At 39.6% G+C, this 144,179-nt stretch overlaps 1 protein-coding gene across 1 annotated transcript; it reads right to left on the bottom strand.

Moving 5' to 3' along the window:
* Positions 1–32,385: 32,385 nt before the first annotated feature.
* HNMT (histamine N-methyltransferase) lies at positions 32,386–74,803 on the bottom strand. The gene is made up of 6 exons (XM_068969117.1): positions 74,667–74,803; positions 65,095–65,147; positions 49,936–50,043; positions 46,764–46,894; positions 41,986–42,079; positions 32,386–33,359 (listed from the first exon to the last, which is right to left on the bottom strand). Exons 1-6 carry the CDS (start codon positions 74,801–74,803, stop codon positions 33,004–33,006), a joined length of 879 nt encoding a protein of 292 aa, XP_068825218.1. The 3' UTR covers positions 32,386–33,003.
* Positions 74,804–144,179: the final 69,376 nt, after the last annotated feature.

A 144,179-nucleotide genomic window follows, 5' to 3' on the forward strand; every position in this document is an offset into this window, starting at 1 on the left:
GGGAAGCCCTTTTGTGGCTACTGTGACAAATTACGCACACTGAGTGGTTTATAACAGGAAAAATCATTGTCTCACAGTTCTAGAGGCCAGAAGCATCAAATCAATATGCTGACAGGGCTGTGCTCGTTCAAGGTTCAAGGGGTAAACCTGTCCTTGCCTCTTTCAAATTCTACTAGCTCCATGTGTTCCTCGGCCTGTTGCTGCTTGACTCTAACCTTGGGCTGTCTTCATATGACCTTCTTTTTGTTTTCTCCTATTTTGACTATTATAAAGACACTTGTCATTGGATTTAAGGTGTACCCAGATGATCCAAGAGAGCATCATCTTGAAATGCAAAGACTTTTTTCAAAACAAGATCTCACTCACAGGTTTTGGAGATTAAGGCATGTATATATCTTTGCAGGGACCATCGTTCAGCTCACTACACTGTGTCTTGTGAAACCACATTGAAGCAATTTCAAAGGTTCAATTCCCTTATTTGCATGAGAGGATGGAGCAAAGTCTTTAAGTAAACTATAACCTCAGTGGACCCATGAAATGGATGCCATGAGATGATAATTAAGAAAAATTAGGCAGGAAGCCAGAAAAGAATGTTTAGATGAGATGATCCCAGTTTATAAAAAGCCAAGTCTGTCTACTCTGAACTGCTCTCCAGCTTATCTACACTAAGCCCAGTCTTTCTAAAATTTCCCTGCCTCAAGTTTTTCTGAAATCCCAGAATAGGATTAGGGGCATGGCAGTGAGTTAACTGACACAGTGAATTAGTCTTCTATAGTTCAAAGGACTGCTGCTTAAGCAGGAGGGCTTCCCTGGTGGGTTAGCGATTAAGAAACCACTTGCAATGCAGGAGACGTGGGTTTGATTCCTGGGTAGGGAAGATCCCCTGGAGAAGGAAATGGCAGCCCACTCCAGTATTCTTGTCTGGGAAATCCAATGGGCAGAGGGGTCTGGTGAGTTATAATCCATGGGATTGTAAGAGTCAGACATGACTTAGATACTAAACCACCCCTACCATCATTTAAGCAGGAAATCAGACCCTGTTGAGACTCATTTGAATAGAGATATTCCCAGATAAAGGTATATGTATGGTTGAGTCCTTCTGTTTTCCACCTGAAACTATCATAATATTGATAATTGGCTATACTCTAAAATAAAACAAAAAGTTTTCTGAAGTCTATTTTGTATTGCTGAAAAACAGATATTCAAACAACTAGCAGCTGAACTTCATAAATACTGACCTCTGTTATAGTTCCTTGGGAACATCACTAGTGCATCTAATATTTGTGAATGTTACTGGATTTGAGAATCCTGCCTGTTTTTTTCCTTGAGCCTTGGTCTAGGGTTTCTTATCATTGCCTCTTTGTAGTGAAAAGGAGTTGTGTTTGAATAAGGCAGAAGGATGATGCACTGTCTATGTCATTCCTCACTTGGATCCTCAGTAAATAACCCAAGGTTCCAAGAGTTGCAGTTCTTCCATTCTTACCAGACCAGATGCCAGTATGAGGTCCTATTATCAACTCAGATACTTGTTTGGACTCACTAATAGCATCCAACAGCTTAAGCCATGGTACTGAGTCTCATGCACATTGTCCAGGCTTCCTATTCTCAAAGGGTCCAGATTACCTTTTTTTATAATCTGGTCTTCAAACACAATTCCTATACCCATCAAATCTGTTTTATCTCTGGATGCAGAGCTCTGGTGGTCTGAATTCCATTCCCTTTTGACCAGATCTTTTTTGTCCCTTATGCAAAAAGCATACAAATAGACATAGCAAAGTTAAGTGCCCAAGTCTACCCACCAGTTGTGCCCAAGTTCCAGACATGGCCCAGCCATGTTATTTTAGGATTTTACACCTGAATTTTGCAACTGGAACTGTAAGTGAAGCTTGGTATCACTCCCCTACATACACACCTTTTATAAATTCCTTAGAAAAATATGTCTAAGTAAGTGGGCTTCCCTGGTAGCTCAGATGGTATGGCTCAAATGTCTATATATATGCTTAAAGACAAGAGAAGTGCAATCTTTACATTATAGGGACAAATGAAGTACAAGGATCACTGGGTGAGGACCCATTCGAGGAGGTGCACTTGGGGAGAGAATCAAAGACTAGGCATACATCCATCACTTCTCCCCTATATATTATCTTCTGGAGGTCTTTTCTGTTACCACAGTGAAGAACCTGGGTCTTTTTGATTGATGTTAGTATAGAGGGGAAAATTAGAAACCTTGGAATCAAAAGAACCTGGATAGAGTCCAAATCTACCACTTACTAACTTTGCTTTCTCAAACAAGTTGTCTAGCTCTTTCAATCACTTGCACCATTATTAAGTTGAAGAAAATACCTGCTAACTTAAAGCATTGCAAGCAAGGTTAAATGAGAATTGAAAGCTTTTAGCTTTGGCATCTGGAGAAGGCAATGGCACCCCACTCCAGTACTCTTGTCTGGAAAATCCCATGGACAGAGGGGCCTGGTAGGCTGCAGTTCATGGGATCACTGAGGGTCAGACACGACTGAGTGACTTCACTTTCACTTTTCACTTTCATGCATTGGAGAAGGAAATGGCAACCCACTCCAGTGTTCTTGCCTGGAGAATCCCAGGGACAGGGGAGCCTGGTGGGCTGGCGTCTATGGGGTCACACAGAGTTGGACACGACTGAAGTGACTTAGCAGCAGCAGCAGCAGCAGTTTTGGCATCATAAGAATTCATTACCTTATAACTTGGCATAAGCTTTAGTAATTTACAAATTAACTATCCATGGCACCTTTAACTCAGAGCATCTTTTCTACTGGTCCCACCTCTTTGACTTGTTATCTCCTCAGATTCTCAGGCCTGCCACAAACTTTGTTCCCCAGCAAGTTAATTGATGGGTGCTGAAGATTTAGATGGAAGTACAGTCATTTTCAGAAATCTATCCTTAAATAAATACACAATATTCATATCCTCATCTTTCATTTGCCTTTAAAAATAAACTAATACAGATAGAACTTTCTGACACACTTAAATGCTAGTTTGAGATCACTCAACTCATTTACATGGATGACCTCTGCTTGAACTCATTTCTCTGGAAATAAAAGTTTAGTGCACTACTAATTCAACTTAGAAAGTAATTGGAAGACTTCAGCAAATGAGGAAAATTCTAATTTTATAGGGACTGGGGACTTAATTCAAATGAAAAAAGCTCCATTGATGACATGAGTTAATTGTGCAGTTAACATGAAATAACCTTACCTAGCATTACAAAGATTCTAAAAGCACCAGCTTGCAGGTATCAATGATTAAAAGATTCTTTAAGGGGAAATCACATTTCTTGCATTTTCTCTGTGTTGTGTATTAAAAGAGACAGTCACCAGTCACTCGAGAGTCTAATACTCCATAATATTATATAGCAGAGCCCTATTATAACCCCAAGGTAGCATACCCTCTCTTTTGTGGAATCCTTGCCTTCTACCTCTAAATGCTGGAGATCTCAGAGTTCAGTTCTGGACCTTCTTACCTAATTACATAACTGCTTGAGATTTCATCCATTCCCGTGACTATTAATACCATTCATATGCTACTGATGCCCAAATGCTCCATCTCTCTGAGGCTGAGTCATCTATCAATCTGCTTACTTAACATCACCACTTGGATGTCTCATCCTCATGTCAGACGTAACATGTTCAAAATTAAAATCCTCTCTCAGGCTCGGTTCCTTAGAAGCAGAGCCTCAGACAGGAATTCTCCAGTGATTTATTATATTGTTACTGATTTAGTGATATTCAGGTGATTTATTTCACGAAGGCTCTCAGGAGAAAGGGAAGGAAATAGAAGAGGGCTGGGGAAGAGACCTAAGTGAGACCAGCTTCGGTATCATCCCACAGGAGACCTCTGGAGGACAAACTGCGCATGAGGTTGGTCTCCCCTTGAGGCAAGGGGGCTGGCAGTTTATAACCACATGGCAGGTTTCTGGCTTCCTAGAAATGGGAGGTTGGAGGACATAACTTCCCAAGAACTTTAGCTACTGTTTTAATTGGGAAAATTCTCTAGAAAATGTGGCAGCTGTAAACAATTAGCACCCAACATTTATGGCAGCTGGGGAAAGGGAGTATCTGCCAACAAAAAGGGTAAAAGCAGGGGACCTGTATCATCCACTAAAGATTCTTTTTTAAAAAGAACTCTTTTTAAGTCTTTATTGAATTTGTTACAATATTGTTTCTGTTTTCTGTTTTGGTTTTTTGAGGCATGTGGGATTTTAGATCCCTGACCAGGGGCATTGGAAGGCAAAGTCTCCATCTCTGGACTGCCAGGGGAGTGTCTCACTAAAGATTCTTAATTGAGCCCTCAATATGCCGCTCAAGCATATTTCAACCTTTGTCTGAAATCCACCCGTTTCGCTTCAACTCCACTTCTAATACCCAAGCCAAGCCACTATCGTGTCTCAGCCACACTGGTAAAAACCCTTCCAACTGGTACCCTGGATCCACTCTTACTCACCAGCTGTACATTGTCCTCCCAGAAGCTAGAGTTCTTTCCTTTGTTTCAAACACAGATCTGATCACCTTCAAACCCTCTGGCAGCTTCTTATGGCCTTTATAATTAATTTTGAACTCAAGGCCAAGGTCTAAATTCATCAGTTAGGCCTTTGCCTCCAATGCCAGCCTCATTAGAGGCCTCTCTCCCTCTGTTGCTGCCATTTGGCCCATTCCTTGATCATTAGGAGCTTGTGCCTTAGAGCCTTCTCTTTTGTTGTTTCTTCTGGTGGAGCAGCTCTTTCCTCACCCCTTCATCTTCTTTTTTCCTCATTATTCAAGTCTCTCAAGTGTTTGATGACACTTGCCTGCGGGAGGCCTCCCCTGACCTGTTAGCTCATTCATAGCACTAATCACAATCTTCAGGGTTAGTTGTTCTCTAAAACTTGCCTACTGAATGAGCTGGACTGATGTATGAATGCAGAAAACAACTTTCTATTAGTCTTGCTCTCTTAACTCATTAGCCTCCACAACAGATAATCCCATAGCTTCTCCTATTCCTCTCAGTTATTAAATTCTAATTCAGTGAAACATTTACACTTCACTTTCTTAGACTTATCCTACTTAAAGCTTTTTACATTGCTCAGCTTGGGCCTGCCTTAGGCTGGAGAGACTACATTGGGCAATGAGAGCAAGATCAGCTTCTTTACTATTTCCCTTAGTTTGTACCCCTTCTCCCCCCACTGAAGGGTATAGGCTTCCTGTGTCTTCTTTAGGATTGAAGCAAGGGCAGAACAAGATGGGGTATAAAAGGAACTTACTCTACCCGGGTAATTGTAAGCTGGCATCAGGGCTGTCTACATGTTGTAGGCCTGACTGCTGACCTCCAGCTGGGATGCCCCCTCTTCAATTTTGTGATACAGTTAATGCCTTAGATGCTGGTTGATTATACCTCCCTCAGCTCCTGGCTTCCTGTGGCCTCTTCTGCCCAAACAGCTGTATTGGGGTCTCCTCATTCCTTTTTCCAATATACTTTTGAGATAATCCAAGTACAGTTCCCTTTTGCAAAGACTATACCTGGAACAGAGAAAATAATTCAGCCTTATATTGCCAACCTCAGCACATGCAAGACTGTCTCAATCCATTCAGGCTGCTACAACAAAAATATTATAAACTGGGTACCTTATGAACAACAAACATTTATTTCTTACAGTTTTAAAAGCTGGGAAGTCCAAGGTCACAGAGCTGGCAGATACAGTACCTGGTGAGAGCCCACTTCTTCACTGATGGTCATCTTCTCACTGTAACCTTACATGATACAAGGGGCAAGGGAGCTCTCCAGAAACTCTTTTATGAGGGCACTAATCCCGTTCATCAGGGCTTCACCCTCATGACCTAGTCACCTCCTAAGGGCTCCATTTCCAAATTTCCCCACATTGGGGATTAGGTTTCAACACATGAATTTTGGGAAGACACATTCAGATCATAGCAGAGATGTTTAAGTGAAACATGCTGCCAAAGGTTGTGCAGGGTTGGTTGGAGGCACTCAGCCATGAGTAATAAGATATTAGAACCTACGTCTCCCAGACACCTGCTTTCTGAGGATGAAGGAATCAGCTCCCCAACCCTGGGCCGTACTCTGCCAACACACTGTCTATCACCCTGTACCCCCAGGCCTCTTTTGTTTCCTGTTCTTCATAGCCAGGAGGTGAGTGTTGAAACAGATGGCAGAACTGACTATCCGGTCTTTTTGCAGAGCCAGCATAGACAATCTCACACTAGATTTAGAATTTGGAGTACATTACACCTGCTATTCTCAGCTTTAAGGCCTCAGTTAAATTCTGAGACAGGGAAAGCCCCATTTAACACACTGTTATTTTTTCCCTTTTGTCTATAACTCTCACTAGAATATATATTATGAAAACTGGTATCCTGTCCATCTGGTGCTAGATGACCCCTCAGCTGGCTCAGTTACTGACACATATTTGTGACCAGTAAATATTTGGTGAGTAAATTTATAGTGCTGTGCATATAAACATTTTTTCTTAGTTCCTTTATCTGTAAAGTTAGTTTAAAACTTAACTCTCAAGAAAAAAAAAAAAAAGACTCAAATTTTGCATACAAAGAAAAAGTAGGGGACTGATGTTTGGATTATAACCTTTATTTAAGATTTGAAGGGTCTCGGAAGTCAGTATCAGGGATTTACAACCCCCCATGGATTCCCCACAGGTCTTTTGTTTAAAATGTATTATTTAAACTCTTTAGTACTTTTTTCCTACCCAATTCATGGTAAATTCTTCCCAGCATTCATCTACACCCCTGTCCTCCCTAGAAGAACTGTTCAACATAAAATGGTCTATGTACTGATAGTTCTGTGAGGCAAGAGACCCTTTCTCCCATCAGGCAGGAGTCAGTTTCACCAACCCTGTCCTGCTTCAGCTGTTCCTGCCTCCCTCCCAGGAGTTCAGAGATCCACAGCTGTAGCTCTCTGTCTTTACCTGAGGCAAGAAAAAGAGCTCCCTGGAAAGTTTCCTCTGTTATTGAGTGATCAATCGATCATAGTTATTATAATAATTATTATCATCAGTGTTATCATGTAGTTGTTTTTGTTGAGTTTGTCAGTTGTGTCTGACACTTTGTGATCCCATGGATGGCACCATGCCAAGCTCCTCTGTCCTTCACTATTTCCAAGAGTTTGCTCAAATTCATGTCCATTGAGTCAGTGATGCTGTGTAACCATCTCATCCTCTGTCACCCCCTTCTCCTCCTGCCCTCAATCGTTCCCAGCATCAGGGTCATTTCCAATAAGTTGCTTCTTCACATCATGTGGCTAAGGTATTGGAGCTTCAGCATTAGTCCTTTTAATGAATATTTAGTATTATCATGATATGTTAGTAAGCCACCCTGCCAGAGTCTATTATGTCATGAAAGTAATGAACCTCCTTTCATCACTACTTTCCTTTGTCAACAAATAATGTTTCTCCAGCTAAATAAGAAAACTAGTATGTATTTTCATTGTCAAAGTGAGCAATAAGTTCTTTAAAAATGTTCAAAAGGATGGAGTGTCTGTCAGGAAGACCTGAGGATTCCACCCTGGAAGCTTAGTTGTCTAAGGAGAGGGCCTCCAGCTCCTCATGGGGCTCCCTGTGTGTCAGGTAATGATTTTGCTGGATCAATGCAGGTGAAAATGCTGGGAAAGTGATTGATAAGTGTTGGGAGTTGTAATTTTAAACAGAAAGTCAGGGAAGGCCTCATTTAGGATGGAATTTAAGCAAAGACTTGAAGGAGGTAAAAGAGTCTTCTGAGTAAAGAGTATTCATGCAGATAATAATAATTATTATCATCAGTATTATCATGTAGTTGTTCAGTTGCTCAGTGGTGCCTGAGCAAAGAAATGTAGAGGCATGAGTGAAAGAGGGGACTCAGGAAAGAACATAAGGTTTCTGACCAGAGCTTTGGGAAGGATGGCATTCCTATTCATTGAGATGGAGCAAAGATAAGGGGTTGGATTTGGGGAGATTAGGAGTTTAATATTTATGCATATTAAATTTGTGTAATGCCTATTACATGTTTAAGAAGAGATTCCACAAAGGTAGTTGTGTCTGTAAATCTAGAATTGAGAGAGAGAGAGATCTCAGAGTTATCAGTATATCAAGGGTACTTAAATAAATCAAATGAAAAGCTCCAAGGTAGTAAGAGTGAGCATCAGTTCAGTTCAGTCACTCAGTCGTGTCCAACTCTTTGAGACCCCATGGACTGCAGCACGCCAGGCTTCCCTATCCATCACCAACTCCCAGAGCTTATTCAGACTCATGTCCATTGAGTTGGTGATGCCATCCAACCATCTCATCCTCTGTTGTTCCCTTCTCCTCCCGCCTTCAATCTTTCCCAGCATCAGAGTCTTTACAAATGAGTCAGGCCAAAGTATTGGAGTTTCAGCTTCAGCATCAGTCCTTCCAATGAATATTCAGGACTGATTTCCTTTAGGATGGACTGGTTGGATCTCTTTGCAGTCCAAGGGACTCTCAAGAGTCTTCTCCAACACCTAAGTTCAAAAGCATCAGTTCTTCGGCACTCAGCTTTCTTTATAGTCCAACTCTCACATCCATACATGACTACTGGAAAAACCATAACTTTGACTAGACAGAGCTTTGTTGGCAAAGTAATGTCTCTACTTTTTAATATACTGTCTATGTTGGTCATAACTTTTCTTCCAAGGAGCAAGCGTCTTTTAATTTCATGGCTTCACTCACCATCTGCAGTGATTTTGGAGCCCACAAAAAATAAAGTCTGTCACTGTTTCCATTGTTTCCCCATCTGTTTGCCATGAAATGATGGGACCAGATGCCAGGATCTTAATTTTCTGAATGTTTAGTTTTAAGTCAACTTTTTCACTCTCCTCTTTCACTTTCATCAAGAGGCTCTTTAGTTCTTTTCTTTCTGCCACAAGGGCATATCTTCAGATATGCTGGTGACACCACACTTACGGCAGAAGAGTGAGCACAGATAGACAAATAAGACAATAGAATCTTTGGCACTCCAAAAGGAAGAAGTCAGGGAGATGAGGAGGAACTCAAAAAGAAGCTGTGTGAGTCAGGCTTCTCCAGAGAAACAAAACCGATAGGACTCGTATGGAGATATAGACATACTTTATTGCTGTTGTTATTTAGTTGCTAAGATGTCTGATTTTTGTGACCTCTTTCCATGGGATTTCCCAGGTGAGAATACTGGAATAGGCTGCCATTTCCTTTTCCAGAGGATCTTCCTGACCCAGGGATTAAAACCATGTCTCTTGCATTTACCACTGAGCCACCAGGGAAGCCCATAGACATATTTAGAAAGAGATATAGAACTGGCTGCATAATTATGGCAGCTAAGAAGTCCCATGATGTTCTGCCCATAAGCTGGAGGCCCAGAAGGGCTGACAGTGTAGTTTCAGTCCAAATTGAAGGGCCTTTGAACCAGGGGAGTCAGTGGTATAAGTGCTAGTCTGAGTCTGAAGACCAAGAGCATTGATATCTGAGGGCAGAGAGAAATGGATGTCCCAGTTCAAGCAGAGAGCAAATTTGCATCCTCTGCCTTTTTATTGTATTCAGGCACTCAATAGATTGGATGATGTCTACCTACATTGTCAAGGCAGTGATCTTTACTCAGTCTACCAATTCAAATGTTAATCTCTTCCAAAAACACCCTCACAGACCCACCTGGCAATAAGGATTTGCCACTTATCTGTGCATCTCTCAGCCAAGTCAGCTGACATGTAAAACTAACTAACACAAAAGCTTAGAAGTAGCGGCAAATGAGGTTTAAGGCAAAAATGAAAAGAGGTGTCCTGAAAGTCACAGGAATGTGTTTCAAGATAGAAAGTAACAGTGCTGCTAATAAATAGAATAAGTTGAGGACTAAAGGCTTACCATTACATCTAGTCATCCAGAGATCACTGGTGATGCTGAAAAGAGCAGAATTCAGTGGAGTAGCATGAATTAAGGAGACTGGGCTTATGCGAGAATGAAATACTATGACAATGAATGACAGTGAGCATAGAGAAAACTTTTGAGGAAAGTTTCTGTAAAACGAAAGACAGAAATGTAGCTAGAGGAAGAGGTAGAATTAGTTAAGACATTTTAACATAGGAGAATAAACAGTAAATTATGATGCTGATAAGAATGATCTAACAGAGAAAAGAAAATCATGATTCAGGAAAAGTGAATGTGACATCGCCCAGTCATGTCCAACTCTTTGCTACCCTACGGACTGTAGCCCACCACGCTTCTCTGTCCATGGGATTTTCCAGGCAAGAGTACTGGAGTGGGTTGCCATTTCCTTCTCCAGAGGATCTTCCTGACCCAGGGATTGAACCCAGGTCTCCTGCATTGTAAGCAAGACGTTTTACCATCTGAGCCACCAGGGAGGTGGAAAGAGAGGGGTAATTGCAGTGTCTTTGAGCAGACAGGAGGGGTTGGCACCCAGGGCACAAGTAGGGGCATTGGTGTTAGCTAACAGCATGGATTGTGCATCCAAAGCACCAAGAGAGAAGGTGAATGGGAATAGACAAAGATAGGTAAGAAATGTGGGGGGAGATTGAAGGAGTTCTCTTTGTATTACTTGTATTTTTCTCAGTAAAATATGAAGCTGAGAAGGATGAACCAAGTCATCAACTAACAAAAGAGGATGGAGGAAGAGATATTGGAGGTTTCAAGTATGCAATAGTCCACTGGAAGAATTGATGCTTTTGAACTGTGGTGTTGGAGAAGACTCTTGAGAGTCCCTTGGACTGCAAGGAGATCCAACCAGTCCATTCTGAAGGAGATCAGCCCTGGGATTTCTTTGGAAAGAATGATGCTAAAGCTGAAACTCCACTACTTTGGCCACCTCATGCGAAGAGTTGACTCATTGGAAAAGACTCTGATGCTGGGAGGGATTGGGGGCAGGAGGAGAAGGGGACGACAGAGGATGAGATGGCTGGATGGCATCACTGACTCGATGGACGTGAATCTGAGTGAACTCCGGGAGTTGGTGATGGACAGGGAGGCCTGGCGTGCTGCGATTCATGGGGTCGCAAAGAGTCGGACATGACTGAGCGACTGAACTGAACTGAACTGAGAGTGGGAGAGAAACAGATATGGAAATATAATTTCCAGTTAGCACTAAGAGCACATTTGAGATAAGTGGTCATGAATTGAAAGTGAAGCCATTTATCATAGTTTTATGCTTTTCTTCAATCATTTTGAGATGCACAGTTGCAGGCATGGATTGAACAGTTGGATGTGATTAAGGGCTGTGTTTTTGCCTATAATGAAGCTGAAGAGGGGTTAAGAAGCCATGGATATATGCAAGGGAGGGGTTATAATTATTGGTCACAGAACTAGGCTGAATGAGAAAGGGAGTGAATCCAAACGAATCGGGAGCAATGAATCATTGCTATCATTGATAGATTTTAGGTCCTGAATGGACTTAAACATAGGTTGGAGGAAAGATACTGGAAGGAGTGGGATGGAAAGTTAGGTGGTTATCAGAGAGTGTGATGCTGGGAACATAGAATATGGAAGGGACACAGTTCAGATAATGACAAGGTCTATGGTATATTCATGAGAACAGAAGGCTGAGGAATACAGAGGAGTGGATCCTGGGAAGAGAAGAGTTCAGGGACTAAGAAGCTGGGGTACTAGAAGAGCATTGATATCACCAAGAAGCAGAAGTGGTGCAAGAGAAAGTGATAAAGAGCCAGGATCAAAAATCTTCCAAAATTAAGAAGTGGCATGAGTATGAATTGATGATCACTACAAGGAGAAGCGGTGTGTGGAAACACCTGATCATCTCAGATTCAAAGTGTTTTTTGTGGAAAAGGAAGAGAAAATACAAAGGAAGGAGCAATGAGGGATAAAAGGACACTCATTCCTCCTATAAGCCCAGGGTAGTAGACTGCAAAAGAGCGAACAGTTATCATCCGAAAGGGACATGGGGAAAGAGGTATTCTCGAGAGAGAGTCAGGGATCTTCAGTTATAATAGACTGGGCATTTGATAAGTCGCAGTGGAAAAGTTTAGGAACTGGGGGGATTCCCCAGTGGCTCACTGGTAAAGAATTCACCTGCAGTGCAGGAGACCCAGGACATGTGGGTCTGACTCCTGGATTGAGAAGATCCCCTGTAGGAGAACATGGCAACCCACTCCAGTATTTTTGCCTGGGAAATTCCGTGGACAGAGTATCCTGGCGGGCTACAGTCCAAAGAGTTGGATGCGACTGAGCAGAAACACAGTTAGAAGATATGCTCAGAAAATGATTTCATGGGATTTCACATATGAAATATAGAGAATGATGAATTCTATATGATCTGTGTAATGGTGAAGACCAGGATTTCTGGGGTGGTTTTCTTTTGTTGAAACTTTGAATTTCTTTAACTACTGACTGATAGCTTTGTCTAATTATGGAGGGACTAATTTCTTCTCATGAGGCAAGATGCACAGGCCTGAATACATATGAACTGGGCTGTATTTAAGCAATAATCTTCCCTGCACTGTGATGCGCTGTGCCTAAGAAATAATGTAAGGAAATTGTATGGAAAGCAGAGTTTGGCTCAGGATAGCAAGATCTCTACAGATTAAAAGAAATTTGCATGAAAGTGGGAAGAAGGGCTTATTAGAGTGTAAAACAACATTTCTGAAATCAAGCCTGTCTTATTGTTACGGGAATACTCCTTCCACTCTCCCATCAAGGATAACATGTCATGCCCTGGTATTGACAGATTTCAAGGGTTAGTCGAATTCTTCCATGAGTGACAGATATTTTGCAAGTTACAAAAGCAGAATTTTAACTTATTTTTTCACAAATTGGACTTAGTTCCTGTCTCTTTCAATTTCATTTGCACCTAAGGATGGGAACATGAAAAGGGCTTCTCTGGTGGTTTAGACAGTGAAGAATCTGTCTGCATTGCAGGAGACCTGGGTTCAATCCCTAGGTCAGGTAGATCCCTTGGAGAAGGGAATGGCAACCCACTCCAGTATTCTTGCCTGGAGAATTCCATAGACACAGGAGCCTGGTGGGCTACAGTCCAAAGAATTGCAAAGAGTTGGATGCAACTGAATGACTAACAAAGGTGGGACGAATAATTGATTTGTCCAAATTCAGACAACTAATGGATTACTGAGCCATGAGAGGGAAATGTCAAATTCAGAAAGTCTTTATCTACCCATGCCTCTCTGTAAGTTTGGAGGCCGGGAGAGTTTGGCTTTCCCTCTAAGGGAGAATCAGCAGACATTTGATCTGCATAGTGAGAGTGAAGTAGACAAAACAGAGCTGCAGCTTCTGTCAGCAATGTTTCCTGATCGCTGGCATCCACTGTGCTCTCAGTGTGTTCCAGGCCCTCTCCCCAGGCAACCCTCTCTGGGTGCATCTTCTCAGTATCTATAAAATATCTGATGAAGACCACTGGCTATTTCTTGACCTTTGCACACCTTGAGTATTAGAGGGCAGAGTGGATAGGGATCTTAGAAATGCTTTTCTGTGCCACTCTTGGGCTTTTGAGAACATCCTGGAGTGTGGTGTCTTCTATTTCCCTCTCTTGCTCTTACAGGTTGAGCCATGCTGTGCTAGAAGCAACAGTTTTACTTTGCATAGCTGTCTATGGTTATAGAAAGATTGCTCTATGAGGATTGCAGTCTCCCCTGCTTTGACCCAGGATGGAAGACCCAGATACACTGTACTCTCAGATCTCCATATTTTAAAAGGATCGTTTGTGTTACTTCACATATTTGACATTGAGTCGGGCTTATGTGTTTCAGTTCAGTTCAGTCGCTCAGTCGTGTCTGACTCTTTGTGACCCCATGAATCACAGCACGCCAGGCCTCCCTGTCCATCACCAACTCCCGGAGTTCACTCAGACTCACGTCCATCGAGTCTGTGATGCCATCCAGCCATCCCATCCTCTGTCGTCCCCTTCTCCTCCTGCCCCAATCCCTCCCAGCATCAGAGTCTTTTCCAATGAGTCAACTCTTCACATGAGGTGGCCAAAGTACTGGAGTTTCAGCTTCAGCATCATTCCTTCCAAAGCAATCCCAGGGCTGATCTCCTTCAGAATTGACTGGTTGGATCTCCTTGCAGTCTGAGAGGACTCTCAAGAGTCCTCTCCAACACCACAGTTCAAAACCATCAATTCTTCAGCACTCAGCTTTCTTTGCAGTCCAACTCTCACATCCATACATGACCACAGGAAAAACCATAGCCTTGACTATACAGACCTTTGTTGGCAAAGTAATGTCTCTGCTTTTCAATGTGCTATCTAGGTTGGTCATAACTTTTCTCCCAAGGAGTAAGCATCTTTTAATTTCATGGCTGTAGTGACCATCTGCAGTGATTTTGGAGCCCAAAAACGTAAAGTCTGACACTGTTTCTACTGTTTCCCCATCTATTTTCCATGAAGTGATGGGGCCGGATGCCATGATCTTTCTTTTCTGAATGTTGAGCTTTAAGCCAGCTTTTTCACTCTCCTCTCTCACTTTCATCAGGAGGCTTTTTAGTTCCTCTTCACTTTCTGCCATAAGGGTGGTGTCATCTGCATATCTGAGGTTATTGATATTTCTCTCGGCAATCTTGATTCCAGCTTGTGCTTCTTCCAGTCCAGCGTTTCTCATGATGTACTCTGCATATAAGTTAAAGAAGCAGGGTGACAATATACAGCCTTGACATACTCCTTTTCCTATTTGGAACCAGTCTGTTGTTCCATGTCCAGTCCTAACTGTTGCTTCCTGACCTGCATACAGATTTCTCAAGAGGCAGGTCAGGTGGTCTCGTATTCTCATATCTCTCTGAATTTTCTACAGTTTATTGTGATCCACACAGTCAAAGGCTTTGGCATAGTCAATAAAGCAGAAATAGATGTTTTTCTGGAACTCTCTTGCTTTTTCCATGATCCAACAGATGTTGGCAATTTGATCTCTGGTTCCTCTGCCTTTTCTAAAACCAGCTTGAACATCAGGAAGTTCATGGCTCACGTATTGCTGAAGCAATATGTGTTTCTTTTCCATCCCCCAATAACAGGAATTCTCTGAAGTCTAACATTCCTGTCTTTCTGATAACCATAGCTGCCATTTTGAATTCAAACCATCTTTAGCTCATGAAGACATGGGAATTTGTTTGGGCAAAGAGGAAATCATAATTTACTGAAGTCATATGATTTATCCTTGGAGTAAGACATATGTTATCTTTGTTCTTTGGTTCCCATGATGAGAAAACTCTGGGTATATCATTGGATCTGATACATAGTAGATTTTTACATTCTCCTGAAATATATATTTTTTATTTTAATAAGATGCCTGGGTTGATAAATGAAATAAAGTACCTGGCAACTGGCAGATTTTTTGCAAGAAAGGTGCTATGGTAATGGGAATTATTATTTTAAATTCTTGAGTATGGGAAAGAGAGAATGAACAGATGGTTCATCATGCTTTCATTGGCTTCCAGGTTGGGTCCAAATGGCAAACTATTGCCTGGGCAAATATTTGGAATCAAAATGACCCTACTCCATTTGTTCAGAATATTTCAGTACTCTGTGTACTATGCAAGCCATGTTTGCAATTATAAAAAGGACATAAAACTTGCTAGGAAAAAAATGTGACTTATTAGAGCACTAGGGTGGCATTTGAAAGAACAGAGATCTATCACCAGATGGCAAAGGTGCTAACAGAGGAAAGCAAGAGTCTGAGCACACCGTGAAACCTGAAGTTAAGGTGGCAGAATATTTTATCTAGGTATGGGCAAACTCTATGTGCTTCATTGTTACAGAGATCAAAAGTATTGTCAAGTGAAAAGTATGTCTTGAACCATGGATTTTGTTCTGAATAAGTCAAATAGAAGTGAAGTGAAGTGAAAGTCGCTTAGTCATGTTCGACTCTTTGCGACCCCATGAACTATACAGTCCATGGAATTCTCCAGGCCAGGATGCAGAAGTGAGTAGCCTTTGCCTTCTCTAGGGGATCATCCCAACCTAGCAATAAAACCCAGGCCTCCCACATTGCAGGTGGATTCTTTACCAGCTGAGCCACAGGGGAAGCCCAAGCATACTGGAGTGGGTAGCCTATCCCTTCTCCAGCGGATCTTCCCAACCCAGGAATCAAACTGGGGTCTCCTGCATTGCAGAACGATTCTTTACCAGCTGAGCCACAAGGGAAGCCCAAGTCAAGCAGAATATTGTGTAAATTTGATAGAACCAATAATGTTTGAGTAAACAACATTCATTTAATTTTTTGCCTGTAGTTGAATATGAAATCACTGTATTTTGGGAAGAGCTCTTGAGAATAAAAAGTTCAGAATGATAGATGAATGAAAGCATCAATCAAATTACTTGGAGAAAGAAAGAGGGAGAAAGAGAGGGAGGGAGAAAAGAAAGAAAAAGAGAGGGGAAGGAAGGGAGGGAAGAGGGAGGAAAAATAAAGCACAGTACTTAATAACATAAACTAAGTTTTGGCTGGTGGAAGCTGGTTCTCTCAACGCTCAACTTTATTTCTTGAGATTAATTTAAAAAATAGCAATTGGGGAGAAGAGTGTGGCACAGCCTGTCTATAGTGTGGTATAGACGCACTGTACCACTTAATAGCTGTATGATAGTAGGCAAATCTTAACCTACTTTAGGTTCTATAGCTTGCCAAAGTATCCATTTTTCCCTCTATAAGATGGAAATATTAAAACCTTCATGATTTGCAGGAACACAGTGAGATATATAGATTGCTTAGCATACTATCTGGGACATGAGCTTAGGATTTTTGCATCCAGTCCTTCTTAGTGAAGATGCTATGCAGAGATTGCCCTGATATCCGCTGAACTATTTGCCTTTTCTTTCAAAGACATTTGGGAATAAATTCAATAAAAGAGTCCATTTGCTCTGCTTTTTTCTGCTTAATGATTGAATAAAACTGAAGGCTCAATGTGCCACTGAAAGAGCCTAGAAGGACCTAATATTAGAGTTTCCCTGAAATAAAAAGCAGATTTATTCTTTCTAGCTACAGTTTAGTTGCTCCTCGCTCCCTCTAAGCAATTGGTACATTCTGGCTACATACAAGTTGGGCAAGCAAAAATTAGTCCATCCAACCCTAAGTTAATGGTCATTCTTGAAACAGGAGTCTATTATTCTCCTCTTTTTATGGCTTATCCCAGAAAAGGGGTTTGTGCTAGGTGATGGGGTGGGAGCAGAGTCGCTAGAGGAAAAATAATAATAATAATAATAAAAGGCTATGTAATTCTTCAAGATCCTGCACAAAACTGTCCTGTCTCTGAAATTTGTTTCTTTCATTCTCTAGTAAGAGTTAATTGTGTTACATTCCCCCAAGTAGTTTCTACAGCTCAGTTTTGCATTTCTGGCTCACTTTATCTTATGTTATATTTTTCTTAATTGTCAGTTCACCTGCGCACTTAGTAACTGCTGTCATAGACAGATTGAGCTTCTTCACCAGCACTTTCCCATCAAATCTAACTTTTGGTCTTGTGTACAAGTGTCCAAAGTCAGCCGCTGTCAATCATTCCCTCTGTGCAGAACCCCAAGACTTGAGTTTCTTGGTTACAGTGATCATAGTCATAGAAATGCATATTCAGGTAACTATAATTATCTAATTCCCCAGTTTAAAGTAAGAAAGATCAAAGTGTATGGAACCAGTTGCCCTTGTATTGCAGAGAGCCCCTTTTGGCCCTGCAGGCTTCCAGCTCCTTGGCTGAGAAATACTACAAACTGGTAAATCTTGCCTCCAAGCCAAAGGCATATCTGTTTACACAGTTGTAGCTATTTCTGTTTCAATATTACATTTGCTTTTCCCATGATCCTTTCCCTTCTCAGTAATGTTTTCTCACTGCACCATGTAAATTCTTTTACTTTTCAGGTTATTTTATGAAAGGGGTAGAAATGGGGGGCTCTTGCACAGAAGGAAAAATCACTTGGCATATGTCATTACCCTGAATGCCTGACATTTGAGTTTAGGCATTTGAGTTTAGGCAAAAATTAAATAATGTCTTTTTAAGGCACAAAATTGTGACGGTTATAAACTCCGATTTTAAATACTTAGGTATCTGGGCCAGATCTAAACGTATATTTTTTTGGTGGAAAATGATTATGTCTCACAGGTCCCTTCAAAACTGTTGTGCACACGCCAGCAGACTTCTGTTCTTTTTGATTGGAAAATGTAAATCATACTTAAGAATTGTTCCAAAAAGAGTCTTGAGCTGAGTCCTTGGACGCAGAGTTGCAGCTCACCGCAGATTCTGATAGTTGAGTTACAACTCACTGAAAATCAGCATTTTAAAATGGAAGCACAGACAAACCTTCAAGCCAGGGCAGCACAAATGGCGCCTTGATAATTTACAATCTACAGGCAGCTCTTGGGTTTATTATCACAATGACAAATGCACTGTCATTGTTAATAGGATATTTCCCAGCAAGGACTTCTTGTTATGCAAGCCAGGTTCGGTATGTCATGCAGCACGATAGCAATAAAGTCTACAAGAATTTGTAATGAACTTCAATTACTAATAGATTATGGTTAATGGGAAATATGTGCAGTAAAGATATGGGTTTTTATATGCGCCTTCTGGTATTCTACAAGGCAATGATTTATGCAACAATTTATGTTAACATTTTCTACTATGAAAAGGCCCCATTTGGTAGAAAGCCTCTTCATCCATAACAAATATTTAAGATAATTTTGTACATAATATAAATGAAGGTATAAAATTAGATATTAATCTATTTAATTTTAGCATTCTTTTTTATTGAAAATGGAGACTTTTTCTCTCCTGAGTAGCACTGTTGGTTAAAAATTCTTGCTGTAAAACAGAAGCATGAGATATATTGATGTCTTTGAGTTAAATGTAACATTTTTGCATGTTAATTTCTTTTTTAACTTCCTGCTGTAATTAGGGACCCACTTAAGATTTGATTTATTTCTGGTGTCTTGCTTATGTAAGTATTATTTTAAATTAAGAAAATCCACAAGTATACATGTGAAATTAACAGGAATTTGTAATCCACATCATGATTCTACTTTCCACAGAGATTGATAGCTGTAATATGTGGAAGTGCACATATAAATGATTTATGTTCGTGTGTAAATGGGCAGGTTGGAGGCTGGCATACACACACACACAGACACACACACAAATATGGTTTATATACATATATACACTTAGACAAAAACTGACAAAATTGAACAATGCTTACCACAGCTTAGCCAAGTACAGTCCAAAAAAAAAAAAATCAATACAATTAAATTACAAAAAATGAAACAATTCACTAAAGGATTTTGAGCTAAATGATAGTGTATTTAAAACTATGAAACAGAACAGGTACAATCTTGGGAAATTACTGAAAACATTTTTCCATCTATCAAATGTGTGTATGAACATGCTAATGGCTAAGATGTTTTATAGAAAGCTTGAGTTTTAAACTTAGAAAATATATTTTTAATGCTCTTTCTTTTAATTCCTGAATTCATTTTTTTTTTCCCTGAGACTGATATAGTATCTTGCAAATGGCCGATGTAGACTAATGAACACACATGTACTCACTACTGTCCATTTCTTGAATAACCTTTGAAACATGGCTTTTCTCCCTGATCAACAATAATGCTAAGAATGTGGAGAGGCCTTAGTATCTCAGAGTTATGCTCTCAGACTTTGGAGCAGAGACCCAGATCTGCCATGTCTTCAATTGTATTCAAGTCCATTTCAACTTATCAGACCTCATTATCTTCCTCTATAAAATGAGAACAGTTTTTTTAAAATATAAATTTATTTATTTTAATTGGAGGTTAATTACTTTACAATATTGTATTGGTGTTGCCATACATCAACATGAATCTGCCACAGGTATACACGTGTTCTCCATCCTGAACCCCCCTCCCCCTCCCTCCCCGTACCATCCCTCTGGGTCATCTCAGTGCACCAGTCCCAAGCATCCAGTATCATGCATTGAACCTAGACTGGCGATTTGTTTCACATATAACAGTTTGTTTTTAAAAAATGCCTATTTATTTTGAAAATTAAATGAAACTACATGTCAAAAATTTTACATAGTGCCTGATACATAATCAGTGCTCACTTCATTTTATATGTTGTTGTTTGCAACATTTAGAGGATACTGGTCCAGATATATCAGTGAATGATGTAATATTTCTATAATTATTACTATTGTGCTAAGTTGCTTCAGTCATGCCTGACTCCTTGCGACCCTATAGACCATAGCCTGCCAGGCTCCTCTGTTCATGGGATTCTCCAGGTGAGAATACTGGAGTGGGTTGCCACGCCCTCCTCCAGAGGATCTTCCCAACCCAGGGATCGAACCTGCGTCTCTTAGGTCTCCTGCATTGGCAGGTTCTTTACCACTAGTGCCACCTGGGGAGTCCAATGCCTACAGCTGGACTAATTACAATAGTCCAATTACTATACATATTTTTATTACCAACATTCCATACAAACTTCCATATCTTGTAGATTTTGAGGCTCTGATGGGCCAGACAGTCACCTGGTTGGTTCATAAAAAGACAGATTCCTAGGCCTCACACATGGTTCAGATCTAGGGTGGAACCAAGAATTTTGCATGTCTCATAAGCCTCCGAGGTGATTCTTCTGCCCACTGACATTTTTAAAAGTAGGAAGCGAGTATGATTGACAGCATTTATTGATGTTGATGTCTCTGTAACTTGTTGAAATGAACTAAATATCAGTACTGTGATGAATAACTAAGTAATCTGCTAGGTGAATATTTGATATCATGAAGATTAAGCATCTAGAATTCAGGTAATTGACAAAATCGGTACACTTATCTTGATATTTTGGCTCTATTTGGGGAAAAAATGATTTTTTTTTTTTTTTTTGCAAAAATGTCTCCTAGACCTAATCTGTGTTGTACTTTTCAAAGTTTTCTTTTCTTATATCCTCAATATGTCTTTGGAGTACCTTATAGATTAAAAAAGATTCTGAAAAGGATGGGAAGGACTTGGCTATGATAGGGCATGGAGTCAGTCACTGTTATTTCAAATAAGTTAGCCTTGTATGTAGGAGGCAGAGAGTTATTTCTGTCTCATAATGGTCTGAAGGTAAACAGTCCACTGCCGTCTATGGGGTCGCACAGAGTTGGACATGACTGACTTGACTTACGAGTAGGAGTAGGAAACAGTCCACTCCCTCATGTGGTAACTGTGCTCCACCAGGTCCAGGGACCCAGCTCCTGTTGCTCTGCATTTCCTAGGGCATTGCTACCCTTGTCTGCATAGTCTGAAGGAGCTCACTATCACATCCACATTCCAGTCATCCAGAAGCAAAAAAAAAAAAAAAGGCAGATGAAGATAACATGTATCTTCCTTTGTCAGCATATACCACAATGTTACTTCTCACATCCCTGTGGGTTTAACTCAGTCATGTGACTATATGTGGCACAAAGGGAGTATGGGAAATGTAGTCTTCCTCTAAGAAGCCATGCACCTCACTTAATATTAGATATTATATTATCACAGAAGAAGGAAGAATTGCTGTTAGGAAACAATATCTGCCATATTACATTCAACTCTCTGCCAACTGGAACTGGACAAGCCTTATGATTTGCCATTGCAAAGTTTCTTGTGTCATGGATACTAAGTGAAAATATGTGTACACAAGATTAAAATAATAAATCAGCCCTCTGGGATTGTACTCTGAATAAGCAGGCAGGCACAGCCACATAGGAGCTGCTTTTGAAAATAATAAAATGTTGGATCAAAGTTGATCAAGTCAAAAAATTGTTCTCTTTGTACCAGAGCCACCTGATGAGATCAGTCCCCAGGAGATAGAATGAAAATTCAAAGCTAGGAGATAATTCCTATCAGGAAGCTTAGAGAGTCAGGAGAGAAAGAAATCAAGGAAGAATCAAAGAAGATCACCATTAGAGGCAGCCAAGCTATGAAAATTAAGAAAACGATCTCTGGGGTTTTACCTGTATGGGTTGGCATTAGCTGTGAGAATGTGGGGTAAGTTATATAAGCAACTTTATAAAATTTCATTATTTGTGAAATTGTGATAAAAATAATAACTATTCCATAAGCTCATTACAAGGATTAGATTAAATAATGTAACACAATACCTAACACATAATCTCTCAGTAAATATTAACTATTATTAATGTGAAATCCTCAAAATTCTTTAAGGTCTGTTTTATTTAGCAAAGATTCTTTCTCCATGATCAACTCTTTTTCAAGCTGGAAATCTATAAACTAGAGAAACCAAAGGAAACACAGTGAAGCAGCTAAGCCCAGAAGCCAATATTTACTCCACCATTCCTAGGACACACAGATGGCAAACCCATGGGTTGCCAACCTTGTCCAGACAAATCATCCCCATGAGGTGTCTTCTGAAGCAGCAAGCCCTAGCTAATTTCCTTGTGCCATTTTCTCATTATCTTTTATAAACTGAGAAAGAAGTCCAAACTCTTCTCCCAATCACACCTGGAGAAATAAAAGCTAAACCTAATAAGAATAATAATAAACAAACCACAAAGACTGTTACACTTCTGCCATTAAAAACTGTTGTGGGGTAGATGAAGTCTGCACTTGGAAAATGTACAGAATGGTAGCAGTCTCTTGAAAAATAAGCCAAGGTTGCCATGTGCTTGTGCTGATAATAAGCAGCATGGCACAACTGCCTCTTCTACAAAACCCTAGGATTTATGTCCAGTCCGCCTGCACCAGAGACTAGAGAATTAACTCATGAAACCCATCCATCAACATGTAGAAAAAGGAATCACAGTATCGAAATGAAATTAGCATAAAATTAGTTAGCTGTAGGACATAAATAGAGGTGCTGACATTTTCCAGCATCTTCTGTATTAAGTGTCTTTGGAGAACTCAGCAAGCTTGGACTGTGGTTGATAGCCTCTGTGATTTATTTCAACATTTCCTACCAAAGGCAGATTGTTTGCAAAGTCTTTCAGGTATCATTAAGACAAATCAGAAAACATGGATAATTCTATAGGAGAAGAATATGATCATGGGAAGACACTGCTCATATCAAATATCCACAACATGTCTTTGCAGCCTCTAGAACAGCGCATCACTGTGTTTATTAAACCATTGCTACAAAGAGTGCAGCAATCTGACATGGAGCCCTAATGAATTTTTGGCACATTTGGAAATTGTGACTCTTGTTGCCCAGGGAGACTCTTAAATCACCCTCCCTTTTACTGTAGTTGCCTTTTCACAGTGTATATCACATTGAGAAATGGGTTACGCAATGCATAGCTTTAACTCCCCTGCATTAGTTGATCGCATTCTATGAATGCATACTGCACAGTGAATGAATCACAGGGAATCTAGCATATAGGTGACAGATTATTTAAACATGAAACAAATGGGTGATGCCTGGGACCTGAGGAATTTTGTTTTTGTTGTTTAGTTGCTAAGTTGTGTCTGACTCTTTTGCAATCCAATGGACTGTAGCCTGCCAGGCCCCTCTGTCCATTGGATTCTCCAAGCAAGAATACTGGAGTGGGGGTTAGCATTTCCTTCTCCAGGGGATCTTCCCTACCCAGGGATCAAATCCATGTCTCCTGAATTGGCAGGCAGATTCTTTACCACTGAGCCACCAGGGAAGCCCCTGGTAGGAATGGAGAAAAAAATGAAAAGTTGAAGCAAATGGATGAGAGAACCCATGCATTTGGGAATGAATTAAAACTAACTAATAAGTGAAGCATAGTGTTTAGGAAGAGTGCTAATTCACCATTCAAGGAAGTGATTTTTTTTTTTTTAATACTACCCTTTCACCATCTTGTTTCTTCTTTTTTGCAATGAGATCCCATTCAATTTGCAGATGGACATCTGGGCAAAGGCAATATAGTCTGATGAGCCTTACTCTGTAAAATAATCTGCATCTATGATGACCAGGGCTTCCCTGCTAGCTCAGTCAGTAAAAAAAATCTGGCTGCAATGCAGGAGATGCGGGTTCGATCTCTGGTTTGGGAAGATCTCCTGGTGAAGGAAATGGCAACCCACTGTAGTATTCTTGCCTGGGAAATCCCACAGACAGTGGAGACTGGCAGGCTGCAGTCCATGGCATGGCAAAAGAGTCAGCACAACTTAGCAACTAAACCACCACTGCTATGAGGACAGAGGGCCATCAACTTAATTTTCCCAATGTATAGATGGACAGTGTGAATACAGACTAGCTTACATTCTTCTACAAGCTGATTTTGAGAGCTGGGCAATTCATTTAATTTAGTATCCCAGCTTCCTCACTTCAAAAATGTGTGTGTGTGTGTGTGTGCGTGTTAGTTGCTCAGTCATGTCTGACTCTGAGACCCATGGACTGTAGCCTGCCAAACTTCTCAGTCCATGGGATTCCCCAGGCAAGAATATTGGAGTGGGTAGACATTATCTTCTCCTGTGGAACTTCTCAACCCAGGTTTCCTGCATTTCAGGTGGATTCTTTATCATCTGAGCCAATAGGGAAGTCTCACCTCAAAAATGGGATAATAATAATCAGTCTTTCAAATTCACTAAGTAAGAATTAAGTGAGATTCTTCCTAAGTGATCAATGCAAAGAAATAGAGGAAAACAATAGAATGGGAAAGACTAGAGATCTCTTCAAGAAAATTAGAGATACCAAGGGAACATTTCATGCAAAGATGGGCACAATAAAGGACAAAAATGGTAGGCACCGAATAGAAGCAGAAGATATTAAGAAGAGGTGGCAAGAATACACAGAAGAACTGTACAAAAAAGATCTTCATGACCCAGATAATCACAATGGTGTGATCACTCCCAGACATCTTGGAAAGTGAAGTTAAGTGGGCCTTAGGAAGCATCACTATGAACAAAGCTAGTGGAGGTGATGGGATTCCAGTAGAGCTATTTCAAATCCTGAAAGATGATGATGTGAAAGTGCTGCACTCAGTATGCTAGCAAATTTGCAAAACTCAGCATGGCCACAGGACTGGAAAAAGTCAGTTTTTAATACCAAAGAAAGGCAATGCCAGAGAATGTTCAAACTACCAAATAATTGTACTCATCTCACACACTAGCAAAGTAATGCTCAAAATTCTCCAAGCTAGGCTTCAACAGCACTTGAACCAAGAGATTCCAGATGTTCAAGCTGTGTTCAAAAAGGCAGAGGAACCAGAGAACAAATTGCTGACATCCACTGGATCATAGGAAAAACAACAGAATTCCAGAAAACATCTACTTATGCTTCTTTGACTATGCTAAAGCCTTCAACTATGTATATCACAACAAACTGTGGAAAATTCTTCAAGAGATGGGAATACCAGACCATCTTGCCTACCTCCTGAGAAACCTGTACGCAGGTTAAGAAGCAACAGTTAGAAACGGACATGGAACAACAGACTGGTTCCAAATTGGGAAAGGAGTAGGTTAAGGCTGTATATTGTCACCCTGCTTATTTAAGTTATATGCAGAGTATATCAAGCAAAATGCTGGGCTGGATGAAGCACAAGCTGGAATCAAGATTGCAGAGAGAAATATCAATCACCTCAGATATGTAGATATGCACACCTTATGACAAAAAGCAAAGAGAAACTAAAGAGCTTCTTGATGAAGGTCAAAGAGGAGAGTGAAAAAGCTGGCTTAAATCTCAACATTCAAAAAACTAAAATCATGGCATCTGGTTCCATCACTTCATGGCAAACAGATGGGGAATCAATGGAAAAAGTGACAGACTATTTTCTCAGGCTCCAAAATCACTTGCAGATGGTGACTGCAGCCATGAAATTGAAAGACACTTGTTCCTTGGAAGAAAAGCTATGACAAACCTAGATAGCGGGTTAAAAAGCAGAGACATTACTTTGCTGACAAAGGTCCGTCCAGTGAAAGCTATGGTTTTTCCAGTAGTCATGTATGGATGAGAGAGTTGCACTATAAAGAAAGCTGAGTGCTGAAGAACTGATGCCTTTAAACTTTTGCATTGGAGAAGACTTTTGAGAGTCCCTTGAACTGCAAGGAGATCAAACAAGTCAATCCTAAAGGAAATCAGTGCTGAATATTCATTGGAAGGACTGATGCTAAAGCTGAAGCTCCAATACTTTGGCAACCTGATGGGAAGAACTGACTCACTGGAAAAGACCCTGATGCTGGGAAAGATTGAAGGCAGGAAGAGAAGGGGATGACAGAGGATGAGATGTTTGCATGACATCACTGACTCAAGGGACATGAGTTTGAGCAAGCTCTTGGACTTGGTGATGGACAGGGAAGCCTGGCATACTGCAGTCCATGGGGTTGCAAAGAGTCAGACATGACTGAGCGACTGAACTGAAGTGAGATCTTACATGCTCTTCTAACTAGGACATTTGGTGGGCAAGAGTCAGACACCCATATGGATACCTTGGAGAAAGGGGTGCTTGTTTTCAGGCTGAACTCAGACAGGAATTGGAAATGGCAAGGAGCATGACTTAAGACAGCCAATGTGCATCTCCTGTTCAAAGGCTATGGGGTCTTATCTCTGTGGGTCTGCTCTGTTTCTCCCTCTCTAACTGTGGCATCCTAGTGAGGTCCTCCCACATATGGCCACCGCAGTGGCCACTCTGGACTAGAATCAACCTCATGACTTTTCAGCTCACTTATTGTAGAAACTCACCTAGCCTTCTGACTGTCTTTAGGATGTGTCAAGCTCGTTCCCACATCAGGGACTCTGTACTTTACATCCTTCTTCCTGAAATGCTCATCTCTGAAGTCTGCATGGCCGCTCCTTCAATTAATTTAAATCTCTGTTCAAATCTTACCTTAAAAAAAAAAAGCCTTCCTTGACCATTCCAACTAGTATTATCCCCACCAGCATGCTTTTCTGTTTATCTAGTTTTGTTTTCTTAATAGTGACTGTCATTATCTGACAAATATTTCCATTTCAGTTCACCCTCCTGCTAGAAATCAGTTCACTGACATTGGGAACTTTCTTTACAGCATTAACACCTTTGCCTAGAACAGTGTCTCATACAGTTAGTATTGGTGGAATGTATATTTCATGAATGAGTGAAAGAAGGAATGCTTTATTTCCCTAGATTTGGAATTCTAAAGTTCTAACAGAATTAAAAGCATCACTTTTGTGCTTTCAGGAGAAGCGACCACAGTCAATGTCTGGCCAGCCTATGAAGTGCCATCCTTGTGGCAGCTGGCCCTTGGTCTTCTCAGGATTGAGATGGGGCCCCTTCTCACAGTACAGAGCACTGGTACTTATAGCATCAGGAAGGCAGATGCCCTCAGATGGGGCTTGAGCGGCCCAGCTCTGGTGGCACTTGGGCTTTGTGAAGCTCCAGCTCAGCTCTAACAGAGAGGTCATCTACCTTTGGCTAGAAATGCCAAGGTCAGGGACTAGATTGATTCTGCCAGGTCCTTGCTCTCTCTCTGGCCTCAGTCATAATTTTCCTTAATTTTAATTTAAAAAAATTCACTTTGCATTTCATGTTGAATTTTTATGAGCTGTTAATAATAATCATAGTCAATATTTTTGAATTCCCTATAAGCCTGCCACTTTAGGAGCATATTTATGCAGCTTAACCCCTGGATCCTCATGACTGCCCTCTGAGGTGGCTATTAGGATTATGATCTTCATTTTGAAGATGAAGAAATGTAAGAATACAGAGAAAATGAATTGCCTGGGATCTCTCAGTGAGTAATTAACAGAACCAGGAGTTAAACCCAGGAAATCTGGTTCTACCTTACCATCTAACAAGACTGTTCTATTCAGTCCCCTGTGGGGCTTAGCAAGAAGTCCTTATTTTCTTAGAAATAACATTCTGATGGGTTTAATACATGAAAATGTGCTTTTAAAATGAAAAAAAATATTGTGTGTAAGCTATTTTTATTAAGGAAATATTATAAAGACATTAAATATTCACTTGGAACTGTACTATTTCACAGATGTAAGATCTAGTGTTTTCTATGACCTTTGCATCTGTTTTTATGGATACACACCAGAAATTTAAATGTTTTCTTTTGTCCAGATTGGCAGAGTTTTCTTCTTTTGTTTTGTTTTTTGGGGCTTTTAAAAAATATTTTATTCAAATATAGTTGATTTACAGTGTTATAGTAATTTCTGGTATACAGGAAAGTGATTCAATTATATATATTGTTTTTCTTTTTCATAGTCATTTCCATTATGGTTATGACAGAGTATTGAATATAGTTTGAATATAGTGTTGAATATAGTTTCCTGTGATATACAGTAGGACCTTGTTGTTTATCTATTATGTATATGTGTGTGTATACATATATATATAGTAACTCTCTCTCTCCCCCACCTCTCTCTCCCTTGGCAACCACAAGTCTGTTCTTTGTGTCTGTGAGTCTATTTCATAGATAAACTCATTTGTGTCATACTGTGGTTCCACATGGAAGTGATGCGTGGTATTTGTCTTTCTCTTCCTGATTACTTCACTTAGCGTGATCATCTCTAAGTAAGTCCATCTGTGTTGCTGCAAATATCAAATGGCATATATCACTCTCTTTTATGGCTGAGTGCCATTCCATTATATATGTATCACATCTTCTTTATCCATTCACCTGTCAGTGGACATTTAGATTGCTCCCTGTATTGGCTATTGTGAATACTGCTTCTATGAACACTGGGGTTCATATATCTTTTCAAATTAGTTTTCTCCAGATATATGCTAGGAGTGGGATTGCTAGATCACGTGGTAACTCTATTTTTCATATTTTAAGGAACCTCCATGCTGTATTCCATAGTGGCTGCACCAATTAACATTCCCACTAACAGTATAGGAGGGTTCCTTTTTCTCCACAACTTCTTCAACATTTGATATTTGTAGAGCTTTTAATGATGACCATTTTGATTGGTGCGAGGTGATACTGCATTGTATTTTTGATTTGTGTCTCTAAAAATTAGTGATGTTGAGCATTTTTTCATGTACTTGTTGGGCATCTGTTTGTCATCTTTGGAGAAATGTCTCTTTAGGTACTGGGCCAATTTTTTATTGTCTTGTTCAGTTGTATGAGCTGTCTGAATATTTTGGAAATTAAACCTTTGTTGGTTATAGAATTTGTAAATATTTTCTACTAGTCTGTAAGTTGTCCTCTCATTTTGTTTATGGTTTCTTTTGCTATACAAAGCTTATAAGTTTTATTAGGTAATTCAACATTAAAAAAACTAACATTATGGCATCTGATTCCATTACTTCATGGTAAATAGATGGAGAAACAATCAAAACAATGACAGACTTTATTTTCTTGGGCTCCAAAATTGCTGCATATGGTGAGCAGCCATGAAATTAAAAGATGTATGCTCCTTGTAAACCTAGACAGCGTATTAAAAAGCCGAGGCATTACTTTGCCGATAAAGGTCCATCTAGTCAAAGCTATGGTTTTTCCAGTAGTCATGTATGGATGTGAGAGTTGAACCATAAAGAAGACTGAGTGCCAAAGAATTGATGCCTTTGAACTGTGATGTTGGAGAAGACTCTTGAGAGTCCCTTGGATTGCAAGGAGATCAAACCAGTCAATCCTAAAAGAAACTAATAGAATATTCATTGAAAGGACTGATGCTAAAGCTGAAGCTCCAATACTCTGGCCACCCTATGTGAAGAACTGACTCATTGGAAAAGACCATGATTCTGGGAAAGATTGAAGGCAAGAGGAGAAGGGGATGACAGAGGACAAGATGGTTGAATGACATCACTGACTAAAGGGACATGAGTTTGAGCAAGCTCTGGGAGATGGTGAAGGACAGGGAAGAATGGCATGTTGCAGTCCATGAGTTGCAAAGAGTTGGACATGACTGAGCAACTAAAGAACATTTGTTTTTTATTTTATTTATATTGCCTTGGGAGACTGATATAAGAAAACATTGATATCTATTACTTATGTCAGAGAATATTTTGCTATGTTCTCTTCTAAGAGTTTCATAGTGTTGTGTTTTAAATTTAAGTCTTTAAGCTGTTTTGAGTTTATTTTTGTATATGGTGTGAGATAATGTTCTAACGTCAATGATTTACATGTGACTATCCAGTTTTACCAAAAACTGACTTGCTGAAGAGACTATCTTTTCTCCATTGTATATTTTTGGCAGAGTTTTCAATTAAGAAATTTGCCAATTTTCATAGTAAACAAAGTCAAGGTCCTAAAATACTTTTTTTTCCATTTAATATCTCCTCTTTGGATTTGGCAGTACTCTCTAACAAATACAGAAAGGTTTCAGAAACACTATAAAGAAGCTAAGGTTTATACTGAGTGTAACAGACAACTTTGTTGGTTTTCTCAAGCTCTGGTTATAATAAAAGTAGAAACATATAGGTATAAGATAAATGCTTGAAAAAGAATTCACTGAGTGTTCTGTTACTTAGCATCTTCCATATGCATGACTGTGAAAGTCCCTTAGTTGTGTCTGACTCTTTGCAACCCCATGGACTCTAGGTCTCCAGGCTCCTCTGTCCATGGGATTTTCCAGGCAAGAATGCTGGATTGAGTAGCCGTTCCCTTCTCCAGGGGATCTTTCCAACCCAGGGATTGAACCTGGGTCTCCTGCATTGCAGGCAGAGTCTTTACCATCTAAGCCGTCAGGGAAGCCCCCATATTAAACACTGGGAAATGTACAGTGATATATAAAACAACATTCCAAATTCATGCTGTAGGCTTCTTTTTCTGAAGCCCCACAACAGACTAGAAAATTAAATATGACACTGTCTCAAGCCCTTTGTAATATGCAATACAAGTATAAGCCAAGAGTTCCATCCCCTTGCCCCTCTTGTACCCTTGTATCTTTCCATCACTGACTGGCACTGAACTCTTGAGGATTTTCTGTTTATAAAAAAACTTGATTATTTCCATTGCATTAGATTGAAGCAGATGAGAATTTATTTTTCCTTGTATTTTATAGTAAGGCCTATATGAGGAAAAAAGACTATATTTACAAACATCCATCTATGTACTGCTATTGTTTTTCATCTTGAAACAGCATATTAGTTATTTTCTTGCTTTGCACATGTGCTTTTTAGAAACAGCCATCATTTGCTCTGCAGTTTTGATTTCTATCTTTTTGGTGAAGTCGTTCAAGGTCGTCATGGTCCATATCCATCAATCATGCCTGCTTCACAGATTTCCTTTGTCAGTAGTACATATCAGTATGATTAATAGTTCAGGGTTCATATTCAGGAATGTGATTGGATAACTGTCGTTTCATTTGTTGGAACTGGCAATTCAAAAAACATTGATGAAGTTGTCCAAGAATAAAATAAAATAAAATTTGCAAGTCAATTTTACTTATTATAAACAATAATGCTTGGTACTTTGCTGGTGTAAATAGACTCTGTACTTCAGTGTACTCTCTGGGCCTGAAGGAGGGACATTAACTCTTTTAAGTGACTATACTGCAGCATTAAGTGGTAGCTCTGTGATGTGAAAGAGCAAATATCATACCATGTGGAAGGCTTCATCACTGGAGAATTGAGGTCTATGAGCTCTTTAGTAAAACCTTACTTTTATTCTGTTTTTAACAGAGAGAATTATTTACTTACTTTAAAAATGTAAGTATTTATTAATTACAGAATTACTCAATTACTTAAGAGGTATGCTTTTTTTAAAAGAATGACAGATGTTTATGATTAAATATGTTGTTGCTCTTCAGTCACTAAAAAAAAAAAAAAGTGTTCAGTCACTAAGTTGTATCCAAATCTTTTGCAACCCCATGGACTATAGCCTGCCAGGCTCTTCTGTCCATGGGATTCTCCCGTCAAGAATACTGATGTGGGTTACCATTCCCTTCTCCAGGGAATCTTCCTGACCCAAGGATCAAGTGTCTCCTACACTGCAGGCAGATTCTTTACCACTGAGCCACGATACGGGGCCCATATCTAATAAGTTTACATGCAATATTCAGGCTACTACTGATCTTCAATAATATAATTAATTAATCTTTAGACTAAATTTTCATATAAAATTAAATAGTCTATTTTATACAATGAAACCACATCAAACTACCAAGGTTTTAATTTTCTCTGGGAGTTGGGAACATTCAGCTACTTTAGGAATCCTTACAAAGTTAAATTCTGATAGCACTGGATTAACCAACTAAAGGTTATCAAAAACTTTTCAAAAATTCTCTGAAATCTTACTGTTAAAGATGATTCTTGCTCTTAGAGGAGATCTTTGTCATAGAAGGAACTATGAAGTATCGAAATAGACTCAAATATTTTCTAGAAATCTAGTAAATGATAAAAGATTTATTTTAAGTAAGTGGGGTTATTTTTTGTCAACTGTGTTGATATAGATGGTTTTATTTTTGTGAAAAATCAGTTTGTTCTCAACTCACTCCTTATGTAAACTTCAAATAGATCAAAGACTTTTATACAGTGAAATTATACAATCATTTTGATAAAATATGTTAATATTTTAAAACCTTGGGTTTAGAACGCCTTTTAAAATGTTTCAGAAATCCAGAAATTTTAAAAAAAAACCCTAAATTTGAATGAATAAAAAAAACTTCAGTATATCTAAAAACAAAACACTACAACAGCATAAACAAAGTTAAAAGAGAAACCAAAATCAAAGGAAATGACAACACACGACAGAGTTAGTTTTGTAACATCCTAAGTGCTTACTTTTAGTAATCACTAAAGATAAGGATAGAAACTATAGCAAATAAACGTATATAGACAAATGCTTCTTTACAAAAGGGGAAAGTCAATAAACATATGCTTTCTTAATATCTAATGTATCAGTAGGCATATACTTTACTAGCATTTTAAAAATCCATAGCACATATTTTATTAGCATTCTAGAAAATTCCATCACAGTTAATAAGTGGAGTCGATTTTATTGTCAGTAAGCCCCTGAAACTTAGCTGTCTCATTTTTCACATTAAGTGGTATGTAGCCCATACGTCGTCTCTTTACCTATAGGAGAGATAAGACCAGCAGTGTCTTATATGATTCTATATGAGAGTCCAAGAATGTCTTAAAACTTTCTAGGTTTTACATGTAAGTGAAGATGCTTCTGTTTATGTTATGAGATATATTTATAATTTTAATACACAAATGAATGACCAACATTGTTCAAATTATAGTTTTTTAACATTCTCATGATGTGTATTTATGCCTCAACCACTATGAAACTCAGACTATTATTGAAAAGAACCTTTCCCTCTTTCTTTATACTGAATTCAGGTTTCTGCAGATCTTTCATAATTTCTGCTTTGAGATCAGGTGGTGCTGTTGTATTAAAGTTGCAGGTTTCTGTCAAAAAATCCCAAAGGAGGTCTCCATTTTCATTGCCATCAATAAAACAGTCAGATATGTCCATGGTGGACAGAAGGTCATAACACTCGTACTTAATCCCCAACTCATCCAGCATCTGAGTGAGGTCAGACGACGTGACATACTGGCAGAGGTCATTCCGGGGTAAGCGGGGTCCGTACTTTTCCCATAGCTTTTGCCAGCTGCTGGCTCCTGTGCAACGGAAAAGCATTCATGCTCTCAGTTATTCTTCTTTTCACTTACCTACTCTGCAAGCAGTACATTAGATGCTTGGAATAGAGCAGTCCATTTAAAAAGTAGGAATGTTTGACTTTTGTAGCTCAGTTCAAGGAGTGCAAGGGGTTGGAGAGAAAGGTAAATAAATAAGTTATACATCAGATGGTGCAAAGTGCTAATGAAAAACAAATCTAAGCAAGAGATAAGGGGGATCAAAAAGCTGGATGGACTACTGCTTTATTTAGGATGGTCACAGACATTCTCTCTAATAATGTGACATTTGAGCAGAGACATGACCACAAGGCACATAGATATGTAGTAATCTATCAGGGGGAAGGTTACTCCAGGTAGAGAGAAGAGCAACTGCAAAGGACCTGAAGCAGGGACATGCTTGGCACATTAAGAACTAGCCAGGGAGCCAGTGAGATTGGAATTGAACCAAGGGGAGAATGGAAAGAGATGAGGCTGGGTGATGGTGAGGAGTGGATCGGGTGCTTAATCATATAGGAAAAGATGGGAAGTCATTGTAGTGCTGTCTAATAGACGATTATGGACTCTTGGACATGTTCCAAATTGGTAGCATTGTCCAATATGGTAGCCACTAACCATCACTTTGACTGTGTGGATCACAATAAACTGTGGAAAATTCTGAGAGAGATGGGAATACCAGACCACCTGACCTGCCTCTTGAGAAATCTGTATGCAGGTCAAGAAGCAACAGTTAGAACTGGACATGGAACAACAGACTGGTTCCAAATAGGAAAAGGAGTGCGTCAAGGCTGTATATGGTCACCCTGCTTATTTAATTTCTATGCAGAGTATATCATGAGAAACTCTGGTCTGGAAGAAACACAAGCTAGAATCAAGATTGCCGGGAGAAATACCAATAACCTCAGATATGCAGATGACACCACCCTTATGGCAGAAAGCGAAGAGGAACTCAAAAGCCTCTTGATGAAAGTGAAAGAGGAGAGTAAAAAAGTTGGCTTAAAGCTCAACATTCAGAAAACGAAGATTGTGGCATCCGGTCCCATCACTTCATGGGAAATAGATGGGGAAACAGTGGAAACAGTGTCAAACTTTATTTTTTGGGGCTCCAAAATCACTGCAGATGGTGACTGCAGCCATGAAATTAAAAGACGCTTACTCCTTGGAAGAAAAGTTATGACCAACCTAGATAGCATATTCAAAAGCAGACATATTACTTTGCCGACTAAGGTCCGTCTAGTCAAGGCTATGGTTTTTCCTGTGGTCATGTATGGATGTGAGAGTTGGACTGTGAAGAAGGCTGAGCGCCGAAGAATTGATGGTTTTGAACTGTGGTGTTGGAGAAGAATCTTGAGAGTCCCTTGGACTGCAAGGAGATCCAACCAGTCCATTCTGAAGGAGATCAGCCCTGGGATTTCTTTGGAAGGAATGATGCTGAAGCTGAAACTCCAGTACTTTGGCCACCTCATGCAAAGAGTTGACTCATTGGAAAAGACTCTGATGCTGGGAGGGATTGGGGGCAGGATGAGAAGGGGACGACAGAGGATGAGATGGCTGGATGGCATCACTGACTCGATGGATGTGAGTCTGAGTGAACTCCGGGAGTTGGTGATGGACAGGGAGGCCTGGCGTGCTGTGATTCATGAGGTCGCAGAGTCAGACACGACTGAGCGACTGAACTGAACTGAACCATCACTTCATGAGAAATAGATGGGGAAACAGTGTCAGACATTATTTTGGGGGGCTCCAAAATCACTGCAGATGATGACTGCAGCCAAGAAATTAAAAGACACTTACTCCTTGGAAGAAAAGTTATGACCAACCTAGATAGCATATTCAAAAGCAGAGACATTACTTTGCCAACAAAGGTCTGTCTAGTCAAGGCTATAGTTTTGCCAGTGGTCATGTATGGATGTTGAGAGTTGTACTGTGATGATGGCTGAGCACCAAAGAATTGATGGTTTCTCCAACTGTGGTGTTGGAGAAGACTCTTGAGTGTCCCTTGGACTGCAAGGAGATCCAACCAGTCCATTCTAAAGGAGATCAGTCCTGGGTGTTCTTTGGAAGGAATGATGCTAAAGCTGAAACTCCAGTACTTTGGCATCTGATGCAAAGAGTTCACTCATTGGAAAAGACTCTGATGCTGGGAGGGATTGGGTGCAGGAGGAGAAGGGGACGACGGAGGATGAGATGGCTGGATGGCATCACTGACTCAATGGACGTGAGTTTGAGTGAACTCCAGGATAGGGAGGCCTGGCGTGCTTCGATTCGTGGGGTTGCAAATAGTCGGACACGACTGAGCGACTGAACTGAACTGGTTCTGAAACGTGTGAACTATGGCTAGTCTGACTAAGGAAATGAATTTTAAGTGCTATTTCATTTTAATTCATTTCAGTTTCAATTGCCAACTGTGACTTACATATCAGATGACACAGCATTAGAGTGACTTGACCTGATTTACATTTTCTTAAGGTCACTCTGGCCACACAGATGAGAACAGGGGCATAAGGACAGAAGCAGGAAGAACAGTAAGATAGCTACTGCAAAAATCTGGGTGATAGATGATGGTAAGTTGACACAGCAAGATTGGAAATAATGAGAAATGGTTGCTTCATACATATATATACACACACACATACATTATATATTACACTCCTAGAGCCAATGCCATTTGCTAATGACTTGTATATTGTTAGCAATAACAATTTGGATAGTGAAAGAAAGAAAAGAATCAGTGATGACCCCAGTGATTTTGGCCCAAGCATCTGAAAAGAGAGAACTGCCATTAGAAACGGGAACAATGAGGGAGGAACATTTTTCAGTGTTTTAGCAGGCATCTTGTTTTGGAAGTATGAAAGTTGAGCTATCTTTTGGACATCCAGGTTGTGATAAGAGGAAGGCAATTGTTTACATTAGTCTGGTTCAGAGGAGATGGTCTGAGTAAAAACTGAAATGGAAGAAAGAGCACAGCAAATACAATGATAGTTTACTCAAACCAAAGGGGAGATAGCCTCTCGGGTCTATACACTTATAAGATGCTGCCTTGGACTGCAACACCTCAGTTGAGTTTAAAAATCTCGTCCCCAGCTTTAGAAGGTATATTAGCAGTGTATGATGCATTTAATTGAAAATCTGGCCCAGTGTAGCAGCTAAGAGATACAGAATCTGAGGGAGAGAGAGGTTGGATTGTTCCTCTGACTCTTCATGAATGACATGAGGTTTGTTATGCAGTCTTTCAGAACCTCTGGTTTCTTATCTATAAGACAGAGATAACTATACTTGTTGCAACTGTGAATATTAAATAATATAATTGAAGTAAATCATGGCACAATGGTAAGCACATAGCAGATGTGTAATATGTACTTAGAAAATAAATGAACATTAAATGGAATTAATTGGATATTTCCACTGGTTGTAACCTTGAGACTGTGAAAAAAACAAACTTGCTATTCAAAAATCTATAATAAAATAAAAATTAAAACAAATGACAATTTTATGGACTTTCTAATATAAGCATGTAATACTGGGCTGTTATATACACAGTGGATACAGTGCATTAAGAGTGGTCTGGTGTTCCACTAATATTGCAGAAGAGAGTGATAACTTCAGGGTAAGCTTTAGGAGAAGGTAGAATTGGAATGAAGCAGAAAAATTAGAAAATAAGAAACCTCAGTTCAATGAAAAAAAAATCAGGGTCATGAGTATGTATTAAAAACATTTTTCATTCCAAAGACAGTGATTGTCTGCCCAAATAAGAATTTGCCTACAAATAAGACTTTATAAGAAAATAAATATTTCAGTGGTTGAGAGGCTCTGTTAGCATTATCATTATTATTTTTTAAATCTGGCAGAGAAAAAAGAGCCAAACACTAATTGCAGAGCATTTGTTGGTGTCAGTGTTTGGTGACTCAGTGCCATTTCTAAGCTGAGCAATTAGACACTTTCTGACTGATACATTATCATAATAGCTCTCGGTGGGCACAACATATGGTGTGACTTTTGTATGCAACATGATATAAACCAGGTCCTTCCCCCCAACACACTGTATTAAAAATAAAACACTATGATTTGCCTCCTTCCTTAGTCAAATAAGGAGAGGGCAGGAAAGAAAACGTCACTGATCTCCCTTAACCAGATAAGTTGCATTTTAATTATTAATAGCAACTCTCTCAACTAATGTCTGGCTACTACATATGCAGAAAAACGTGCCACTGACTTTATTTTTGTGTGGGATACTCATGTTAAAAATCTACCTCTTATTTCTCTTCTTTTTCATCCCCAAATCAGATCTTTTGTCTCTATAATCAGAAACTTCTGTTTGTTATAAATAAATGACTATTTACGCAGATGGGCTAATTCTTCAGTGGATTCTTTGGAACCAGAGGAAAGCTTCTGTTCCCTCAAGCACCATATATTCAAATAGGCTGACCAGTAAAACACTGTCATTTAGTTCTGAATATGATTTCTCTTCCTTTTCCTAATTAGTTTCACTTGCCTACTCCTCTGTCCTTTTGGATGCCTCTTTCAGCATGCACTGTTTGTGTGTGAACACGTGTATCTTCTTTATTGAGCCTTTTTTTCCTTTTTATGTAGTCCATCTTCAAACCTCTAGCACTGTCTATATTCCCTGATTCCATGTCTATCATGTAGTAAATTTTAGCTAAAACATGGTCTCTCTCTCTCTCTCTTTTTCTTTTTAGATGGACATTTAGAATCAGTTGTAGTTAGGATAGCGTAAAGAAGAAATAATAAATAATTTTTCATTTTGACCCCTGGGTTGGGAAGATCCCCTGGAGAAGGGAATGGCTACCCACTCCAGTATTCTTGCCTGGGAAATCCCATGGACACAGGAGCCTGGTGGGCTACAGTCCATGGAGTCACAAATGAGTCAGACACTACTTAGCTACTAACACTTTCATTTTTCAATTCAAATACATTCACTGGGTGTGTTCTAGGTGCCAAGGGTTTTGCAAAAATCTGGGACTAGAGAGCAGAAGTCCTGCTCTTCAGGAACTCTCCTTAAAAACTCCCCATTTGCCTCTGATAGGAAACGAACACACTGCTGAAAGTGTTTACCCCTCTCAGCCCTCCATTGGATTAGAAGTCTATCAAAGGCAGAGGAGGAGTAATAGTCATCTTTGCAACCTCAGAGCCTAGCAGTGATGAACAGTTATTGTTCAGTCATTAAGTCAAGGACAACTCTTATGCAACTTCATGGACTGTAGCATGCCAGGCTCCTCTGTCCTCCACTATCTCCTGGAGTTTGCTCAAATTTATGTCTATGTAATAATGGATTAGAGGAGCTCAATAAAAGCTGAATGAACCAAATCTGCACAATAGCTATCCTGTTCAGACAGCCTGAGACCAAGACTACAAGCTATATTTTGAATATGCTGAACACACCTGTCACCTTAACCAAGCTAGGTGCCCTGCATAATTAAATCTAGAAACAGATCCCATATTTCATTATCTTACAATCGAATAAATTGCAAAAATGGGTTTCCATATGGTACTCAAATAACTGAGTAATTCAGTTTATTCAGAGAGACAACACATCAGTTCAGTCACAGGTCACTGTCTAACCGGGATGGACAGGCAGAAACCTTAGCTATGGAGCATATTTGAGATGACCTTTAGAGCAACATGTTAATCCAGACATACCATTAGGTGCCTTGCTGAGATACTAGCTCACTGAGTACTCATGGAAATTTAATTGAGTAACTAGTGCTAGGCTTCTGAGTCTGTTTGCAAGGAGCACTCAGTTGCTATATTGCCGTGAGGCTATGGATGACAATATTGCTGAAACAAAGGAAATATACAAACAAGCTTCTTCACTTCTAGGTTGTTGTTGTTTAGTCACTAAGCCATGTCTGACTCTTTTGCCACCCCATGAACTGTAGCCCACCAGGCTCCTCTTGTCCATAGAATTTCCCTGGCAAGAATACTGGAGTGGTTTGTCATTTCCTTTTCCAAGGGATCTCCTCAACCCAATATTGAACCTGGGTCTCCTGCATTGGCAGGCAGATTCTTTACCACCAAGCCAGAGCCACTTCTAGGTAATAATGACCAAATTCCATTTACAAAGTGACCTCAACAACCTGAGTGAAAACAGAGCTGTGTGTGAACCATTTCGGTGTAGGTCTTCCAAGTTTTAAGGTAATAGTCAAGTTTAAGGCATGTTTTCATTGGGCAAGTATGGAGAATGGGGTTTCAAGAATTATAGTTTGGGCTGAGAAGGCAGTTTAGGATAATGGGTTTTATTAAATAGGAGTGAGATAGGAAGTTGATCAGGCACCTCAGGTGACTTGGGGAGTTTTCTCACACCTGTCTACTATCCACAGGTTAGCAGACTGGTCTGGCTCATAGGGATTTGTAGTGATATCCCATGGATGGAGGAGCCTGGTAGGCTGCAGTCCATGGGGTCGCCAAGAGTCGGATACAGACTGAGCGACTTCACTTTCACTTTTCACTTTCATGCATTGGAGAAGGAAATGGCAACCCACTCCAGTGTTCTTGCCTGGAGAACCCCAGGGACGGGGAAGCCTGGTGGGCTGCCGTCTATGGGGTCGCACAGAGTCGGACATGACTGAAGTGACTTAGCAGCAGCAGCATGAAATGAAAAAGTTACTAATGACAATATGGATCGATTTTATACATGTTAATTGACAATGATATAAGACAAATCTTCTTGTGACTAAATTTGTTTCCATTGTTGGAAATTGACCATAATTTATGTTTCTAAAAACTGACCCATATATATTTGTATCAGCTTTTTTAATGCAACAAGGCAATTACTGCTCTTTTTAAAAAGGGAGACTTCAGCTACTTCCTTACACCAAGGGGCTGATACAATTTTTCTCAAAGAAATACATTATTGTTAAGATAGGTTTATAGGTGAACAGATTTATCTAGGTCAGAGAGGAAGAGCAAAAGGGGAGTTAATCTGCTCTATGTAACGAGTAAGAAGGGGTGAAAGGGGAAAGTGAAGAGTTGGTATCTCAGAAAAAGCACTGAGCTAAAAGGATTATCTGTTAACAATCTTTTCCTCTCTGTGACACCTGCCTCCCACACTGTGCAGTCATGAAGAACTGTAAGCTCTGTACTGAAAAAGTTAGTGAAATATTTCTACCATCAAATGCAGAGTGAATAATTTTTGACTCAAAATACTTTTTTTGATGAAAGCTAACTGGTTTTCGATTCTAGTAACTGTAGTCATGATGTAGCCAGCAAAATACTGTATCCATAAGAGCACTAAGTCAATTCTCAGTTGCTTGTAGACACTCGTGCTACCCTGTAAAGCTCAGGCTGTTTTTTTCCTATTGGTAGGTATATATTCACAAAAGAGCTGCCTTCTGACACTCAAATACATAACTTGTGAAAATATTTAAGGATAAACTAAATATAAATGAAGTGGATCTTCATTTGATGTGGAATATATTTTAAAATCAGATATATATGACTGCTGGATGAACTGTTCTTTCTGTCTGCAACACTTTCTGTATTATTGATACAGATTATCAAGAATAGGCTGAGTTATCAATTCAGTGTTGGTAACTAAATTTACTTTTGTATTCCTAAATGTTCAAAGTGCTTTATCCAAGTGTCCTCGTTTGGAGAGAGGTTAGTGGGAAGCATCCCGTTTACATAAGCCCTCCTAAATGGGAAGATAGAACTTTCTCACATAAATGAGTATTTTTAACTAATCTGAGATAAAAATGGTATATCAAATGTTCCCTTGCAGAAGAGGTTGTGTACAGGAACTTTCATTTGCCAAAATCCCACATAAATTCAAAGCTAGGATTATAGGCAACCACTGTGTCTGCCATCCTTAAAGCCGTTCCTCATGTTTAGGAATAAATGAATGTTATGACGTGGTTTTTGATTATAGGGTCTGGTATAAATTTAGGAAGATAGAAACTGCTGTATATCTAGAGTCAACCTGAATAGCACTGTGTGAACAATCCATAAAGACTGCTGAATGAAGTAGTGAATTAATGAATTCAACAGTGTCAGTGTTTTATTTGCTAATCTGTTTATTTAGGTTCTCTGTGTGATACTTAATTGTATCATTGGAAACAAAGTATGATCAAATGCCATCTTTGGAAAATAACACAACAACACAAAACCAAACAAGTGACTCATTAGCTATTTTTGATAGTTATTTGAGAAAACCTATAAGCAGCAACATTGGCAGTGGCTCTAGAAATGCAAATTAATCAAATATGACAGTGTCACAAATATTTCAACCTTTATTTAAACATCACAGAAGGGAAAGAGACATTTAAGGGACAAAAAGGAGGTAAATAGAAATATTTTCTATTTTTAGTCTCCTCGAAACAATTCCTATCAGTTGTATTTGCTATATGTTATACAAAAATAATTTATATATGAACAACAAAGATATACTTTCTCAAGAGGAAGAAGAAACAGATATTTATTTCCACTGGAAATCCTAAATTGAAAGTTTGAAGGACTTTCCTAATACTGTGTTAATTAATTGACTATGACCATAAGCCAGGTCAAGAATTTCATAATGAAGATGAAATATACCATCAGCCTTCAAACACATGAACTATTGGTTTTTAAAAATTTAGGTGGGAGGAAAATAACTTACCTGACACAAGAATAATGAGAATCTTAGCACTGGTAGCTAAGAGACTATGGAAGAATTTCAGGGTAGCTGGGATGTCTTTAACATAATACAGCATCTAGAGATGAAGGAAAAGAGAAATGAGGCACTTTTCTATGTCAATGTCTTTGTTGCTCAGACTAGATACTCACTAGAAGATTTTCAAGTTGAGTGGGTTTTTACTCAACAAAACATGTAAGAAATTTAGAAGTTAAAGATGTTATATGGAGAGATAGAATAATAATGAAAGAAAATATTTGGGGATAGGGGAAACTATGGTATTTACTCAACAAGAATCAAATAGTTTAAAATTTTCTCTTTCTGGCTTCAGTAACACATTTATAGCCTCAGACAGTCTCTACTCCACATGCGGGCATTGATTCTGTGCTTTCTCTATATTTTGTGAATTGTAGTTCTTCTGGGAGAAAATGGTGCTGGCACCATAAAAACATTCCATTTCATGGAACGTTGCTTCAAAATTAAGCCCTTTGCACTAGCTTTACCATATGCTCACCAATGCTTTTTTTAAATCACAGAAAATGCGACAAGCTTTGATGTTGACAGATTCTCTAGGAAAATGGATTGGAAAAAGCCTAAGGTTGCAGCATCATCACAAGGGGATAGGTATCAGTCCACTCATTTTAAATAACTCTGAACGATCTCTGGTGAACTGCAGGGAGAGGTCTTTCCACCTAACACAGATAGAGCCTGGAATTATACATGGGCAATGGAAGTTTTCCCCTGAGGGCTTATAGCCCTGGAATCTACCTCACCTAGACACTTACTTTTTATGTCTCATCTTTTACTCTTTTAGACAAGAATTCAATATTTTATTCAATTTTTTTATGGGCTTCCCAGGTGGCGCAGTGGTAAAGAATCCACCTGCCAATGCAGGAAATGCAAGAGACATGGGTTCAATCCCTGGGTTGGGAAGATACCTTGGAGTAGGAAATGACAACCCTCTACAGTATTTTTGCCTGGAAAACTCCATGGACAGAGGAGCATGGCAGGCTCTATGGGATCACAAAGAGCTGAGCATGACAAAGCATGTACACATGGATAATAGAATTTATTGTGTAAAGCAAAAATAACCTGAGCTATGCCTCCCTCACATGAATGAATGAAATACAAGGGACCTGCACATGGCCTGTGCAGTCTCAGAGGCCATATTTAGTATCATGTCACTCCATGCTGTTCACCACAGGGACCATATAGACTGGCACCCAGATGCAGCTAGTCCACAAGATCGCTAATAATCCTTGACATGACCTAGCTCAGAAAGAGGAGGCCGATCATAGCAGATGCTCTGAAATTTGATCTAATAGACACAGATTCTCTGCAGTTGACTATGAATATTAAGTTGAACGATGCTGTGAAAATGTTAGGACTGTAAGGAGCAATGAAGAGACAGAGACATATAACAGAAAAGTGCAGAGTCGACAGAGAGGAAGACAGTAGTAGTGCCGAGGAAGCAGAGATCAGAAAGAAAGAACAAATGTGGAGGTTTTGAGAGAAACTGGAGGATGATCTCTGAAGCTGCAACATTTTATAACAAGTGAGGAATGGGATTCAGAGCATTTGTGAAGGGATTGGCTTTTGATAAAGGGACGCTTTTTTGTTTTTTAAGTTGTTGTTGTTGCTTTTTTTTTTTGGAGTGTAGTTGCTTTACAGGGTTGTGTTAGTTTCTACTGTACAGCAAAATCAATCAGACATACATATCTGCCCTCCCTTTCATATTTCCTTCCTATTCAGGTCACCACAGTGTGTTAAGCAGAGTTCCCTGTGCTATACAGTAGGTTTTCATTAGTTAGCTTTTATACATGGTATCAGTAGTGTATATGTGTCAATCCCAATCTCCCAATTCATCCCACTCACCCCCTTTTCCCTTGGTGTCCATATATTTGTTCTCAACACCTCCATGTCTATAGTGCTGCTATGAACGCTGGGATGCATGTATCTTTTTGAATTATGGTTTTCTCTGGGTATATGCACAGTAGTGTGCCGGCTGAGTCATATGGTAGTTCTGGGCTTCCCTGGTAGCTCAGTTGGTAAAGAATTCACATGCAATGCAGGAAATCCCAGTTTGATTCTTGGGTCGGGAAGATCCCCCAGAGAAGAGATAGGCTACCCATCCCAGTATTCTCAGGCTTCCCTGGCAGCTCAGATGGTAAAGAATCTACCTGTAATGCGGGAGACCTGAGTTCAGTCCCTGGGTTGGGAAGATCCCCTGCAGGAGGGCATGGCAACCTACCCCAGTATTCTTGCCTGGAGAACACTGGAGTGGGTTGAGTATTCTCAACCCACATGGGGAGAATACATGGAATATTCTCCCCATGGATAGAGGAGCCTAGCTGGCTACAGTCTACAGGGTCGCAAAGAGTCGGATGTGACTGGGCGACTAAGCACAGCATGATAGTTCTATTTTTCGCTGTTTTGAGGAACCTCCATCCTGTTCTCCCTAGTGGCTACATCAGTTTACATTCCCACTGACAGTACAAGAGGATTCCTGGGATTCTTTTGTAATAAGAAGAAAGAAAGAAATGGTAGGTACAGGTGCATCTCTATAAATGTGGTGGGTAAAAGATGACTTTCTACCTGATCATTTTTCTTTTCACTATAGAGTAGGAAGGGAGGTCATCAATTGGAAACCAGTGGCAAAGAAGGGATTACAGGAGTTGTAAGGAGAGAGAAGAAGGTGTGAAACAGTTATACAGTTGAGCCTTGGACAAGGCAGGGATTAGGGTGCCAACTTTCTGTGTAGTCAGAAATTCACATATAACATATGCGTTGTCTCTGTTTCTGGAGTGCCACATCCAGTCATGCAGCATTTACTGCTGAAAAACTCCAGGGAATTCCCTGGAGGTCCAGTAGTTTGGACTCGGTACTTCCATTACAGGGAGCATGGGTTCAATCCCTGGTTGGGCAACTAAGCTCTCACAAGCCCTGTGATGTGGTAAAAAAAAAAAAAAAAAAAAATCAAAAGAAAAAATTAGCATACAAATGAACCCACATAATTCAAATCTGTGTTGTGCAAGGGCCAACGATATGAGAAGCAGAAAAGTAAGTCTAGCAGAGAAATGTCTTAGGTTTGCTGGGTAATGTTAAAAGCACTCCCTTAAATTTAAAAGATTTTATCTGCTAAGAAAGCAAAGATGTAGAATTGCCTAGATATGCCAACCCTGAAGTCATTTCTTCCTGTAATTTTTAGAAGTATATTCCTTTTGGCTTAACCTCTAAAATATACAAACAGTTCCTACAACTCAAAAACAGAAAACACAACCCAATCAAAAACTGGGCAGACTATTTTAACAGATATTTCTCCAAAGAAGACATACAGATGACCATTAGGTACATGGAAAGATGCTCAGCATCACTAATTATTAGAGAAATGCAAATCAAAACTACAATGAGTTACCACTTCACACTAGTCAAAATGACCATCATTAAAAATTCTACAAAAAACAAGTATGGAGAGGGTGTGGAGAAAAGGGATCCCCCTACACTGTTGAAACAACCACTGTGGAAAATATTGAGGTTTCTCAGAAAACTAAAAATAGAGTTACCCTATGATCCAACAGTCCCATTCCTGGGAATATACCTGGACAAAACTATAATTCAAAAAGATACACGCACCCCTACATTCACAGGAGCACTGTTTACAACAGCCAAAACATGGAAATAACCTAAATGTCTATCAACAGACAAACGGATAAGGAAGATGTGGTGCATATATACAATGGAATGCTGCTCAGCCGTAAAAAAGAATGAAATAATTCTATTTGCAGCAACATGGGTGGACCAGGAGAGTATCATCTGAACTGAAGTAGGTCAGAAAGAGAAAGACAAATACCCTATAACATCACTGACATGTGGAATCTAAAATATGGCACAAATAAACCTGTCTACAAAACAGAAACAGACTCATAGACACAGACACCAGACTTGTGGTTGCCAAGGGGGAGGTGGGGAGGGACAGGGGTGGACTGGGAGCTTGGGGTTGGTAGATACAGGCTATTATTAATACATTTAGAACTGATAATCAACAAGGTCCAAACATACAGCACAGAACTACATTCAATATCCTGTGATAAACCACAATGGAAAAGAATATAAAAATAAGAATGTCTATAGGTATAAATGAGTCACTTTGCTATACAGCAGAGATTGGCACAGCATTGTAAATCAATTATATTTCAATTTTTAAAAAGTCTACAAAAAAGTTTATTCCTTTGGGATGACTGTACTTGTAGACTGTAGAAAGCAAAAGGCATCTTGTTCATCATGGTTTTTCTAAAATATGTACATCTTCTAATGGTAGTCAACACCCAAAGCCTATACACCTATATGCTATTCAGATACATCAGTGACCTCTGGAAATATATCCCCATATCATCTACTGAAGAGGCACTCCCTTTACAAGAAATACACTATTGTATTTCTAAGAAATACACTGTTAATGCTGGACCACGGAAATACATTCTGGCAGAAAGACTGATGTCAGTAATACTTTGTTGACCTGAGGAATCATCCACCTGCCCCTTGGTTGCATACACACTAGCCAGGTCATGAACAGAAGTCAAAAGCAAGAGGATTCAGAAAAACTCTGGGATGTTGGTCCATTCTCAGTTTGGACAGGTAAAGGTCACTTATAAAATCAGAAATCAGATTTTCATTTTTCTTTTAAAAGTTAGAATATTAAGTACTCTGAAATATTTCTGAAGAATCTTCTTTTCTGAGAGTATATAATAATAAATATTTCTTACCTGAATCATATGAATAAAGTCCCACCTCTGAAGTTCTTTTTTCTCCATCATTCTATTTTGATATTCAGATGATGTCTCCTTATGCCAAGCAAACTTTATGTTCTCAAGGTTTGATGTCTTGGCTACAAGCTCTAAAATATGGAGAAAAGGTGGCTCACCATCAATTTTAATTGCAAATTTGGAACCCATTTCCATTTAGAATTTTAATGCAATCAATATTATATACACAACAGATATAAAGCACATTTTTCTTTTTCATGCAGCTCTAGACCAGAGAGTTCATCCTAGTTTTTCCTCTAGCATTAAATGAAATTGGAGATAACTAAAAAGCCAATAAGAAATAATTATGAGAATACTGATCAGACACAGTCAATATTATTGTTTAGTTGCTAAGTCACATCTGACTCTTTTGCGATACCATGGACTGTAGCCCACCAGGCTCCTCTGTCCATGGGATTTCCCAGGCAAGAATACTGGAGCAGGTTGACATTCCCTTCTCCAGGGGATCTTCCTGACCCAGGGACTGAACCTGCTTCTTCTGCACTGCAGGAGGATTCTTTACCACTGAGTCACCAGGGAAACTGTGTTTAAGCACATTAGCTCAAGTTTTAAGGGGAAATCAACTGGTGGATTTTATCAATGCAGAATTGACATAAAACAGGTGATATGATTCTATAACTCAGGAATCAATAAACTGTGGCATGGACCATATCTGACTTACTACCTATTTTTATATAAACCGCAAGCTAAAAATATACATTACTCTTCTTCCCGACTTCATGCTCCTTTCCTTCATATTTTGTGCCATTAAACTGTTAAATGGTTGAACAAAATCAAAAGAAGGATAATACTTCATGATAGGTAAAAATGATATAAAATTCAAATTTAATGTTTGGCAAGAATACACAGAAGAACTGTACAAAAAAGATCTTCACGACCCAGATAATCATGATGGTGTGATCACTAATTTAGAGCCAGACATCCTGGAATGTGAAATCAGGTGGGCCTTGGAAAGCATCGCTATGAACAAAGCTAGTGGAGGTGATGAAATTCCAGTTGAGCTGTTTCAAATCCTGAAAGATGATGCTGTGAAAGTGCTGCACTCAATAGGCCAGCAAAGTTGGAAAACTCAGCAGTGGCCACAGGACTGGAAAAGGTCAGTTTTCATTCCAATTCCAAAGAAAGGCAATGCCAAAGAATGCTCAAACTACTGCACAATTGCACTCATCTCACATGCTAGTAAAGTAATGCTCAAAATTCTCCAAGCCAGGCTTCAGCAATACGTGAACCGTGAACTTCCTGCTGTTCAAGCTGGTTTTAGAAAAGGCAGAGGACCCAGAGATCAAATTGCCAACATCTGCTGGATCATGGAAAAAGCAAGAGAGTTCCAGAAAAACTTCTATTTCTGCTTTATTGACTATGCCAAAGCCTTTGACTGTGTGGATCATAATAAACTGTGGAAAATTCTGAGAGAGATGGGAATACCAGACCACCTGACCTGCCTCTTGAGAAATCTGTATGCAGGTCAGGAAGCAACAGTTAGAACTGGACATGGAACAACAGACTGGTTCCAAATAGGAAAAGGAGTACGTCAAGGCTGTATATTGTTACCCTGCTTATTTAACTTATATGCAGAGTACATCATGAGAAACTCTGGGCTGGAAGAAACACAAGCTGGAATCAAAATTGCTGGGAGAAATATCAGTAATCTCAGATATGCAGATGATACCACCCTTATGGCAGAAAGCGAAGAGAAACTCAAAAGCCTCTTTATGAAAGTGAAAGTGGAGAGTGAAACAGTTGGCCTAAAGCTCAACATTCAGAAAACAAAGATCATGGCATCTGGTTCCATCACTTAATGGGAAATAGATGGGGAAACAGTGGAAACAGTGTCAGACTTTATTTTGGGGGCTCCAAAATCACTGCAGATGGTGACTGCAGCCATGAAATTAAAAGATGCTTACTCCTTGGAAGAAAAGTTATGACCAACCTAGATAGCACATTGAAAAGCAGAGACATTATTTTGCCGACTAAGGTCCGTCTAGTCAAGGCTATGGTTTTTCTTGTGGTCGTGTATGGATGTGAGAGTTGGACTGCAAAGAAGGCTGAGCACCGAAGAATTGATGCTTTTGAAGTGTGGTGTTGGAGAAGACTCTTGAAAGTCCCTTGGACTGCAAGGAGATCCAACCAGTCCATTCTGAAGGAGATCAGCCCTGGGATTTCTTTGGAAGGAATGATGCTGAAGCTGAAACTCCAGTACTTTGGTGACCTCATGCGAAGAGTTGACTCATTGGAAAAGACTCTGATGCTGGGAGAGATTGGGGGCAGGAGGAGAAGAGGATGACAGAGGATGAGATGGCTGGATGGCATCACGGACTCGATGGACGTGAGTCTGAGTGAACTCCGGGAGTTGGTGATGAACAGGGAGGCCTGGCGTGTTGCAATTCATGGGGTTGCAAAGAGTCAGACACGACTGAGCGACTGGACTGAACTGAACTGAAGTAAAATTTGATTGTGACATAGCCACACTTGTTAGTGTATGGATTGTCTCTGGCTGTCTTTGGTGTTCAGTGGTAGAGCTAATTAGTTGTGACAGGGATCGTGTGGATTAGATGGTTAGATAGCATCACCGACTCAATGGACATGAATTTGAGCAAACTCTGGGAGATAGTGGAGGACAGAGGAGCCTGGTGTGCTGCAGTCCATGGGATCACAGAGTCAGAAACGACTTAGTGGCTAAACAGGTGGCCTAAGTCTAAAATACTTACTATTTGGCCCTTTTCAGAGAAAAGTTTGCTGATTCTTACTGTGACCAATTATGCATAAGCTTTTAGGGTAAGGTTTCTGTTTAAATACCTCTCAATGAATTAATGACTGTCTCTAAAATAAACATCAAAAACAATGGTTTATGACCAGGGGATGGATGGCGAGACAATTAAAAAAAAAAAAAGGATTCTATTTAGTATTAATATTCTGAGGTGTTTAAGTCATGCCTGCCAAGAAAGTAACTAGGTTCTTCTCTCAATAAGCTTACAAAGAATGTACCAGAGTAATTATGTTGTTAGTGACTGAAGGGATGCATGTGGGATGACAAGCCTTTCAGAATAGGATTTGATATACAGCACCATAAGCAACTGAGTGCGCACATACACACATCGTGGGTTATAAGTACCTTTGTACTTGGTGATTTGTTCAGCACTTGGTTCAACAACTTCATTGATGATATGAACTCCTGGGTACTGAGCTTGCACTTTGGAGAGAATTTGAAGATCAATTTCACCTAGAAGAAAAGCATATAGAACAGTTCACCTTGGCCCAGAAAGAAAAGAATACAATAGAATAGAATAGAATATTTTCAACTACTTTACTATCTCTAGGAAAGTCCAGCATAAATAAAGTAGAATACTCAGCTGTTGCTCTGACACAGTGTTTATGATGAAGAACAACTAGGTTACAAATGTGTTTTGAGGAGGGTTATGATTGCCACAATAGGAAAAGGAGTATGTCAAGGCTGTATATTGTCACCCTGCTTATTTAACTTATATGCAGAGTACATCATGAGAAACGCTGGACTGGAAGAAACACAAGCTGGAATCAAGATTGCTGGGAGAAATATCAATAACCTCAGATATGCAGATGACACCACCCTTATGGCAGAAAGTGAACAGGAACTAAAAAGCCTCTTGATGAAAGTGAAAGATGAGAGTGAAAAAGTTGGCTTAAAGCTCAACATTCAGAAAACAAAGATCTTGGCATCTGGTTGCATCACTTCATGGGAAATAGATGGGGAAACAGTGGAAACAGTGACAGACTTTATTTTTTGGGGCTCCAAAATCTGCAGATGGTGACTGCAGCCATGAAATTAAAAGACGCTTACTCCTTGGAAGAAAAGTTATGACCAACCTAGACAGTATATTCTAAAGCAGAGACATTACTTTGCCAACTAAGGTCCGTCTAGTCAAGGCTATGGTTTGTTCAGTAGTCATGTATGGATGTGAGAGTTGGACTGTGAAGAAAGCTGAGCACTGATGAATCGATGCTTTTGAAGTGTGGTGTTGGAGAAGACTCTTGTGAGTCCCTTGGACTGCAAGGAGATCCAACCAGTCCATTCTGAAGGAGATCAGCCCTGGGATTACTTTGGAGGGAATGATGCTAAAGCTGAAACTCCAGTACCTTGGCCACCTGATGTGAAGAGCTGACTCATTGGAAAAGACTTGGATGCTGGGAGGGATTGGGGGCAGGAAGAGAAGGGGATGACAGAGGATGAGATGAGTGACTGAACTGAACTGATGATTGCCATTCATTCATTCATATTTTTGTTGTTGTTCAGTCAGTCATGTCCAACTCTTGGCGAAACCATGGTTGGCAGCACACCAGGCTCCCTGTCCTTCACAATCTCCTGGAGCTTGATCAAACTCATATCCATTGAGTCGGTGTTGCCACCCAACCATCTCATCCTCTGTTGTCCCCTTCTCCTCCTGCCTTCAATCTTTCCCAGCATCAGGGTCTTTTCAAATGAGTCAGGGCAAAGTATTGGAGTTTCACCTTCAGCATCAGTCCTTCCAAAGAATATTCAGGACTGATTTCCTTTAGGATGGACTGGTTGGATCTCCTTGCAGTACAAGGGACTCTCAAGAGCCTTCTCCGACACCGCAGTTCAAAAGCATCAATTCTTCAGCACTCAGCTTTCTTTGTGGTGCAACTCTCACATCCATACATGACTACTGGAGAAAAAAACAAACAAACGTAGTTTTGAATATATGGACCTTTTCTGGTAAAGTAATGTCTCTGTTTCTTAGTATGCCTTCTAGGTTGGTCATACGTTTCCTTCCAAGGAGCAAGTGTCTTTTAATTTCATGGCTGCAGTCACCATCTGCAGTGATTTTGGAGCCTGAGAAAATAAAGTCTGTCACTGTTTCATTGTTTCTCCATCTATTTGCCATGAAGTAATGGGACCAGATGTCATGATCTTAATTTTCTTAATCTTTTGAATGTCTTGTTTTAAGCCAGCTTTTTCACTCTCCTCTTTCACTTTCATCAAGAGGCTCTTTAGTTCCTCTTCATTTCTGCCATTAGGGTTGTGTCCTCTGCATATCTGAGGTGCTTGATATTTCTCTTCACAATCTTTATTCCAGCTTGTGCTTCATCCATTCCCGCATTTCACATGATGTATTCTGCATAGAAGTTAAATAAGCAGGGTGACAATATACAGCCTTGACGTACTCCTTTTCCTATTTGGAACCAGTCTGTTGTTTCATGTCCAATTCCAACTGTTGCTTCCTGACCTGCATATAGGTTTCTCAAGAGGCAGGTCAGGTGGTCTGGTATTCCCATCTCTCTCAGAATTTTCTACAGTTTGTTGTGATCCACACAGTCAAAGGCTTTAGTGTAGTCATTGAAACAGAAGTGGTAAACTATATTTAATACCTTTTATTGTATTATACAATTGCACTCATCTCACACACTAGTAAAGTAATGCTCAAAATTCTCCAAGCCAGGTTTCAGCAATACGCGAACCCTGAACTTCCAGATACTCAACCTGGTTTTAGAAAAGGCAGAGGAACCAGAAATCAACTTGCCAACATCCGATGGATCATCGAAAAAGCAAGAGAGTTCCAGAAAAACATCTATTTCTGCTTTATTGTCTATGCCAAAGCTTTTGACTAGACAGCATATTAAAATACAGAGACATTACTTTGTCAACAAAGGTCCATCTAGTCAAGGCTATGGTTTTTCCAGTAGTATGTATGTATGGATGTGAGAGTTGGACTATAAAGAGAGCTAAGCACTAAAGAATTGATGCTTTCGAACTGTGGTATTGGAGAAGACTCTTGAGAGCCCTTGGACTTCAAGGAGATCCAACCAGTCCATCCTAAAGGAGATCAGTCCTAGGTGTTCATTGGAAGGACTGATGCTGAAGCTGAAACTCCAATACTTTGGCCACCTGATGCCAAGAGCTGACTTATTTGAAAAGACCCTGATGCTGGGAACATTTGAGGGCAGGAGGAGAAGGGGACGACAGTGGCTGAGATGGTTGGATAGCATCACCGACTCAATGGACATGGGTTTGGGTGGATGCTGGGAGTTGGTGATGGACAGAGAGGCCTGGCAAGCTGCGGTTCATGGGGTCCCAATGAGTCAGACACATACTGAGCAACTGAACAAACTGACTGACTTACAGTAAAATCTAAGATGCTATTGATTATAGGATAAAAATAACGCTTCTTTTATATCACTAAGTCATAAAATAAAAACAACTCTGTCAATTGTAATTGTAAGATTTCACCAGCTGGAAGATATATACCAATCTGTGATATTAAAATATGAAAAAAATATGCTGTAGAATTGATAAATTAGGCTAGATCAGAATTATATAAAATATATTGGGTATAAAAGAAGGATAAAAATTGTATGAGACATGTGCCCTCAAAAACATCATGTTCTCGTAGAAAAGACAGACATGCAAAGAACCCTGACTTGGGTAGGGCCACGGAGGGAAGAAGGAAGGAAATGGTGATGGAGAGGATAAAACAAGAGGCCAGAGAGTTGGAAAGCTGCATGGCAGACCACTCTTGAGCTCTGTGTTACAGGGTAAGTGGAAGTTAGTCTGGGGACTTTGGGGAAATGGAGATTGCAGGCAGAGGACAGGAACTGAAATTGTATATGTGGGACTGCTGGCAATTTAGTGTTTTAGAATGTGTAGGTAAGGCAGGGCCTCCAGGAAAGAGGTGATTCCAGAGAAGTAAATGGAAAGGAGGTTATGGCAAAATAGATATTTATTCATTCACTCATGTACCAGTGATTCATTGATTATTTTACAGTGTGCCAGGCACTACACCAGGCAAATGATAAGAGGAGCAAATAAATACCTGCCCTGAGCAAACTTCAGCCTGTAGGTGACAATGTGAGAGAGACTGTGGTAAGTTGGATAGACTTGAATTCCACCCCTGTCTGATCCACTGACTTGGTATTACGACCTTCAGCCACTTGCTTTCTCTCTCCAAACTGTATTTTCCTCATCGGAAAAACAGCAATAATGATAGTACATAATTTATTGGGTGTGAGGATTAAATGAGACAATGTGCATAAAGCACACTGCAAAAGAGGGTTGGCACCTAATAAAGGTTAGCTGTTCATTATTTTTATTGTTATCATTGAGTCCTTCTCTTTAAAAATCTCTCTTCTTTCCCTATTACTAATGCCTCCAAATTAAGTTTTGCACTTTTATTCTCTTAGTTATGATGTTGACCTTCACTAAAATACTTATGTGCTGGCAAGACTAGCATATGAAAATGACACTAGTCTTTAACATTTTGGCATAAATGGCATTAACAGAACCTTTCCAAGGTTAGATATGGCAGGTGAAAAAGAGGCATAGGTCATAAGACTGAGCAGGCTGGAAGAAGGAGATGAGGAAGATAAATCAGGAACAAAAGATGCCTGACTAGGAGAAGGGAGTTGTCTAATGGTATAATGAATGTCCCTGGTACTGGTGATGGGAGTAGGTGGGGATTAGGGTAGGGAGGAAGTAGGGGAAGGATGCTAAAGTGGAGAATGAAGAAATCTATGTGACAGTTTTCTCCAAAGCTGGCCTGATCAACTTGAAACCTTTTAATTCTTCCTTAAGTTCCACTGCCAGAGGTTTCAATTATATGTCCCTCTTCAAATATAGGCATGATGTGTTTCAAATATGGCCCATATGAAAGCAAGATATAATCACAAAAAATATCTTACTGTAAAACTAAGTAAAACAAGCAAAGGCTTGATTCCAATGAGTTTATTAAAGGGTATCAAGGACTCAAATGCTACTCTGAGCAAGTGAGCAACTTTGATCATCAATCACTGAAAAGCACGTGAAGGGTTAACAGACTATAGTACCATGAAAATGAAAGTGAAAATCACTCAGCTGTATCTGACTCTTTGTGACCGAATGGACTATACATTTCATGGAATTCTCCAGGCCAAAATACTGGAGTGGGTAGCCTTTCCTTTCTCCAGGGGATCTTCCTAACCCAGGAACTGAACCCAGGTCTCCCTCACTGCAGGCAGATTTTTACTAGCTGAGCCACAGGGGAAGCCCAAGAATACTGGAGTGGGTAGCCTATCCCTTCTCCAGCAGATCTTCCCAACAGGGATCAAACCGGGGTCTCCTGCATTGCAGGCGGATTATTTTACCAACTGAGTTATCAGGGAAGTACCATAAGCCAGCAGTAAGGGATTCAAACAATGGGGGAAAAAAGGAAGAAGATCATTTGTTCTTTTTCAACTGAATCCTTCTGAGTAGGGGCCATAATAATATGAATGTGTTTCAATATTAGATATTAATCACCCTATATATGCTTTTAAAGAGCACACAACATGCTGGACTTGCCTGGTGGTCCAGTGGTTACAAATATGTCTTCCAATGCAGGGGACATGGGTTTGATCCCTGGTTCAAGAACTAAGATTCCACATTTCCTGGGGTGGCTGAGCCCTCATGCTATAACTACTGAAACCTATGCACTCTGGAGCCCAAGTTCTGCAACAAGAAGAAGCCACCACAATGAAAACCCCATGCACCACAACTAAAGAGAAGCCTCCACACAATGCAGGTAGAGCAAGCCCGTGTACCACAATGAAGACCCAGTGCAGCAAAAATAAATGAATTAATTTTTAAGAAAGAGCACACAAGCCAAATTATCATGCTGAAAGAATGGGGGAAGGTAACTGGAAGTGACTCAATCAAATAATTCAGAAATTCTCAGCAAATTCAGGGGTAAACAGAAGAAATGTAGAAGCCAGCAGCCTGCTGCTTTTATTGTGTATAACAAAGCCTTCTGGGAATCTTAACTTTCAGGTCCAGAAAACCACATTTAAGGGGGATAAAGCAATACTTTATTCATTTTATTGTTGATGAAAAATAAAATAATGAACATTTCATTGTTCATTGTATGGTCAATCTCTGTTCTAATATGGTCTCTTATTACTTAATGATGACTCTCACAATTGTAGACTACTTATTGTTGACATCCTAAGCTTTTAGGCCAACAGCTGTTTCAGTTAGTTAGATAAAACCTTGCTGTGTGTTTCTAGTTTTGGAACAAAATCTGCAAAGTTTTCCATGACAAATGGAAAATTATAGTGATTAAACAACTTTATTCCCATATTCAATCTTCCTGTGTTTCCTTTTTCTTTCTCCCTCACCCTCACTTCCTTTTGTGTCTTCCAAAGCAAATCAATGATTTTGGAGTCTTGGCATTTTATGTTGATGTAACTGATTTTCTCAGTTTATCAATAAGCAAAGCTTGAGCAAAGTTAGGAAATCCTAACATGTGTTGGCATGAATCAGAAATTATTTTCTATTAGCCTGGTTTGTGTTTTTGTTTTTGTTTTTCTCTTCTGTTCACTCCTGTGTTACTTTCTATCAAACAGAATATGCTGACTTTTTTATTTGGAAAGTTAAATGAAAACTAAAATTTTTAAATTGCCTTCTTGCAAACCTCTTTCCTTTGCATTACCCTGTCCATCAAATCAGCCACAACTTTAGAATGACTTCCCATGTCTCCTTTCTGACCTACGTTGAGTGTTTCACTTAATTTTACAGTCAGATATTTTTGTGATTATATCTTGCTTTCATATGGGCCATATTTTAAACACATCATGCCTATATTTGAAGAGAGATATATAATTGAAACCTCTGATAGTGAAACTTAAAAGAAAAAGTTCAAAAATACTGAGGCAGAAATTGTTAGACAGTATAGGACTTTGAGACCTCACTTCCCTTTTTTTAATTTCAATTTTTGTCTTCTCAAGTAAGCATCTCACTTCTTTAACCTAAAGCTAAACTCTTTGTTCCCGTTTCTAGACATTCAGAAGAATGCTTCCCTGGTCTGGAGGGTCGTAATACATTCAGACCCAGGACAAGACAATCATTAACTGCTGTTCAGTTTATCAAGGAAAAAGAACTCCAGGTGGACCGCTAACTCATAAACATACATCTGGTCCCTAAATGATGGTCTGGAGTCTTGAGAACGGGTCAAGGGATGGCAACACAATGTCTGGGGAAACTGAGAAACTGGGAACCAAAAGAAAGCCACAAAAATGACAAACTAGATACTGCGACATTTAAACTGACTGGTCAGAAATCACATGCATCTGGCCCCGAACCAACCAAATACAAACAGATCAATTCTAATAAAGACATACACTACCGTTATCTGCACCTTTTGGGGTGCTTCACTCCTTCTCAGTGTCTGTGCTCAGAGTTTTGCCTCTCTATCCTTTAAAATTAACTTTGCCTGTATGTTTACAAATTTTTAGAATTCATTCTTCAGCTCCAGGTCCATGAACAGAACTTGGTTTCCCATTTCAATAGGGAAAGGGTGGAGTCCAGACAACTTTTCATTTCCTGAATTTCAAGGATATACTTAATAAGATAGCAGAGGAATGTTGCCTTTTTGCTTAAAATCCAAGGTCATTGGATTAAAAAGGGAAAAAAAAAAAGTAAAAGTTAGAGGCTATAAAGAGACAAAATTGGACTCAAATTTAGTATTCAATGGAAATATGCAAATTTGTTAATATCTCTGCCCTTTACATATCTCTAAATTAGGGATAATATGGTCTATGCTGCAGGTCATTGTAAATGTTAAAGGCATTATATGGATATAATTTACCACAGCTCATGATATATAGTAATAATTCAATAAGTTGAAGCTACCATATATGAATTCAACAAATACTTTTAAGCACCTACTAAATGCTAGGTTCTAATCACTGGAGATACAGCAATGAATAAAACAGGCCAAAACATTCAACCTTTATGGATGGTGATAAGTCCTAAAACCAAGGGAAAAAAGAGCCAGGGGAAGCCATGATGGGAGAGTTCGTGATTTTCAATTGTGTGATCATGTAAGCTTCCTGGGAAAGGTGATATTGAAGAGAAGTCTCAAGGAGGCTGGGAAAGAAGGAAATGAAGATGTGCCTTTCTAAATGGGCAGCTCCATAATAAAAAGACAATTTGAAAGAGCACTCATCATGTATTTATGATGGCTTGTCTTTCTGACTGAGCTACATTAAATGAAACACAAAGCCCAGCTGGAGAACCCTGAGGCTATGCCCCAAATAAAAACATCCTCCAGGTCAAGAAAATGGAGGATTAAAGGCTAGTCACAGTATCTCCAGCCATTTGATTTCCATCTACTCTAGCTTCATTTCTCACATCAAAATATATATGAGTTCTTTAGATAATCAGCAGGAAAAAATTTATTCTATTACATGTTGCATTAAGATTACGATCTTCCTTGTTCCCTCTACCAGAATATCAGGCACACACACACAGAGAATTGTCTCTAGGGAGAAAAATTGCCCAGATAACTCTCTGCTTAGTGATGAAAAATAATTTCTGCTATGAGTTTGCAACCAGAGCAAAATCGGACTTGATTTTGAGCTGCAGTGCAAAAGATAAAACATTACTGATGAGATCCCTTTTCTTGTCTTTTTCTTTTCCCTCTCCCTTTCTGTGTCTCTCTCTCTTGCGCCCCTCACCCCCTGCAACTCTCTCCCTCCCCCATACTCTCTCTCTCTCTCTCTCTCTCTCTCTCTCTCTCTCTCTCTCTCTCTCTCTCTCTCTCTCTCTTTTCTCCACCCACCTCTACACTGGGAACCTCAGTATGGAGGCAGTTCTGTTGGTATGGAAAGATGAGAGTAGAATATTAAGATAGCTGGAGAGTCTCAGGAAGGGGATTATAAATATAAATTCTGAGTGGAAAAGGGCATTGCCATTTGCTTTCGTGTCTTCTGGCTGTTGGCCCAGGAAGAATACCGCCTGAATGCTTTGCAACTGCAGAAGAAAACCCTTACTACCAAAATATTCTCTGAGACACAAACTTAAAGAAAATGTCCCAAAGGGTTCTGAACATTGAGGTGTAGTGATATTCAACAAACAACTCAAAAAAAGATTAAATTTTGCCTTACCTTTCAATTTACATTTTTTAAATACTACTTACCCATTTCTATCAGTTTGCTATTGTTAATAGAGACAAAGCCTCGAAGACCCTGGGTTTTGACCCCCAATCTCTAGGACTGCTCCCCCCAACCTCCTTGTGGCATATAAGATTAGGATGGAAATGAGAGTGGAAATAGACAACCTACACCAGGGCTATATGACTGTGTGTGTTAAATCACAAAATTTTATTCACTAGTTTATGTCAGGTAGGAGCACATTCACCAACTAAGAGAATGCATCCTAAACTGGCATAAGAACTGGGCAGACACAAATCTGTCCCTCAGCAAAATTACAGATAGCCACATGCCATGAACTTTCTAAGCACATCGTAAATAGCCAACCTGTAAATGAAAAACATTAAAATGCTGGCAGAAAGAAATGCGGACCTACCATATTGCTTTCTTCCTATTTCACCTGTATCAGGCCATTACTACATTCTTATTGTGCATTCTTATTAATTGTAAGGCTGCACGACTGAGTTTATTTGCTTTTCTAAGTGTACAGTCATTTAATCTGCAGATAATGATACTTTTGTCTTCACTCTGCTCATTAAACCCTGTTTTCCTGCTTCAGGCCTTATTGAATTAGCCAAAACAATCTTGTTTACTTTGGTTTTAATGACAGTGGTGCCAATATTGTAGTATTATGCTCATGCCTCTCAATTCTGTAGTATACCTGTCTTTAACAATACTTCACTCAAAGTTTTAAATACAATACAGGTAAACTATTTTGGTAAACTTACATATGGAGAATAGTTTATTTTAAAATAGCATAGTTATGAATACCTATAAGAATACTTTACATCTAAGGCCCCCAATTATCTGAAGTAGACAGCCCTACATCCTACAGGTTAATAATTAACTAGAACCCAAGTCCATATCCTTCTGGTTGTGAAGGAAATGCTGTACATAAGTGAACCAGTTTTACTCAGGTCAAGTTATAAAGCAGTTCAAATCCAGACTGAAAATAATCTGCATGCCTAGAAGTTCTATTTGAATTTCACTTCTTTAGTATAACCAAAAGTGGTGCCACACCACTCTTTCTAGAAGGTTACTCATAAGATCATAGGTTTACTGGACTGAAAGCACCTTTAGTAGCCCAACTACCCAACATGTCAGTGCCTGAGTCCCTTGAATAGCATATGTGAAAAGTATTTTTCCAGCCTAAGCTAATACTCCTAACATGACAGGTAGCTCTTTACATCCAAAGATACGTGCTTTCAGAAGTGAAAGCATATATCTTGATCATTTATAAACTCTAATACTGAACAACAACAAAAAACTTTCTCTTTCAACCACTGGCTCTTTACGGCCAAATATTCTGTGATTTGCTTAATAGGAAATATCTGAAGATGGCAATAAGCATATTCAAATACTTTTTTTTTTTCAGGCAAAAAAATCCTGCATTTCCTTGTATTTCCTCAATCATTCCTTAGTTGCTGATGTAGACTGGCGGCTTACCTGAGGACACTGGAAACATTAACCTTTGCTTTCTACCAGCTTCTGCTTCTAAACTGGATAGACCAGCTTTTCCAGTTCTTGCCTTAATTACATTCATTTCAACTTCTATTCACCTCGCTTAGAAAATTAAACTTCAGGGTCACCTTAACATGTCATTTATGAAAGAAAACAAGATTAAAAATCTGATAAAATTAGATTTCCAAATAGCTGGTCCTTACTAAATACCCAGTCTCTCTTTTGCCAAGTCAATAATTAACTTTTATATCTGTTTAGTACAGTTTGTTGGACTATTGTTGTTTTAGTTAAGAGACCTAGGTTTTATTCTTTCTTGATTGTTCTCAGGTTTTTAGTTTGTAGAATGAGGGTGTTGATGATCTCTAAATTCTCTTCTATATTTTAATCTCTGTCTTATTGTTGATGTTTATATGTCATAGAAGAAAACCACCTAACCCCTCTCAACATGTCAGCATAATTATTATCAGAAAAATTATATAAGAGGGTCCATACCACCTGTATTTCATATGTGAGTTGCTTCAGTGGATTGAACAACTTTGTATAAATGTAAACACTATTATATAAGGTATGACAGCTGATTTGGTACATAATAGGTTAATAAAAAGAAGTAGAAAGCTGGATACAATGAGATTATTTAAGTTACAGTCCTGTTTAAACCTAATAAAATTTTCTGGCATTTGAACATAAGAATTGAACAATGAAACAGATAAAATGATTCTCCTTTTAGCAGAGCCCAGAGCAAGAACACATTGCCCATTACTGCTTTCTGGAACATTTTTCCAGGCATAAGTGTGTGCACTGCAAATTAATAGCACTCTCCCTTACCAAAAAGAATATGGGTTTCTTTTTCTCTATGTACCATCAAACATAAAGACAATACTCATTAAAGGCTGAATAATAGCTCCATTGGGTAGTTTAATTTTAGGAAGCATCAATGTTGACAATGGACCAAAAAGCATATTCTGTAAGGTTTAGAATACAATGTGGTTCCTCTCAATATCTAAAAACAGTTGCTGAAATCAGCACGACACAAATGCTCTGATACCTCAAATAAAGCATTCCCACTGCGCACTTTATTTCATTAAAGCACACAAACTCATGCACATATACAACTTTACACTTCCTTATTTTGCCTCTGGGCTTCCCTCATAGCTCAATTAGTAAGAATATGCTTGCAAGGCGGGAGACCCAGGTTCTATTCCAGGGTCAGGAAGATCCCCTCGAACAGAAAATGGCAACCCACTCTAGTCTTCTTGCCTGGAGAATCCCCTGGACAGAGAAGCCTGGCAGGCTACAGTCAATGGGGTCTCCAGAGTCGGGCACGACTTAGTGACTAAACCACTACCCTCATTTGGCCTCTGTAAAAACTCCATGGTCTGTATTTCTGTACATGATTTTTTGTCTCCTGATTTCCTCCCTTTGAATACCCATAGTATTTATTTCAAACATTCTCCTAACAGTAAACGTAATCTATGAATAATAATGTTGCTTATTAACTGTGTTTTATTGATGTGGTAGATCAGTTATGGGTAACACCAAAAAATTTTCCACCAATTTCCTTTCTTTTGAACTGCACAGAGCCTTAATAATTGGTTGGTTTCTGAACTGAATTGCCAAATACCTTTTTCAAAATTCTTACATTCTTCCTCAGATTATGAAATCCCTCTCCACCCAAATACCAATCGAGTTAGTGGTAAAGAACTTGGTTGCCAATGCAGAAGATGTAAGAGACGTGAGTTTAATCCGAGTCAGGAAGATCCCCTGCAGAAGGGCATGGCAACCCAATCCAGCATTCTTGCCTGGAGAATCCTATGGATAGAGGAGCCTGGTGGGCTACAGTCCATAGGGTCATAAAGAATCAGACACAACTGAAGCAACTCAGCAACAACAACAACAAATAGAAAAGACAGAAGACAGAAAGGGTGCATAGCACCCCTACTCATGGTTCTGAGACGAAAATCAAATAGGTCCCCAAACAGCATGAACATTAAGTAATATAAATGCCGGAATCTGATTTAAGAAAGTTTTTAGTTTGTTTCTTTCGGTAGATTTTTTTTCATTGTGATGGTAAGAAGTGGTAGCACCATTGTGAATGCAGAGAGAATATTTGCATTAAATATATGGAGAATATGATCTAGAGGTGCCTAGGCATCCAGGAAGAAAACATCTAGGAAGTGAAAACAGAGAGGCTCATAAGCTGAGACGGGAGCAGAACCCTGTAAGATGCATTAGAGCAGGACACAAGGTATAAGGCAGGGCCAATGACCTTATCTACTGGGGATTGGAGTTCAGCAGTGGATTTTTAAGGATACTTAGCCACAGGATAATGCAAAATCTCAGGAACACTGTAGATCCTGAAACATGCAGGGAGACCATTTCTCTAAGGCAAGGACAGAAAGTTCCTCACTATATAATAAAGTGTGTTTCTTCTGCACACCCAGTACTTGCATTTAGTCAATGACAAACTATTAGATAAGTATCTCCCAGTTGGTATATAAACACTCAAACTAACTGAGTGGGGTGTCCTTTCCCTTTAAACACCTTTCTTCTCTTTCATGCCAAGGGCTTTTAGACCTAGGGATTTTAAGTGTATTACTTTTGATTTCATATCTTACTCGAGCAGTGAGAGCTAAGTATTTACAGCTTGAATTTCTCTTGCAGTTCTTATGTTTTTGATCAGTGTCTTATGAAGAGTGACCTTAACGGGCACCCATATTCCCCTCAAGGCAGAGCTTGTTATTAATACAATGTTAAGGTTCAGTCAGAAGAACACCAAGCATTACTCCCTCTGTTCTGAAAAGTTCTCTATATTAGCCCCTATTTGCACCTTTATGTAAGGAATCACTGTGTAGGGCAAATGTTCCTTTCTCTAGATAGCTTATAAGCATCTGGATAAATTTACATTAGAAATTCAATTAACTTTATATTAAAAGGTCAATTAACTTGGCCATGGTAGAGACTGTTTTTAATTACTTTTCCTTGTAGGGCTTCTCTTCTTGTCCAAGCACAAGTGACACTATCAAATGATAAGTCTCATTGCCTGTGGTGGCCTTAAATTCATATGCAAAACACACTGGAAATGACTGTCTTGGTTAAATGAATTAATAGGACACTCTTTGAGCAATTCATCAATCTTATAATCCTTAAGACATAAAATATCACAAGCAATAATAGAGTATTTTAGCTTAAACACAATGTATTAGATCATTCATGACAGTATCTTTCATTACCTGTCCTTGTTGGTTTCTGTTTTCTTGCTGAAAGATGATAATAAAGTAAAACTACTTTAACAGTCAGTCCTTATTACATTATATCACAGTGTATTTTATGAAAAATGAGCACTAGATGACATAAAAAACTATCCTATTCCATTGGAGGGCTCTTGGTTATCTTTGTGTTAAGATGTGTTGTGTTGCCATAACTGAACTCACTCATGTAGGATTAGAACAATTACACTTAAGAGACTCAAGAAACCACTATTTAACACTGTGTGACAAGTGGTAATGCAGTGTTCACTTGTTACCAAGTGGTAACCTTTACTAACCATCACTCCATGATTGTTTTAAAATAAAACAATAATAAGGATCTCAACACATACATAATATATATGACTCTATATTATTATATATGAATACATTATATAACATAAATAATATGACTATATATTATGTTAATATATATTATTATATATACTATATGTGTTATCATTATATTAACTCAGACTTTCAGATGACTAGCAATTTAAATCAAACACTACTCAAGAGTTTGATATGTGGCAAAGTCTGGAGATAAATTTTCTTATTTTGTAGAAAGGACCTACCTGCACCTTATAAAAGCAGTTTATAAACTTATCTGTATAAATCTCACTACAACCTATGAGACATAATTCGTTGCCCCCATTTTACTGATGGGCAAACTGAAGCTTATGTTTTAGCCAGGTTCACACAGAGTATTAGTGGCAGAGGTAGAAACTACACCCTCATTAATCTGCCTATCCAGACCTCCCATTTCCCCTTGGATAAAAGCACTGGTTCTAAGTTGTGAGACCATGAACTGCTTATGAAAGGGAGTTGCGGAGTGTGCTGAATGCTGAGAGGGCAGCTGTGAACCTGAGTCAGAGGAAAGGAATGGCTTAGGCCACGGCAACTCAAAGAGTGGGGCCACAAGGGGGTAAATTCACTATGTCATGAAGCATACTTTTCTCCATAGTGATGCTTTCTCAATGAAAGGAGCTGTGTATTGATTTACATTCTAGGGCATGCTTGTCTCCTCATGCACCAGCAACAGTTTGCAAACCACTAACCCGTCTATGGATCTTGTTTAAATGGCACAAACTTAAGGAATGTCTTTTGAAATTTTCCTTTACTATGAACAGTTAAATCATCTGGTTCAATGTCATCTTCAAAATTATTCTATGTTTTTCCATGCTTTTTATATGTTTGAAAAAATAAAATCATACTTATCCCTATTACAAATAATAATGAAATCTGATGTCCTAGACCCCATAAATATATGGGGACATTAATCTTAGTTGAAGTGATATGGCACTCATTAGTTTTAATAAACTAATCTCTTCCAAAAGTGAAGGAAAATGGCTTTTCTAAAGAACAAACAAAATTGCCATCAAGCAGCATGATGTTTGGTGGTTTAGCCGCTAAGTCATGTCCGACTCTTGAGAACCCATGGACTGTAACCAGCTACCCAGGCAAGAATAGTGGAGTGGGTTGCCGTTTACTTCTCCAGGGGATCTTCCCAACCCAGGAATCGAACTCAGGTCTCCTGCATTTGCAGGCAGATTCTTTACCGACTAAGCTATGAGGGAAGTTCATGATGTCTGGAGTGAAATACAAATTTTAAAATGCATTGTTCATACCTGCACCACCGCCAATGCTTAGAATCTTAATTTCAGATTTTGTGTCTCCAATCCTGAAAAAAAGATTATATAGTTTAAGAAAAATGTGCCAGGAAGTTTATAAAATCTGATTATCAAGTCCAGTTGAAGAGAACAGATGAAAATTACAGTGAACAAAAATTAGGCCAATATGAAAGGTGTTGATCATTTCAAAGATTATATTGCTGTCTTTACAAATCTTTGGAAGTAAAGATTCCACTCATTAACAGTCTTAAACTGGGAGACTTTTAGAAATAGCACTATAGACATCTCAGAGGTAGGAAATAACATTTGTTTAAGGACTGTTCAGAGAATAAAAGCAGAAAAAGTGACCTTTGAGTCTGGTCATTATAATAAGCCATTCATTGTAAATGGGCTTCCCTCGTGGCTCAGAGGATAAAGACTCCACCTGCAATTCAAGAGACCTAGGTTCAATCCCTGGGTTGGGAAGATCTCCTGGAGAAGGGAATGGCTACCCACTCCAATATTCTTGCCTGGAGAACTCCATGGACAGAGGAGCCGGGTGATCTACCATCCATGGGGTCTCAAAGAGTTAGACATGACTAAGTGACACACACTTCTTTCACTGTAGATGGGAGAAAAGCTAAGGTGATTCATACTGTCTCTATGATAGTTGCCTTCTTTCCTTCCTCTTGCTAACTTCCTTTCAATAAACAGATGTTAATTAAACATTTATTATGTGCCTGTCCTAGGCACTGATATATAAACATGAGTAAAATACTACTTTTCTCTCAAGTTGAATTTTGAGATAATAAAAGCCAAGTTTATGACTCTGTATAGGAATAGAGTAGACTTGATGGATTGGGATGTGATAGTAGGACTTTCTTTAGACTGATGTAAAAAAAAAAATTTTTTTAAATAATGGGTCAGAAAAAAGTAGGAGATGCACAGTGACTGCCACATGTTTCCAGTGTGGATGACCAGGTATTGAAAAAGAAGCTGGGGGATGTAATTTTATGACATTTATATGTTTTGTCAGTTTTTTGTTTGTGTTTTTAGGGTTTTGATAAATCTGAATTCAGCAGATATTTGAATATGCAATACTGAAGTTGGGTAGAAGAGAGATTTGGATCAATGATGTATTCTGGAGAATTATCATAGAGCAATGGTCAAAATTAAGAGAACAGAGTCTATCTCGCAAGAATATTGCAAAGAGAATAATAGTGGTATCATGACACAGTACCAGGTTTTAAAAGTAATGGGATAATGGGGGAACACACAAAGAAGACACAGAGGGAAACAGGAAAGCTCAGAGAGGTGATGGGAGAATTAGAGAAGGAAAAAAGCCAATGATAGTGTCAGAGGCATAAGAGTGTACAACTAAATAATAAAAAAGAAGACAACTCTTCATTGAATTTGGCAATATGAATATCTGATAACAGCAGCTTTAAAGGAAGTTGAGAGCTGGAGTCAGATGGCAGTGGGATTAAAAGTGAAATTGGTAAAGAGAAAGAAGATATAGAGATTTTTGAAAAAGGATGAAAGAGTGAAAAGGAAAAAGAGGAGACTGGAGGGGAAACGTGAACTGAAAGAATGGTGCTTGTCTGTGTTTTAGGCTGCTAAACAAGCTAGGTTTTTGGCTAAAGTCCGGAGCCTACCAGAGAGACAGGAAGAACACAGATTCAACCAGGGTTCTTAAAAATACTAGAAAGCATAGAGTCAAGAACATCTGTGAATGAGTTGCCTTCCTCAGTTGCCTCTAATTATCTTCCAACTCATGATCACAAGTCTTAATATACCCATCCCTGTCTGTGCACTTGACTAATTCTTGAAGATGCTTCTATCTGTGGGTAGAATAGTGAGGTTACAGAGCAGAGCACCTAGGCACATAGGTTGAAATTGTAGCTTACTAATATGTTACCTTGAATGAATTATTCTCTGTACCTTTATTACTAAGAAATAGTATAATAATACCTCCTACCATATAGGGTTATAATTATAGTATCTGCTTTTTGAAAGAGTTGTGAGGATTAAGTGACATAATTTATGTGAATCCTTTAGAAATGTGTCTGCACATGACAAGTACCCAACTTATTATTGTTCTAAGCACAGCTATGTAATTTGCATGAATCGTTTTTCTGAATTTTTATTATTGAAATACAGTTGATTTACAACATTGTGTTAATTACCGTTATAGAGCAAAGTGATTCAATTATACATTGATACATGCATTCTTTTTTATATTCTTTTCCATTACTGTTTATCACAGAATATCAAATATAGTTCTCTGTATTATATGACCATGTGGTTTATGAATTCTGTATATAAAAGCTTACATCTGCTAACCCCAACCTTCTGCTCCAGCCCTCCCCAAATCCCTTCCCCCTTGACAACCACAGTCTGTTCTCTATGGCCAGGATTCTGTTTCTGTTTCATAGATAGATTCACTTGTGCCATTTTTTAAATGCCACATATAAGAGATCTCATATGCTATTTGTCTTTCTCTTTCTGATTCACTTCACTTATAATCTCTAGTTGTATCCATGTTACTACAAATGGCATTATTTGGTTCATTTTTATGGCTGAGTAGTATTCCACTGTGTGTATACACCACATCTTCTTTAGTCATTCATCTGTTGATGGACATTTAGGTTGTTTCCATGTCTTGGCTATTGTGACAAGTGCTTCTCTGAACATAGAAGTGCACGTATCATTTCGAATTATGGTTTGGTCTGGATATATGCCCAGGGGTGGGATTGCTGGAATTATATGGTAATTCTGTTTCTAGCTTTCTGAGGAACTTCCACACTATTTTCTATAGGGGGGGCACAAGCCTACATTCCTACCAAGAGTGTAGCAGGATTTTCTTTTCTCCACATCTTCTCCAGCAATTGTCATTTGTTGACTTTTTAGTGATGGCCATTCTGATCAGTGTGAAGTGGTACGTTATTTTAGTTTTGATTTGTACGTCTCTAAGAATTAGTAATGTTGGGCATTATAACTTGCACCTATTGGCCATCTCTTGTAGGGTCACTGCTCCTTTCTCCTGGGTCCTAGTGCACACAAGGTTCTGTTTGTGCCCTTGCAGAGTCTGTTTCCCCACTCCTATGTAAGTTCTAGTGGCTCTATGATGGGTTAATGGTGACCTCCTCCAATAGGGCTTATGCCAAACCCAGGTCTACTGACCCAAAGCCCCTGCCCCTACAGCAGTCCTCTGCTGACCCATACCACCTCAGAAGACACCCAAAGTTCTGCCTCAGTCTTCGTGGGGAAATCTGTATGCAGGTCAAGAAACAACAGTTAGAACTGGACATGGAACTACAGACTAGTTCCAAATTGGGAAAGGAGTATGTCAAGGCTATATATTGTCACCCGGCTTATTTGACTTCTAGGCAGAGTACATCATGAGAAATGTTGGACTGGATGAAGCACAAGCTGGAATCAAGATTGCTGGGAGAAATATCAATAACCTCAGATATGCAGATGATACCACTGTTATGGCAGAAAGTGAAGAACCAAAGAGCCTCTTGATGGAAGTAAAACAGGAGAGTGAAAAAGTTGGCTTAAAATTCAGCATTCAGAAAACTAAAGTCATGGCATCTGGTCCCATCACTTCATGGCAAATAGATGGGGAAACAATGGAAACAGTGACAGACTTTATATTTTGGGGCTCCAAAATCACTGCAAATGGTGACTGCAGCCATGAAATTAAAAGACGCTTGCTCCTTGGAAGAAAAGCTATGACAAACCTGGACAGCTTATTAAAAAGCAGAGACATTACTTTGCCAACAAGGTCCATCTAGTCAAAGCTATGGTTTTTGCAGCAGTTATATATGGATATGAGAGTTGGACTATAAAGAAAGCTGAACACTGCAGAATTGATGCTTTTGAACTGTGGTGTTGGAGAAGACTCTTGAGAGTCCCTTGGACTGCAAGGAGATCCAACCAGTCCATCCTAAAGGAAATCAATCCTGGATATTCATTGGAAGGATTGATGCTGAAGCTGAAACTCCAACACTGGCCACCTGATGTGAAGAACTGAGTTATGTGAAAAGACCCTGATGCTGGGAAAGATTGAAGGTGGGAGGAGAGGGGGATCACAGAGGATGAGATGGCTGGATGGCATCACTGACTCAATGGACATGAATTTGAGTAAACCTTGGGAGTTGGTGATGGACAGGGAGGCCTGGCATGCTGCAATCCATGGGGTTCCAAAGATTCAGACATGACTGAGCAACTGAACTGAACTGAACTGAACTGATTGGCCATCTCTAGTAACTCAGAAGGTTAAGAATCTGCCTGCAGTGTGGGAGACCAGGTTCGATCCCTGGGTTGGAGGATCCTCTGGAAAAGGAAATGGCAACCCACTTCAGTTTTCTTGCCTGGAGAATCCCATAGAGAGAGGAGCCTAGTGGGCTACAGTGCATGGGGGTGCAAAGAGTCAGACAAGACTGAGCAACTAACACTTTAACACTTTTCATCGGACATCTGTAATGAATTAACCCTTTGAATTCTTACAACACCTCTGTGAGTTAGACAATACTGTTATTCCATTTCATGTAGTATGATGATACCTAAGAGTTATTGAAAAGTTGCTATTTTCCAGGCAAGGTTCTAAATGCATTACATGTGACAACAATCAGTTCAGTTCAGTTCAGTCACTCAGTCGTGTCTGACTCTTTGCAACCCCATGAATCGCAGCACCCCAGGCCTGCCTGTCCATCACCAACTCCCGGAGTTCACTCAAACTCATGTCCATCGAGTCAGTGATGCCATCCAGCCATCTCATGCCCTGTCATCCCCTTCTCCTCCTGCCCCCAGTCCCTCCCAGCATCAGAGTCTTTTCCAATGAGTCAACTCTTCCCATGAGGTGGCCAAAGTACTGGAGCTTCAGCTTTAGCATCAGTCCTTCCAAAGAAATCTCAGGGCTGATCTCCTTCAGAATGGACTGGTTGGGTCTCCTTGCAGTCCAAAAGACTCTCAAGAGTCTTCTCCAACACCACAGTTCAAAAGCATCAATTCTTCAGCACTCAGCTTTCTTCACAGTCCAACTCTCACATCCATACATGACTACTGGAAAAACCATAGCCTTGACTAGATGGACATTTGTTGGCAAAGTAATGTCTCTGCTTTTCAACATGCTATCTAGGTTGGTCATACTTTCCTTCCAAGGAGTAAGCGTCTTTTAATTTCATGGCTGCAGTCATCATCTGCAGTGATTTTGGAGCCCCCCAGAATAAAGTCTGACACTGTTTCCCCATCTATTTCCCATGAAGTGATGCGACCAGATGCCATGATCTTCGTTTTCTGAATGTTGAGCTTTAAGCCAGCTTTTTTACTCTCCACTTTCACTTTCATCAAGAGGCTTTTTAGTTCCTCTTCACTTTCTGCCATAAGGGTGGTGTCATCTGCATATCTGAGGTTATTGATATTTCTCCCAGCAATCTTGATTCCAGCTTGTGCTTCTTCCAGCCCAGCATTTCTTATGATGTACTCATGATGACAACAATAAGCTACTATTTATAGCTATATACTATAGCCCTCCTCACTCTGCTCTCTACCCCCAGACAGGTGATTGAATAATTCTTCCCTGAGGAAATAACCCATCTCACCAATAAACTTATCTATATTGGTACCTGAGAATCCTCCATCAAGAGCTAAGTCCACATCTAATTACTACAACAAGTCAGCTGCTCAACATACTATTTCAGTACGTACACAAAGAGGATTGGAACCAATTTTCAATGCCTCATTATTTAACTGGATGGACAACCAAGGCCTATCAGGTAGTTGGGGAGCTCTCCTAACATGGTGGTGGTGGTGGTTTAGTCATTAAGTCATGTCCAACTCATTACAACCCCATGGACTATAGCCTGCAAGACTCCTCTGTCCATGGGATTTCCCAACCAAGAATACTGGAGTGAGTTGCCATTTCCTTATCCATGGGATCTTCTCAACAGAGGGGTTGAACCAGGGTCTTCTGCTTTGCAGGTGGTCTCAAGCATTGCAGATTGATCCTTTACTGACTGAGCTAACAGGAAAGCAATGACAGAGAGACCAGAAGAAACAGAAAAGGTGAATTCAGAAGAAACATGCAGAAAGCAGAGGACAATTTTATAACAGATAAAGGAAGGTAGACTATCTATGAAAGATGAACAAGATGCTATAATAAAGGAATATTCTTGGAAATTAAAAACACTATACTGAACAATAGAGGGCTGAAAGATAAAATTGGGAGCAACTGGAAACAGAAGAAAATTAGAGAATTGATTTAGGAGGTCCTCTGTTTGATGAATAAAAGTTCCAGAAAGACAAAAAAAGAGGGGAGGAATGATTAAATAATACCAAAACTTCCCTGAACTGAAGGATCTGAATCTTAATTGAAATGGCCCAGGGACTACACACAAAAATGGGTGAAAAACACCTACACCATAAATTATTATCTTAAAATTTCAGAATATTAGATATAAGAGAAGATCCTAAAAAAGAACCAAAAACAAAACACAGTAGCAAAAGGTCACAAGCTAAAGATGAAGAATTTGAATGGCATTAGGTTTCTCAGTAGTAACTTTAGTGGCTATGGCGGTGGTTTAGTCGCTAAGTCGTGTCTGATTCTTGCAATCCCATGGACTGTAGCCTGCCAGGCTCCTTTGTCCATGGGATTTTCCAGGCTAGAATACTGAAGTGGATTGCCATTTCTTTTTCCAGAGGATCTTCCCAACCCAGGAATCAAAACTGGTCTCCTGCATTGCAGGCAGATTCTTTACCAACTAAGCTATGAGGGAAGCCCTCTAGTGGTTATAAGACCATGGAAAAATATCTTTAAATTTCTGGTATAAAATCATTTTCAGTGCAGAGTTTTATACCCTAACTATCTAACTCTAACAAAGATGAGCAGAAAGAAGGCATTTTTAAACATACAAAGTCTCAAAAAATTTACTTCCCATGCACTCTTTCTTAGAAAGCCCTTAAAGGATTAGCATGGGGTTAAAAGATTAAAGAAACCAAGAAAAACACAGCATGGAATCCAGAATTAGAGAATTTAGTACTGGAGAGAGGAGAAGAGAATTTCTATAAGGTGAATAAATTCCCTTATCAGGCCAAAAGCAAATCAAGCCAAACTGGAAAAAAAAGAACAGAAAGGTCCAGAAACAATGTTCCCATGAGGAAAAATTAACAGATTACTTGATCTGTTGGAATATGTTGAGAGATTAATATTTCTGTTTGGGGTATAAATAGTGACAGGTACATAGAAAACTAAGAATATAAACTAAAATCAATAGGTAACTAGGAAAAACAAAAAGTTATACATGAAATGAAATGTAATGATAGTATAAATGCATTGTTCAGTTATGAGTAATATGTACAGACAAAATGATATGATATAAACTAATAAAAATTTAGACATATGTAAGGTATATATGCATGTATAAATACACACACATATATATACATGCTATATATGTACATATATATATTGTATTGACATGGTGGGGAGAGAGATGTGCATGTTTATTTAGCACTTTTAATACATCAAAATTAAGGAAGAGAATAACATGTTATTTAGAATTAGGAAAGAAAATTCCATAAGAAATAACTAATAATTTCACAATGTTGAAAGTCATTGTCTCTATAGAGAGCATGAATCAGGAATGGGAGTGGTTAGGGCAGGAAACCACTATTTTTGTTGTTGTTGTTACTGTAAACTTTTCAGAATCATTTGACTTTTTAAAATATGAGCACATCTTGCTTTAATAAAATTGAAAAATTAAGCAGACATGTTGCCTATTGATAACCGATAAACAACTTTAAGTAGCAGTTTTGAAAGTCCTTTAGCTAAATTTCATTTCACATCACCTTCAGAAAAAAAATTACTTTAAAATGATTCAGATGATTTCTAATTGGATATTACCACTATAAGGCAAACTTAGTTAAGGATCTGCATAACCACAGACTAGAACACAGATGCTTAGTACTGCAAAAGAACTCAGAAATCAACTCATTACCTTTAATTTTGGAAATGAGCAAAAAGACCCAAAGAAACTATAATTTGTTTTTGGATTAAAAATTGTTTATTTGCTGTCTGCTTTGATTTTTGCTCTATTTTCCTATTGTATGTATGCTCAGTCACTCAGTCATGTCCAACATTTTACAATTCCGTGGACTGTAGCCCACCAGGCTGCTCTGTCCATGGAATTTTTCCAGAATACTGGAGTCGGTAGCCATTTCCTCTTCTAGGGGATCTTCCCCACACAGGGATCAAATCTGTGTCTTCTGCATCTCCTGCATTGGCAGGTGGATTTTTTACCACGGCGCCACCTGGGAAGTCCTATTATCCTATTATTTTTTAAAATATAACACTCAGTTTTTTGTTTTTGTTTTTTTATCTTTTTATTTTTTTTTTATTTTTATTTTTTTTAAATTTTAAAATCTTTAATTCTTACATGTGTTCCCAAACATGAACCCCCCTCCCACCTCCCTCCCCATAACATCTCAGTGGGTCATCCCCATGCACCAAACCCGAGCATGCTGTATCCTGCGTCAGACATAGACTGGCGATTCAATTCTTACATGATAGTATACATGATAGAAAGCTCAGTTTTAAAAAAATTGAAAACTGAACCATGACAAATAAAAGATAGAAAAGGAAACAAAATTCCATATATTATACACCCAACAATGTCTTCTCTAGTCAGGCAGATTTAACTGCCCTGGTGAAAGAATTTCAGGCCTATAACAGAAAAATCCAGCAGAAAGACTAAAATATCAGTTGTTGGTGGTGGTGGTTTTTTTTTTTTTTTCGCTGTTGCAAATTGTATCCACAGTCATTTTTCCCAGTTTTCCATCATTATTTCCTGAAGCAGAGTCAGGTTACAGCAATCCGCCCCCAGATAGGTGATTTGATTATCTTTACCATGTGGAATCTGTTACTCTCATAATGCTTATCAGCTCTGGCACAAATTGAACACATTAATCACCAAAAAAAAAAAAAAAAGCAGTCTGCCATAAGGATAAGAACTAGTGAGTTTCATTGATAATGGAAAAATGCTTTGGTAGGGCCACATTGTTAATATTAACTTGAAAGTAAAAAGACAATTTTTCTTTTGGAGAGTGGTAACTATGATAATGGATAAGGAAAATGAATTTAAAGGGGTGTTAGAAGAATTGAGAGGCATCCACTCAATCCCCAGGGGTAAACAGTATTTGGTAATTATTTGATTCTAATTCAAAGAACACTAGACTCTGGGATTTTTTGAAACATAAAATTTGGAGGAGGGCCGAAAAATCTCATCTGAAAGATTTGGATCTTATCTTTTCCCAAAGGAACGTGAATTTGTGCCTTCAAAGGGTTAAGGCTTATCTCCGAGCAGCTTGAAATCCGCACAAATCAGAGCTTTTGAATGTTTCTAGTGATCGGCTAACTGAAACGCGGCAGACGGGGTGCAGGGCCGCTCGGGGACAAGCCGAGCTGCTATCAGTTCCCCTTATCCCGCAGCCCAGCCTGCCGCCGCGCATGACCCATCTATCACTGCACAGAGCGCGCCCAGGCTTTTCCCTTGCACAAAAGACGGCCTGTTTTCTGTTGCTGTTACCTTGCTATTATGCCCGGCAGCTTCTTGTCCATGAATTCCTGCATACACTGGTGCTCCGTGGAACTGCTGAGAAACCTCCGGAAAGACTCAACATATCTGCTGTGGTCAGTAAACAAGCTCCTCATGGAAGATGCCATTTTTGGTTTTCTGAGAGACAGGGAGGGAAGGGACGTTTAACTTCCTTCCTTTCCCTTCCTAGTTCCTTCTTTCTCTCCTCACTCCCCACTGGGTTCTTTCCAGAAAAAAAAAAAAAACAAAAACAAAAACACAAACCCTACAACAGTCTTGCTTTGAACTGAAAGTGCTGGCAAGGCTGGGTGTGCAAAAGCTGATACTAAGTCAGTATTTGCACAGGACTGTGCCCCTGAGACTTCACCGGGCCACAGTTATCTTTTTTTTTTTTTTTAATTTTTAAAAATATAAATTTATTTATTTTAGGCCACAGTTATCTTAGAAGAAAAGGAGGTGGTAACAGAGAGCAGTAAATCCACTGCTGAAACTTGCTTTACAACTCAAGTTCAGAATGTTGTAAAAGCAGACAACATTCAGATCCCTTCCTGTTTTGGCAGCAGCTGCCTCCGGTAAGTTCCCCGTGGGAAAGTGGCCACCAAAGCAGTAACCACACTGACAGAAGAAACAGGCCAGTTCAAGGCTTTCCTTCTCTTCTAGAGACAGCTGCTGAATCTGTGACAAATGATTGTCATCTCCCTCCAGGCCTGCTGTAGGAGAGTTTCCTGCCTTCACACCCCAGCACATTTAAACTTGAAACTCTGCCGCACTTCTTCAGGTGCTGGTTAGTTTGTTGTGATTCAGGAACGGAGCTTTTGGATTGGCCATAAAGGTCATTCAGGTTTTTCCATAAAATGTTATACCAAAACCCTAAGTGAATGTTTCGGCCAACCTCAAATTAACTGAAAGGTCTGAGAAGCCTGTTTAGGGGATGAGGGTGGAGGAGGGAATGAGGAGTATGAGAGCCCAGTCGCAGGGGAAGAAGGCGGGACACTGGAACCCTTCAATCCACTGGAAGCCTTTCCTAAGTACTTCTGAAAAAGGGATTCTAGACTTTTAGGGTTGGATGAATCTTTGGAGGCCATGTGATGTCCCTGTGAAAAGACTCAAAGTGTTTGAGCCTTTTATCTAGGAAATGGTCTTTAAGAAGGCCACCCCTATACCAACATGGGATATTAATAATAATACAATCCAAATCACAGAGCAGTTATGAGAATTAAATTAATTCATACACCAGTCTTAGAAATGTGTCTGCCTAAACCATTCTCCTCTTCTGATTCTGTTCCAAAGCTGCCCTGTAAGCATTCAGCACACTCCTCAACCCTCTTTTATAAGCACCTCATGGTCTCACTACTTCGAGCCAGGGCTTTTATCCAAGGGGAATGAGAAGTCTGGAATGAACTGTGGGAACTTTACTGAAATATAAGCTTCAGTTTGCTCGTAGGTAAAATGGGAATGAGTTATGTTTCATAGGTTGTAGTGAGATTTATATAGATAATATTTATAAAGTCCTTTTAGCATGTTAATACAGCTTAAGGAGCAGGCTGGTCCTTTCTGCAATAATAAGACAACCAAAGAGCAGTTATTTTATTTATGGACACTGAAAATTGAGTTTAATATTTATTTTCCCTTGTCACCAAATATTTCTTTTCTTCAGATGTTTTTCTGATCATTTAACAATGCACAAGTTATTCTTAGCTTGTGGGCTGCACAGAATCAGGTGCTGGCCAGGATTTGATCCTTGGGCTCTGGTTGTCCTTGTGTGCTTGTGCTCAGCCACTCAGTCATGTCTGACTCTTTGCGACACCGTGAACTGTACCCACCAGGCTCCTCTGTCGATGGAATTTTCCAGGCAAAAATACAGGAGTATTAGATTGTCGTTTCCTCCTCCAGGGTCTCTTCCCCACCCAGGGAATGAACCCCTGTCTCCTACATCTCCTGCATCGGTAAGCAGACCCTTAATCTAGCTCCTAGGCCTCTCTCCATATGTGTAACTGCTTAACTCCCATCTCTATGCAGCCAGCCTCACCCTCTTCATACTGACTCCCACAAGCTTTAATTCATCTATTATCATTTTCCACTCTTCTATTTAGACCTCAATCCAGATCATTCATTCATGTAATTCATCACCTGAACAAATATTTAGTAATGGTTTACTATGAGCTAGTCTGCTGAGAAAAATTAACCTTAATCTTGATCTTCCTACTGAAAACTACCTTTAACTTAAACTTCACTTGAGGCCATCACCGTCTAACTTACTGTCACATCTTCCCCAACAACCTGCTTTCCATATGTGACTCACTAAGGATTTCTTCTCCATTCTCCTTGCTTCCATGATGTTTGAGATTTCCCCCCCACCACCCTTTTTTTTAACCTATTGTGCTATTTTTCTTTTATGTATATATATATATATATATATATATATATATATTTATTGTAATTTGAGGTTAATTACTTTACAATATTGTATTGGTTTTGCCATACATCAACATGAATCTGCCACAGGTATACACATGTTTTCTTACTGGCTTTCTTGCAGTGGGAGTCACACAGATCCTAGCCAAGTTTATTGTCACTGCCAGATTTAGTTTTTGAAAGCTTTCAGGTTTTGAAACAGTGTTGATAAAGTCACTCCTCTCCCCCAGATATCTACTGTCCATCTCCTCACTGATCTCCAAGTCCAAGACTCATCCTGTGACCCACCCCCACCTCCACATCATTTAGATTTATGTTTCAGTTTTCTGGAGGCTTGCCACTGGATCCCTGCAAACCCTGCTGCTTATCTGAATCTGTCCCTGTGTCTGCCTGCCTGGACCTCTCTTCACAAGAGACCCTCCCTGTATATAAAGTGCTGCTTCTTCTGTTGCCCCACCCACGAAAGTTTTCCCCACTGTCCTTAAGCCACCACTTTCACGAAGCCTTCCATATTTCCCTCCAAAGGATTAGCACTCATGTACTCAATTTCTGAGCCTCTTGTTACTTTGATAGCATTTGTCTTTGTGTCGTGGTTTATTAATGTATTTGCCTCATTTCCCTGGCTGGTCCCCATGTGATTGCTAGTTCAGAGAGATAGAAACTGTCACAGCTACTCTGACATGTGCTGCTCACAGTAGGCTTTCAGTTATCTTAAGTGATTAAAAATGTTCTTGATCATTTTCACTCTGAAGATGCTTTCCATAATCAGAGGTTCTTGAACCTTTTTCTTGTTGGACAACACTAACTGTTATTAACACAATCAGAGTTCCATTTATTGACTGTTAATGTGCCAGGAACTATGTGAATTTTTTTCAAATTCAGTATAGGATTTTTACTTTGTAGTCCTTCTGTGAATGTTCCTACATGACAGATAAAAAAAACAGATTCTGAGGGGTTGGGTCCTTTGCTCAGTGTATCTAGGGTGTTGTAGGCTAGGCATGTAACTCCAGTCTGTCAAATCCCAAGACCAATGCTCTCACAAGTCTTTATATTCAGCCAAAATCTGCACACATTGCCTCCCTATAATTTCTACATAACACTCTTATCTCTGGTTGTTTAAACAGAATGATTCTAATTCCTTGTCCATAAAACTAACTCATTAAAAATTTTGTGATTGACTTATGGAATAGCCCTATTCCCAAAGGTGTCTCTTCCATAGTAATTCTTAGTCCATTTGGACTGCTCTAACAAAAATACTACAGAAGGAGTGACTTAAACAACAGCATTTATTTCTCATAATTCATTTTAAAAATATTTATTTTTGGCTATGTTGAGTCTTAGTTGGCACCTGGGATCTTTCATTGTAGTTCATAGTTTTCTCTCTGTTGTAGCTCTTGGGCTCAATGGTTGTGGCTCAAGGGCTTAGCTGCCCCCATAGCATGTGGAATCTTAGTTCCCCCAACCAGGGATCAAACCCATGTCCCCTGCATTGCAAGGCAGATTCATAACCACTAGGCTGCCAAGGAAGCCCCTATTTCTCATGAAATAGGGACTGGAAAGTCCAAGATCAAGACCTAGCAGATACATGTAAGGTGAGGACTCATTTCCTAGTTCTTAAACAGCCATCTCCTTGTTACATCTTTATCCATAAGAAGGAATAAACAAGCTGTCTGAAATTTCTCTAAGAGTATGAATCCCATTTGTGAGGATTCTACTCTCATGACCTAACACCTTCCAAAGAACCCCCCACATCCAAGTACAATCATATTAAGGATTAAGATTTCAGTGTATGGTTTGGGTGGGGAAAATATACAAATATTGAGTCCATCAGTTCAGTCCAGTCACTCAGTTGTGTCCAACTCTTTGCAACCCTATGAATCACAGCACACCAGGCCTCTCTGTCCATCACCAACTCCCGGAGTTCACTCAGACTCACATCCATCGAGTCAGTGATGTCATCCAGCCATCTCATCCTCGGTAGTCTGCTTCTCCTCCTGCCCCCAATCCCTTCCAGAATCAGAATCTTTTCCAATGAGTCAGCTCTTCGCACGAGGTGGCCAAAGTATTGGAATTTCAGCTTTAGCATCAGTCCTTCCAATGAACACCCAGGACTGATTTCTGTTAGAATGGACTGATTGGATCTCCTTGCAGTCCAAGGGACTCTCAAGAGTCTTCTCCAACACCACAGTTATCAATTCTTCAGCGCTCAGCTTTCTTTACAGTCCAACTCTCACATCCATACATAACCAATGGAAAAACCATAGCCTTGACTAGATGGACCTTTGTTGGCAAAGTAATGTGTCTGCTTTTGAATATACTATCTAGGTTGGTCATAACTTTTCTTCCAAGGAGTAAGCGTCTTTTAATTTCATGGCTGCAGTGACCATCTGCAGTTATTTTGGAGCCCCCCAAAATAAAGTCTGACACTGTTTCCACTCTTTCCTCATCTATTTCCCATGAAGTGATGGGACTAGATGCCATGATCTTAGTTTTCTGAATGTTGAGCTTTAATAAGTGTTATTGAGTCCATAACACATCCTAATTATTTTCTTTAGAATATATTGCATTAAAAAAAAGAATATATTGCATTTTTTTAAAATATATAGCTTTATATAATGCATTATGCTGGTCTCCTCTTTGGACATACTCTAGTTTCTCAGAGTTTCTTTAAAAAGTGGTGTTTGGAGATAAACAGTATCTCAAAGACTACCTGACCTGTGCAGAGTGTCACTGTCCAGGCTTAGACTAGACTTGTGTTTCTCTACAATGTTCTGCCTAACCTAGTTTCTTTCAGCTGCTCTGCAGATGGGGGAAAAGGCACTATGACACATAATCTAGAGAGTACTGTATTTTAGTAGCTCCCTCTGGATATTAATAAGTGTATATTAAAGGTTTCTGAAACCTTTGTCACATACCCTGTTGAAATGCAGATACATTGTGGCATTTCTCTGATTAGGCATTTAGCCCCTCCAAGAAAAAAAAAGGAAACCTTGTTGCTGTCAGCATGACTTGCACTTGACTAAATACTGGCTTTAGCAATCACAACTTCCTTTTAAAATTGCATTTAAAATATCCATTTCATAATCTGTAACTCATCTGGAATGTCGTGGAGATTAAAACATCTAGTTGCTGGTTGGAATTACTAAGTTTTGAGAATCCTCTTTTCCCCTCTTTTTTGAAAATTTGGGCAAGCAGTTTAGCACATCTGTCATTTGCCATGAGTTCTCAAAGATTGGTAGCAATAGCATCATTATTGCTGTTAGAGATTATTTCAGTACATTGGGATCCGATTCTTCAAGGCCTTGACAGATTGTTAAATTTAGAATTCTTAGATAGTTTTTAACCTACTTTGGGCTTCTGTGCCCTATTACCTACCACTTCTTGGACTGTTTCTGTGTCAAAGTGCCTTCCATGCATTATCTCACTTAATTCTCTTAACGCTCTGGGGATGGAACTATTGATATCATCAAGCAAGACTCAGAGCAAATAAGTTGTATGAGATCATATAACTCATGAAAGAAGAGTCTGGATCCAAATTTGTGTTGTTGAACTCCATGTATCATTTTTTTAAAATTATGTCATATTACTTCTCACTGTTTTTGTACCTTTCCAACATGAAGATTATGTTCCATGTTACAGACAGTTAGAACAAAGAAAAAGTGGAGTAATTCTGTATTGTTCCAGTTATCTCTCAAAATAATACTCTCTGTGCTAGGTCAAAAAGCAAATGATTTCCCTTGTTTATTCTCATTAGTCTGTATTTTCTATACCAAAAAACAGAAAAATGAACAAAAGAGAAAAATAAACAGCAAAATTCTAATTTTGATCCATTTTTATCATGCATAGGATTCTTTGGTTCTCCATTCACCCTGATATATAGTCTTTTGAGCACTGTTATTATTGGACTCTCTTCCTATCCTATCCTTAGTAATATGCTGCATAGCCTAGCATATATGTATATGACAATGGTAATATTGTTAAATTATCATAATCAAATAGTTAGAAGAGTTCCATTTTGTTTTCTCTTGGCGAAAAAGGAGGAGGAAGATGTTTTATACAGATTGATTGGCTCACTTGATGTGTTTGTTTCTTTGAAGTTTAGCAAGTAAGTTGCCAACAGTGGTCTTGAAGGGAGGTTTGAAATCAGGAAATCATAGTACATAAAAATTTAGAGTTCAATTAGACTGGCATTTTCAGGCAAAAATAATGGGTATCAGGAATCTTAGTTTCAGCAGGGTGTTTGGCTAAATTTCTCATGAGTATAGAAACAAGCCAAAAAGCAAGAGACTCAGTGCTATACAAGCTTAACCCCTTGCTAACTAAACAACACTGGATAAATGATGTAAGCTGCCTCCCCTACTTTCCGTGTTATATGTAAATTTGGAGAAAGAAGGTGAACTAGATGATCTTTAATATTCCTTGAAGTCCTGATTAGTCTTCATCTTAAAGAAAAATTATTGTAGGCTTGTGAAACTAAAAGTAGATTCATAGCTAGTAGAGCCACTGTATCAAAACTGTCAATAATTGATAACCTAAAATAGTCTATGGATAGGCAGCCGTTGACTTTATATAAGATGTCATTGTGAAACAGGTAAGCACAAAATCTGACTCCCTGTTAGATCTGTTTCTTTTACTTTAGCCTTTGCTTTCCATTACCTGTTGCTCAGCTAGTTAAGAATCTACCTGCAATGTGGGAGACCTGGGTTTGATCCCTGGGTTGGGAAGATCTGGAGAAGGAACGGGTACCCACTCCAGTATTCTGGCCTGGAGAATTTTGTGGACTGCATAGTCCATGGGGTCACAGAGTTGGACGCTGAGTGACTTTCACTTTCACTTTTCGTTACTTTTGTTAGTATAATCAGTAAAAAGATGCTGTCTATAGCTATACGGAGAAGGCAATGGCACCCCACTCCAGTACTCTTGCTTGGAAAATCCCATGGACGGAGGAGCCTGGTAGGCTGCAGTCCATGGGGTCGCTGAGAGTTGGACACAACTCAGTGACTTCATTTTCACTTTTCACTTTCACGCATTGGAGAAGGAAATGGCAACCCATTCCAGTGTTCTTGCCTGGAGAATCCCAGGGATGGGGGAGCCTGGTGGGCTGCCATCTATGGGGTTGCACAGAGTCAGACACGACTGAAGTGACTTAGCAGCATAGCTATAAGCCTACATGATGACCTTGGGGAACCCTGCTCCTCTACCTGAATGTTAAAGTCCCTTTGTTCAGCTCACAGGGAGACTTTCTGACCTTGCCTGTCTGTGAAAGGCTACAGGAAAGAAGAAATTAATACATCCCCTCCCCTAGGCTTTTACTTTACTTCCTCATCTCCTCTTCTCTGCTCTATAAAAGAAACTAGCACCCAGACCCTGATAAGACACTCTAGGACCCTAGTCTGCCATCTTCTCAGATGCTCGACTTTTTGAAAAGAGCAACTATTCCTTGCCTCAACACCTCCCAGTTAATGACTGAACTTGGACTAGGTAACAGTTGGCCATATTTTATGAATGTAAATTGCTGAAGCTCACACAAGCTATGATATGTCATATGTCTTATTTTTAATGGCACAGTTGTTACAATCACACTTTTAATATGGTTTCATTTTAATTGTAATAGGAAAAAAAAGAGAGAGAGAGAGAGAGAGAGAACCGGAAACAAACCAAACAAAATAATGCAGAAGAAATATTTGGGAAATTATTACTTAACAAGAAGAGGGTTTTTTGTGCAAACAAATAATATTAAAATCTGTAGAGGAGTAAAGAGTGATGTTCTAGAGATATAAAGCTTGTACAAAATTTTTAAGGGTGATAATCAGACAAGACAAAGAAGAAATAGTCCAATAACTTATTTCCTATTTAATAAACCAACAATTTTAAAAGTCACCTGAAAAAGTCTAGATCTCCTTGCAAAGACACAGGGTGGTAAGTATTTAGAACCTGGTAAATTATCAGGAACTGGATAATTGACCAAAAAAAGGAAAGAAAGAAAAGCATAAAATAGTACAACTCATCCATCATGGTGTGCCTGAGTCTGTAATACAGATCATGTCAGTTACTGACTTAGTGACCCTAAGCTTTAGGTCTCGTGTTGAATTAAGGATCTAGTGAAGGTTAAGGGTTGATGTAAGAGAAATTTTTATAGAGAGCAGTCATGGTAAGCAAACTTCTCTGGCATTTGATGCAGGGGCACGTGCTCAAGAATATTCTGGGTTAAAACATCCCTCTAACTGAGACCTTGGCTGTGAATGATTCAGAGACTAAAAGGATGCACTTGCCCAAGGGGTCCCAAAATTCAGTTCAGTTCAGTCACTCAGTCACATCCGACTCTTTGCGACCCCATGAATCACAGCACGCCAGGCCTCCCTGTCCATCACCATCTCCCGGAGTTCACTCAGACTCATGTCCATCAAGTCCGTGATGCCATCCAGCCATCTCATCCTTGGTCGTCCCCTTCTCCTGACCCCAACCCTCCCAGCATCAGAGTCTTTTCCAATGAGTCAACTCTTCGCATGAGGTGGCCAAAGTACTGGAGCTTCAGCTTTAGCATCATTCCTTCCAAAGCAATCCCAGGGCTGATCTCCTTCGGAATGGACTGTTTGGATCTCCTTGCAGTCCAAGGGACTCTCAAGAGTCTTCACCAAAACCACAGTTCAAAAGCATCAGTTCTTCTGTGCTCAGCCTTCTTCACAGTCCAACTCTCACATGGATGCATGACCACTGGAAAAACCACAGCCTTGACTAGATTGACCTTAGTCAGCAAAGTAATGTCTCTGCTTTTGAATATACTATCTAGGTTGGTCATAACTTTTCTTCCAAGGAGTAAGCATCATTTAATTTCATGGCTGCAGTCACCATCTGCAGTGATTTTGGAGCCCAAAAAAATAAAGTCTGACACTGTTTCTACTTTTCCCCCATCTATTTCCCATGAAGTGATGGGACCAGATGCCATGATCTTCATTTTCTGAATGTTGAGCTTTAAGCCAACTTTTTCACTCTCCTCTTTCACTTTCATCAAGAGGCTTTTTAGTTCCTCTTCGCTTTCTGCCATAAGGGTGGTGTCATCTGCATATCTGAGGTTATTGATATTTCTCCTGGCAATCTTGATTCCAGCTTGTGTTTCTTCCAGCCCAGCGTTTCTCATGATGTACTCTGCAAATAAGTTAAATAAGCAGGGTGACCATATACAGCCTTGACGTACTCCTTTTCCTATTTGGAACCAGTCTGTTGTTCCATGTCCAGTTCTAACTGTTGCTTGCTAACCTGCATACAGATTTCTTAAGAGGCAGGTCAGGTGGTCTGGCATTCCCATCTCCTTCAGAATTTTCCACAGTTTATTGTGATCCACACAGTCAAAGGCTTTGGCATAGTCAATAAAGCAGAAATAGATGTTTTTCTGGAACTCTCTTGCTTTTTCCATGATCCAGCGGATGTTGGCAATTTGATCTCTGGTTCCTCTGCCTTTTCTAAAACCAGCTTGAACATCTGGAAGTTCATGGTTCACGTATTGCTGAAGCCTGGCTTGGAGAATTTTGAGCATTACTTTACTAGCATATGAGATGAGTGCAATTGTATGGTAGTTTGAGCATTCTTTGGCATTGCCTTTCTTTGGAATTGGAATGAAAACTGACCTTTTCCAGTCCTGTGGCCACTGCTGAGTTTTCCAAATTTGCTGGCATATTGAGTGTAGCACTTTCACAGCATCATATTTCAGGATTTGAAACAGCTCAAATGGAATTCCATCACCTCCACTAGCTTTGTTCTTAGTGATGCTTTCGAAGGCCCACCTGATTTCACATTCCAAGATGTCTGGCTCTAGATTAGTGATCATATCATCATGATTATCTGGGTCGTGATGATCTTTTTTGTACAGTTCTTCCTTGTATTCTTGCCACCTCTTCTTAATATCTTCTGTTTCTGTTAGGTCCATACCATTTCTGTCCTTTATCGAGCCCATCTTTGCATGAAATGTTCCCTTGATATCTCTAATTTTCTTGAAGAGATCTCTAGTCTTTCCCTTTCTGTTGTTTGCCTCTATTTCTTTGCACTGATCACTGAAGAAGGCTTTCTTATCTCCTCTTGCTATTCTTTGGAACTCTGCATTCAGATGCTTATATCTTTCCTTTTCTCCTTTGCTTTTTGCCTCTCTTCTTTTCACAGCTATTTGTAAGGGCTCCCCAGACAGCCATTTTGCTTTTTTGCATTTCTTTTCCATGGGGATGGTCTTGATCCCTGTCTCCTGTACAATGTCAGAAACCTCATTCCATAGTTCATCAGGCACTCTATCTATCAGATCTAGGCCCTTAAATCTATTTCTCAATTCCACTGTATAATCATAAGGGATTTGATTTAGGTTATACCTGAATGTTCTAGCAGTTTTCCCTAGTTTCTTCAATTTTCTGAATTTGGCAATAAGGAGTTCATGATCTGAGCCACAGGCAGCTCCCGGTCTTGTTTTTGCTGACTGTGTAGATCTTCTCCATCTTTGGCTGCATAGAATATAATCAATCTGATTTTGGTGTTGACCATCTGGTGATGTCCATGTGTAGAGTCTTCTCTTGTGTTGTTGGAAGAGGGTGTTTGCTATGACCAGTGCATTTTCTTAGCAAAACTCTATTAGTCTTTGCCCTGCTTCATTCCACATTCCAAGGCCAAATTTGCCTGTTACTCCAGGTGTTTCTTGACTTCCTACTTTTGCATTCCAGTCCCCTATAATGAAAAGGACATCTTTTTGGGGTGTTAGTTCTCAAAGGTCTTGTAGGTCTTCATAAAACCGTTCAACTTCAGTTTCTTCAGTGTTACTGGTTGGGGCACAGACTTGGATAACTGTGATATTGAATGGTTTGCCTTGGAAACAAACAGAGATCATTCTGTCATTTTTGAGATTGCATCCAAGTAATACATTTTGGACTCTTTTGTTGACCATGATGTCTACTCCATTTCTTCTGAGGGATTCCTGCCCGTAGTAGTAGATATAATGGTCATCTGAGTTAAATTCACCCATTCCAGTCCATTTTAGTTCACTAATTCCTAGAATGTCAACGTTCACCCTTGCCATCTCTTGTTTGACCACTTCCAATTTGCCTTGATTCATGGACCTGACATTCCAGGTTCCTATGCAATATTGCTCTTTACAGCTTCAGACCTTATTTCTATCACCAGTCAGTCACATCCACAACTGGGTATTGTTTTTGCTTTGGCTCCATCCCTTCATTCTTTCTGGAGTTATTTCTCCACTGATCTCCAGTAGCATATTGGGCACCTAATGACCTGGGGAGTCCCTCTTTTGGTATCCTATCATTTTGCCTTTTCATGCTGTTCATGGGGTTCTCAAGGCAAGAATACTGAAGTGGCTTGCCATTCCCTTCTCCAGTGGACCACGCTCTGTAATTTACATGCAATGAAATACTTAAATTTCAAACGTACAGGTTGAAGAAATCTTATGAATGAATACATCCTAGAAGATTGAAAGTGAAAGTTGCTCAGTTCAGTTCAGTTCAGTCGTTCAGTCGTGTCTGACTCTTTGCGACCCCGTGAATCGCAGCACGCCAGGCCTCCCTGTCCATCACCATCTCCTGGAGTTCACTCAGACTCACGTCCATCGAGTCGGTGATGCCATCCAGCCATCTCATCCTTGGTCGTCCCCTTCTCCTCCTGCCCCCAATCCCTCCCAGCATCAGAGTCTTTTCTAATGAGTCAACTCTTCACATCAGGTGGCCAAAGTATTGGAGTTTCAGCTTCAGCATTATTCCTTCTAAAGAAACCCCAGGGCTGATCTCCTTCAGAATGGACTGGTTGGATCTCCTTGCAGTCCAAGGGACTCTCAAGAGTCTTCTCCAACACCACGTTCAAAAGCATCAATTCTACGGTGCTCAGCCTTCTTCATGTCCAACTCTTTGCGAGCCCATGGACTATACAGTTCATGGAATTCTCCAGGCCAGAATATTGGAGTGGGTAGCCTTTCCCTTCTCCAGGGAATCTTCCCAACCCAGGGATCAAACCCAAGTCTCTAACTACTGTGTATAATCAATAATACTCCCTATCCCCCGACTCTAGATAACCACCATTCTGACTTTTATCCCCATAGATTAGTTTTTTCTGTTCTTGAACTTCATTTGAAAGCTCCACACAGAATGTATTCTTTATGTCTGGCATCTTTGGCCCATCATCATATTTTTTAAATTCACCCATATTTTTGTGGGGGTGGGGCTTCAGCTAGTCATTCTTTTTTAATGCTAGACATTATAGTGTATAAATATTTCATAATTTTTAAACCTTTTTTCTCTTAATGGATACATAGGCTATTCATAGGGTAAGCACGTGTTTAGTTGTAGGAGGCATTGCAACAAGGTTTTGCAAATGTCCACAATCACTGCCAAAATATGAGGATATTAGTTTCTCCACATCCTCATCCTGGTATTCTCATCTCCACATCCTGGTATTACCCATCACTATTGCCAACCCTCTGGGAATATATCATAGCAGTATTGCATCGTGGTTTAATTTGCATTTCCCTCAGAGTAATGATTCTGAGTGTTTTCAAATACTTGTGAACTATAAGAGTTGGATATAGTCTTTAATGAAGAACCTGTGAAAGTCTTTTGTTCATTTTTTAAAACCACTTTATTTGCCCCTTTCTTATTGACTTATGCAATATTTGTTTTTATATTCTAGGCATCTTATCATATGTTTACATATGTATGTGTATACATAACTATCTTCTCCCAGTCTGTGATGTGCTGTTCATTTTTTGATGATGTCTTTTGAAGAATAGAAATTCATCAACTTATCCTTTTAGTTCCTGACTTAATCTGAAAATACATGTGCTTAATAGAATGAAGTCAACAAGAACTAGCCATGTACCTTTTATTCCTTTAGCCATTGGAGTGGTAGAGTTTATTGTTGGAGTTTCAGGAATCTCAAGAGCTTATTGATATCACATTTGTTGCTTAAAATCAGCCATATTGGGAATATTTACACTATGGAAATTGACAAACAAAAGGAATCAATACTTTTTCTCCTGGAGGGTGGATTGTGAAACAATTAGCAGCACACAGCTCCTTTTAGCTCTGTGATATGGACAGCCTTTTGATAAACTGGCTGATTTGGCTAATGCAGCAGAGACCTCCCTTTCCAGTCTGCAGCATGAACTTACTGAAGAGTCTGACCAATCAGACTCTGGAAAAAGTAGTACCATCTTCAGGCATATCTTAACTAATTGGCTGTATGCTCACCATGATCTAGAGGCTGATCTTAGTATGTTATCAAATATAAGTCCATGTGCCTGATCCGCAGTGAGGTCAAATAAACTGAAACATCAGAGTCTGGAGGAAAGCCAGGTGAGGAAACTGGTGGCTCAGGCTCCCCAAACCCCAGATTCCTTGAAGTGTTTCTGCAAAGCCTTTTCAAAGGCCAGGTAAGGGAGGGGGTCCCAGGGTATATGACCAGCTTGTGCACAGTTCTCTGATTGGTTGATGAGGTAACAAGGTGGTGTCGTAGGGTTAGCATTATCAGTCTCCAGGTGAGTGCCAGTAGATCTGGGAGCTATATGTTTATGATCATCAAGTAGTTGATTTTTTTCCTTTCAGTTTTTAGCATCTGAAAAACTCAGTAACTATGCATGAGATACTATTATCTGGGTATTTCAGAGAGGAGCTAAGACAGAGGATATGGGGGAGGGGTCTGCCCTGGGCAGACCTTGTAGGATCCTGCTCTGTTACAAGCATAGCTCCAGGTCTGCTTATAAATAGTAAGGTGTTAGTTAGATTATTTATGTTCCCTGAGCCTTATTTTCTTGTCTGTAAAATAGAAATTATATCTACCTCACTGTATTTTTGTGAGAATGAGATATACTATGTAAAAGTGCTTGGCACAGTGTCTAACACATAGTACAATCTCTGGTGTGAGACAGGCTTCTCCAACCTTCATGGCCTTCATTTATAGGAGGAAGACAATCATGAGATTCAAGTTCAAATAACAGAATCCATGTCAAGAGGTCCAGCGAAGTGAAGTGAAGTTAAAGTCTCTCAATTGTGTCCAACTTTTTTGCGACCCCATGGACTGTAGCCGCCAGGCTCCTCTGTCCATGGGATTCTCTTGGCAAGAATACTGGAGTGGGTTGCCATTACCTTCTCCAGGGGATCTTCCCAACCCAGGGATCAAACCCACAACTCCTCCATTGCAGGCAGATTCATTACCATCTGAGCCACCAGGAAAGAGGAAATTTTTAATATTGAGAGCTAATTGTAAAGGTACCAGGAGAGCTGAAATGGTCAACTGAGATACCCCACCAGGAGCTCCTACCACCTGTAGGGTTGGAGGGATGAAGGGAGAGGGATGAAAGGTACCAGGAGAGCTGAAATGGTCAACTGAGACGCTGAGATACCCCACCAGAAGCTCCTGCCACCTGTAGGGTTGGAGGGACGAAGGGAGAGGGATGAAAGGTACCAGGAGAGCTGAAATGGTCAACTGAGATACCCCACCAGGAGCTCCTACCACCTGTAGGGTTGGAGGGATGAAGGGAGAACGCATGTTACCAAAGCCCTGGAGCCCAGCCTGCATAGTGAGAGCCAGGACAATGACGGGGACACAGGTGCTCTTGAAGATGCTGCCTGAAGCTGAAACAAACGGACAGAAATATCCAGTATCTCTCTTCTTTCTACTTTCTCATCTTTGTCACTTTCCTTCTTTACTAAAACTAACTGAAAACCAGTTGGGTAGGAAAGCTTAAGTGATGTAACTTGCACAGAACAGGGGAAAAACCAGAAGTAAATCTGACAGCAAACAGGCAATAATAATTAGCACAAGTGCCTACTAGATCAATTTATTGTGAGAGTTAAAAATTTTTTTAAATGGTATAAAGCAAAACACCTATAACATATTAAATGTTCAATTAAAATCAAGGATACTTCAAGAAAAAAAAATTTTAATGCTCAATGAATGCCAGATAATCACAGTAAAATCTTGAAAATAAAATCTATTTTCATTGTATTATGTGTTATTTTAACTGTTATGGCATTATTACATATGTTATATATTATATGATACTATTATAGTTCTTGTAGCTTACAGGGTCAAAAGAAGACTGGTAATTATAAAATTTTAAAACTAAGGAGCTGAGATGTGATTATTAATTCCCTCCAGTCATAAGGAAGATTGTCTTTGTTTTAGGAGGAGGATATTTGGTTGGTATTTCTTGGGAATCTGTCAGGGTTCAGTAAGTTCATCAGAAAGAGCCATCAGTGAGCTGGGACCCCTGGTACTGCTCTGTTCTCTGAACTTTTCAGAGCCAGCCATGTTCCAGAGAAGAAAGAAGAGAAGTTCCTTTCTTCTCTGGCACCCAGAGTTAGTAAGTAGAGCAGCATATGACTTCTGGTTCTACTTCTTGCAACTCTGCTTACTAACTGCATGTGTGACTTTGAGCAAGTACTTAAATCATTTGGGCTTGACTTTTGTCAAATATAAAGCACTAGATCCCATCATCCACTTCTGGTTATAAAATTCTATGATCACTTGGGTTTAAATCTGTCATTCAGAGATGTGGCTAAGATTTCAGGTAGGAAAGCAGGGTGCCACTTCTCAGAAATTTAGCCCTCTGTATGCCTCCTTCTCTGACTCTTTAGTGCTCCTCCTTCACTAAATTCAAGCTATTTTCCATTTTTAAGCATAAATGATACCATCATAATGCACTAATTATTTGGAAAACATAAGGAGATTATAGTAATTACCCATATGCTCTCAGGCAGTGGAAAATAATTAAGATCTGTTTATCAAGATGGCTGCTTAAAACCAAAAAGCATCAAAGTCTATTTTTATTATTTCTTATATAGGCCTCTAAGAGTTGTCGTTACCTACAGGACCTGAGGAACTAGCTCTTTTCCCAGGTAGTTTTGTAATCAGACTTTATACACAGAGTTTCAGCCAGTTTCAGTAGCGAGAAGACAGCCTCCCATAAACACAACTGCTGTTACATTTCCGAGTTACCAGTTCTGAATGCATTTTGTGCAATGAAGTGAAATTTGCAATCAGTAAACACATGATTTACGGAGGAGGCATCGTGTATGCAAAGTACATAAGAAACCTCTCTGTTCTGTTAGTCCAAAGAAATACTTTGAATTGGGACAGTTCTAGCAACAGCAAAATGTAGACTGGATCAAAGATGGTTTATTTAGTTCCTTTGGAAATTTGCTTTGGAGAATTCTGAATACATGTATGGGCTATATTGCCTCTGAAACATCATACCACTCCCCCCCACCACACGCCCCTAAAAAATGATCACAGAGATATTTACCTTCTGCAAATGACTGCTCTGTTTCATAGTCTGCCTTTAATTTTTTGGATGCCAAAGGAAACATTGGTTGGAATTCCAAAGTTGATTAAAACTTTTCACAGTATTTAGCCTTTCTCTAGTCCGATAAACACTGAAAAGTTCACCTGTTTTTCATATTACTGCTAGAATCGTTTTCTTAAGTCTCATGTTATCAGCATTTTATCTCCAGTCAGGAAAAGAAATGAATGCATATTGGAATTTCATTTGTGTAGGGAATTCATTTTGTTTAATTTGGTTTTAAAATTCTAACTGTAATCCAGTATTGAGAAGAGATAGCTCACACTCCTTAATAGCCTTATCCAGAATGATTTTCATAGTGAAAATGGAGGGAGAAGGGGAGATAAATATTGATGATAGTCAAGCAAATAATTTTAGAAAACCCATGGAATGAACCAAAATTATGTATAAAAACTCGAATTGGAATTAGAATTCAAAGCAAAGTCTCAGTGAAAATGGGGCCCTCTCACTGCAGTTAGATGGCAGACAGAGGGAAGAATAAATGAGCTCCAGCTTTTCAGAAACTTAATTAAAAGTTATATCAAACCTAGGGTTCTCCTGAAAGAATTTGTACTTTCTTTAACAAAGGCTGTTTCTCATTGAGAAGCAATTCTAATTTTATACCAGGTTTGCATTCTGTGCTGAAAATGGCCTTTCTATGAGATCATGTTCATTTTTTCCAAAAACAATATATCACCACCCCTAGGACCTTCCTCTGGCACCCAGACAGAAGAGCATTTGCCAAAACAATGATAGGGATGCTTAGAAGGCAATCCTTCTTCTCTGAACTTTATTACTTTGAGCTAGAGTACAACCCAAAATCCAGACCAAGGGTAATGCAATGCTGAGAAAAGAAGGAAACCACATTTACCATCCAGGTGGGAAATTTTCATTTCTGCATTTAAAAATCTGGTAGAGTCAGAGAACAGATCAGTGGTGTTCAGCTCAGTTCAGTCACTCAGTCAATTTTGCTCGGTACGCCCTTTGCTTAAAAATAATAATAATAATAATTAAAGCAGATGTACATTTGTATGTTTGATAGGCTAAAAACAGGCTGTTTTGCTTAGCATAAAATTCAAGTTCAGTTCAGTTCAGTCACTCAGTAGTGTCCGACTCTTTGCGACCCCATGAATCACAGCACGCCAGTCTTCCCTGTCCATCACCAACTCCCGGAGTTCCCCCAAACTCATGTCCATCAAGTCAGTGATGCCATCCAGCCATCTCATCCTCTCTTGTCCCCTTCTCCTCCTGCCCCCAATCCCTCCCAGCATCAGAGTCTTTTCCAATGAGTCAACTCTTCGCATGAGTATCGGAGTTTCAGCCTCAGCTCAGTCCTTCCAATGGACACCCAGGACTGGTCTCCTTTAGGATGGACTGGTTGGATCTCCTTGCAGTTCAAGGGACTTGCAAGAGTCTTCTCCAACACCACAGTTCAAAAACATCAATTCTTTGGCACTCAGCTTTCTTCACAGTCCAACTCTCACATCCATACATGATCACTGGAAAAACCATAGCCTTGACTAGACGGGCCTTTGTTGGCAAAGTAATGTCTCTGATTTTGAATATGCTATCTAGGTTGGTTACAGCTTTTCTTCCAAGAAGCAAGCGTCTTTTAATTTCATGGCTGTAGTCACCATCTGCAATAATTTTGGAGCCCCCCCCTATAAAATCAGTAGCGGCCAGGGGCTAAAAGTTGAGGGGAGGGTTAGACTATAAATGAGCAACAGGAGGGAGTATTTTGAGGGTAATGGGACTGAAACTGTGCACCTCAGATTGGGACTTGAACCCCTGGGTTGGGACTCCAACTCAGTCAGGAGCCAAACTGGGACTTGAACCCATAGTCTGTTAATTGAGATCACATACCTGGTCTCAGGACTTAATGAAGCTCAGGTTCTTAATGTCTTTTTGCAGAAAGAATTCCGTGAGAGACAAAGTGATAAGTAAGAAGTAGACTTATTTAGAGAAAAATATACTCCACAGACAATAGTTTGGCCTTCTCAGAAGGTGAGAGATGCCAAAATATACCATGGTTCATTTTTACAAGCTGGGTAATTTCATAGGCTAATGAAGGGGAGGATTATTCAAACTATTTCAAGGAAAAGGTGGACATTTCCAGGAGCTGGGTCACTACCCACTTTTTGGCCTTTTATGGTTAGCCTTAGAACTGTCGTGGCATTGGTGGGTGTGTTATTTAGCTTGCTGATGTGTTACAATGTGTGTTAAATGAGTCTCAAGGTCTAGTGGAAGTCGACTCATCTGCCATCTTGGACCTAGCCGGTTCTACCCAGTTTTGTCATGTCCTATGACTATGTCATTCTTTTAAAGGTAGTGCCTTCCCCACTTCCCTCCTGTTATAGGACCATTCTGTAGTCTAAGCATAGTTGTGGTATTTGTCAGGACTTCTAAAACTGTATGAAAAAATGAGTGTACTTTACTGTATGTAAATTTTAAAATAAATGAACAAGCATTTTTACTTTGACTTTTAAAAAAAGTGAGTCAGTTTAGCATTTTGTTAAATGAGTCCATCAATAGACTTGACACTTGCTGGTACTCCTCCACCTCCCTAATTATGATTTCAAAGGCCCCCTCCCTCCTTCCTCTCCTCAGTTTCCCCTCTTCTTCAGGGCTTGCTATGATTTCCTGATTTCTCTTCTTTTGTAAAAAACAAAAGCCTTTGCTAGCCAAGGCCTCAAATTAATGATGAAAAAAATTCAGGCCTGGGATAGAGCATCAGGTGGAGAAATTGTGCTGATGGAAAAGCTTCACACAGAAAGGTGGTGGGGAGGGGGCTCCTTTTCCTGCAAGACTCCTGAAAGAGGGGAAGTAGGGAAGAAATGAAGAGAAGGATTTAATAATCCTGCCTTATATTTTTAAAGTGTGTTATGTTTTATTAATATACTAATCTCAAACTAACTCCTTTAATGTTCCATCCATCTGCTCATGAAGGTAGGAACCATTGCCCCCATTTTATAGATAAAGAAACTGTGGCCCCAAATAGTGGTTTTCCTGTGGTCATAGGGCTAGTATGTGAAAAACTTGTATGTGAACTAGGATTCTTGTGTTGAATAAAATGAAAACATATAACATGAGACTTGTGAACTTCAGTTTTATTTGAAGACTGTACTCCCAGGAGACAACTTCTCAGGTAATTCTGAGGAACCCCTCTGAAGAGATGGGGGGAGAGACTAACATATATGTGATGTTGACGAAGGTATGTATGCAATCGAGGAAACATCTAGTTAGATTACTGCTAGTCACGAGGAACAGATATCTCATTAAGTGATTTCAGGGCTTTTCTAAGTATGAAAAGATGGAAGAATCCAGGTTCATAAAAATTTTTTCCTAAAAGATTTCTAACTATCTAGGGGCCTGTTTTGCCTGCTCTCCCAGAGTACAGAGTGCCTAATCCTGATTTTCACTCTGAATTCCTTTCAGGGTGTTTCGTAGGTCAGCAACTGAGTGCCTAATGACTTGATTCCTGTAGGACTGGACACTGGGCACCATTTTTTGTTTTACACCTGGTTCTTAACAATGACTTCAGTCTAGAACTCCAGGTAGCGTCTGCCAACATGCTGTGAGCCCAGAGATACTGACAGTGATGTACCCCCAGTGAAATCCTTGTGGGCGGTGGCCCAAGGGGTGTGGGTGGCAGTGAGTCATCACTTTCCACTCTGGGTGTGTCTTTCAGCAATGCCATTTCAGCCAGTGCTGTATTGATGGGTTTGTTCTTACTCTTTTAATTTGGTCTAGAAAAGCCATCAATACAGGTAGCTTGGGTTAGGACAGCATTCTCTCAGTCAGAGGCTACCTCCACAATAGGCAGCATCAGTTTGAAAATCCGGAAAGAGTACCTGAGATCTTTTCTCCTGTGTGGTGAAGGAGAAGGATTTGACCAACTGAAAGATGAACATGTCAGGCAGGTTTTCCCTCAGGAGGCAGAAAGTAATTAACTAGAGAGAAATATATGTGTTTATTCTGTTCCTTGTTACACAAATGATTTCAGAAGGATAGCTAGGCAAACTCAGATCTAGTCCTATTAAGCAACATAGTTCACGGAAGATGGGCCCCAGCACTTACTGAGAAATTTCCTCAAGAGCCTTGGCCAAATGTGGTGTGTTTTGCTGTCTATAATGGATTCAGTATTTCTCAATATGTTTCAAAGTATAAATAGCAAACCAGTTGAGCAAATGCCCATCTGGTTGTCTGATCTCCTCTTTTTAAATAGAGAAAAAGAAATTGCCTTTGACTTAAAAACTTGGAAGAGAATTAGTGGCTCTGTTTCAAATCTGATCTGGTCACATTGACTAATACCAGAAAGTCATTTTATCAGAGGGACAATCCCTTACCCTGCCCCACCCTGCCCCTTCCAATCCAGTCCTTTTCCTGGCATCCTCCAACCTGTTATTCTCCAATATAACAGATCTTTCCCTTCAAAGCATCTATAAAAATCTTCATTAGCTTGAAATACCACAAGGGCCAGGAACTGTGTGTTTGAGCTGCATGTAGGTCTCTATGTATTCCTCGTGTCTCTCACAGTCCCTGACACATGAGATAGGTTAGATTAATCAGTCGAATGGACTGCTATCGAGTACCCATAACTGTGTGCCAGAAAAGCCAGCTGCCTTCCCTTTATAAGCAGAAGAAGACTTTTTTCCCCCTTCACTTTCATTCCTCCCTTTATATGATAAGAAAAATGTGTCCCATGTCAGACAATTGTGGGTACATAGGTAGCCCCCCAGGGGTGTATGCAACCATGGGAGAATATAAAAAGTCACTCTTCTATCTTCAATGTCTTCTCTTAAGGAGGTTGAATCAGCTCGAAGGCAGAAATTAGGATGATTATTCCTGCTTTTTTTTTTTAACTTTTATTTTGTATTGGGTATAGCTGATTAACATTGTTGTGATAGTTTCAGGTGGACAGCAAAAGGACTCAGCCATATGTACACACGTATCCATTCTTCCCCAACTCCTCTCCCATCTGAGCTGCCACATAACATTGAACAGAGTTCCCTGTGCTATACAGTAGGTCCTTGTTGGTTATCCATTTCAAATATGACAGTGTGTACATGTCCATCCCAAACTCACTAACTATCCCATCTCCCCAGATTATCCCTGATTTTGTTCCATTTGTGTTGTGAGAAACTAAGTTTCTTAAGAAGTAAAATGCAAAAAGTTGTGGAAGGAGCACTGAATCTATAATGGAATCCTAAAAACAGAGCCGGAACTACTTTAGAATCCATCTCAGCTGTTGGCTTTCAACCCTCTCTCTGTGTTAGATTTCCTAATAGAGACAGAAATAAATGTATGGAAGCCTGGGTCCCATGTTCAGGGATTCAGATTCGGTTGGTTTCCATGGTATGTTGTCATTTAATTTGCTTTCAGAGCAATCTCATGTGATTTGTCTGTGCAGCCATTTCAGAATGATGCCTGTGAACCAAACGTATAACAAACTTTGGTCACCTGCTTTGCCTGGCCAGTAGCATCAGATCTTGGGCTCTGTGTTCAGGGAATTCCCCATCTTGTGCATTGTGGTGGAGGCAGCACCTTTTCCCAGATTCCCCAGCCTCCCTCGTAGCTAGAAGGTCATGAGGACCTGTAGTGAAGCGCTTCCAATTGGACACACCAGCCTTGCATTTTAAATGGAAACTGGAGACCCAAGGACTCTCAGGTCTCAGCAGGTCTCTGCTGACAATAGCTTTGACACCAAGAATAATTTTCTGGTGCAGCAGTGGAAGTAAGTCCATCACAGCATCAGTTTTAACAGCAGCAATGGTATCCTTATCGCATTAGTCATGGCTTGTTTCTAGCAAGCTGCACTCAGATCCACTTTTCCAGGCCTCCTGTGAGAGAATCAAATTCCTTCAGAAGATTCAAGGGAATAATACATGCCTTTTCTGCCTAGATCAGCTAGAATCAGGTTCTTTTGCTTGTAAAGGGAGGGAGATCTTGAATGCTGCAAGTGCTTTTTTTTTTTTTAATGACTATTTCTTGGAATCTTGTGGTCCTGTGGGTACCCCAGGAGCAATGTAGAGAAGACAAAGTAATGCAAGCCTGCACTTCTCTGGATTCTCTACCCACTTCAGTCAGAGCAGTTCCAGTTAATGTTCTCTTATGAAAAAGTGTTTCTGCTGCCAAGGAAAAAGTATGCAAACCGCATTTGGGTTTCAGGGAAGAAGTTCTTTGGTTTCTACCAAATTCCATTAATTTTTTCCTACATTTTCCCCAGATACCAAGACAAAGCTATTCTTCCAGACTTGAGTAAAATATTCTAGTAGTAAAGTGAGCCAAGGTGACCACCTTTTCTTTTCTGACATTCAAAGTTCATCCAGCTTATATTTTAACCAGGAATCTGGAGATCCAGTGTAGGTCATATTTCTGCCATTTCTTAGCCATGTCACCACAGGCAAATTCCTTATTCCCACTAAAATTATATTTACCTTTCTGTAAAACATAACAACTAATACTCTTCTGCTAACCTCATATGAGACCTGCAGGCTCCAATGACATAGTAACTTTAAATGATATAGTAAATAAAGGTGTCTTATGCACTTATAAACTATTATATGCATGCAAGATGAAATTATTATTACAGTTACTGTCAGCATGAAATCTCAGATCAGTTGGTGAATTTATTTACTGGAAATGAATGAACTAAACTAGTAAACGCAATGGAAGATAGAGCTGGTTAGTATCACAGGCAAAGAAGGCAATGGCAACCCACTCCAGTACTCTTGCTTGGAAAATCCCATGGATGGAGGAGCCTAGTAGATTGTAGTCCATGGGGTTGCTAGGAGTCGGACATGACTGAGCGACTTCACTTTTTTCACTTTCATGCATTGGAGAAGGAAATGGCAACCCACTTCAGTGTCCTTGCCTGGAGAATCCCAGGGATGGGGGAGCCTGGTGGGCTGCCATCTATGGGGTCATACAGAGTTGGACATGACTAAAGCGACTTAGCAGCAGCAGCAGCAGTATCACAGGAAGATGTATAGTGTTCCTGGGTCTGTGGTTAAATTCTGAGGTGATACTGAAATTTTACAATATATAGTCTTTATACTTAAAGGGCCTATAGGCTCTGAATGACATTTGCTTTTGGTATATTTACAGAGAGATCCAACAGTAATAAAATGGTTGAAAGATACTATCCTTTACATTTTCATTTATATAAATTTCTTTATTTGTAATTATATATGAGTATCAATGAAAGGACAGATTTTATTAAGCACCTTCAAAGTGCAACACTGTCTTTTTCTATAGTTATATATAAAGGCCAGGGTTGTTAGAGCACTGGTTATTAGTCTGAAGTGCTTTAATGCTTTAAGGCCAGGGTTGTTAGAGCACTGGTTATTAGTCTGTAGTGCTTTAAATCGTTGGAAGTATTTGAGAAGATTTGTATAACAGCACTGTTTTAGTAAGAAGCAAAGATTAATTGGATAATAATAAAAGAATTAGAAGGGTGAAATATCATTCAGATTTCCTTACCTGAGGAATTGAGACTATGGTATACAGAAAACAAAGATATGGTTAGATTTTCAGATGAAGCTTTAAAACATGTAAGAGTCTTCAAATGTGACCAAACTGAAAAGAGGTACAATGAGTACAGAATATTCTTGACTTTCATCCACTTTAAACAACCACTGCCACCTAGTAGCTTACGACACTGTTGACGTTGAAGGAAGAAATCTTATTGAGCCTGGATCCTGTAAACCTAAGCAGGGTTGAAACAGAATAGAAAGAACGCTGAGCTGATATACAAAGAGATCTAAGTTTTTGGAGCACAAGGATTAAGGGCCATGTCACCTTGTGCAACATTATAAAATGCCTAGTCTTTTTCCAGTGGTCATGCATGGATGTGAGAGTTGGACTATAAAGAAAGCTGAGTGCAGAAGAATTGATGCTTTTGAACTATGGTGTTGGAGAAGACTCTTGAGAGTCCTTTGGACTGCAAGGAGATCCAACCAGTCCATCCTAAAGGAGACCAGTCCTGGGTGTCCATTGGAAGGACTGATGTTGAAGCTGAAATTCCAATACTTTGGCCACCTAATGTGGAGAGCTGACTCATTTGAAAAGACCCTGATGCTGGGAAAGATTGAGGGCAGGAGGAGAAGGGGATGACAGAGGATGAGATGGTTGGATGGCATCACCAACACAATGGACATGGGTTTGGGCGGATTCCTGGAGTTGGTGATGGACAGGGAGGCCTGGCATGCTGCGGTTCATGGAGTCGCAAAGAGTGGGACACGACTGAGTGACTGAACTGAACTGAGTCTATAAAGACTGTCTAGCCATAAATGTCGTTGTTCAGTCACCCAGTCATGTCTGACTCTTGGCAACCCCGTGGACTCCAGGGCACCAGGCCTCCCTGTCCCTCACCATCTCAGAGTTCACCCAAGTTCATGTCCGTTGAGTCAGTGATGCCATCCATAATGGCAAAAATTTATGCTAGCCATAAGTATCTATACTTTAATGATTTCTTATGAAATTCATAGCCAAAGCTGGGATCCAACAAGATTTCTGATAGCAGTAGACGTGCATTAAATCCACAGATCCCATCACATATATTTGAATTACTCATTTCTGTTTTCTTTTTGGTCTTAATTGAATTTCTTCAATATTGTTTCTGGTTCATGTTTTAGTTTTATGGCTATGAGGCATGTAGGATCCCAGTTCCTTGACCAGGAATTGAACCTGCACCCCCAACATTGGAAGGCAAAGTCCCAACCACCCGACCACCAGGGAATCCCCTTTCTCTTTCCTTTTGATTCAATAAGCCTCATATCTATCCTGAATTATTGAGTAGTGGAGGACAGTAAGAACCAGAGTAGTTAAGTAAAAAAGTAATAGGTAGGCAGACAGAGGCACAGTGAGAGAGAAAATGAAGATGATCAGCCCCAAATCTTTCAAGGAATAAGTTCACAATTGATTTTTTCTAAAGTATAATAACATTATGATATAAGTACATAACTGCTGATGACCTTGATTATGAGAGTGACTCTTTACCCTCAGGGCCAATATTCCATCACCCATAACTTCTTATCATTTTCCAAGAATAACAGGCCATTTTCAGATTTCTTGGTACCTTTTTAAATGCTGCCTGCTGCTTGAAAATTTCACCCTACTATCTACACTGTTCTCTCAGAAACTCCTTGTTCCAAAGTTCCTCATGTGGAAAGCTTTCTGAAATTTTCCCCAAACAGAGATGACATTTCTTCCCTCTGTGACACCACTGATTGCATTTTGTTTTCATCTTGCTATGTTCTTATCAACTCCTCATTATACTTCTATCAAAACAATGTATATTATATCAGTTTAAATGCGTATCAGTGTCACTGTAGTTTGGGCTTCTTCAGATCAAACGCTTTGTCTTTCAGCTCTGTATTCTAGATATTCTTTTGGTTGATAGCTGCTTGAATAGATAACACCCCTCTTTCACATCTCAGGAGGATCATTCTGGGGAGAAATTGAATAAGTGTTTGATAGATCTAGACATTACTTTCTTATGAGGTTAGAGAATGAAGACAGAGTTTGTATAGACATCAGCATGCCTGTACCCATAAATCCTGAGCTTCTAAATACTGTCTTAGAGTCTCACCCCGGGTGCATAGAGAGAGTTTGCCTGCTAGTAGATTTTATCAGGGAGGTTTACCAAATTTTGACTTTCTTTTGTAATCAAGGATCTCTGTACTGATGATATTCAGACATAATTTCTGGGGTTCTTCTATTTCTCTAGAGAGTACCCCTACACCTTTACCCAGGGTTATAGCTCCTGACTGCCAGTCACTGCTCTGGAAGCAAGGCAAGAGAGGATGCCCAGGAACCTAAGGTTAAATATGCAGAACATGGAGGAAATAGAGATCATCCAAAAAAGGAAGAAAGATTACAAAGCAAAAAATAGTATGATTATTAGCAATCTCCAATGGATAAGAGAAGTTATTATATCCATAGGACTAGGGTGCTACGACAAAGGAAATAAAAATATGCTAGCCAACATAAATGCAATAGAAATGTCAGAAAATAAAATGAAAGATGTGTCCTCAAAAGCAGAGCAAAACGGTAAAAAAACAAAAAGTGGAAGAGGTAGAAACAGAGAAATGACATCATGAGAAGAATTTGATGGAGGGGGCCATGCACCAAGGCATGCAGGCAACTCTAGAAGCTGGATAAGGCAAGAAGATGGACTCTCTCTTAAATCCTCCAGAAAGGAAGGCAGCCTGGTCAATACCTTGATTTTAGCCCAGTGAGATGCATTTTGAACTCAGCTATAAGATCAAAAATTCATGTTATTTAAGCCAAGCATATAGTAATTTGTTACAGAAGCAAGAGAAAACTAAAAAAGGCCATATTGTATTTGTTATTTATTCCCCCCCTTAATTGCTTTAGAGCATCTACCCTACCCTTGCTGTCCTTGTCCATAACCCTTGATCCCCAGAAGTCTCTCCTTCCCACAGGTCTCTGCTTTGCGAGAATACACAGCCTTCTCTACTCACTGAACTGGACCAGTCTTAACTCCTCTTTGGCTTTGTGTCAGTACCGTGGAGGGGCACTGAGTTAGCTCAGACTCTGGCTGACCTCCCTCACGTCCACCCTAAGCCCCTGGTGAAAACATCATTGACAAGGATAACAAACCCCTTGAGATTCTTTAGCATCATCACATGAACAAAGAGGGTTCCATCCTGTGTCATCCTTTTCCCCTCTCAGGCCTCAAATGCACTTACCTGACTGCTTTCAGCATAAAGATGCATCTCAATTATCTTGAGTGAACTCTCCATGCATGGTGTTTAAATAAACAAACAAACAAAAAAAATGCCTTTAATTTCCCAGCTTATCTCGGACTGAATCCTTGATGTGGGTCAGCAAAACTATCCCAGTAGGGTTCAGTTCTTGCCAATCCACAGATAACTATTAACTTAAGAGCATTTCTTTTAGAGTTGCAACATCTTGCAAAGACTGCTGGAAACTGGAATCCTTAGTCAGATCTAACGGGAAAAGAGTCAGTGGGTCTACCAAGAACATAGTGACTAGCAATCCCAAAGCAGACTGCTGAATGCAAAGGGCCGTTAGTAGTGGGGGAACCAGTGGGACGGGCAGGCAAGATTCTGCAGAGGCAGGACTCTCTGCAAGAGAGGCTGAGTTCATTTGAGTTAAGAATCTGAGTCATTTGTCAAAGTGACTGGCTTGGTCATATTTTGCCCCAGTTACCCATTTCCCTCCGATCTCAGAGTAAAATCTAATTATACATAGTGTGGAAAGAGGCCTGGTGGGAATACCCACAGCCTCTCTCCCATCACTTAGAGGGCTAAGAAGGTACGTGCAAATCTAAACAAAACTGGCAACCAGGATTTTGCATCAAGGTGGCAGAACCTCATTTTAAGAGACAACCAAACTGTCGGGGATAAAGAACAGATTCTTCTGTTCTCTTTGATTCTCCAAGGTTATTTTTATTAAAATGGAAATAACCAAGACTAAATGCAGGGCTTACATGTTGATGAAAGAACTGCCTCACCAGCAGCTGAGGTATAATTGTCTTCTCTTGCTCCTGAACTCAGCATTTGGCTGTTCATTAATTAATGGCACACCCATGAGTATAGCATTTCCAAACTATGGGCTCCTAAGCAATTCCTCAGCAAACATCATGTTGCCTGCCTTAGTATCGCTGCTTCTTGCTGTTATGGACTTCTAATTATAATTTTATTCATTTTTCACTTGGCACATCTGTAGAGAACTGCATAAGTCATTTTATGAGCTGTTGTGGAGGGCATAGAAATAAATAGAATGGAATCAATGTGTCAAGGTGCTGAAAGCTGATGGCTGGGATGACCTCCAGAGGAAACACAGAATGTGTGGCCACTGCCTTGAGGTTAAGAATACAAAGCTCAGATTACTTCCCTATACCCTAAGCCTTCTATTTTTACTATCAACAAAAAGTTTTCTGTAATGATTTTAATAAAGTAGATTAAGAAAATGTTTCAGCACTGCACATTTTAAACATGTATCAGTTCAGTTCAGTTCAGTCGCTCAGTCATGTCTGACTCTTTGTGACCCCATGAATCTCAGCACGCCAGGCCTCGCTGTCCATCACCAACTCCCGGAGTTCACTCAGACTCACGTCCATCGAGTCAGTGATGCCATCCAGCCATCTCATCCTCTATCATACCCTGCTCCTCCTGCCCCCAATCCCTCCCAGCATCAGAGTCTTTTCCCATTAGTCAACTCTTCGCATGAGGTGGCCAAAGTACTGGAGTTTCAGCTTTAGCATCATTCCTTCCAAAGAAATCCCAGGGCTGATCTCCTTCAGAATGGACTGGTTGGATCTCCTTGCAGTCCAAGGGACTCTCAAGAGTCTTCTCCAACACCACAGTTCAAAAGTATCAATTCTTCAGCGCTCAGCTTTCTTCACAGTCCAACTCTCACATCCATACACGACCACTGGAAAAATCATAGCCTTGACTAGACGGACCTTTGTTGGCAAAGTAATGTCTCTGATTTTGAATATGCTATCTAGGTTGGTCATAGTTTTTCTTCTAAGGAGTGAGCATCTTTTAATTTCATGGCTGCAATCACCATCTGCGGTGATTTTGGACCCCCCAAAATAAAGTCTGACACTGTTTCCCCATCTATTTCCCATGAAGTGATGGGACCAGATGCCATGATCTTAGTTTTCTGAATGTTGAGCTTTAAGCCAACTTTTCACTATCCACTTTCACTTTCATCAAGAGGCTTTTTAGTATCCTATACCTTATTTCTAATTATATCTCAGTAAATCTGCAAAAAGTGAAAAAAAAAAGAAATGTTTGGGCAATCAATGAGATTCTATTGGATGCTCATAATATTTACCTTATGGGAAAAATGATATATTTTCCCATTATATGTAACGTGTATTTCCCAAGTTTCCATGAAACTGGCCCAAATGAAGTCAAATCATTGGCTATAACCTGTATTTTACTTGATTTTATCAACATTCACCAGTGAAGGACTTCCAGGAACACATGTGTTTTGAGTCAAACTGGTGTTCATGCAGTATGGACTCAAGGCTGTCCACTCACACCACTGGCCTGGCAAAGCCTACACTGTTTTGGGGATCCCTGTTCTACAAAGATGAGGAAATACGGACTGTCTGAGTCAGTGAGTTACCCAAGGGCATGCACTCCTCAGAGACTGACCCAGATAGTACTTTGCGCTTCTGTACTTTGGCAAAGTACTTTGATAGTACTTTGCGCTTCTGTACTTTGGCAAAGTACTTTGATAGTACTTTGAAGCCAAGTATGGTATCTTCTTTCTGCATTAGATCTAATCAATCTCCTGTCTAAACATACAATCATCATGCATGATCCCAGTGTTATCCATTAGTACGGACTTTCACAATCACACAGATTAGTTTCCTTTGGTGGGTAAACTGAAATAGCAGCAACGGGCTGCCAGACTAAGGGAGCAGGATGGAGCCAAGGGGTCAGGTTCTAAAATAGGCCTCATGAGACCAAAGGGCAGAGGTCCCTGAAGACAGTGAACCACAGGAACTTTGTGTGCAGATCTAAGGAGGAGGCAGTGCCAAACACAGGCCTCACCCTTTGCTGGACTGAGCAAAATTTAGGTGATACTTTGTAGTTAACATCTAGTAATATCTAGCAATTAGACTTTATCGTTTATCACTAAACAGAAATCCATGTAAGTATTAACCTACCACCCATTCTATGCCAAGCATATGCACCATGGTTTGTTAGTTTTCATCTATTTATACAATCTTTACTAAAGTCCTTAAGGTCCTTTAGGACAGAGAATGTCTCTTGCTTCTTGTAATCCCTAACTACCTTGCTTAAAATGCATGATTAATATTGGGTTGGCAAAAAAGTTCATTCAGGTTTTTTTTATAATATCTTATGGAAAAACCCGAATGAACTTTTTGGTCAACCCAATAGCTTTTGTTGTTTCAAATGCTGAAGGGAGTGGAAATTCAACCAGCATTACCCAAATTAATCTTCCCTGAATAGCGTCAGTGCCCTTCCTCAGGTTATGTATCCCACCTACACATGCACATCCCGGAAAAGCTCTGCAAGTCACCGATGTGGGCATTTCTGGCTTTCCTTCTTTTTGAACATTTGCTTCCTTTTTCTTTTTCAAGATTCAGAAAACCAAACCCTCAGCTTCTTGGAGAAAGAAGTTGTTCATCTAGTGCAGCTCAATTATTTCTTCTTGGAAGGCCAGGTCCTCAGAAAGTAAGCACTTGACTTTTTCAAAAGCAGTGAACATTTCGTCTCCCTTCCTTGAGACAAGCACCAAGTCACATATCATTGCTGCTTGATGCCCCAGCCTGTTCGCTCTTAACTGCTTCTTCCTCTCTCAGCTTCAAGCGAGAGCTCCAGGTTGTGCAGGGTTCCTATCTGCACTATCTTTCTTACTCCTGACATTTCTCTGAACTTCAAGTACTCAGGGAAGATGCTATTTCTCTGTGTTTACCAACTGCATTGGTGTGGACAGAAGGGCACATCCCACACACCATTTACAGCAATGTTTTCTTAGGATCAGTCATTTTTAAGCCATACACCTCCTGAGGCTCTGAAATATGTTATGGCAGGAACTGCTGCTCCCTTTCTCCATCATGCATGTGTCAGACATGCCTTAGGCCTTCTGGGCATCTGCTCTTCACCAGTGGGTCCCTCTCTGCCCCCCACCTCTTGGTAAAGTTCTCTGAGGAATGAGTTATAGAAAAACACAGCAGCCCACTGGGAAACGTCATCCACAATATTTTAGTTCCCAGCTTGGCAAAAATAGGTAGGCAATTAACTGAAGGTTTGCCCAGTGCAGGTTCTGTTCATAAGCATAATTTTTCAAAGTTAAAAATAAACACCTCCTTCTGCTCCTCTTGTTTCTAAAGTGCTCTGGGGAGCTCACAATGGTGATTTTGTACATTTCATTTCACCAGTCAGTTTTTGGAAAGATAACTGTGGACTGGGCATTCTATATAATTCTTGTAATATTTTAATGTAAGGGATGGACAAGGCCATTGGCTTTTCTGGGGTGACAAACAGATAACAAGATCCGAAGAACAGCATGTGGGTAGAACAATGGCAATGCTGTTTACTGGCAGAAACACAGAGGAGGGTCACTGAATGTAGCCCTAATGGAAGGCAGAAAATGAAAACTGGAAAGTTCTTTGGAAGGAAGACATGTAAACTGAGAGTTAAAGATTGAGGAGTTAGTATGTTTTAGAAGAGATTGGTAGAAAGGAGGGGGAAAAAATAATTCTTAATGCTGTTGTCCTCCACCTCATGTGTATCATTAGCACACCCTGGGAAATCTATAGCTATTGCTTCTTAAGAATTCATTATACCTGGTGAATGCCATGAGCCTCTGGCCCCATGTAATTTCTGTGCTTTTGCTTAATTAAGACACTGTGATAGACTGGGCAGACATTTCCTGGCAATTAATAATCAGCTGGATGGGCTTAAGTCTTGAAGCAAAGCTGTGAAAATATGCACTTATATAGAAAAGTTGTCAAATTATTATCTTTTCATGTCTTGATCAGCCCAAAGTTGAAAAGGCACATCGTGTGGTCGGCAAGCTGCATGCACAGTTTTGTTCTTTTCCTAATCATTAAAAGCTAAGGACACAGGAAGAGAGAAGCACACGCTCTTTTGCATTAGGTGTTTGGAATCCAAGTTAACTTGGAGAACTTTCCTAAAAGTAACTGCTGATCGATACCGCGTTTCGTTACTTAGAGCGATTTGTGGTACAACAATCATAAAGTCATTTATCAGGTTGGCCAACAAGTTCATTTGGATTTTTCCATCAGATGTTATAAAAACCTGAATGACTATTTGGCCAACCCAATATAAATGGGTTTATCAGCTCAAAGTATAAAACTTGAATTATGCACAGAAATGACATATAGTATCATTATTTCCCCATAATGAATTCATAGGAAATTGGGCAATTCAATGCAGCAGACATTTATTAAGCTCCTACTATACTACGCAGAGAAAGCAATGGCAACCCACTCCAGTAGTCTTGCCTGGAAAATCCCATGGGCGGAGGAGCCTGGTAGGCAGTCCATGGGGTCGCGAAGAGTCAGACATGACTGAGCGACTTCCCTTTCACTTTTCACTTTCATGCATTGGAGAAGGAAATGGCAACTCACTCCAGTGTTCTTGCCTGGAGAATCCCAGGGACGGGGGAGCCTGGTGGGCTGCCGTCTGTCTATGGGGTCGCACAGAGTTGGACACGACTGAAGAGACTTAGCAGCAGCAGCATACTATACTACAGTATAGCTCCTACTGTACTCTACGATGCATGGCAGAGCTTCCTAGGTGGCGCTAGTGGTGAAGAACCCACCTGCCTATGCAGGAGACAAGAGAGATGCTGGTTTGATCCCTGGGTCAAGAAGATCCTCAGGAGGAGGGCATGGAAATCCACTCCTATATTCTTGCCTGGAGAATCCTATGGACAGAGGAGCCTGGAGGGCTACGATCCATAGGGTCGCAAAGAGTCAGACATGACTGAAGCGACTTAGCATGCACTCATGCATGCAAATACATGCCATCATGTGTGAATCATATGCTGCATGGACCATAATGGGGTACGTCAGGATATACTACAAGCAAGAAAATGATGTTTTCCATCTGTTTAAAAGCAGCTTCTTTCTTGCTCTAATCTTTATAAAACTAAAGGCAAAATCTGTACCTGTGTGAAGGAGATAGGGCAGAGAGCTCTCAGTAAGGACTGAGCCACTTAATAAATTTAATAAATTTGCAGCCTCTTGTTTCACCTTGTCACAACCTTGCTCTCCTGCAGTATCTGTGGCCTGTATCACATTTAATGCCTCTTTCATTTTCCTTACACTATTATCCAGTTCAGCTTTGTCTGTCAGCTCTTAAGCAAGCTACACAAGTAGAATTCTCCTTGGACTCTTCTGGCTCAAACATAAATCGAAAAACAGCAACTTTGGCAATGTTTCTGTTGCCAATAGAACAAAAGAAAGATTGCCAATATTTCTTTGGCAATACATTTCAGTACACTCATATCTCAACGAACTGAGTCAAAGAGGCCAGCTTGTTTTTACTGACAGCCTAAAGACAGAATCACTTTAGAGTGATGAAAAAGGCTTATTTTGAAAGTACAGTTAAAGGGGATTGTGTGGTGGTGGTGGTGGGGGGAAACCTCATGGTCATGGAATTTTACTGTTTTCAGGAAACCAAAAATTGAAATGTTTAGACTATCGTACAACCCTATTATAGAGTGTTGGGGGAAAAAATTGGGCCTTCATTAATGTACCCTTTAGAGAAGAGCAAAAAACACTGAGTATAATTCAATCAGGAGAATTAACTAGAACAGGGAGTCTATTTTGAATTTCTCACAATGGAATGAATGGCACACCTAACCCTCGCTGCCTCTCAGATGGACCAGTCAGGCTGGGAGACCAGGATTATCACATTATCTTAGTGACACTAGGCTATCCCCTGTATACTTGACCCATCCAGTAGTGTATGCTGAGAGTGGTGCCCTGAAAGGACCCTAGTGGCATTGGAGAATGGCTTGGGGCTTTGATACTGAGGAGATAAAGGTGTCTAAGCCAGGACTTTGTAGGGTTCTTAAGCTTTTCATGGAATTTCTTGGAAAAACAGTAGAGGGGATGACAGACGTTACCTCTGGTTTTTCACTGCCCCTTTTCCATGGTCTTATTCTAGCTCTCTCCCACCCCTTCCCACCATGACAGAAAATGTGGAGCACGCACATGGGCTTGCTTCGCTTTTCTTGTGTACACAGAGACACTGTGCACAAATCTGGTGACTCTGCATATGCAGTGTGAGCATTTCATGACTTGGATGAAAGTAGATGAAACACAACAGGTCCTACTGTGTAGTACAGGGAACTGTATTCAATATCCTGTGATAAACTATACTGGAAAAGAATATTAAAAATGTATGTATATACACACATATATATGTATACACACACATATAGATATGTGTGTGAATCACTTTGCTGTATAGCAGAAATGAACAGAACATTATAAATTAACTATACTTCAATTTAATAAAAGAAAAAAAGGAGCTGGATGTTCTTGACCAGAATTGTACATACATCCTCAAGCTAACATCTATCATTCTCTAGATCTGAAACATAAAATCTATGTGGTCTTACACACCCTTTTCCCAATAAACACATTGCTAATGCATATCCTGAGTCACAAAGCTCTGTAGACAAAAGCAGGTGGAAAATTTTGGGAAAAGAACTTGAAAAAAATGCGAGCTAGAGCTCTGGAAGAGCTAATAAAAAGTACGATTTTTATTATTTTTTTTAGCCACGTCTAAGAGTACCTAAGGGCTGTACTAGAGATTTCTTTTATCTTGGGCACATTCTAGACAACATTTCTCAACCTCCCCTGCAGTCAGGTGACATATGACTGCATCTGGCTTGTAGGATATGAGCAAAAGTGATGACTGTCCTTCTGTGTTCAGTCCTTTTTTGTCTGTTATTGCTGTTGGGATTGACACTCAGGGAGACCATGGACGCTCCACAGTGAAGATGCTGGATTCTCTCTCACTCTGCATCTCTGAAAGACTGTGTACATCATTGTTATGGACTGAGCTGTGGCCTTTTCCCACCAAAAAAAATATCCTTTGAAGGCTTAATCCTCAATGTGACTTTATTTGGATGTAGGGTCTTTAAGGGAGTAATTAAGGTCGAATGAAGCCTTATGGTAGGGTTCTAATTCAGTAGGACTGATCCTAATAAGAGGGACATTGGAGCTGGTCTATATGTCTGCTCTATGCTAGTATTGTACTGTTTTGATTATTATAGTTTTATAATATAGAAACAGAAAGTCAACAAAGTAACTATATAATGATAAAGGGGTCAATTCATCAAGAGGATATAAAATAGAAAACATATATGTACCCAACATTCCGTTCAGTTCAGTCCAGTTCAGTCGCTCACTTGTGTCCGACTCTTTGCGACCCCATGAATCGCAGCACACCGGGCCTCCCTGTCCATCACCAACTCCCGGAGTTCACTCAGACTCACGTCCATCGAGTCAGTGATGCCATCCAGCCATCTCATCCTCGGTTGTCCCCTTCTCCTCCTGCCCCCAATTCCTCCCAGCATCAGAGTCTTTTCCAATGAGTCAACTCTTCACATGAGGTGGCCAAAGTACTGGAGTTTCAGCCTTAGCATCATTCCTTCCAAAGAAATCCCAGGGTTGATCTCCTTCAGAATGGACTGGTTGGATCTCCTTGCAGACCAAGGGACTCTCAAGAGTCTTCTCCAACACCACAGTTCAAAAGCATCAATTCTTCAGCACTCAGCCTTCTTCATAGTCCAACTCTCACATCTATACATGACCACAGGAAAAACCATAGCCTTGACTAGATGGACCTTAGTCGGCAAAGTAATGTCTCTGCTTTTGAATATGCTGTCTAGGTTGGTCATAACTTTTCTTCCAAGGAGTAAGTGTCTTTTAACTGGATCACCTGAATATACAAAGAAAATATTAACAGAAATGTAGGGAGTCATAGATAGCTATAAAATAATAGTAAAGGGTTTTAATACTTTCAACAATGGATAACTCATCCTGACAAAAATAATAAGGAAATGGTGGTATTTGATGACAGTATATACCAAATAGGCCTAACAGACATATACAGAGGTTCCATTCAACAGAAGCAAAGTACATATTCTTCTCAAGTGCACATGGAACATTCTCCAGGATAGGTCATTTGATAGGTCACAAAACAAGTCTTATCAAATATAAGAAGACTGAAATCATATCAAGTATTCTTTACCACCAAATGGCATAAAACTAGAAATCAATAATGGAAGAAAAATTAGAAAATTATAAAGGAAGTCAAAATTAAACAACATACTCCTGAACAGCCATCTTATCTAAAGGTCTAATATTAACTTGGCTTAGTCTAAAGAGATGTGCAGCGCAGGGCTGAATTAGGGACATATATAACTGAAGAACCAAAAAGTGGAGCTAGGGTATTTAAAAGTTCTCACGTGTTTGTAACAATCATCAGCAGTTGTCTGTATAAGTTGGATCCATCATCTCAACATTTATAAATAAAAAATATGCTGTAAATATAACTAAAGAACTTTGTAATTAAAATGGTACCATTCCTAACCGGTGTTTTTTTGTTTTTTTGGTTTTTTTTTAAGATTTTTAAAGAGAGAAGAGTTAAACTTTAGAAAGTTAATTAATTAGTTATTATTATTTATTTACTTTTAGCTGTGCTGGGTCTCCATTGCTGTGTGTGGGCATCCTCTAGTTATGGCACGTGGGGTGCATGGGTGTCTCATTGTGGTGACTTCTCTTGCTGTGAAGCATGGGCTCTAGGTCCATGGGCTTCAGTAGCTGCAGTGCTCAGCCTTCAGTAGCTGTGGCTCATGGGGTTAGTTGCTCCGCAGCATGTGGGCTCTTCCTGGGTCAGAGATCGAACCCTTGTTCCCGCATTAGCAGGTGGATTCTTAATTACTGGAGCTCCAGGGAAGTCCCATTAACTGGTATTTTGAGGGCAATGGAGGAAGGATCAGGGTAGAATATATGAATTTTAAAACAAATCTATTATTCAGCCCCAGAAAATAAAAGCTCAGTCTGACTAATGTACAGAGAAAATAAGCCATCTTCTAAGTATACCAGTGATTTTTTAAAGGAGCTGAACTATGGGGGAAGGGAGAGGATTTGTTTATAAGAAACTCCATGCAAATTCACAAAGCATTTATGTTTATCAGAAGGGAATATTTGTTTAAAAAGCTTGAGAAACAAGAGCTGAGGGTATTCTGATAAGCTGTCATTGATGCTAAAGGCATTAATGTATGCCTTTGTAGCCTTGGGTAAGTCTCATAACCCACCTGAGCCTCAATTTGCTCATCTGTTAAATGAAGCTATATTGAAATAGTTATGTGTAAGATGTGTGTATGTGTGTTTATGAGCAATGTGAACATGTATTTACAAATGTTAAGGTTTCTCAGTTGTGGTATAAATATGATAAAACTAAGAAACTAATATTTTATTTTCATGATAACTAACACATCTCATCAGGTTATGCAGGCCTTAGAGCAATTTTGTCTCCAGTTTCCAAAGCCTAGATCTTATATCTCAAAAATAACAATACTTAACTAGAAACACTTTTTGTATTTACCTTGTAATTAAAAAGAAAAGAATCAGCTCTTAAGATTAACTGTAGTTGACAGCCATGTCTCTTGAAAGATCACATTTTCTGAACATTAAATTTATCTCCTGGAGGAGTAAAACACAACACACATATCTAGACCCCTCAACCTAAAGCCTCCACCACCACTGTGGGAATTAGATCATCAAATCATCCCCAAGAAAGGCAGTCATCCTGAAGTCATTACAGTTCCACAAGAGCAAAGGGACGACTTAATCAGAAAATTGGGTTCCTGAGACATAATAAAGCAGGTTAATTTAGAAATAAGGAATGACACCATGAGAGGTATGTAGCATCATCACTCTTGAGAAGCGTGTGAGAAAAATCCAGAATGATATTCTCTGGGTGATACATATCTGGAAGTGTACATTTACTTCAGCTCTCTTTTCCCTGCTTGAGAGACTGATACTGCCTAGAACATAATTCAAAGCAGCAACTGGAGTTTCATCTCATACTTCTGAAGGATTGAAAAGTCTGAATGAACATTGAAAGGTCTTGGTGGCAGTAGGGGAGGATGATGGAGAGTTTCTGGGGTGAGTGGTGTTTTGTTTTACCATTGTTTTTAGTCTCTAAGTTGTGCCCGACTGTCTTTGTGACCCCATGGACTCTAGCCTGCCAGGCTCCTCTGGCCGTAGGATTCTCCAGGCAAGAGTACTGCAGTGGTTGTCCTTTCCTCCCCCAAGGGAATCTTCCCAACCTAGGGATCAAATCTATGTCTCCTGCACTGGCAGGTGGGTTCTTTACCACTGAGCCATGAGGGAGGCCCCCAAAGGTATTTATATAGAGATAAGCCTAGTCTCGACCTTCTCTCCTGTGTCTGCGCCCTTCCCTCATTTTTTAAAGGAAACCTGTCTTATATTTAGGATTAACCTGGTGATTTCATCTCAAGATTCTTTGTTACTTCCTAATTGCATCTACAAAGACTATTTTTAAATAAGGTCACATTCTGATGTTCAAGATGCACATACATTTTGGGAAGACACTATTTATCCCACTACACCTTTTTCTTTTTTTAACTAATTTATATTTGATTAATGATGCCCAAGTGTTATATAGTGACAAGAGCACCTATGGTTAATTGCTGAATTTCTGATTAGAAAAGGAAATATGGTCCTCAGCAGCCAATAGCAAATATGCTGTCTAGGTTGCTCATAACTTTTCTTCCAAGAAGTAAGCATCTTTTAATTTCATGGCTGCAATCACCATCTGCAGTGATTTTGGAGCCCCCCGAAATAAAGTCAGCCACTGTTTCCACTGTTTCCCCATCTATTTCCCATGAAGTGATGGGACCAGATGCCATGATCTTAGTTTTCTGAATGCTGAGCTTTAAGCCAACTTTTCACTCTCCTCTTTTACTTTCATCAAGAAGCTTTTTAGTTCTTCTTCACTTTCTGCCATAAGGGTGATATCATCTGCATATCTGAGGTTATTGATACTTCTCCCAGCAATCTTGATTCCAGCTTGTGTTTCTTCCAGTCCAGCATTTCTCATGATGTACTCTGCATAGAAGTTAAATAAGCAGGGTGACAGTATCCAGCCTTGGCGTACTCCTTTTCCTGTTTGGAACCAGTCTGTTGTTCCATGTCCAGTTCTAACTGTTGCTTCCTGACCTGTATACAGGTTTCTCAAGAGGCAGGTCAAGTGGTCTGGTATCCCCATCTCTTTCAGAATTTTCCTTTACCTTATCGTTATATAAAGCTCTGTCTTCTTTGGCCTTTCCAAGTCAGTGCTTAGCCTGCTTGCAAGTGCTTCATTGTGTTAGATTCTTCCCACAAACCACACTACTCGTTTCTCCTACATATCAGGTCTTCTGTGATTCTTCACAGAAAAGGACAGTGCAGAAATGAGAACTGCTCTCTCTCTCAGCAGCACCTGGCTAGTCCAGCTTTCCCTCTTGCTTTGCTCAGATTGGTCATTGCTTTTCTTCCAAGAGCAAGCATCTTTTAATTTCATAGCTGCAGTCACCATCTGCAGTGATTTTGGAGCCCCCCAAAATAAAGTCTCTCCAAAGTTATGGCCAACTTAGACAGGATAGTAAAAAGCAGAGACATTACTTTGCCGGCAGGGGTCTGTCTAGTCAAAGCTATGGTTTTTCCAGTAGTCATGTAGGGATGTGAGAGTTGGACTATAAAGAAAGCTGAGAGCCAAAGAATTGATGCTTTTGAACTTTGGTGTTGGAGAAGACTCTTGAAAGTCCCTTAGACTGCAAGGAGATCAAATCAGTCAATCCTCAAGGAAATCAGTCCTGAATATTCATTGGAAGGACTGATGCTGAAGCTGAAATTCCAATACTTTGGCCACCTGATGTGAAGAACTGACTCCTTGGAAAAGACTCCGATGCTGGGAAAGATTGAAGGCAGAAGGAGATGGGGATGACAGAGGATTAGATGGTTGGATGGCATCACTGACTTAATAGACTTGAGTTTGAGCAAGCTCTAGGAGCTAGTGATGGACAGGGAAGCCTGGTGTGCTGTAGTCTATGGGATCACAAAGAGTCAGACATGACTGAATTGAACTGAACTTGCTCAGATGGATCCCATGGTGTCAAATCTCAGAAGCATCAGAGCATTTGTCTTTCCTGCCTATCCCTTTAACAGTTCCTTACTCCTGCTGTGATTTTCCATTTAATTTCTTATTGTTGTTGTTTTTGTATGTGTGCTCAGTCATATCCGACTCTTTGAGACCTCACGAACTGTGACCCACCAAGCTCCTCTGTCTGTGTAATTTTTCAGGCAAGAATACTGGAGTGGGTTGCCATTTCCTTCTCCAGGGGATCTTTCCAAACCAAGGATCAAAACCCTTGCTTCTTGCATCACCTGAATTGGTAGGCAGATTCTTTACCATACCACCTGGGAAGTCCTTTAATTTCTTAGGTTTCTTAATTTCATAATGCATTTTTGTACATCACGTGGGTATGGAGATACCATGCAATTGAAATGAGAAGGGAATGAGCTTTAGCATACTGCATCAGGTGAGTTTGTTTACCCTAACACATTTGTTTTTGTGCCTTCCAAACATTATATGTCTGTGAGCCCTGGACAACAAACCAGGGCTTGTGCACTTATATTGCTCAGTTATGCTTGATGAATCTGGTGCTGGAGGAAGTTTTATGGTAGAATTAAAAGTAATCATGTCACTTAAAAACAGCTGTTTACAGCTATAGTTGAGGATCACTGAGGGTGCCTCTCACAATTCCTGTGCCTGTGGCTGACATTCCTCAAAAAGACTAAAGTTCACTGAGACCAAGTTTATACTGGACCCTTATTTTCCTCCACTCAACACTACATATTCCCCAAAAATAAGACCAAGAATTTTACTCTTTCATGCATTAATTAGCAATTTAAGAAATGTAGAAGGAGAAGGAGGGGAAATTACAACTGCAAAACTTACTCATTTTTAAAAGTATTTACTTATTTTTTGGTTGTGCCAGATCTTAGTTGTGACATGTAGGATCTTTAATTTTAGCATGTGAACGTTTAGTTTCAGCACGTGGGATCTAGTTTCCTGACCAGGGATCAAAACAGGCCCCCTGCATTGGGAGTGCAGACTCTTAGCCACTGGATCACTACAGCAGTCCCACAAAACTTACTCTTTCTACAGACTTATAAAGGTCCCATTTCTTCACAGACTATGAGAAATTGAGCAAATATAACAGCCACACTGGGTTCATCAACCAACATAAGTGACAGGTGGGGTGCAAGTCCCCATCTTAGTCTCTTTGCTCTTTGACATAAGAGCCATTTTGACTGTAGGAGCCAAAAGCACTGTCTGCGAGGCCCACTGTATGTGTATAGTCAGAAAACAGAAATGCCAATGCGGTACAGACCCTAGGGTTTATGTGTCTACCAAAAAGAGAAATTGTTACTTTAGAATCCAGACTTTGAAGATAGACAAAATGGAGTTTCAGTCTTTAATCTCTGCCCCTTCTATCTGTGTGATCTTCAGCAAGTTTCTGAAAATATTGGAGTTTCAGCTTCTTCAGCTGTAAAGTAGGAATAATAATTTCACCAGCAAGTACCAGATCCCTGTTGGGGACAGTTGGCATGCTAAAAAGAGTAACTGACTACCTTTCAACAGTAAGAAAACAAAGCCTGATTAAAATATAGGTCAAAGACCTTAACAGACATCTCACCAAAGAAAATATGTATTTAGTTGCTCAGTCGTGTCTGACTCTTTGTGACCCCATGGACTGTATCCCACCAGGCTGCTCTATCCTGGGGATTTTTCAGGCAAGAATACTCAAGTGGGTTGCCATTTCCTTCTCCAGAAAGATAATATACGGATAGCATATAAGCATATGAAAAGTTATTCTACCTCATATGTTATCAGGGAGATGCAAATTAATACAATAAGAAGGTATAGCTATTAATATACACTTATTAGACACTAGAATACTGGCCACACCAAATGGTGATGAGAATGCAGAGTGACAGAACTCTCATCCATTGCTGGTGGAAATGAAAAATGGTACAGCCAGTTTGGAAGACATTTTGGCAGTTTCTTGAAAAACTAGACACATGCTTATCATATGATCTGTGAAAATCACATTTCTTGGTATTAACTCAATGGAGCTGAAAATGTATGTCTGCATAAAACCCCACAAATGGATGTTTATAGAAACTTATTCATAATTACCCAAAGTTGGAAGCAACCAATATGTCCTTCAGTGGATAAATGGATAAATAGACTGTGGTATATCACAAAAAAAGGAGTACTGTTCAGTGCTAAAAAGAAATGAACTATCAAGCTAGGAAAAGACATGGAATAAACTTAAGTGCCTATTAGTTAGTTAAAGAAGCTAATATGAATAGAGTACATATTGTATGATTCTATTATATGACATTCTAGAAAAGGCAGACTATTTAGATAGTAAACAGATCAGCTGTTTCCGGGGCAGGAGATGGAGAGAAGGATGAATAGAGAAAGCACTGAGAATTCCCATAGCGCCACCTGGGAAGGCCCTTTAGAGTAGTGAAAATACTCTGTATCGTAATATAATGGTAGATACATGTTCCAGCAGAGATGGCACAAAAGTTGAAACCAGAGGGGAGATGTGACCTTTACAGAGCTAATGCCTTTGTTGTTGTTCAGTCACTCAGTCATGTCCGACTTTCCGTGACTCCATGGACTGCAGGACTCCAGGCTGCCCTGTTCTTCACCATCTCCTGGAGCAAATGAATGACCAACACAAGTGGTTGGGGCACATCGGTTCTCTTTTCCTATTTCCTTTCAGAGTGCATTATAAGTTTCTGATAAAGCACGCACACCTTGTTTTGTTCTCCAAATCCAGAGAATGGTGGTCAGGTTATTTCCAGCTTAGAGAATTTGATGAGTTACTATTTAAGACAGGGATATTTAGTCTAATATTTAAATTCCTTGAAAATATTGCCTTAATTTGGGAATTCCTGGCAGTCCAGTGATTAGGACTCAATGCTTCCACTGCCAAGGGCATGGGTTCAGTTCCTGGTGGGGGAACTAAGATCCTGCGAGCCATGCAGCATGCCCCCCAAAAATGACCATAAATTATGAGCATGAAATAAACTAACAGGAAAATGTAAAGGTAAGTGATAATCCAGTCACAGTCGGTGACTTTTCTTCCTCACTGTGTGCTTTCCCATCCAAGCTAATGATAATCTGTCTGCCAGGCTCACCACCCTCTTCCCCATCTCTCTCCCATCTCTCTCTTTTAAGAAAAAAATTATGTGGACCATTTTAAAAGTCTTTATTCAATTTGTTACAATATTGCTTCTGTTTCATGTTTTGGTTTCTTAGCTGGGAGGCATCTGGGATCTTAGCTCCCTGACCAGGGATTGAACCCACACCCATTATGTTGGAAGGCAAAGTCTTAACCACTGGATCAGGAAGAAAGTCCCCCCACCACATCTTTCTTTAATGAAAATTTACCTTCACATCATAAGTTAAGTGCTGCTCCTTGAAGGAACTTACACTGGGTTTCCCAAACTTCATTTTATCTTTCCTTTAAAACCATTATATCACTTTCATAGTACTTAACAAAATGAATCTTGTGGTTTTGATATTGAAATTTCTATCTTCTCCTTTGATAATGGACATTTTCCTAAGGGCAAAGAGTATTTTTCCTTAAGTGTGCATCCTTCAGAGAAGGATTGAATGACTCTTGTACCTACTAGGTACTTGATAAATGTATGTGGTAGTAGATGGACACGCAGAACAGTTGTTGGATGGATCATATCCATCCAAATGGGCCCTGGAACAGTATCAGAAACCTGGATTCCATTATTTTTTAGGTCACCTGAGGGTGATCTGCAGAATAACAGTGCTCAGCTGTCTCATCTGCACAATGAGATCAGATAAGATGAATTCAGAGATTCCTCCTGGTTCTTCAATAATTCCCTCATTCAATAAGAAGGTAGATGATTAAATTTGTAAGTAGCAATTTCATAATTCTGTTCCAGAATTTTTACTTGAAGAGAACTAACTTTCCATGATCTTGCTCTTTCTAGATTCTTTCTCAGAAGTTTCCATGGGGCTATAATTTACCTACACTTTAAGTAAAAATACTACATAATCCTCACTCTCCTTTCTTTTCTTTTATGCCCCAACTCTGGTGATAGCCCATTTTGCAGCACAAAGAACCTCATTTTATAACTGCTTTGTAAAGCACTGCAAAAAATAAAGGAATAAAATTATAAAATGTTACATTCTATAAAGGAATACTTCTAATGCATCCACAAAGAACCAAGTTTATAACTGCTGGTATGTCAATTATGATGGTAAAATATGTATCTATATAATACATGTGATATGATAGATGCAATTGGAGTGGCTTTGGCATATTTATTGCAGTTTATTTTTTATGGAATTGATAGCAAACGAAATGTCTGCTGTAAGCAGTCATATGAAAATGGGTAAATACAAAAGCAAGCATAAGAATATTCAGCAGAGAATTCTGAGCCTGAACAATCAACTTTCAGGCAAATCTTATGTGATTCATAATTTTAGCCCTTTATTATGCAAAGCTGCTGATTCAATTTTACAATGCAAAGAAATGTTCGGCATGATTATCAAGTTATATTTACCATTCTGTGGATCTACTGAAAGACGCACTATCTTCAAAGAGTCTGTTCAAAGTACCTCTGAACACACTTTTAGATCCTCAGCCATAAGCAGAAGTTGGCAGGGTAAAATGTATTAGTCTTAACTAGCATCAGCATGGAGACTTTAAAAAAAAAAATGGTAAATGATGATTCAGTTGCAGAGCCAGACAAATGATTGCCAAATCAAACAAATTCAGAGAAAAAGTTGCTGATCCTTGTTGAATTGCCACATGTTACCACTTCCTGTTACACATATACTGGTGGAAAAAAACTCTCTTGTAGAAGTTTTTTCACCCATTAGAATAATGTGTTTTTAATTTCAAATCCCTACCTGCTCAAAACTCAGGATTTCAGAGGACCCATTGCAAAACCTGGACTGGAGAGGTTGGAAAGCTGGAGAAACTGGGCGAGCATTAAACTACGTTCTCTCCCCTCTCCAGACTCTCCACGTCTCTCTTCATTTGAAGAGTTGTCGATACAATTTGAACTCCCCTTCTCCTCCTCCTCTCTCTGATCAATGTCCTCTGTTCATGCTTTTGTTCCCAGCTCTGACTGTTTTTAGTCAGCATCATCAGTGACCTCCATGTTAGGGATGCCAGTGTTCCAGCCTCAATCCTCATCTAACTTGATATACCAGCATGAAACACGATTGATTATTCCCTACTCCTCGAAGCATTTTCTTCACATGTCTCTAGGACTCTGCGCTCCTAGTTTTCCTCTCTCACTGACTCCTCTTTTTCTAGGTCCTTTGGTGGATCCTCTTCTCTCTTAGAACAAGTGAAAGTATTTCCTGGATCACTCCTTGAACCTCTTACCCATTTGTCTGTACTCATTGCTTTCATGCATTTATCTAATCCTATAATACCTTCCTGATGTGTAACTTTAGTCTAGACCTCTCTCCTGAGATACAGAATCAGTGATCCTACTGGCCGTTTGCTACTTCCACTTGGATGTCCAAGAGCCATCTCACAGTCAACATGTCTAGAAACAGACTTCTTCTATTCACTGCACCCTCACAAAACCTGCTTCTTCACAGCATACCCCAACTCGGTCCATGGTGATACTGGGGCCAGGACTGGGGCCAGGGTGGAGCAAGTGAATTGCTTAGATATGAAACTGAAGACATTCAGAGTGTTGTGAGAGTGCCAACAGTGCTTTTGCATGACCCTGAAAATGAGTGCCTCCTTAAAATTTATGTCTTCAACACCTCATACCCCTTGCCCTAGTCCCACCCCACTTTCACCTACTGAAGCCCAAACCCCTGGCATCATCCTTTATGCCTCTGTTTCTCTGACATCCTTGTCCCACCTGTGAGAAAATCCTGTTGCTTTTATCATCAGGAAGAGACAGCAATGCCCTAAGTCTGCACTTCAGGGGAATGGCTTAAGGAACAGGCAGTGTTAGTCTCCCAGAATGAATTTTAGACATCTTGCAGTTGCTGGCCCTAAGGATGTGCAATGGAACAGTGTGTTCAGGTTGCTGTGGCCTCGGGCCTTGGCAGATGTAGGATTGGGCCCCCAGGTTTCTGCAGTAAAAGTCTGTGTGCCACTTGCAGGTCCTATGGGGTCCTAAAAAATACAGATTTACCACCCACACGTATGCAGTTCCTTCCCCTGTTCTGGCGTTGGGCAGTCTCTTCCCTGCCCAGTCTTTAGGTCACAACCTCAGCCCTCCTTGTAGCTGGCTGAGCCTCTGAGACAAGTAGGGGGTAGGTGAGGTATCCACCAGTATTGGGGTTTGCATGATAGGTAGTGTGAGCCAGACTCCTTACCCACAAGTCTGAAATGAAGGGCTCTAGAACCAGGACAACCCAGGTCAACCCCAGGCCTCCCCTGCAAGTCCTGAGATTCCTAGAAATAGAACTTTCTCTGAGAAGAGTGGTCTCAGCTGCAGTTCCTCAGGACTGATTCCACCATTCTCTAAACTTCCCCCCATCCCCTTGCTCAGTACATCCCATCCCATCCCATCCTCTCCCTACCCCTCCATCATGACCTGCACTGACTTCCCCATACACCCAGAGTCCCACAGGGTATGCTATGCCCTCCAACTGCACCATTTGATTTCCTTGGAAACTCCACACTTTACCCAGTTGGATCAGGCCCTGGTCACAGCCCATGAGCATCTCACCTGCTCCCTAGAAAACTATTTCTGACACACTTTCTTGCAGGCATTTGCTTCTCCTTCCCCTTGAAATTAGGCATGCTGTACAACTAATTCTAGACAATGGATTATGGCTAGATATGATATGTGCCATTTCTGGCCACACAATTGTCAGCTGAGATGATCTAGAACCTTCTTCCCCTACTGCCACAATTGGAAATGTTCCAGATGGTAGAACCTCCATTAGCCTTAGCTCTTCAATAAGGATAATACAGAACAAAGCCCCTACAGACATGCAATTTCCCTGCAGTGTGATCGACAAACAAATCTTCGGGCTTTAAAGCTACTGAGATTTGAGGATTTGTTACCATAGCATAATCTGTCCAGATTAATATAACCAGGTTACCTCTAGTTTGAAGGCAGTATGATTAAATAACAAATTACATAAAATTGGATCAATAATAAAAATGATATCTAAACTTCTTGTGAAATACCCAAAGTTTGAGAAACACACTTTCAGTTCCTTAGAGGGAAATGCACACACACTCATGCACACATACTCATGCATACACAGTCATGCACGCAGACTGAAGATAGGTCTCAGAAGCTTCATTCTAGAGGTAGGATATAGTCTGGTGATTTTGCTTAGCAATTCTAATGATGTCTGTAGCTACACATCTACCTGTATGAGCCTCACCGTGTTCCTTCTTGGCAACATGATTGGCACCTATCTATTCACCATGTATTGACCTTTGGGAATAAGCCAGAATGAAGAACAGTGTGTATAAAATGGGAATATGCAAGCATTTGGTCTAATTTGTGAATAAATCCTTACAAATGTCAAAAATGATGGAGTAAAAACTTTTATATATTTAAATATTATGCTTCTAAGGAGAGGAAATCAAGATTCTGAGATTATTTTTACAAAGACAGGAAACTAATAAAAGCTAGATGCATTGTTTCTCTTTGTAAAACTTATTTTATTGAAGTATAGGTGGTTTACAATATTATGTTAAAATCTGCTATATAACAAAGTGATTCAGTTATATTTATATACACATATAGGTGTGCTTTTATATTTTTTTTTCTTTTTATATTATTTTCCATTATTGTTTATTAGCGAATATTGATATAGTTGCTTGTGATACACAGCAGGACCTTGTTGTTTATCCATTCTATATATGGATATGTATAGCCATTCTATATAGTTTGTGTCTGCTAATCCCAATCCCCTATACCTCTCCCCCTTGGCAGCCACCAGTCTGTTCTCTATGACTGTGAGTCTGTTTCTGTTTTGTTGGTAAGTTCATTTGTGTCTTATTTTAGATTCTACATGTAAATGATATCATATGGTATTCATTTTCTCTGTCTGACTTACTTCACTTAATATAACAATCTCTAGGTCCGTCCAATGGCAACCCACTCCAGTACTCTTGCCTGGCAAATCTCATGGACAGAGGAGCCTGGTAGGATGCAGTCCATGGGGTCGCTAAGGACTGAGTAACTTCACTTTCGTTTTTCACTTTCATGCATTGGAGAAGGAAATGGCAACCCACTCCAGTGTTCTTGCCTGGAGAATCCCAGGGAGGGCGGAGCCTGGTGGGCTGCCATCTATGGGATTGCACAGAGTCGGATACGACTGAAGTGACTTAGCAGCAGCAGCAGCAGGTCCATCCATGTTGCTATGCATGACATTACTTCATTCTTTTTTTTTCCCCCAAGGTTGTCTTAAAAAACTATTTATTTTTAATCTATTGATGATTGGTTTTCAATATTGGTTTGATTTCTGTCATACACCAACATGAATTAACCATAGTTGTGCATATATTCCCTTCCTCTTGAATCTCCCTCCCACCTATTCCCACCCCTCTAGGTTATGACAGAGTCCCAGTTTGAGTTCCCTGAGTTTTAGGGCAAATTCCCATTGGGTATCTATTTACATAGTGTAATACACTATGGGGCATAGTGTATATGCATCCATGCTACCCTCTCCACTTATCTCACCCTCTTCCTCTTCGTTTACTTCATTTTGTGAACTCCATTGTTTCAGGAGCATTTTTCCCCTGTGACATACTTAGGTACAATAAAAACTTCTGTATTACAACTTGATTACTACTGTCTGTGTTAAGTGGGTTAGAGACTGAGGGCAGAATGACATCACCTACCCTCCAGGTTGCAGCCTATGTTTGATGCAGTCATGAGCCTGGGGCCCATCTGTCCATGTGCCCTAATAGCCCTCTCCTGTGCTTGAAAGGAGTGACCTTCCAGACACATGAGAAGTACTGTCTCCTCTGTAGGGCTGTCTTGATTCCTCCTAGCAAAATTAGTTGCTCAGTTTTCTTTATCCTGTTAATGACATTAGATACATAATTATAGCACTCATCAGGCTGTCTAATTCTTTATTTACGTATCTATCTCCCTGACTAAACCGTGGGCTTTTCAAGGGCAAGAGCTCCATCTTAGTCACTTGTGTCTTCTTCAATACCCATACTTGTCATTTTATTGGTATATATTTAATAATGTAGGAAAAAGCTGGAGGCTGAATAAAAGTGGAAGGAAGGAGGAATACATAAAGGGAAAAGAAAGGAAGTAAGTTAACAAGGCTGAAAGAAAGGAACAGAGGGAAGGAGTTTCAGCCTGTGTGCCTTTTACGCGTGTCTTAACGGACTGGAACAGACTCAGGCACCAGAGCGACAGGAAGATGACTGTGTGGGTATCTCTGAGTCAGAGCCAGCACATGCTTCACACCCAACAGGGCAGCCACACTGCACTGATTCCAGCTAACTGATTCCAGAATATTCTACTTCTTCCTACCATTCCTCCTAGTTTAACAAGTAAGACTATTTAGCTGACTTCACAGAGGTATAAAAGCTAAGGATTCATGAATTTTATGGTTACATGGAACAGCTTAGTTTGATAGGTTATTGTAGTTTTATGTATAAAGAAACCCAGCAATCTTTGAAATCTTTGTGGATTTAAAGAGTGAAACTCTTAAGTTTAAAATAGAAATATTATTAAAGGGAAAATGTTGCAGTTTGTGAGTTATTTAATTGAAGACTCCAAATTAATACTTGAGAATATTGAGAAGTGAAAAGAAAGTGAAGTTGCTCAGTCCTGTCCGACTCTTTGTGACCCCATGGACTGTAGCCCACCAGGCTCCTCCATCCATGGGATTTTCCAGGCAAGAATACTGGAGGGGGATTCAGGATTGGGAGCTCGTATACACCCGTGGTGGATTCATGTCAATGTATGGCAAAACCAATACAGTATTGTAAAGTAAAATAAAGTAAAAATAAAATTAAAAAAATAAAATTAAATAAAATTTAAAAAAGAATACTGGATGAATATTAATTATAATTTAGGCTTTTTAGTCTAACAATACCGTTTCTAAAAATTTTATCCCACAGAAATACTGAGATGTGTGTGAAGTTATGGCAAAAAAAGAAAAAAATGCATGGCACAATTATTTGTAGTCATGCAAAATTTGAAACAATGAAAATGTTTTTAATAGAGGATTAAATAACTATATTTAATGGAGAGAAGGTACTAGGTTAAAATGGATTATCTTGAATAACTAAAAAATAAGGATTCTAAGATTCATATTCATTGAATAAAGTTTTAGGACCACATGTATACTGTCATTCCAACTTTGCAGAGAAACAAAAAAGAACAAAAACCAAAGCTTTATGCACACATGCATGCACACAAACACACACACGTGTGTGCACACACACACACACCCCAGGACACCGTTCACTTTTGTGAACTAATGGGGGAACTGTTAATATTTACACCTGAGCCACCAGTATGATACAGGAGTATCTAGAGGAGACAGGGTTTATAACCGCCTTAATTTCAGGGATTGATATTCTTGATTATACATCTTTGGAAAAGTGAAAGTCCCTCAGTTGTGTCTGACTCTTTGTAACCCCATGGACTGTACAGTCCATGGCATTCTCCAGGCCAGGATGCTGGAATGGGTAGCTTTCTCCTTCTCCAGGGGATCTTTCCAACCCAAGGACTGAACCTCGGATTCTTTACTAGCTGAGCCACATTTGTTTAAATTTGTAAACATACACTACTATTACTAATAAAATTTTCATACCTAAAAAGTATGCATGAGAAGAACATTGCATTAATCTTAAACTTGGATTTCAAGTCCAGTACCTCCAGTTTGCTCAGAAAGACCTCCCTTTGTTCCAATCCTGTAGTTTCATCTGTTTTCTTCAGAATGCTCCATGGTATTCTAAGTTCTTGTGTCACCAGGACATTCTTGTCTCCTATTCTTTTATTGCCTGAACACATTGTTAATTCTTCCTGACCATTGCAAAGCTCCCAGCCTGTTGATTTTATCTTTTGTCATTCAAGTATCCAGAGCAGCAGACTTATGGTAGTACATAGTCTTTATTTTTGTCCTTTGAATTTTTCTGAAAATAAATTAAAGTATCTGTTTAATGGGTGATGGATGAACCACTGCCTTTTGCCAGTTCCTGTAGTTAGTGAGGCCAAAGGCCCTTTGCTGATTTCTCACATCAGCTTGTTTGATCAGTCCTATATTTGGTATAAGTTGCAAGCCACACTTGCATTGTGCAGGTGGTACTATTGGTTACATGATAACTTAAAAATAAATTGTGTTGATAGGGATTGATACAAACTACTCCTCTAGCAAAACACAATAACTCAAGGCATATATCCATTATGAATGCTGCATCAGAGGTATTATCTTCACATTCAAAGTCTAGCATATAATTATTAAGAACAGACATTTAAAGAACATAAACAATTTGATGATAGAATTTGTTCACATTTATTATTAGAAATCTTTTTTGAAATCTGGAGAACAACTGAGTGGATAAAAACATGTCAGACAGTCAGTGACAAAGAATATGAGAAAATTACAACTCTTTTTCCCCACTAAATTTAACAATGTTTTGCACCGGTTTCTTCACTTGCTGACTGAGTACTTGGTTCTGCAAGGATATTGACTCAGGGCATATTTTTTTCTGCCATTATTTTAATTTGTGATGAGCTGATCTGGGATTTCTTGTCAGGGTGACCCCAGAAATGCTCACTAGAACACCAGCACACGTTCTCTCTTTCAAAAAATATCAATTGAACATGGAAACAGAGTTCTCTTGTGTAATGAGGGTATAATTCAGAATAAGACAATGATCATGAAGTTTTCATTTCAGTCTAAAAATTAAAAGCATTGTGTGTAAGAATTGCCACCTTGATGATCACATGAGACAATGTCATTGTGAAACCTGATTCAAAATCATCAGCTTCTGGAGCATGTTTAAAAGCTAACAAACAGGAAGATGGCAGAATGAGAAACACCAGAAATCTATCTCTCTACCTAGCCAGCAGTTGTACTGGCAGAATCTGTCAGTACAGGAGACAATAGGAGTCTATTGAAGACAACTTCTAGGGGAGTACCTTGATGGTAAATTGCAGTTAATTACAGTTATTAGCACATAGGAGAGTAGCACCTACCCATCCCCACCACAACCATGTGGCTGACAACAGTGCACAGTACCTTGAACACAGCTAGCTGGAGACTAGGCAGACAAAGGGGATCCTGTCTTCAAAATATTGAGGATCTGTGCTCTGATCACTGCTAGCTGTTTCTGACCACAGAAGTACATACAAAGAGGCAAGCAGCCATTGTTTACCCACCTACTCCTTAGTTACAAGTCCCTCCCTCTCTGTTGAAGTGACTTCCATGGCATTTAAAGGGCTAATGCTGTTTTATTCTCTCCTTCATTTTCTTTTCCTTGCTTTTGGGAGACAGACATTAAAGACAATGACATTCAAAAACAACTCTATATCCTGGGAAGTTGGAGAAGACTCTTTAGAGTCCCTTGGACTGCAAGGAGATCCAGCTAGTCAATCCTAAAGGAAATCAGTCCTGAATATTCATTGGAAGGACTGATGTTGAAGCTGAAACTCCAATACTTTGGCCACCCAATGTGAAGAACTGACTCATTTGAAAAGGCTCTGATGCCAGGAAAGATTAAAGGTGGGAGGAGAAGGGGACGATAGAGGATGAGGTGGTTGGATGGCATCACCGACTCAATGGACATGAGTTTGAGTAAACTCCAGGAGTTGGTGATGGACAGGGAGGCCTGGCATGCTGCAGTCCATGGGGTTGCAAAGAGTTGGACATGAATGTGCAATGAACTGAACTGATATTCTGGGAAAATTAGGAGGTGCCACATATGCCCAGGAAAAGGCTCAGAAAAGACCTTAAGTTCATACCTATCCTCAGCACAAAGACAGACCAAACAATCAATCAAAAAAAACACATAAAATGACAAAGTATGGAAGGAGGAGAACCTGATTTCCACAGTTACTGTGTTGTTAGATTCAAATTGTCAATTTTCAACCACAAAAAAATTTGCATGGCATACAAAGAATTAGGAAAGTGTGGTCCTTTCAGTGAAAAAATAAGCAGAAACTGTCCCTGAGGAAGATCTAATGACAGATATACTAGACAAATACTTTACAATAACTTCTCTAAAACACTCGAAGAACTAAAGGACAATGTGGAGAAAGAAAAACAAAGAAGCAAACAAAAAACAAACAAGCAAAAATGTGTGAGTAAAATGGAAATATCAAGAAAGAGATAGAAAATCTAAAACAAGCCAAAAAGAAATTCTGAAACTGAAAATCACAATGACTGAATTGAAATGTGACTGCTGCTGCTACTGTCAAGTCACTTCGGTCGTGTCCGACTCTGTGCAACCCCATAGATGGCATCCCACCAGGCTCCCTCATCCCTGGGATTCTCCAGGCAAGAACACTGGAGTGGGTTGCCATTTCCTTCTCCAGTGCATGAAAGTGAAAAGTGAAAGTGAAGTCGCTTAGTCGTGCTCGACTCCTAGTGACCCCATGGACTGCAGCCCACCAGACTTTTCTGTCCATGGTATTTTCCAGGCAAGAATACTGGAGTGGGGTGCCACTGCCTTCTCCGGAAAATGTGACTAGAGGAATTCAAAGGCAGATTTGAGCATACAAAAGACTCAGTGAGTTTGAAGCTAGGACAATGACAATTATTAAGTCTGAGAAACATAAAGAAAGAAGATTGAAGAAAAGTAAACAGAGTCTAATGTATGCATTGTGGGAGCTCCAGAAGAAAAGAGAGAGAAAAAGGAAAACAGAATACATGAAGAAATAATGCCTAAAAACTTCCCAAGTTTGATGACAACCTGAATATAAACATCCAAGATGATTACTGAAATCCAAACAAAATGAACTCAAAGAGACTCATATGGAGACATATTATAATCAAACCTTCGAAAGACCAAGATAAAGAGAAATCTTGAAAATAGGAAGAGAGAAGCAAATCATCACATGTATGGGATCCTCAATAAGATCAGCAGACTTCTCATCAGAAACTTTGGAGACCAGAAGGCAGTGAGCCAATATAAAAGGAAAAAACAAAAACAAAAACAAAACCTGGCAACCAAGATTTCCAGCACAACTATCCTTCAAAAGTGAGGAAGAAATTAAGAAACTCACAGATAATCAAAAGTTGAAGGAGTTTATTACCACTTGACTGGCCCTGCAAGAAATGCTCAAGAGACTCCTGCAAAGTGAAGTAATGAAAGGACATTTGACAGAAACTCAAAGTTGCAAGAAATAAAAATCTCAGCAATGGTAACTACATGAGTGATTGTAAAAGCTTTGTTATATAATGCTTTATATTATACATATAATAATATTGTAAAAACACGTTATAATAAAAAGTTTTATTATTGTAACATTGGTTTGTAACTGGACTGTTTGTTTTCTACATGATTTAAGGGATCTGAACACTAAAAAAATTAATTAGTCTGGAAACTATAAAACATTGCTGAACAAAATTAAAGAAGACATAAATAAATGGAAATACATCTCATGTTTATCAAGTAGTAGACAATACTGTTAAAATGCCAGTACTGTCCAAAGCAATCTACAGATTCAATGTAAACATCTTCAAAATCCTAATGACTATTTTCTGTAGAATTAGAATATAAAACCCTAAAATTAATATGGAAATTAATTAAAGGTTAATTAAAATTAATTTTAAAAATTAGTGGACCTTAGTCAAAACAATTTTGAACAAAACAAACTGGAACTCACACTTCCTGATTTCAATAACTAGTATATAATCACTACGAAGCTACAATAATCTAAAGAGTGTGGTACTGGCACAAAGGCAGACAGATATACCATGAAATAGAACTGAAAGCAAAGAAATAAACCCTCACATATATGGTCAAATAATTTTTGACAAGGGCGTGAAGACCATTCAATGGGAGAAAAGACAGTCTTTTCAAAAAATAGTGCTGGAAAATACTAAATATCCCCCATGCAAAAGAATGAATTTTACCTAGCATTATATACAACAATTTTGTGAAAACAGATTAAAGACATAAATGTAAAACCTAAAACAATAATGACACCACCCTTATGGCAGAAAGTGAAGAGGAACTAAAAAGCCTCTTGATGAAAGTGAAAGAGGAGAGTGAAAAATTTGGCTTAAAGCTCAACATTCAGAAAACAAAGATCATGGCATCTGGTCCCATCAATTCATGGGAAATAGATGGGGAAACAGTGGAAACAGTGTCAGACTTTATTTTTATAGGGCTCCAAAATCACTGCAGATGGTGACTGCAGCCATGAAATTAAAAGATGCTTACTCCTTGGAAGAAAAGTTATGACCAACCTAGATAGCATATTGAAAAGCAGAGACATTACTTTGCCAACAAAGGTCTGTCTAGTCAAGGCTATGGAGAAGGAAATGCAACCCACTCCAGGGTTCTTGCCTGGAGAATCCCAGGGACGGGGGAGCCTGGTGGGCTGCCGTCTATGGGGTCACACAGAGTTGGACAAGACTGAAGTGACTTAGCAGCAGCAGCAGTCAAGGCTATGGTTTTTCCAGTAGTCATGTATGGATGTGAGAGTTGGACTGTGAAGAAGGCTGAGCACCGAAGAATTGATGCTTTTGAACTGTGGTGTTGGAGAAGACTCTTGAGAGTCCCTTGGACTGCAAGGAGATCCAACCAGTCCATTCTGAAGGAGATCAGCCCTGGGATTTCTTTGGAAGGACTGATGCTAAAGCTGAAACTCCAGTACTGTGGCCACCTCATGCAAAGAGTTGGCTCACTGGAAAAGACTCTGATGCTGGGAGGGATTGGGGGCAGGAGGAGAAGGGGACGACTGAGGATGAGATGGCTAGATGGCATCACTGACTCGACGGACATGAGTCTGAGTGAACTCCAGGCATTGGTGATGGATAGGGAGGCCTGACGTGCTGTGATTCATGGGGTAGCAAAGAGTCGGACATGACTGAGTGACTGAATTGAACTGAAAACAATAATATTCTTTGAAGAAAACATAGGAAAAATAATTTGCAACATTTTGTTTGGTAATAATTTCTTGGATATGACACCAGAGGCAAATAACAAAATAAAAATATTAGGCAGATTGAACTTCATGAAAATTAAAAAATTTCATGCATCAACCCGAATGTGTAAATACACATTTACACATATATTTTTGTGTAAAATACAACCCCTCAAATGGGAGAAAATATTTGCAGATCATGTATTTGATTGGTGGTTAATATCCAATACATAAAGGACTCCTAAAGATGAACAACCCAGTTCAAACATGGGCCAAGAATTTGAATAGACATTTCTCCAAAGAAGGTATCCAAATGGCCAATAAGCACATGAATCTCATGAAAAGATGCTCAACATCACTTATCTTTAGGGAACTGTAAATCAAAACTGTAATGCTATATTGCCTCACACCTATTAGGATGGCTACTATCAAGTTAGACACAACTTGGCGACTGAACGACAGCAACTATAAAGAAACTAGATAGCCACAGCATTGGTAAGGATGTAGAAGAAGAGGAACCCTTGTACACTGTTAGTGGAAATGTAAAAGGGTAGAGCCATTGTGGAAAACAGTATGGCAGTTTCTCAAATAACTAAAAACAGAATTACCTTATGATCCAGCTATTCTATTTCTGGATGCATACCCTCCAGATTAAAAGCAGGGTCTCTGGGACATATTTGTACATCCATGTGCACACTAGCCTGATTCACAATAGCTAAATGTGGAAGCAAAATAAGTATGCATTGAGTGCATGAGTAAATAAAATATTTATATGTATAATGGTATATTATTCGGCCGTAAAAAGGAAGGAAATTCTTCAATTGCTATGCAGTGGATGAACATATAGGACATTCTATTAAGGGAACTAATCCATCCACAGAAAGACAGATACTGTGTGATTCCACTTAGAGTAGTCAAACTCATGGAGACAGAGAGTAGAATGGTGGTTGCCAAGGGATGGAGTTTGGGAGAATGTGGAGTTATTGTTTAATGAATACAGAGTTTGAATTTTATGAGATAAAAAGTATGGAGATAATGTGGTGATGGTTGTATAGCATGATGAAAATGTTTAATACCACTGAACTATGCCCTTAAGAAGGGTTAAGATGGTAAATTTTATGTTGTATATATTTATCATAATAAAATTATTTTTAAAAAATAATGGACATTATGTTTCAAATAGGACAAATAGATTAATAAGGACATATGTTTCTGGTAACTTCAGATATTCAAAGGATAATTACTTAATATGTATCTCAGTTTGCTTCATTATTTTGGTAACACATTTATGATTTTCATTTTTATGAAAATATCTCCAAAATGATTTAATAATTTATTCTTTGATCAAAGGAATTTGGATATAATGAATGTGATTTTATATAATGATACTATATTTTATACTATATTATATACTATAATGTAATGAATGTCCTGTCTTTGTGATTAAGGATCCTCATTATATATCATCAATTTTGTGGGTATGTTTTTAAAATGTGATGCTTATTGTGTTCTTAAGGTGTAATGCCTGCTTTCCCCTGAACTTAATGACTCTAACTGCTTTATATTTGTCTACTACCAATATTGTCTTCTCCACTCACTTCATTTTGTATATCAATGTAAGAAGTTCTAAATGTTTTTGTTGACAACTGACAGATCAAAAGTTACTAAGGTACATATAAAGAGTAAATGCATATATTTTTGCCAGAACATGGATGAATAAATTAGCTGTATAGCAGTAGCTCTTACCTGTAAGCATACCACAGACTCACCTGGAGGGCTTGATAAAATGCAGGTTCCAGGGCCCCAGCCCCAATTTTCTGGGGTCCAGAGTGGGGGCTGAAAATCTTCATTTCTAATAATAATTTTCCAGCTAGTTCTGCTGCTCTGGAAACCATATATTGAGAACTATTGCTGCAGAGTAAAGTGGGATGGGGACAGTTTGAAATACCAGTAAGAATTTGTGTTTATAGGAAACAGTAGAAATGTCTAGAAGTCTGAAAGTAGAAAAAGGGGAATGAAACTTATAACATGAAGGGGGAAAATAGAAATAAAATTCAGGTGTTTGTATAAAATGGCAAATTGGTTACATGTTGGTTCACAAAGGGATTTTAGGAAGATATATTAAATACTTCTATCATTATAAACTGGTATTACACCAGAAAGCTTTGATCTCCAAAAAACATCTTATGTTACTTCTGTAATAGTCTGGCCTGGATGGAACATTGGTTTGACCCCGTGCAGCATTCCTAATGTTTGTATATTCTAATCCATTGGATGCTACTAAAGTGCTTTGCCAACAGATTTTATTCTCAGATAGTGCACAGCACTGAGAAGAAAATCACTTTGCAAATCCAATGATTTCATGGGCCACTAGGCTCCCTGCATTCTCTATTACCCAGTTTATCTTTTGTTCATTTAATGCATCACCAGCAACATTGAATTAGCTTGTTGGGCAATTAGGTAAGATATTAAACTAAAGATGTACATATAAATATGTCAAGTAATTATTTTAAGAATACATATGTAAGGAGTAGCTGGAGTAGACACTTTGTAAAGACATTTCCTCCTGCTTTCTCTAGTAGAGAAAGCTCTAACTCTGTATAAATACACCTTTTTGTAAAGTGTGCACAGTGAAATAAGTTTCTATAATATAATTAATGTTTAAAAATCCTTTCCAAGGAAATTAGGTTTTGTAAACATCCTGGAAAATGTCAGGTAATTAAATTGGTGTTTGTTAGAACAAACATCCCAAATCAAATCCAGTACTGCAAATGTTGGCTCAGGCCTGGTTTCTAGTCTCTCATTTTACCTGAGCTGTGGCCATGTAAAGCCCTTCTGCAGTTTTACCACTGGCTCGACTTTCCACAGAAATGCAGGAGACTCCAGTTTGATCCCTGGGTTGGGAAGATCCATTGGAGAAAGGAACGGCTACACACTCACGTATTCTAGGCTGGAGAATTCCATGGACAGAGGAACCTGGCAAGCTACAGTCCATGGGATCGCGAAGAGTTGGACAAGACTGAGATTTTCACTTCACTTCACTTGACTTTCCACACCAACCCTGAAATGTTGCTGGGAGATGTACATGGCTACCTACATGTCTGGAAGCTGCGGTTCGATCCTGCTTTCTTGGCCTCTACTCTAATGTCATATCTTAGTCTTGCTAAACAGATCTGTCTCACACTGTCTTATTTCCCTGTTCTCTAAACATTCGAGTTTGGTGACTAAGCTTCAGCTTTATCCCTCTTCCCAAGGTCCTCTTTCGTCATCTGCCATCACCCATCTCAGGAAGGGGAAATGCAGTCCTGGATCCTAGACCTTTGCCTTGGACCCTACTCTGTAATGACAGATACCCCTCATTCCAATTTGCTTATGCTTCCTGTAATTGTTCATAAGCCACTCATCTGTGTGGATAGGCCAACATTTCATTTGTAAACCTTTGTTGATGTTTACTTACCTGGAATATTACCTGCTATCATGCTATTGTATTGGACGTGCTGCTTTGGTCTCCATTTACATCTGTTATGGGAGCCATTCACCCAGATCCAATGTAGTGTTTGAGTCTTTTTCCAAATCCTGGCCCTTCTTCACCTGAGATATAGGACAATGAGTAACTAGATTTACCTGGTTTGTTCTTCTGAAAACATCGAGTGCTTATTGGATGCCTGGAATGATATTGGCGACTGGGAGATGGACATGAGCAAGACATAGTTTCCTTTTTGAAGAGCTCATTCTGGATGACAGAATAAATAAGTGAACAATTGAAATGTGTTTGAGCAGTTCTAAGTATCTTTCTTACCAAGGTATAGGTCAGACAGTTGTTCCTCCATAAACATTCATTCTATTAATGCTCAAAAATCCTCTAGGAGAAGAAAATGGCAACCTTCTCCAGTATTCTTGCCTAGAGGATCCTGTGGACAGAGGAGCCTTGTGGGCTCCTGTCCACAGGGTCGCATAGAGTCACACATGATTGAAGCGACTTAGCATGAATGCATGCATTGGAGAAGGAAATGGCAACCCACTCCAGTATTCTCACCTGGAGAATTGCAGGGACGGAGGAGCCTGGTGGGCTGTTGTCTGTGGGGTCGCCCAGAGTCGGACACGACTGAAGCAACTTAGCAGCAGCAAAATCCTATGATATGCCAGATTTTTGTTAACACATTGGGCCTGGATCCAGGGGTCCCTTCTGAGAACTGTGAGTCACACCTAGACATTCACCCTTGCTTCGAAAGCCCAGACCTTCCCCCTCCCAGAGATGAGTATTATGCATCTTCTGGCCCTAAGAAGTCAATAGAGGCCTTTTATAATAGACAGAGAAGGCAATGGCAACCCACTCCAGTACTCTTGCCTGGGAAATCCCATGGATGGAGGAGCCTGGTAGGCTTCAGTCCATGGGGTCGCTAAGAGTCGGACACGACTGAGCGACTTCACTTTCACTTTTCACTGTCATGCACTGGAGAAGGAAATGGCAACCCACTCCAGTATTCTTGCCTGGAGAATCCCAGGGACGGAGGAGTCTGGTGGGCTGCTGTCTATGGGTCACACAGAGTCGGACATGACTGACGTGACTTAGCAGCAGCAGCATAATAGATAACCTCTGAACCTGACTTCCGCTCCCTCAATCCATGGGTGATCTACCTTGAACCCTATTGACTATAGGATGGGGAATTGCAAATTCAGTCACTTTGCTACCAAATCTATGTTACCCCACAAGCATCTGAATCGATCTTCAGCTTATTTCATTTCACCCTTCTTGACTAGCTGGAGCTGGATATCTTGAAGGGTGAAAGTTTCCCGATCTGATTGCAGTTCTTTTTGGAACAGACCGTAAGAGACCCAGATGATAAACCTACCATAACTTTCAAAAGTCAGCATTAACCCCTAAGCAATAGTGGGCTGAGGTTGGGTTTCCAGTGGAAATGCCTGCCAGATGTCCCTAATACTGTACCTCCTAATTTATTGAGGAGACAAGTGGGAAATCCCTGGAATTCCCTGCATGAAGAGTGCCTGTCCAAGGATTTATGAGGTATTCTGTAATCTGAGTTGCAAAGATGGGACATGGCCTTTGGCTGATGGATTGATATTTGAGCTTGAGATGGATATATCAGGGATTTTAGGACATCTTAGGGATAGATGAGATTGCCCCAGTGCCTCTCACTCAAACTCTTGAACTAATATCCACTTTCCCGTGCTCTTTGGCTCCTCTTCCCAGTTCTAAAGCAGCCCTAGTCCACTGGAGGATAATTCTGAAACAAGCCTGGAAATAAGCTCCCTGCCTATCTATGTTCCTGAAGTTTCATGAGGATTCTGAAGGAAAGAGACAGGTTTTTGGCTTAGAGAAGGTAGGACGGTGGGGATGAGGAGAGGGCTCAGAGGTGGTGGGATCAGTGTCAGGTACTCTGGAGAACTGCAGCAACTAGGACTAAAGCAGTGGCCCCAGACATCAAGGACAACCCAGAGTATGTATGTACTGCAGCTGTGAAATAAAGATCAGTAATGCAACCCGTTTGCATCTGTTTGCTCATCTGTAAAACATATACCCTCTACGTTACAACATTCTTCATATAATCTTATAAGGAAAAGGGTCCTTGGACTTCCTTAGTTGTCCAGCAGTTCAGACTCTATGCTTTTCCTTCCCAGTGCAAGGGGTATGAGTTTGATCCCTCGTCAGGGAACTAAGATTCCCACATGCTGTGGGGCATGGCCAGAAGTAAAACAAAAAAGGTCCTACTGTATAGCACAAGGTGCTATATTCAATATCCTATGGTAAACCATAATGGAAAAGAATATGAAAATATACACATATGTAACCGATTCACTTGCTATATGGTAGAAATTAATATATTGTAAATCAACTATCATCAATAAAATGTTTAAAAAAGAAAAAGCATGTTAAAGTGCTAGAAATATTTGAAGGGGTTATATAAAAAAATAGGTTATATTATAGGCCATACTTCTGTCATTTTTCTCTTTCTCATTTGCATATTTCCTAATAAGTTTTTATGAATTTTCAATTAATTATTTTTCCTTCCCCCTTGTTTATGAGCACACATGTCTTATTTAAGTTTTAAAATATCATTTCAGAGTTAATAGGTATAGATATATCACTTCAGTCGTGTCCGACTCTGTGCGACCCCAGAGACGGCAGCCCACCAGGTCCCCCGTCCCTGGGATTCTCCAGGCAAGAACACTAGAGTGGGTTGCCATTTCCTTTTCCAGTGCATGACAGTGAAAAGTGAAAGTGAAGTCACTCAGTCGTGTCCAACTCTTAGCGATCCCATGGACTGCAGCCTTCCAGGCTCCTCTGTCGATGGGATTTTCCAGGCAAGAGTACTGGAGTGGGTTGCCATTGCCTTCTCAGAGTTAATAAGGGTCTTCAAAAATTTAACCACATCCTTTATTTGATTACAATATTTTGTCTAGAAAAGTTGTCCTTAGAAAAAATAAAGATTTGTTTTTAAAATTCTGATGCAATGAAGGCTGATTCTAAACAAATGCTCACAAACGAACAGAACAAGTAGGTCATGCAATGTGGGTGACTTTCCCAGTGTACCATAATTGTCCCTTAAAGCTGTTATGAATTATTCCAGAAACCCGTATTTAGAGACTTTAAAAAATGCAGATTATTGGCCTGAGAAACAATTTTGTCTCTAAAGGAACATTTGCAGACTGTCGTGCAAATCTCTATTTGAGCTACTTTCACATTATGATCTTAGTGAATTCTTGACCAGATGGACTTGAACAGCTGCCACCCATGCCCGGGAAGTCCCTTTGCTTAAGAAAACAAAATAGCTCATTTGTTTGCAATTCCTTCCTGAAAGTACACAAGGGCAATTTTCTACATTGTGAATTACTTCTATCAGAGCAACATTCTCCCTGAAAGACCATAGCTCATTATGCTATTTAGAAACAAACAAAAAATATGCACAAACAGTTTTTTGCAGGAGTGTTACAGTTTGCACCCAGAAGGGACAAGTTCCTTTTCAGACTGAATTTTTCAAAAACTGTTCCTCCATTGCCATTATGTGCAACCTGACATGGAAGGTTTTACCTGAGAGAACCCCCTCTGAAATCATAATGCCTTATGTTTGTGTAACAGTTTATACTTTTCAAAGTGCTTTTAGACACTTTATCTCATTTGACCCTCAAAACCACATGGAGAGGCAGGGAAAGTGGGAGAGCCAGGGAGAGTAGGTGTGTTTATTTGTTGCTTCGTAGATAAAGAAATCTATTCACTCCACAAATATTATCTGAGATTCTACCAACTCTATTGTATTCTAGTAAGTATTATAGAGGATAAAATTGCACAGAGGAACATATTTTGTACCTAAGATATAGAAACCTAAAGCTGAATAGTATAGAAATGTATAATAGCTTCCAAAATAGACAAAAAGCAATATATGTTTAAAATATTAGAAATAAGTATGGTGTCCTGGAGGAGTATTTACTGTGTTTTGGAGGATTAAGGGAGATGTTTTAAAGCAGGTGGCATGTAATAGTGGAATATATATGCCTGGAAGGAGGCTTAGAATTTGTGGAATCTGCAAGAATGTTTACTCTTTGGCATTGCAATCATATACAATCATATACTCACATAGCCTTAAAAATGCAAAGATTTTAGCATCTAGTTTATTCTGATAGACCATGCTGGAACTGCTTCTATGGCACCCTGGGCAAAAGTGTTGGAACAGCTATAGTTTTTAAAAAATTTTAGCTCATGTGGAGTTGTAATCTCTATCATTCCACTCCTTGCTGACTGAAGCAACATAACACAAATCTATTTTCACTTCCTGTAGAAAGCCTTTAATATATCTGTAGACCACTATCAGATCTATCTTTTCTTCTTTCCATTCAATCTTTTAAATTCTTTGAGTACCACAATCATTAGTATACTGCTGGACCCCTGTCTTATTTGTTCAAGTTATCTATAACTTTTGCCATCTTAAACCGATATATTATTCAAAGGGTAGAATGAATTGTACATATGTCGAGTTAAATAAGATTCTTACTTCCTGGGCCCTAAACACTAGACTGTTAAGTGTTTAGACACTGTGGTTATCTTTCCAATAGCTTTTAAACATGTAAGTTAATATTATTAGTTATGAACATTTCTCACACATAAAGGTAACTATCATTGAAAGATTCTTAATTAATATGCCTGGAATGAGTTATGAATGCTTTCCTAAAGAACAAAGGCCACTTTCCTTGCATGGCTTTCTCTTGTCCCTTTTTTCTTTTTCTTAAGTCATTCATGATCTGTGCATATTCACCCAGATGATGCTTGCTTAAAGGACTTTTTTTAATACCAAAGTTCCAACTTAACAATGATCATTAATACTTTGTTTCCCATTGCTATTAAGCTGAGAAAATAAAAATTAATAGTTCATGTAAATTAATAAGCCAATACTGACCCCTGGTGTGTAGTGAAGAAATTACTTACTGGGTGAACTAGTGGACACTTGGGAACTGTTTTCTGTTTTGTTTCTTTGTCTTTGTCCAACTAGAGAAGTTTCCTGAGTTATAATTACAGATGTGGAAACTGGGGAATCCAAAGTTAACTAACTGAATGGAGAGAGTTCCTCTGTGTTAGCCCTCTGTGGTCGGTAAATAAAAAGAACTAAAAACTCTAGAATGGCCCCATTAGATGATGTTTTTGCCTGATATGGTCAGTTTTTAAGCAAATGTAAACACAGAAAATTGAGAAGTGCTCTCTTCACTTGACTCTGTATGAACTGGATTTTATTTTTAAGACCTGTTGTGAATTTATCTAGGTGTGCCCTCATCTACCATCTTGGGTCTTCATTGCCTGCTATGCCCCCAGATACCTCTCCACTTGTCTCTGACACGAGGTTCCAAAGTCCTCCTTTTCTGATCTTATTTACTCTGGTTCCTTCTCCGGTACTTTTCCAAAGCTGTATCATGTGCCTGGGATACACGATGCAGGTTCAGGCCCCAGTGGCCAGCAGCAGCTCTGTTGCTGCCTTACCTTCTCCTGTGCTCACAGGATCCTAGAACCACACTTATTGGAGGAGTATCACTGGGCTTGTAGCCAATGAGCTAGATTCTAACTTAATCCTGGCACTGCCACTGACTTGCTATGAGACCTATACAACTCACTTCAGCTCTGAGACTGCTGGATTTCTGTTTCTTAATCTGTAAAAGTGGGTGATTAGACTAGGATCACTAACATCCCCTGTGATACTCTAATTCTACAGTTCAAGAAGTCTGGACTCAGGAAGCCAGTTTGGAACCTTGGGTTCTTTACTGCCTACAGTGCTTCCTCATCCCTTTCTCCTCCTACTCTCTAGTTTGTCTAGATGTGTCTATGGTGTACTCTTATGGTCACTAAACCATTGTACTGGTTATACTGTCTTGTAACTTCTTTTTTCCTTCCTTGGCCTAACATACAGCAGACTGTTACTATCTACTGAGTGAATGAGAAAAAGAATAAATTTCTTCATCCTGCAAGTCTGTATCTGCCAGGTATCCCTTAGAAGCTTCTGGACCCTGAGAGCTGTATAGTCATATAACTTTTTGTCCTGATTCTACAAACCAATATGCAGGGATGTTGCCTTTCAAAAACTTTCAAAGGTGATGAATAGCTATAGTCCCTGCTGGAGGAAAATGAGAGGACATTGTTATTGGGAAACTTCAGAGTGCTTTAGAATCACTTAGGGAGCTTTGAAACTCTGGAGATTGACTTTACTCCAGGACAATTATACTAAGTCTCCTACATACAGCTCTTCAAGTTGTGAAATTTCAAAGATGTAAATGTCAGTTCCATCAAGGTCAGGCGTGAGTGAAACTGCAGCTTGTCCTCGGTTTCCTATTGCTGACAACCTTTCAGTTCTACCATCTCCTACCTCCTATCCCTCTTCCAGCCAGGAACTCTTCTTTCCTGTTCACTCAATGCCACCCCCTGTAGGCCAGTTGTTGTACTGCACTACTATACTTTTTCAAGGTACTCTAATGTAAGATTGAAACTGCTTTCTTCATTTTTTTTTTTAGTTTTTTTTTTTGTATGTTTTATTTGTGTGAAAAGTATTATAAACCTATTACTGTGTTGCCGATTGTGTTAATTGTGTACCAAGGCTAATTTTGTTGGAGTTATGAACAAATTAGACTTAAGTGCACTCTTGGAATGGAACTCGTTCGTATGTAGGGGACTGACTATACAGCAGAATCTCTGGCAGTGGGGCCCAGCTATTGGCATTCCTTCAGAGATGCCTGGGTGAATGTAAGGTGCAGCCAGAGCAGTGAACCATGGGCCACAGTGTATAGGAGAGAGCTGCCAAGCATCAGAGCACAGCCTGCTTTGGGGTGATTTGTTATGTAAAAATAGGTTATGTTGTGTTATCAATGTGAACTCATTCAAAAGACTGCTCACCAACCATGCATACTCTGTGTTTTAAAAGTAAACTCTATTTCACATTATGTATAACTATTATAATTTTGTAAACCTTCACTTCTTCCAGTTTTATTGTTACTTTCCATGAATGATTTATTTTCTACTTTTTAGAAATAATTGGTGCCTCACATGAAAAACTCCTCCATTTTTGCCACCAAATCTATAAATCTGTTTTCTTCTGTATTCTTCTTTTCCTAGTGCCTTTCCGCCAGTGTTTAGCTTTCTAGAGTCATTGTCCATCTCTTTAAAGCAAAGATTCAGAAACACAGGTGTATGGATGTGTGTTTGAAGGAGATAAACAGTTCTGCCAACAAAAGACCCCTCTGAACCAGTATAAAAGAGAGAACATGTTACTAAGAAAGCATTATCAGATTTCCGTGAATGTAAGGTAACCGAAAAAGTGACTAAAAAGTCTGGACAGAGTTACACGTAATTTATTTATCAAAGAAGAAGCAAGAATAACTTATCTCCTCAAGAAAGAAGGGACTACACCCGATGATGGTCTCCTTGTAAAAGTTTCCTGAGTTAATTTTGGAGGCATATATTTATAGTTCCAAGTATGAGAAGGTCCCCAAATTTACATTGTAAAAATTGGATCTTTTATTGGGCCTGAAATCCTAACAGGAGAGTGTGAGGAGATGGTCAGCTCCTCTGCATAGAAAGTTTCATCATTTTAGCCTTACAGTATGCCTTGGAAAGTGTATGTATGTAGATATTACCAGTGAGAGGACTAAAAGCGATGGCATTTCAGTAGAACATCTAGCAGTGGACCTTGGTATCTAAACACCATTTTTCAATGAAGGGTATCAGTCCTTATTTGAAAAATGGTAATTCCTGGACCAGGTAGGGAAAACATAAGATGAGCCCAGAACATCTCATGGTCCTAGAAAATACAGACGCTCCAAAGATAAGTAAATAAAAAATACAAGAAAAAGATGGGTACTTGTTGAAAGAACATAGCAGACACCCTGAAGGGGCACCTAGAGGCTAAAGCTCAAGCAATTTGAGCAATACAATAAATAATGATATTATTGGATTTTGTTCCATAGAATAGAATAAATATTTGCGTCTCTACTCATATACATAATTGAATACATAAATGGAAAGAGTAGTAAGACAGCTATTGCTTAAGAAAAATTCTAAATGTATGTAGAGAGAAAGAGGAAGATGGAAAAATCCCCATTAGGCAACCTGTACAAAATAATCATTAGTGATAAGATCCACCAATGAATGCACAAATTAGTGGGAAAAGTTTGAGGTAAAAGGACATTTGCACCATATCAAAGTATCTCAATATATTAATGGGGAAGATAGCCTCTTTAAACATAGAGAAATCTAGCAGATACAACTTTAGCCAAGGAAGTGATGAAGGTAGATGCCGTCAATAAAAAGACAAACCATCACTATCACTTTAAACGTACTATGATGTACTGAGAAAGGAACATCACTTCTGGTTATTCATGCTCAAAATTCATATCCTCAATCCAATCATGAGGAAACATTAGACAAACCAAAATCTGAGGCACAGCCTACAAAACAACTAACTAGGACTCTTCAAGTTGGCAAGATTCTAAAAAATGAAGAAAGATGAAGGATGTCATAGGTTAGAGGAGACTAAGAAGACATGACAACCAATTGCAAAGTGGGGTCCTCTGTGGAATCCTGGAATATAGAAAGGATGTTATTAGAAAAACAGATGAAATTTTTTTTCCATTTTATTTATTTTTTGTTGAAGCTTAATTATACAATTTTGTGGTTTCCTGTCATACATCAACAAGAATCAGCCATAAGTACACTCATGTTGCCTCCCTCCCCAACCTCTCTCCCACCCACCCCCACCCACTCCCTTTCTAGATTGTCACAGAGCCCCTGTTTGAGTTCCCTGAGTCATACAGCAAATTCCCATTGGCTATCTATTTTTGGCATTGTAAATCTCCATTTACTTTCTCCATACATCTCACCCTCTCCCTCCTCCCATCCCCCCACCCCCACCCCACATCCGTAAGTCTGTTCTCTATGTCTGGAGAAACACATGAAATTATGATCAATAATATTTTACCAGTGCTGGTTTCCTGGTTTTGATGATTGTTCTATGGTTATATAAGATAAAAAAGAAAAAGAAAAACATTCAGGAAAGCTTAGTGTGGGGTATACAGACACTTTAGGGTATATGGAATTTCCCACAATTTTTCCATAAGTCTAAAGTTAGTTCAAAATTAAAGTTCCCTCCTTCTCTCATAAAAAGCTCCAGAGATACACATAATGTGGTATTAGACAATAGGAAAATATCCAAAGGAACAGAATTAAGAGACAGAAAGAAATCAACACAAACATAGATATGTGATTTATAACAAAGATGACATTGTAAAGCAGTGGAGAATGAAGGTATGTTTATTAAAAGGTGTTGGGTGAAATAATCGTATGCGGAGAAAAAAAGAAAATTGACTGGTGTCTCATATGCGATAGTTAATTTGTGGTGAATTCTAGATCTAAATATGAAATGGGAAATAGTATTTTAGAATGTAATATGTGAGAATATCCTTGTGATGTTGATATAAGATTTTCAAAACAAAACAAATAAAATAAAAACAACAAAGGAAAGCAGTGTTACACAGCAAATGTAAAGTTATA

The sequence above is a fragment of the Capricornis sumatraensis genome, chromosome 3 (genome assembly GCF_032405125.1).
Source record: "Capricornis sumatraensis isolate serow.1 chromosome 3, serow.2, whole genome shotgun sequence".
NCBI classification, from domain to species: Eukaryota; Metazoa; Chordata; class Mammalia; order Artiodactyla; family Bovidae; genus Capricornis; species Capricornis sumatraensis.

What these genes read in the sequence shown, in the direction of transcription:
- HNMT (XM_068969117.1), bottom strand. Translation starts at nt 74,803, where the DNA reads ATGGCATCTTCCATGAGGAGCTTGTTTACTGACCACAGCAGATATGTT. An exon ending in AAGCATTGGCGGTGGTGCAG is followed by an intron (nt 50,044 to 65,094) that starts GTATGAACAATG and finishes CTTTTCTTCTAG; the next exon opens with GTGAAATTGATCTTCAAATT. An exon ending in ACAAATCACCAAGTACAAAG is followed by an intron (nt 46,895 to 49,935) that starts GTACTTATAACC and finishes TCCATATTTTAG; the next exon opens with AGCTTGTAGCCAAGACATCA.